General features: G+C 38.4%; 10 protein-coding genes across 10 annotated transcripts in view; 4 read left to right on the top strand and 6 right to left on the bottom strand.

The window, feature by feature from the left end:
* LOC112058409 (inactive pancreatic lipase-related protein 1) overlaps nt 1-3478 on the bottom strand; it is a 12233-nt gene extending 8755 nt beyond the window's left edge. Inside the window, exons 1-3 of the mRNA XM_052888628.1 lie at nt 3339-3478; nt 1982-2137; nt 538-624 (exon numbers count right to left, since the gene is read on the bottom strand). Of these exons, the coding sequence (XP_052744588.1) occupies nt 538-624; nt 1982-2132 (238 nt within the window). The 5' untranslated portion in view covers nt 2133-2137; nt 3339-3478. The remainder of the gene's footprint in view (nt 1-537; nt 625-1981; nt 2138-3338) is intronic.
* An 8709-nt stretch (nt 3479-12187) lies between these two features.
* LOC112058464 (pancreatic triacylglycerol lipase-like) lies at nt 12188-15478 on the top strand. The gene is made up of 4 exons (XM_024099318.2): nt 12188-12514; nt 12873-13115; nt 13739-13919; nt 14697-15478. Exons 1-4 carry the CDS (start codon nt 12367-12369, stop codon nt 14845-14847), a joined length of 723 nt encoding a protein of 240 aa, XP_023955086.2. The 5' UTR covers nt 12188-12366; the 3' UTR covers nt 14848-15478.
* Nucleotides 15479-15617: 139 nt separating this feature from the next.
* LOC112058410 (protein 4.1 homolog) lies at nt 15618-21702 on the bottom strand. The gene is made up of 7 exons (XM_052887621.1): nt 21549-21702; nt 21083-21230; nt 20798-20914; nt 20017-20197; nt 19594-19746; nt 18680-18865; nt 15618-16346 (listed from the first exon to the last, which is right to left on the bottom strand). Exons 1-7 carry the CDS (start codon nt 21660-21662, stop codon nt 16217-16219), a joined length of 1029 nt encoding a protein of 342 aa, XP_052743581.1. The 5' UTR covers nt 21663-21702; the 3' UTR covers nt 15618-16216.
* Nucleotides 21703-36682: 14980 nt separating this feature from the next.
* LOC112057235 (nucleolar protein 9) lies at nt 36683-42969 on the top strand. The gene is made up of 8 exons (XM_052887544.1): nt 36683-36982; nt 37148-37733; nt 38101-38376; nt 38883-39036; nt 39620-39748; nt 40689-40832; nt 41604-41759; nt 42723-42969. The coding sequence occupies exons 1-8, from the start codon at nt 36775-36777 to the stop codon at nt 42954-42956; spliced, it is 1887 nt and encodes a 628-aa protein (XP_052743504.1). The 5' UTR covers nt 36683-36774; the 3' UTR covers nt 42957-42969.
* Nucleotides 42970-43680: 711 nt separating this feature from the next.
* On the bottom strand, nt 43681-47365 carry LOC112057236 (uncharacterized). The gene is made up of 3 exons (XM_052887557.1): nt 47224-47365; nt 44449-44581; nt 43681-43892 (listed from the first exon to the last, which is right to left on the bottom strand). Exons 1-3 carry the CDS (start codon nt 47233-47235, stop codon nt 43762-43764), a joined length of 276 nt encoding a protein of 91 aa, XP_052743517.1. The 5' UTR covers nt 47236-47365; the 3' UTR covers nt 43681-43761.
* A 7280-nt stretch (nt 47366-54645) lies between these two features.
* LOC112053968 (protein CBFA2T1) lies at nt 54646-115353 on the bottom strand. Its single transcript, XM_024093601.2, has 12 exons — nt 115130-115353; nt 86084-86159; nt 73789-73887; nt 72672-72838; nt 72033-72179; nt 71216-71340; nt 59569-59744; nt 58879-59046; nt 58478-58602; nt 57770-57934; nt 56957-57064; nt 54646-56389 (listed from the first exon to the last, which is right to left on the bottom strand). The coding sequence occupies exons 2-12, from the start codon at nt 86154-86156 to the stop codon at nt 56069-56071; spliced, it is 1674 nt and encodes a 557-aa protein (XP_023949369.2). The 5' UTR covers nt 86157-86159; nt 115130-115353; the 3' UTR covers nt 54646-56068.
* Nucleotides 64395-69338, bottom strand: LOC128198955 (uncharacterized). The gene is made up of 2 exons (XM_052886958.1): nt 69097-69338; nt 64395-69016 (listed from the first exon to the last, which is right to left on the bottom strand). The coding sequence occupies exon 2, from the start codon at nt 68944-68946 to the stop codon at nt 67855-67857; it is 1092 nt and encodes a 363-aa protein (XP_052742918.1). The 5' UTR covers nt 68947-69016; nt 69097-69338; the 3' UTR covers nt 64395-67854.
* A 10181-nt stretch (nt 115354-125534) lies between the features above and the next one.
* LOC128198973 (MATH and LRR domain-containing protein PFE0570w-like) lies at nt 125535-127048 on the top strand. The gene has a single exon (XM_052887047.1). The coding sequence runs from the start codon at nt 125609-125611 to the stop codon at nt 127046-127048; it is 1440 nt and encodes a 479-aa protein (XP_052743007.1). The 5' UTR covers nt 125535-125608.
* A 7628-nt stretch (nt 127049-134676) lies between these two features.
* Nucleotides 134677-140794, top strand: LOC112053966 (kxDL motif-containing protein CG10681). Its single transcript, XM_024093599.2, has 3 exons — nt 134677-134945; nt 135863-136036; nt 139976-140794. Exons 1-3 carry the CDS (start codon nt 134806-134808, stop codon nt 140280-140282), a joined length of 621 nt encoding a protein of 206 aa, XP_023949367.2. The 5' UTR covers nt 134677-134805; the 3' UTR covers nt 140283-140794.
* On the bottom strand, nt 140674-143406 carry LOC112053967 (ubiquitin-conjugating enzyme E2 T). Its single transcript, XM_024093600.2, has 2 exons — nt 142848-143406; nt 140674-141761 (listed from the first exon to the last, which is right to left on the bottom strand). Exons 1-2 carry the CDS (start codon nt 143218-143220, stop codon nt 141547-141549), a joined length of 588 nt encoding a protein of 195 aa, XP_023949368.2. The 5' UTR covers nt 143221-143406; the 3' UTR covers nt 140674-141546.
* Between the last annotated feature and the right edge of the window lie 773 nt (nt 143407-144179).

Raw genomic sequence — 144179 nt, 5'->3', positions numbered from 1 at the left:
TACTTACTAACTTAATTTATTTCTACGAAATAACGAACGTTCGATAAACGATGTCATTACCGACATTGAAATGATCGAAAAATTTGATGATCGCCAAGTCGACAAAGCCCTGCCGTTTGATGTAAAGACTTTTGAACCGTTCATGCGAACCATTCATGAGAATGATTTTCTAGGAGTCTAACTAGAGTTAATCGTTAAGGGGGTTTCTATGTAATCTTCTGTAATAATAGTCTAATTAAAGTTGAAGTCAGGCCCAATAACCCAATAATATTAAATAAAGACAACTTGAGCTATGTGAATATGACATCTGCCTTCGATTTGGAGGGCGCAGGTTCGAAAAATATCGTGAGGAAACCTGCATACCAGAGAATTTTTTCAATTCTCTTCATAGGTATATGAAGTCTGCCAATCCGCGTTGGGCCAGCGTGGTGGACTATTAGCCTAACCCCTCTCATGCTGAGAGGAAACTCGTGCTCAACAGCGAGTCGAATATGGATTGTTAATGACGAAATAATACTTATTTGTAATCAAACTCACTGCCCGCTTCTCCCGCTGAGCTAACTCTTTCGCCGATGGGTCGGCCGACCGTCTCCAGTCCGTCGCCAAATGACTTCGCTGCACCGACTGCAGACAAACAATTACTTTTGGTATAGTAGCAGTATACGAAGAGCCGATAGACGTTGGGGTCTCAAGGTGCTAATATGGCGACCCCGCACCAAGAAGCTCTGTGTTGGTCGACTCGCTTCTAGGTGGCCGAAGATATTAAGTTGCTAAACAGACGCTAGATGCAGGCAGCTTACAACCGTGTTTCTTAGTTAATAAATAAGCAGCAGAAGTTGCATTACATATTATTTTAAAATGAATCAAATATTTTTAGTTATGTAGGTATCAGTAGTAGTTCCACTGCCATTATTTATTAATGGGTCCCCATTGTTTACACATACGTAAGTGACTCGGAAAATATGCCGATATTAGGTAGCTTTAAATACCAAACAGCACAATAGTATTTGTCGATTGAATATTAGTTTATCGCTCCACTTGTCCAAATACAGAATTTGAAAAAAAAAATTATTGCCGTATTAGCGAATAGGTACGTACTTACTTGTAATATTTACAAGAATAATTAATAAAATAAAATAAAATACAATTGTTAGTTGTTAGATAGTTATATCTAATCTACCTACATATTTAACTTAAAATGTACCTAAAAGTCTGTACAATTCATTCATAATCTAAAAAATAATAAATGCGCGCCAAAAAATCATCTGCCTATATTAGTTTTAAAAATTAAATAATTTAGAGCTGAACGCAGCAATTATTTGTGGTGATACTTTTCCGGAATGATTTAAGAAATTACATACTTTTGAAGTTATAATTTCGTACGGGAATGTAAACCGCTTCGTATCGAACCACTATGTCTGAATTCCCTTTCTTTCACACATACGGCATTAGGCTGGTTTAAGAGCCCCCGCTCGCTTACAACTTTTAGTTGGCCGACTTAGTCGGCCGATTATAGAACAGGTATAGCGATGTATGACAGCCCGCACATCTGTCCAACTAAATCGTCCAACACTATATCGTGCACAATCAAAAAGTCAGCCAACTAAAAATTGTCAGTCTGAGCGGCCACCCTTAGAGTCCCGCTGACCGGACGCTGACCGTCGGCGCTGACAGCTCAGGATAGCTATGCGTTATTCTGAAACGCTCCCTAGGAGTTCACACATTTCGCCTGTCAGCACCAAAGCGCCGTCTAAAGCCAATCTTAGGCTTAAGTTAACAGTTCGGTCGAGCGTCTCGAGACGTATACGTTTTATTGAAACAAATAACAAAGGTCCGGGGCATGCACTTCCAACTATTCAGTTGTGTGCATCACGGTGTCAAACGGTGAAGAAAAACCTTTCTCATTCTGAGAGGAGACTCGAGCTCAGCAGTGTACTCGACGACTGTATAAAGGTAATATACACATGTGGTTCCAACGTACCAGTGTTATTTCCTGCAGCGGCTACGAACGAGCCGACGGGCTGCGCGACCGACTTGAAGCCCTTGGAGAAGAACGAGCCGAAGCCATTGTCCGGCTCGGCTGCGGCGTGCGCCAGCAGCCAGCAGACCAGCAGGGAGGAGAATTCTCTCATGTTTACTGAAAAAGTTTGAAAACTTTTAGATCACAAAAAATCACAAAGCTTTTCCTATCAGAAATGCTCCGTAGAAGTAGTATAAGTTCTTTAAACAACATTCAGAAGGTGTTGTTGAATGAAATTACAGGCATATGTTTCAGGTCGCAGAACATGGCATACACCTATATTCATCTTTTAAGGATAACTTACCATATCCGCATTCTATCTTATGAAGAAATGGTCACGTAGTATTTACACCGATTTTCTTGCGAGCGTCAACTGCTAGTTATTTTATTTAATCGTGATTATGTACTCAATCGTGACGTGTTTATGATTCAATTGTATGGTTTTTATAAATAGCTGTTTGATAATAAAAAAAAGTAATCGTTTGTATATCGGGAAGCGGCTGGCGGAGGTCGCTCGGGTCAAGTCACAAGGCGAGCAACACTGTGCCACTGGCATTCGCAGCTTGTGTTAGTACGCTAACAGACGAATTAACAATGTCGTAAAACGTTTTATTTATATTGTATAGGCTTGACTATAATCTTGCCTGATGGAAATCAATGATGAGGCCTAAGATGAAGTGCGCTCGCCTAGAAGAAGCCTATTCACTCTTGCCTTGAAGGTGCACAAGTAATGATTTCATTATTAATTTATTATTAGTATCAAGATTTTTAGATATATGTATGTACATAAATTGCCGGGGTTAGGGTAGCCCAGAACCGGGGATGGACTCTCTTTTAATAAAATTGATATCTACTAATCTATATGTTATAAAAAAAAACAAAATCAGGCTATAGCTACACAGTTTTGTAACAGAAACAACTGGACTAGTCTAGAGGCACAGATATACATATACTGTAAAATAGAACATATTCCAGCTTTTTATTGTAGCTATTTACAGCTACATGGGCTACCTGGGTATCGCTTAGTTCTATGTGCGTGATACTGCTGTACACAAATATGATTAAGTTGATTGCCTTTTAATAATAATTTAAAATATCTTTCACACATTTTTTTCACCTACCTACATTGCAATTTCAATCAAAATACTAAAAGAATAAAGAACTAAAAACTGCAAGATCTGAAAATCGGTGTGAAAGTTCAAAGGAAGCTTAAACCTATACTACTCGTAATTAGAAATTTAATAATTATTATTTAACCGATTAGGAGATACTTAGCAGACTATTAATATCGTAAACGTAATTGTAATGATCGACTCACATTGCGTTAGTGATATCTCGTTGATGTAACACCGGTTACTGATATCATTCGCGATCTACATCTCTTTATAGGAAGTTTGTGATCGAGCTACGAGTACACGCGGCGACGCGAGTTGTGGCTACAACTGTACCATTTGCGAATTCACTTGTACAATTGTACAGTACGTACATGTCTAATAGAAATATTAGAATCTATACTAATATTATAAATGCGAAAGTAAGTCTGTCTGTCTGTTCCTTTTCACGGCTAAATGGCTGAACCGATCAAAATAAATTTTGGTATTATGATGGACCTTGGAGCAGAACATAAGCTAGTTTTTATCCCTAAAATAAAAAAAAAAACTAGGGGGTGAAATAGGGATTGAATGTTTGTACGGAAAGGGAATGTCGCGATAGCAATAATGAAGTAGAATGGAATAGAAGCAAATAGAATAGAATAGAAAATCCAAACCCCGTTTTGAGTTTGAATTTAAAAATTTCTTAAATCACATTATATTTCATAATTTTTTTCATGATTTATGCTCAATCTTAATATGTTAATGCGAAAGGTCGAAAAAAAACCGCTTGATGTACAAAGCTGAAATTAGGCAGTGTGGTAGAGAGGTAAGTACTACATGTTCACTAAGAACGGATTTTGCGATAGGGCTGGATTAAAGAGGGAGGTCTAACGGCGGACGAAACCGCGGGTGTCCGCTAGTACATTATACCTATACCTAATTAATTTTCGGAACACTGATTTCCTTTGGTGGGTGCGAATGGAGCAAAATCTCTCTATAACCTGCTCAAAGTCCTTGGCATCGCTAGAAATGCATGGTCTAAGCAAAACTGCTCTAGTAGAATCACAGCAAATTTGGCTGGGTACGTGGGTAAGGGAGAACAACACAAACAGAGAAGGGGAGAGTTAACATAATAAGAAGGCTCCTTAACCTTGCACCCGGGCACAAGTCCCGGGAGCTACTCGGGGTGCTAAGCAATGGACCGGCATCCGCACTGTGAATCCAAAATGTTAAGCTGGATAGTAGTACTTAACCTGCGTACCGTAACGTTCCTTTAAGGGGTATAAAATACTTATATCCATGGCGAGACAGTAGACGAGCGGGAAATCCCGAAAAAAAACTTTAGTTTTTAATTAACGCCACAAAGTAAATATTTGTTGTAACATACTACACAAGTACCTACTAATGTAATTTTTTTTGGGTTCGAGTGTGGGAGCATTGAAATAAACAATGAAAATGCCTTTATTTCTAATTTTCAAATGAGATGGTCCAAAATTGTATGGAGCCCAGGAAATAAAAGAAAATGTTTTTTTTAACTATTTTTGATTATAAAAATCTACGAATTTACTTTAATTCTTTCGAAATAATATTCAATATCTCCCAAGAAATGCAACACTAATAAGGGTAATACGGGGAATAATAGCGGATTGATGACTTTTTCAATGCAGTAATCGATTTGACGTTTGCTGTCAACTGTCATAACATGTTGCTTTAAGGGCACCATCTTGGTATAACTGAAAAACTTGGGTTTTAATTTTATTCATTTCTTTTTATTAAGTTACATGTATTCACTTTAATAAATTTTAAAAAGATCCTTGTATTTTTAAAAGTTTAATGATACGTGGTACAAGAGTAGATATTAGGTAATAAAATTTTGCCTTGGGAGCATACCTCGCCTAATACCTACCGGGAAGCACCAGATTATTATGGTTTTCATTTTACAAAATTTCGCTTCCGCACGAAACGTAACCTAGGTAGTCCGGAGGCCCCGTATCGCCCCGTGTCGTTGATACGGCTGATACGGCGGTAGCTGCACCCCTGCTCACCAGAAATGTTGCTACGTTTACGGTATCGTTTCTTAAAACTCCTCCATCCGACGATATCGTTCGACTCTAATATCGTTGCCTCCATCTCATTAACTTATTACGTATTTATCGCGAGGCGGTATTTATACACTCTTAATCTCTACAATTTAAATAATAACAACATTTTTTGCAGCGTTTCCGAGAAGTCATCAACGGTCGAAGATGCGTGGAACATTTTTATGTGTACGTTAATTGTTGTTTTGAAGTACATATACTAGTTAAGCAACTTTATGCTTAGTCTAAATATAAAAGGTTTTATAGAGCAATAATTGGTTTAATTGAAGGTTGTCAGTTTACGTGATGGCCATAGGTACAGAAGGCAGACAGGGAGTGCTGCAAACATTGGCGTAAATCAAAGTATTCCATTATTAGAGCCGTAGCAAGTTCTATGGAATTGGAACTTTGTTGGGAGGACATTATTACTGACTTTAGCGGTTTTGAAATGCATATTTTTATATAGAATTCTAGTAAGTGTCTAATAGACGTGTATTATGATGTAAATTGCGATTACAATTACAAAACAATGTAAACAAATAGATTATCGTATTTTATGTTATTTCAAATAATCGGGTTCAAAGTGTTTAATTGCGTTTAAAATAAAACTTTATTATTAAATTAACAATTAACAAAATCATCATTACATTCAATAATTGATAAATCTATACTAATATTATAAAGCTGAAGAGTTTGTTTGTTTGATTGAACGCGCTAATCTCAGGAACTACTGGTCCGATTTGAAAAATTCTTTCAGTGTTAGATAGCCCATTTATCGAGGAAGGCTATAATATTATCCCCATATTCCAACGGGAACTGGAACCACGTGGGTGAAACCGCGCGGCGTCAGCTAGTACATAAATAAAAGTAGTGTAGCTTTATACGAAAGTAACTATTCGACAGTGGCGATGGGGGTTGGATAGGGGTATACTTTGTTCTCCTCGATCCTCAAGTACAAAATATGCTAATTATATTGTTTCCAAAGTCTAGATCATCATCATATCAGCTGATGGACGTCCACTGCCGGAGCTAGGCCTTTTGTAGGGACTTCCAAACTTCACGATCCTGAGTCGCCTGCATCCAGCGAATCCCTGCGACTCGCTTGATGTCGTCACTCCACCTGGTGGGGGGGTCAACCAACACTGCGCTTCCTGGTGTGGGGTCGCCATTCCTGCACCTTGGGACCCCAACGACCTCGGCTCTTTGAACTACGTGCCCCGCCGCTTCGTGACTCATTGAGCTATGTCGGTAACTTTGGTTCAAGTTAAGATATCTATTATTTATATCTTGTAAGGTATTGTAATTCACTACAAGGTTTTACTCGTATTTCATTTGCCTTGTAATATAGCAAATTTTGCAAGCTAAAGTATAGCCAATTTTCCTTTCGATTCGAGTCGAATTTGGCGTCTAGCGTATCTTCGGTGACGAAGCTGATCTGGTGGCGGAGTCGGCAGGTCATAGGAACTTCTAAACTAAACAAGATATACATACATCGAGTGCGGACTCATTTGCTTTAGAAACTTTACGTTAGAGCATTTATTTAAAGTTTGTTTTTTAAAAGTAGACGTATTATTTTAAATGTTTAATTATTTTCGTCCACTAAAAAATTTGTTTCACATTTTTGTAGAAGAAAGCCAGTAATTTTCTTAAAGAAAGTGTGTGTTATGTTTGTTTTATTTAGCATTTAGAAATAGCCTGTTTTATTCGATTGTTTACATTATAGCTTTTTAACGAGTCTGGTCTATGTGATTGTTTACTTTACATTTTTGTAAAAGAGTCTATGTTCAGTTTGTATGTTTTTTTGTAAGGTGTGTGTTTGTTGTGATTGTATTTGTAAAGAAAATATCTGTTTTTGGTTTGTTCGTTTTCTTTTAAATATTCTTGTGATGTTATTAAGCAAAATTTTCCACAACGGAAAGTTTCATTCTGATCTGTTTTTCAAAGGCGCCTGAATTACACTGTAAATATCGTTATTAAATAAACAATTTTACACGAGTATTAGCATTCTCACCTGTTTTTGAATTTTTGAGCTTGTTTGTCGTTAACGCCAGAACTGAGGCTAATTGTTAGTTATTAAATTTGGTCAGGTGGAGTATGTTACATGTTTTTCCATAACAAAATATTAGGTAATTGTGATATCATAAGGCTGTAGCGGATTGTGGGCTTCATAAGAATCCTCAGAGGATTCTTGGCCCACCCTGGTAAAGATACCCTTTATAGCTCCACACTAAAAAGGGTCAAGGGTCGAACTCTAAACAGAACTTGAGGGTAAAATCGAGGTGGCTGTCCGGTTTGACCCACTCCTACAGGCTTTCGCTTAGTGGAAGGGGAAAGGGGGAAATTGGTCAAGTTTAAAAAGAACACGTTTTATACTTGTCTTTAAAAAAGTGGTGTAATGAGCTATAGTTAAATAATAGAGCTTGTAATGAGTGCGGGCCGCATACGAACCCTAACAATCAAGTAACAAAATGGAAATTATGAATATGTAATATTATTTTCAAACGCGAAACATTTCTTTGAAACATTGCAAAAAAATATTTTATTACTTAATATTAATTAAATTACAATTTCTTTGTCATTACATAAAATGTGTGAAAAGTATCGAGTCAGATCAATGTCCGGGAAACTTTACCTCCTTCCTTCTACAAAGGGACGAAGTTTGTGGAAGAAGAAGTTTGTAGACGTTCCTTTTTGTACGTTCTCTAGAGATCACCTCTAACAGAGATACTGCGGTCGATGTGATCCCATTAAGGGAATTTTAATTTAATATTAAAGTATTGTAGTTGTAGATCTGTTATTACTACTGAACTTAGTGGTTCAGTGGTTAGCTAGCTTCGCATCACGAGGTCTTGGGTTCTCTTTCTAGCTCTGGCTTGAACCACTTGGTTGGGAAGGCAATGGTGCCGTTGGACCGTTGGTGTATATTGATACTTTGTGTATCATCTGAGAGTAATAGATAATTAAACCTTCACCTTAGGGAAAACCCACATTATAGCAGCGTTTTTTTTTATTATTGACAAATTAGCCCTTGACTGCAATCTCACCTGATGGTAAGTGGTGATGCAATACAAGATGGTAGCGGGCTAACTTGTTAGGCGCAGGATGAAATTCCACACCCATTTCGGTTTCTGACATCGTACCGGAACGCTAAATCGTTTGGCGATATGTCTTTGTCGGGTGGTAATAGCCAAGGCCGAAGCCTCCCACCAGCCAGACCTGGACCAAATAATAAAACCTTAATCGGCCCAGCGGGGGGTCGAACCCAGGACTTCGGTCTTGTAAATCCACCGCACATACCACTGCGCCATGGAGGCCGTCAAAAAGCGTGGTGGGTATAAGTTCCGTATCCCCTCCCTTGTAGTGGTTAAATAGGCTGATAATGAAAAAAATAGGTAACATAACAATTCAGTACTTACTCGAGTGTAAAAGGTACGTCCTGAAAATTGTTACAAAATGGTACTTACTTTGTTATAAAATATAATACCTATATGTATATATAACTAGCGCGGATTTTGTGAATTAAACATTGAAATGTGAATATAGGAATAAATCACTTATTGTAAAGGCACATAAATACACAATACATTATGTAGTTTAGGCACGAAATTCTTTATCGAATAAGACTATTGGTAGCTCGTAGCGTTGCCTATACAGTTCCTGAATTTCCGTAATATGCAAGCAACCATCGAGATCAGTCAGACAGGTCATGACATAAGCATACATATCTTTTCGTAATTATGGTAACATATTGGTAATGATATAGGCACGCTAGGTCATTACATGCTAGGTGCTACGCATAGGTAGGTAGCTCATTTTTCATGAAAACCCCTATAATAGATACCTAAACCTCTAAAGCACAAAGTTTGAAGTCTTCCCGCCCTGTTGGATCTCGTTCCTACTTCACATTTTTACCATACTATATGATTGCTAGGTATCGCAGGGGTCTGCACTGCTGTGTACTTAATTGTACACGATATCCCAAAACAAAGTACTAAGCAGTTCAGTTTCTCATATACTTGGATAAACTGCAAAAATCTCGAATGCTCTACCAGCGGATGGTTGGGAATAGGAGCCGTACCATAAACAGCATGATCCTTTATACCTCACATATCTACATAGCAAACAGCTGAGATGCTCTTACAAGGAATGTTTAAGAATAGAATCGTCATCAGACATTAATGTAGCTGGTACCTAAATGAGTTCGATTTTTTTTGGGCAGTGGCACCATTTCTTCTTTTTCGAAAATTCTGCCGTAAGTTGTGGCCTAGCAATGGTCTGCATCTTTACTCAGACCAATTATAGAAGGACCAGTATTGCACCCATATTTACGAACAAAATTGTCTGTCATTTTCCGAACAAAACAAGATTGGACTTGGTGCATATCTTATACTAAACTAGAAGTTCTTTCCCGTTTTTTACACCAAAATAAAAAACGGGAAAAAACTTTATAAAAATGTATTTTTAAGCAGCTCTTTAACCGACGAATTCAATTACAACTATGAAACATCGATTCGTTGTAGACAGTTTTTATAATAGTGTTAGATCGTTGATCATATACTTTGGCAGCAAAGTAACGTCTAGCGAGGCAGGTCCTATACAATAATTGGTCTGAGGCATCTTTACGTAGTTGATGTCCCTTGGACTCGTCCGAAGTGTTTCAGGTCTTTGTTTCTGATTCGCACTTCGAAGCTATGGTATGTACTTCTTTCTAGCTTCCGTTTTTCCCCACCACATACAACATGATCATCTGCATCTTCTGGGCATTTGCGTTCCACCGTAGATTCCATCATCACTTAGGTAGAATTAGGTATGATTACAGCCACGCGTTCACCTTAGGAATGTAAAAATAAAATATTGAGGCTCTTATAAATTCATTGATCCACATCATCAAAAAATAAATTATGTGCATTGAATTGAAAATTTTAATACAAATTTTGAATGTATTTGGCTTGATGTCGATTTTATTTCTATATGTATAAAGTGTTTCAATAATATCTAGACTAGTTTTCCGCCATGTAATTATTACAATAATACAAATAAACTTGTAACATGAAATGAAATGATTCGCTCCGGCCCCAACGCTCCGTCACTTATCCGTTATCAATCGCTTTCAACTGTTAAACTTATATACCTTGTCACATTTCAATTTCCCATTATAAATTGTATATAATTGTATAAGAATTAAAAATTAAATAAGAGAAATGTTTGAATGTTTGTCTTTCATCCCATCGCTACGAAAGAGCTTTGCAACGATTACTGTCAGATGTATAACCAATATCAATGGTCACCAACGAAATAAAACGGCATGCAAATGGTAGGTCAAATGATCAAACTAGTGACATTAACACAGGTACTTCGCGTTCTAACCACTAGACCATCGCGGCTCTAGCATTTAGCACATTCATAAAATACCCAAATTATTAGCACGTTCCGACTTATCAGTAACAACTTCCTTTATTAAAGTGATACGCTCATTGTAGAGTGTTTTGGCTTTCTCAATAAATTACTGTAAGGAGCTACACGTACCAGTGTAGTTATATTCTTAGGAGGCTTCTGGTGTAGCTAGCTATCACCCAACCGTCGGAAGTCAACGTGAACATGAGAAGTCCATTCCTCTTGCTTGTGTCACACTTCTTAGCGTACACCTCTGTGACAGCTGAAGTCACTGCTGACATCACAGACGAGGTCATAGCTGAGGTGCTGGCTGATGAAGATTCGTCAAACGTGTTTGAACTGCTCGGGAAGGGGATCCAGAAGGAACTGCAAACTGTCAGACAGCCCATAGACGAAGCTATCATCCACATGGGGTCGAGCAGTTGTGAGTGTGTTTATACAAACTTAAACGGATAACTGATTGACATATCAACGTTCTGTCAAAACTACTGAAGCAAACAAGCAGAACTTTAAACAGTAGCTTCCCTATGGGTCATAAAGACAGGATTTTGGGAAGTTTCAACTTAAGGAGGACAGGATATTAAGAGGATTACTTTCTGTGAAGTCTGTTCTTTTTAGTTAGAAGTTTTCCACGAGGAAGAAGTCGTGGGCGTCTACTAGTACATAATATAAAAAGCAGCCACATTTGTGGGTTCACTTGACCATTTTTAGTTAATTCTGTATTGTAAAGGTAATTAATTTCTCAAAGAGCTCCTTTCTGAGCATATTGGTCTAGATAGGTTTGTTGGGATTTACAAGATAGAAGTATCTCAATTCATTGTTAGGTTGAGTTATAGTGCGTTTTTCATGAAGGTACCATTACCTTGGAGTAGAAAATTAGAGTCATACTTTCGTTTTATTAGAGTCATATTTCGAGAGTGAACATGAGTTAAATTTTCATTTTATCGAATTTCTCGGAATAGGTGCGCACTTGCAGAAGCTGTTTGGAATGTCACACGACCAGATGAAAGAAGAGGCTGAGCCCAGCATGGACGGTCTCACCCTGGTTTACAAGACCAAGTGAGTAAAGGCGGTAGTAGAAGGTAAAGTAGTAAAAGTACTATAAATGATCGTAAGAGTAATAACAGAAAGGCATAGTCGCTTAGCAAAAAAAAAAACTTAAAATATATAAACAAAAAACCATTATAAAAACATCAGCAGGTATAAGAATTACTCAAAATGATAATAAAAGATTTTTTTCTGACGAAGATATCCTATCTTGCGAAATGTTACAACGAGATGTTCTCTTATAGTTATTGTTCTATTTCAAACCAAGATGGCTAATAGCTCCATTGAATTCATACAAGAAGTTTGATTGCGAGCGTGGTTGTGATTGCAGGTATTTCACAACCATAATGAACATAACGACTGCGGTCGAAGCCCTGCGGCGCATGCGGCAGGTGGACCGCGACGAGCGCCTCATCATGTTCGTGCACGGCTTCACCGACAACCCCACCAAGGACGGCTTCACCAACCTCACGCGCTCCTTTTTCGCTAGAGGCCAGTAACAGTATCGTATAATATGCGTTACCATGCGGGCTTATACAGAGTAAAGCTTTTAAATTGCATCGTCACTTTGTCAGTTACGATTTCAAATAAAAATTATCTGGTTTCCGATTAGACTAATTATTATCCACTGCATCTTGACTGGCCTAATTGCCAGTTATCTTTAGACAAAACGAAAAGAATATGCATTAATTAAACGTTACGCTAAACATAGTGTTTTTAGAAGCATTCTGCCATGTTTATTGACATTTCTCCCACAGAGCACGTGAGTCTGCTGGCGCTGGACGCCAGCTCGCACATCCGCTGGCTGTACCTGCGCTCCAGCTCCTACGTGCGCTTCATCGGCACCAGGCTCGGGCAAGTCCTCGCCGCCACTCTCTCGAGTGAGTACCATGACGCAAAAAAAACAAAAATAAAAATGTCGCTGCTGCTAACCTTTTTCCTTAAAATTCAAGTTTAATGAAAAAAGGTTCATGTTCAATGAATTTTAACATGTGAAGGAAGTATCCATGCGACGCTATTACATTTTATAGACCTCGAAAGCCACTAATTTTTCTACGCCTTCACAATGATTATGAGGGCTACCAACTCTAGGACATCAATTAAATTCGCCGTTGCGAATCAGCTTCCTATTTATATGGTGGTGTCCTGAATTTTATATTTATATAGGTACAATGGCGTAAATGTTTCTCAAACTTATGGTGTGGTACTATTATAGATAGGTATCATTGTTGTCTGCAGATGGACAGGACCCGTCTCTCATCCACATCATCGGGAACAGCCTCGGCGGTCACATCGCCGGGTTTGCCGGGAAAGCCTTTACCTCAATAACCGGCAAGCTGATCGGGCGGATATCTGGGCTTGACCCCGCTGGCCCGTGCTTCAGCCACGTCCACCCGGACTTGCGACTCAAGCACACGGACGCCGCGTACGTGGACGTCATACATACGAATGCTGGCATTTTCGGAATCAGAGATGCTCTTGGTCAGTGTTAATTTTTGAACAATTATGCCTATATCAGGACAAATGTTGATAAACTATACACATTTTCTGATTTCATTTTGATCATAGACTAGTACTGATTTGTGTAAATTACACTTTATGGAAACGTATTGCATTTTTTATAGTCTTTAAAACTTTCAACAGCTAAAGCACTCTTGGCCTTTTTAGCACTAGAACTTACTTATTTTAGTTTTTATGTAAATGTTTTATTAAATTTCATTTATGGTATTAGTCGTTTTCCAAAAATACTCGGTAACAGCTGGGTATGGGAAAATTGGTGTTACATCCTGGATGTATGTAGGCTCCGGGCTGATACCTACTGATAATTTCTAAGAACCTAGATCTCGTGATCTAAAGCCACATAGTCTAACCGTTAAACCAATGAGGACGATGATGATGTTCAATTCATAAAGAGGTCAATTTAAGTCATAGACATTGAGTGCTTGATGCTTCTAATACTTGAGTTATGGTCTTGCTTTGCCCAGGTGGTTGAGGCATCGGACACTACAATAGTGCCTAACATTGGCACAATTTGAAAATAAAAGTTTTTTCTTTCTTTCTTTCTTTTAAAAGTCTTTCTGTGTCTCGCTGTCTTCTGTCCGCAGGCCACAAGGACTTCTACCCCAACCGAGGCACGATGCAGCCCAACTGCATGCTGCAGTCGTGCTCGCACACCCGCTCCTGGCTGCTGTACGGCGAGTCGGTGATGTTCCCGCGAGCCTTCCCCGCCGTGCGCTGCAAGGACTGGGCGGCGTTCGAGGACGGACACTGCGAACATGAGATCAGGTAGGCTCCTCGATTTTGAAGAGGGGCCACATCTTAGCATTCCATAGATTCACCGTCCCAGATCCATCGCGTGGCGGAGAGAAAAACTCCGAGCAGAGCCCTGAACTTTTGACCGATGGGTGTAGGGTTAAGGAACTCCTTGACAATCGATAGCCTAGCAATTTGTAATCTTACCAAAAAACAATGTTTTGTTACGGCTGTGAGCGTCCGGAGAATGCTATGCTGCTTTGTTGTCGTCATCATCATTATTAGTCGATGGACGTCCACTGCTGGATCTAGGATGCTAGACCTCTTGTAAAGCACATTCTCGAGCCGCATCCAGCGGCTCCATCCTCGAATAACGCCATTCTACCTAGAGGTGATTCGACCAACACTGCACTTTCCGATGTGATGTGTTATTAACATCAATAACATAAGCCAATTTATAATGGGCCATTGAAGGGCCGGACTGGCTATCTAATAATGCCCAACTCTGGGCTGCGACTGAGAATTTCTTGAATGAAAAAATACTTAATAGCAAGCCAAGTATCCGGCAGTATTCATCTGTACATCACGCTCTATATTATGGAGTGTGGGGTGCCGTTGTATAAGAAATAATCACATACCTACTGTGTTTCCACACTTTACACTCTAGATTTTTTTTAATAATTGCCTAAACCATTTTTATAGTATGTACACACCTCGTCCAAGTAGGTACTACTCATATTTATTTAATTCAGGATTTGTATTATTTTTCAATTTCAAAGTCCTTAATAAAATAGTTTCTTTTGTATTCAGTTACATGGGCTACGCGTCCAAAGCAGACGGCGAGACCGGTCTGTACTTCCTGCAGACCGACGGCGACTACCCCTATGGTCTGGGCCTCGATGGCGTGCAGTACAAGAACAACGACGGGTTTGTGCAGACTATCGGGAACTTTTTTGGATAACATTAAAAAAACTTTTTAAAATCCAAGCCTCCTTTTTTACACTGATAATCACGAGAAAGGAGAAATCAGCAGCAAACAATGTATTCGATCAAATATTTTAATAACGGCGAGCGACTGGTTTCGAGCGTAAAAAGAGCAACTTAAAAGTATTTTATCAACACTTTCGTATCTCAACAGTAGAATTCAGTTTTTTTACAATAACATCGGTATTGTAAAATAAAAAAAAAACTGAATTCAACCTTTTTCGAGATGGCGACTTGTAACAGTCGGTAGGCTAGTGACTAGTCTCGGGTGAAGAATACCCGGGCCTGTAGCCAAGTGGCACGTTGATTCTCTTTCTACAAACGCTAACGTTTCGAAAACTAGAAAGTTTGCGATCGTAGAAGGAAAATCGACGTGCCACATGGCTAGAGATTCAGATTACACATATCAGATTAGACCCTATTTAGAAAAAATATAAATTCGAGTTGAATCCAGTATTTCTCCGTCTTATCACATCTGCGTTACAGGGGTCCTCGTGAAAATTAATAAAATACCAATTTGATTTTTTTATTTTTGTGAAATATTAATATTATAGTACAGTGAAAAAAAAATTCATGATAAGGACCTATATACTTATATAAAGAAAAGTAATCTACCTATATTTCCGAAGATTTATGAATTTAAAGATCAGCCAATCATATTATTAGATATGCGTATCTATTACTTTACATACATACCTACATAGAGAAAATACAAAAATATTATTTTCATTATCTTTTTTATTTCTATTTATCTTCCTTTCTTTCTATGTACTACTTTTATTCTGAAACCTAGATATTACTATTTACTGACTAACTAAACTATTACAAATAATTAATTTAATGGCACTTGTGTATTAGATTTTATGTCATGCAATCTTATAGCATACTCGTGGACTATCGCAATTAAAATATATATTAATGTGGATTCTTATTATAATTGTGCTGCTAATAATATTATTATAATGTATCTAATAGAGTAGCACTAATCAGGTTACATTTTTAATAATTTGATACGAAAAAATGTCCATTTAGTGAGGTATAGTAGGTACGTCATTATCATCATTAACAACCCATATTTGGCTCATTGCTGAGCACGAGTCTCAGAATGAGAGGGGGCAGTAGGTACCTAATGTATGAATAACGTAATATTCGCTCTCGCAAATTTTACACTATACCTAAGTTGTTTACTACACACTGTTTTTGAAATTCTAGACTGGTGCATCTAAATTGCAGGGATGCATAGTAGGTATATCTCATATTAAGTCACTGCTGATGTAAACCAATATTCGAAACAGCTATAGGGCGCAGGTGGCGCGTACTGGTACGCGTCGCTGTCTGGCTGCTAGCTAGCTGGCGCGTACCGTAACGCCGCGCGGCGCGGCACGCAGCTGCCTCAGCGTGCGCCGACATGACACGCGCCGTGAGCCCAGGCGCGGAAAGCCCGATATGCGCTCCACCCTCACCGGCGCCTCGCGTCTGAGGACAACAAATAAATAATATAAAAAATCATAACCCTTCTTGACAGTCTGGTAAAAATAACTAATAAAAGTTGACAATAATCTGTGCTGCTGTTGTCTAAGAATAACAAATAAATAAAATTATCAGGTATTTAAAGAGAGTGATCTGCATAACTGTATTGTTGTCAGGAAAATATGCGTGACAAATCAGCTGTCTATTTCAAGAGATAAAAGATTTAAAAGTGCGACATATTACCAAAAACCAGAGAAATGTATTTAACGTAGTTAATACTTTTAGGCTTTGATCCATTTAATTTTCGGTGGAAAACCATCGCCGTTGAACATTTTATCAGCAAGCAAGCATGATGCGCTGGCCAACGCCAGCCAACCGTGTTACATCCGTTAACTCTCAAGTACTTGAAACTTCAGGGGATACAACAAAACAGTTCGGAGGCAGTGATTCTCCACATAAGTCCGTTCCGTGGAGCCATTGACAGATGAAGTAGTAGCTCTCTGCTACGTCAGCAAGCGACCATAGAAGCAGACAGTCAATGCAGAAGGACTTTGTCAGTTTGTAGATATGATAATGACGATGAAGAGAGCTAAAGAACATGTCAGTCACTGCAGAAGGCTCATGTCCATCTGCTGATATGATAATGACGATGAAGAGACCTGAAGAACATGTCAGTCACTGCAGAAGGCTCATGTCCATCTGCTGATATGATAATGACGATGAAGAGACCTGAAGAACATGTCAGTCACTGCAGAAGGCTCATGTCCATCTGCTGATATGATAATGACGATGAAGAGACCTGAAGAACATGTCAGTCACTGCAGAAGGCTCATGTCCATCTGCTGATATGATAATGACGATGAAGAGACCTGAAGAACATGTCAGTCACTGCAGAAGGCTCATGTCCATCTGCTGATATGATAATGACGATGAAGAGACCTGAAGAACATGTCAGTCACTGCAGAAGGCTCATGTCCATCTGCTGATATGATAATGACGATGAAGAGACCTGAAGAACATGTCAGTCACTGCAGAAGGCTCATGTCCATCTGCTGATATGATAATGACGATGAAGAGACCTGAAGAACATGTCAGTCACTGCAGAAGGCTCATGTCCATCTGCTGATATGATAATGACGATGAAGAGACCTGAAGAACATGTCAGTCACTGCAGAAGGCTCATGTCCATCTGCTGATATGATAATGACGATGAAGAGACCTGAAGAACATGTCAGTCACTGCAGAAGGCTCATGTCCATCTGCTGATATGATAATGACGATGAAGAGACCTGAAGAACATGTCAGTCACTGCAGAAGGCTCATGTCCATCTGCTGATATGATAATGACGATGAAGAGACCTGAAGAACATGTCAGTCACTGCAGAAGGCTCATGTCCATCTGCTGATATGATAATGACGATGAAGAGACCTGAAGAACATGTCAGTCACTGCAGAAGGCTCATGTCCATCTGCTGATATGATAATGACGATGAAGAGACCTGAAGAACATGTCAGTCACTGCAGAAGGCTCATGTCCATCTGCTGATATGATAATGACGATGAAGAGACCTGAAGAACATGTCAGTCACTGCAGAAGGCTCATGTCCATCTGCTGATATGATAATGACGATGAAGAGACCTGAAGAACATGTCAGTCACTGCAGAAGGCTCATGTCCATCTGCTGATATGATAATGACGATGAAGAGACCTGAAGAACATGTCAGTCACTGCAGAAGGTTCATGTCCATCTGCTGATATGATAATGACGATGAAGAGACCTGAAGAACATGTCAGTCACTGCAGAAGGCTCATGTCCATCTGCTGATATGATAATGACGATGAAGAGACCTGAAGAACATGTCAGTCACTGCAGAAGGTTCATGTCCATCTGCTGATATGATAATGACGATGAAGAGACCTGAAGAACATGTCAGTCACTGCAGAAGGCTCATGTCCATCTGCTGATATGATAATGACGATGAAGAGACCTGAAGAACATGTCAGTCACTGCAGAAGGCTCATGTCCATCTGCTGATATGATAATGACGATGAAGAGACCTGAAGAACATGTCAGTCACTGCAGAAGGCTCATGTCCATCTGCTGATATGATAATGACGATGAAGAGACCTGAAGAACATGTCAGTCACTGCAGAAGGCTCATGTCCATCTGCTGATATGATAATGACGATGAAGAGACCTGAAGAACATGTCAGTCACTGCAGAAGGCTCATGTCCATCTGCTGATATGATAATGACGATGAAGAGACCTGAAGAACATGTCAGTCACTGCAGAAGGCTCATGTCCATCTGCTGATATGATAATGACGATGAAGAGACCTGAAGAACATGTGCAGCTCCACGCTGCAGCGCCAGAGCCGCTTGCTGGCGCGGCTGGACGGCAGGCGGAAGCCGAGCTGCGTCTCGAACTCGTCGAACTCGCTCGGGCGCAGGCGCAGGAAGAACTCGCGCTTGTGGTAGCTGATCTTCAGGATCTTGGCCCACGGGAAGCGGTTCATCACGAGCCTGCAATACATTGCTCTTTGTTAGGCACAAGTTAGTGTAAGACACGACGTATGTAACAATTCAAGATGGCATGATGTAACTTGGCTTCGAATGAAGGGCTGTGATGTGACATATTTATTTCTATAGGTACCTACTTAAGGGTCGAGGAATCATATACTTGATTTCTTGACTTCGGCACGTCATGAAACACTTAACAGTAGGGTTGTACATAGTCACGATACTACAAGGTACAAGACTAGGTTTTTCTTTTCATGAATTATGAATTCGAAAAAACCTATCAATAATATTTTTATTATAGAAGTTGCATGTAGCCACAATTTAAAAAGTAATTCGTCCAATATTATTTGCTAGAGCTTCAAATCAATTAGAAACTTGTACTTGAAGCATACCTTTGACAAACACTTGTGTACCCTAAATATTGTATCAGTCTAAAGTGGTAACTGGCCAGAACGATTAAACTACATGGATTTATTTGACCATCATATTTGGTAACTTATTTAATTCATCTCTATAGAGACCTTTATATCTTAGGGTCAAAGGGCCTTAGCCATGTGGCACGTCGACTCTAAATTCGCTAACGTTCTCTTTCTGCAAATAGAAAGAGAACGTTAGCGAAGATAATTTTCGAAGCGTTATCGTTTGTAGAAAGAGAATCAACGTGACACGGGGCTACAGGCTAAGGTACGCGCGGCGTGTATCATAAATTTTCTACAGTTCTAGCCCCTCACCCGTCTCTGACGACGGCGACTCCGGCGGCGCACACCGCCAGCGAGATGTCCACGTCGTCGCAGTCTTTGACCTTGTGCACCTCCGCCCCGTACAGCGCTAACTTCTTGGCGTTCTCGAGGTAGTTCAGCTCCGCTTCTGCTGGCGTCTGACCTCTGGGAACACGAAATATCAAGCAATGCAGATCTGCAGACTAAAAATGATTGATGCCATGTCAGCATCAGGGCACACTGCCAAAGTTAGAACGTGCCCTTTATCAGAAGCATTGGTTTTATTTACGGAAAACCCTATTCCTGTCTCTGCTCCGATGCAAGTTCGAAATCGATACATCGAGCTAATGTAAGCTGGATGTATGTTTAAAAGTTATAAAGGTAACGAGTTCTTTTAAAGTCGTTTCACGTCAAAAACCAAGGAAGTATCGTTACTTGTGTTTCCTATACAGCTCGTCGATCTTCTCCTCCAGATCAGGCGTGAGCACGTGCAGCGGCACGGCGTCGTGCGCGGCGATGACGCTGGTGCTGACGCGCGCCTCGCGGTCGCCCAGCTCCGACTGCAGCACGTACGACGCCAGCAGCGCGTACGTGATGTTGGAGCACGTTAACCGACCTGGAACAAATTCATCAAGAGTCAATTCAAATAGTAAATAGCTGTCCATGTTCGAAATAAATCATTGGTTCTTTACTGAGCCTGGACGAGTCACTTTATGAGATGATAAAGTTAGCCAGAAAATATTTCATGAAGAATTCTTAGATATATCTATTTCCTCACGATGTTTCCCTTTTTTGTTAAACCAAGTGGTTTGTTTACTAATTACCTGAAATGATCAGACATATGCACTTGGCAACTTACCGACTACCACCGCAAGATAACCTTTCCAACTGCCAATTTTAATAGACCACTTCAGGGCCAGGCTTATGTTTTTATAGGAGAGAGGATATTCGTAGAGACCTAACCTGCTTTGATGCTATGATAGGTTGACTGCAAAGTAATTGTTTGATTTGCTTATTTGTTTTATGTTACAAATAGGCTCCGAAATTACTGAACCGATTTTTAAAATTCTATCAGCAATGGAAAGCTACATTATTAACGAGTAACATACGTTATATTTTATGCCAATAATCCCACGGGAATAGAACGTGCGCGGTTTAACTAATTAACTGTGGAGAGTCTGTTAGTTTTATTTTAATATTATATATTGGCGCCAACCTTCCATGAGATCTCTTCTGACAGCGAGGCCGAGCTGGTAGCGCGCCTGCTCGTCCCTCAGCTCCGACGGCTCCGGCGGGTAGAACTTGCCTGCAAACCGCACGTCCCACGGCTCGTCTGTAGGGAATGAGGTGACGGGTCACTGAACACCAATGCTTAAGATTACTTCTAAAGTTATCGTCTGTTATATTAACGTCATTTAGCAAAATAATATATTCACTGAATATAGAAAGAACAGATCAACTACCAGAAGTTTTGGTAACAGTGGAGTTACAGCAAACTTACTTCTAAAGGTCTTAGACAATCGTCTCCTCAAGTCCACCCACACGCGCGGGTCCCCTCGCTGCACGTGCAGCAGACCGAAGTAATCTGTTTCCATTACATCCAGCACTTCGCACACTTTGTCCAGCAGGTCGGCTCCGGTCGCTTTTCTCTGAAATCACAAGAAACCAAGAATAATGTTGTATTCTTGGAAGCAATCGGTTATACTTTTGTACACGAGAGGATGAATGAAAAATTTCTCTCTTTAAAAAATACCTGCCGGATTTTTTGCTGGTTCTCATCGGTAGACTCTGATCAAACCAATGGGGCAGACTTCACTTTTTAAATGTGCTTGTACCTACCTCCTTGCAAAAATCATTTGATTTCACCTGTGCCAAGATAATTAGCGGGATTTGAGAATTTCTGGTACATTTTTGTTGTAAATAAACGCAGGCGCCGCAGACTCTCGCGCCCCCGGGCACAAATATACCTCAACATCGACGGTGATGTGCTCCCCTGTCAGCAGCTCGACGCGCACCCTGCCGGCGTTGAGGCGCGCCGCCATGCCGTCGTCGGACGCCAGGCGCCGCAGACTCTCGCGCATGTACCCCTGGCACAGATATACCTCAACATCGACGGTGATGTGCTCCCCTGTCAGCAGCTCGACGCGCACCCTGCCGGCGTTGAGGCGCGCGCCATGCCGTCGTCGGACGCCAGGCGCCGCAGACTCTCGCGCATGTACCCCTGGCACAGATATACCTCAACATCGACGGTGATGTGCTCCCCTGTCAGCAGCTCGACGCGCACCCTGCCGGCGTTGAGGCGCGCCGCCATGCCGTCGTCGGACGCCAGGCGCCGCAGACTCTCGCGCATCGTACCCCCTGTAACAGAATCAGACATTTTTTGAGAGCCCAAGAAACCAGATTATCGCTCCTGAGTGAGGAACCGTCTCAAGAATCGATATACACTGTCTCAAGAATCGCATTCTTTATCCGACCCCTAAATCCCTATGCGCGCTGCAGATTTGAAGGTTAACTTGTGTGTGGCTAGCTTTAAGCAACCTTCGACTTACATTAGAGCTGTAGGTTGGTCGTATAAACATCTACTCATGACGATAACTGATGGGATGTGTTCTACATCAATTGAGGAGATTTCCCATCTTCGATAAACAACCTTGAGCTTCTCAATGTAAACATTTACGAGTAATACACGAAAGAGTTGAACCAGATCGTTCAGAAATTCCCAACTATGTTTAAACAATATTTCGAATTTTTCAATATTGTTTATTCCTTGTCTGTGTGGTTTTGAATTTTTCAAACAATTTTGTTTCTTTTGGGTATGAGAGAAATGTATAGAGCTTTTAAAGCTTGAACTTGAAATTGGTATAATATTGCATGAACAATCCACAATTTCCCAAGCTAATTAAGAATAATAGTTAATTAAGATAACTTTTTATATCGTTTGTTTTTGTTGCCTATTTCAAAACCCAATTTCACGTGAATGGAATCATAAACAATACTTTTTGGTGTGAAATCGCAGAATAGAGAAATTAATCTGTCGGTGAAATTTGATTTTTAAAATTTTAATAAAAAAAATTCAACCGACTTCCAACTCAAAAAATAACTTTTTGAATTAAATACGTTTAAACTACAAAATTTCTGTGGTTATTCCAGAAACAGCTTTAATTAAAACACGACACTGGCTTGGCACCGCCTTCAAACTGATCAGAAGGTAGCACATAGGTAGGATGTAATTTTTTGCTTTTTAGTTAAAGTTATTTTTTGAGTTGGAAGTCGGTTGAATTTTTTTTATTAAAATTTTTATTTTTTTATTTTTAGTGTTAGCATACCCACTGCGTGTGTACAGTCAAAACCTATCTAAGTGGAAAGTTCTCATCAATACAAATTTATCAAGTCCAAACACAAGGTAGCTACTGTGAACCGTCGAGGAGTTCTCTTCACTGTCCCTCGTCTTCATCATCAGACCCTTAATACAGTCACAATCCATCTAGGTGGAAAGTACTCATCAATACAAATTAATCAAGCCCAAACAAAAGGTGACTGCTGTAAATCCTTGACGAGTTCCATCGTCTGTGTTTCGGCTCCATCATCAGACCAACTCCAAACCTTCATAAAGTTGTAGTGGTTTAAAATACCTTATGGAAACACTAACAAACGTACTAGCCGTCTCTACAACTTTCGAAAGTTCCCCTCAATTTCTCCAGGATGCCATCATCAGATCATGACATGAAAAAAATGGGACCACCCTGGAAGTAAACCCTACAAAACAAAAAAAGAATTTTCAAAATCGGTCCATAATTGACGGAATTATCGCTGGACATACTTAAAAAAAAAAAAAAAAAAAAAAAAAAAAAAAAAAACATACATACAGCCGAACGTAGAACCTCCTCCTTTTTGGAAGTCGGTTAAAAACTAAGAAGCAAATAACTTGTAGAAAAAAGTATGTGTCAGCTCCGACGCACGAATTTACTCTTTAGATTGACTGTCTAAATAGGTGTATGTTGCCCCGCAGCGTACACTATGTACGTCTCAAAACTGACGCCTGATAAGTGAAAGGTGCGCAGAATAGGTTGCGCACAAAAACGTAACGCTGTCATTCATTCATCGAATTTTACTGCCCATATTTTTTTCATACCGGAAGCTATGTATAAAAAATTGATTCTTATGGAGTAAACTCCATTAAAGTCCAAAAATTTACAATTTATGCTTTTCTTGTGAATCTTTTTGTTATTGAGTTGGAAGTTTCTAAACGTTCACCGTATCGCAGATGAGATGAGTGCTATAAATTTTAAAATAGCGCGCAAGTTCTCTTCGCGTTTGAAACCATCAACTCAGAGTTACGACGGTGCAGTACATTCTTGGCAGAAAAGCGATCATAAAAACAACTGGCAAGTGGCAATACAGTCGTAACTGTACGTGTTCATTTCTAATAGAATAGCAAGTCTATGTAGCAATATAAATTGACTTTATTTCGATGTAGAAGTATCGAATTAAACTAACAGTGCAAGAGCTGTGTTAACATGCGACCATAGCCTCAATAGCTCAACGGTAAGAGCGGTCGGACTCATCACCGAGGGGTGGTGGTTCGATCCACGCCCTCCGTTGGTCTATTGTCGTACCCACTCCTAGCACAGTCTTTTCCGACTAGTTGGAGGGGAATGGGAATATTATTCCAGTCCCATGTCTTTCGTATCAATGAATGAGATAGCGTTACTTCGGATTGAGCCGCCATCGGTTGAATTTTGTCTATTTATCTTCAGGAGATTATCTCGATAGTCGCATGTTGGGGCCACTGGTTAACATTTAGGGCAGGTACCTACCATTGTGATAACTTCTACAAGAGTTCTACAGTAAAATCTAAATTAAACTTATTTATTTTATTGATTTATTAAGTCGTATTAGCCGTGAGCTGAGTTTTCGGATAAAACAACTATTTATTTTGACGGACAAATGATGCACATGATTGTCAGTGAAAAACTATCGCATACAAATAGAAGAACTATTAAACTCTGTGTCTCATATTTACGAGTAGTAAGTACGAAGGTTAACACCGACAGCCATATTTAAGCTTTCTACTACTACTAAAATTATCAACACTAAGACATGCTTCCCTCTTTATGGAAGAGGTGTTAAGGGGCTTAGAGCTGCCATGCTGCTCCAATTCGGGTTGGGCATCTATATATATTAAATATTATAGAGGTAAAGTTTGTGGTGTTGTAACTTTTAGGGGGTAGTCTCTGGATCTACTGAACCGTTTTTAAAAATTGTTTTACCCATGTGTGAAACCGCGGGGCGTCTGCGAGTCTAAGATAAGTACGTTGTTTAGATCTTGTTCTGCACCAACTGCCCTAGATAGCTCGTGTGTCTATCGCACGTACTGCGGACTGGGGGGCTGCGATAACCAGATATTCCTCATCTTATGAAAGCTGAAACTTTTTTTTTAAAAAGAATACTTGCCATATTTTTTATAATATGACCAATATTCCCATTCCCCTCCAACTAGTAGCTAAAGACTGTGCTAGGAGTGGGTACGACAATAGACCAACAGGGTGTGGATTGAACTACCACCCCTCGATGATGAGTCCAACCGCTCTTACCGTTGAGCTATTGAGGCTCTTACTATAGGTAGGTAGGGTAGCCAATTATGCACCTTGGACCTTGGTGACTTGTTTTAAATATGACCAATATCCCCTTTTTAACCGACTTCCAAAAAGGAGGAGGTTCTACGTTCGGCTGTATGTATGTTTTTTTTTTTTTTTTTTTTTTTATGTATGTCCAGCGATAATTCCGTCAATTATGGACCGATTTTGAAAATTCTTTTTTTATTTTGAAGGGTTTACTTCCAGGGTGGTCCCATTTTTTTCATGTCAGGATCTGATGATGGCATCCTGGAGAAATTGAGGGGAACTTTCGAAAGTTGTAGAGACAGCTAGTGTGTTTGTTAGTGTTTCCATAAGGTATTTTAAACCACTACAACTTTATGAAGGTTTGGAGTTGGTCTGATGATGGAGCCGAAACACAGACGATGGAACTCGTCAACGGTTTACAGAAGTCACCTTTTGTTTGGGCTTGATTAATTTGTATTGATGAGTACTTTCCACCTATATGGGTTGTGACTGTATTAAGGGTCTGGTGATGAAGACGAGGGACAGTGAAGAGAACTCCTCGACGGTTCACAGTAGCTACCTCGTGTTTGGACTTGATAAATTTGTACTGATGAGAACTTTCCACCTAGATGGATTGTGACTGTATTAAGGGTCTGGTGATGAAGACGAGGGACAGTGAAGAGAACTCCTCGACGGTTCACAGTAGCTACCTTGTGTTTGGACTTGATAAATTTGTGTTGATGAGAACTTTCCACCTAGATGGATTGTGACTGTATTAAGGGTCTGATGATGAAGACGAGGGACAGTGAAGAGAACTCCTCGACGGTTCACAGTAGCTACCTCGTGTTTGGACTTGATAAATTTGTACTGATGAGAACTTTCCACCTAGATGGATTGTGACTGTATTAAGGGTCTGATGATGAAGACGAGGGACAGTGAAGAGAACTCCTCGACGGTTCACAGTAGCTACCTTGTGTTTGGACTTGATAAATTTGTATTGATGAGAACTTTCCGCCTAGATGGATTGTGACTGTATTAAGGGTCTGGTGATGAAGACGAAGCACAGTGAAGAGAACTCCTCGACGGCTCACAGCAGCTACTTTGTGTTTGGACTTGATAATTTTGTATTGATTAGAACTTTCCACTTAGATAGGTTGTGACTGTACACACGCAGTAGGTATGCTAACACTAAAAATAAAAAAATAAAAATTTTAATAAAAAAAATTCAACCGACTTCCAAGTCATAAAATAACTTTAACTAAAAAGCAAAAAATAACATCCTACCTATGTGCTACCTTCTGATCAGTTTGAAGGCGGTGCCAAGCCAGTGTCGTGTTTTAATTAAAGCTGTTTCTGAAAGAACCACAGAAGTTTTGTAGTTAAAACGTGTTTAATTAAAACATCACTGGCTTGGCACCGCCTTCAAACTGATCAGAAGGTAGCACATAGGTAGGATGTTATTTTTTGCTTTTTAGTTAAAGTTATTTTATGACTTGGAAGTCGGTTGAATTTTTTTTATTATCCCTCGACTAGTCGAGAAAGACTGTATTAGGAGTAGGTACGACAATAATCTAACGGGGCGGGGATCGAACCACCACCCCTCGATGATGAGTTCGACCGCTCTTGTCGTTGAACTATTGAGGCTTTAGAAGGTAGTCCTCTTTGGAACGAGATATCATGACAAGTCATATCTCTAGTAACTTGGTTCTTTGGTTCATGGCAAGTCTTCGCAAGAGAGCCTTGAAATTCTTTGAGGATGTTCTTCGTATGGTTGCTGCGATGCTATACTGTGACTGGGGACACAATTTCTGATATTACGAGTATTATGCTAAAGAAATATTTAAAAAATATTCTTAATTCATGAAAGTAGATCCCGTAAACCTGATACTTTCTACCCACTATTACTTTTCAAAGCCACCACGGTCTTTGGCTTATATATTTTTTAATACAATATTTGAATATAGGCTTGAGCTTGATTACAATTAAGCCTGATTAAGACCAACTAAGACCGCATTACCTAATGAGGTCTTAGTTGTAACGCTCTTATCTAGAAGATGATTCACTCTTGCCTTGAAAGTGTTTAAATTATACGAGTCAGGAAACACAAATGCCGGAAGGGCATTCCAAATTTTTGCTGTACGAAATAGAAATGTGGATGCAAATCGTTTCGTATGAGTTGCCTGGACATCCACCACGTAAGGATGACATCGTTAGCGACGTCTTGCTGTTCTGTGGTACAAAGGAGAAGGAGGAACATGGGCTGGCAAGTGTTCAGCTCAAAATAAGGTACAAGTATGTCTGGACTATCTCATGCCTCGCTCTACTACGAGTATTGGTCAATACTCAGACCGCATTACAATGATCGGGTTGCAGATCAAATGTTACTACTTATCCTAAATGATTGTGGTTTATAAACATGCCACACTTGGATCAGTGGTTAGGTACTTTACTTTATAATAAACGCATTTTCATTTGACGATAGCATTTGTTTTGTAGTAATAGATGACGAACCAAAGAGTATGGTACATTTTTCTCTATTGAAATCCATTCAGAACTAGAAAAAGCATTTAGGGACACAGGGCGTCACTTTCTAGGATGTCGAGCTAGCATGCCCTTCGAAGTGTTGCACGGTTTAGGGGCGATGGTTTTTCGCTTAGTGTGACAATGATTATCAATAGATATACATATAAATTAAAGTGTCTGTCAGTGATTTCAAAATAACTGTGTCTTATCTAATGCTTATAGTTATTTAGACGATACTAAAAACAATGAAGCTTTGGAACGGATTTCAATGGGACTTTCACTGAAAGATAGACAAGTTTATTGAACAACAATTTAGGCTACATTTATCCCGGAAGAATCCATGGTTCCAGCTGGACGAAGTCGAGAGCATGCACTAGTTATTATAATAAAACTGCTTTGTAGAACAGTAAGAAAAACAAACGAGTAAGGAGCAATCGAAGCATATCGTACGTTGGGCAGTGAGCCGTGAATCAGGTAGATATGAATTATAATCTCTACACGACTACTCGACCAGAAACTGCAGCTCATCGTGCATGGTCACCTCCACATTATTGCAGACAGACTCTTCCGTATTCCTGTCTAGAACACTGTGAAGTGACAGAAAGTTCTGGGAAACTATTGCGGTTGCACGAGCTACATCCTCAAGAAGAGAAGATAAGTAAAGAGAAGGATATTTTCTTCTAAACAGCATTTTATAGCACCCAAATTAAAACAAAATAACGCTATCTCATTCATTGGTAACCAAGTGGCACGTCGATTCTACTTTATACGATCGATAGGTAATAACACTTCGTAAACTAGAATGTATGGGAATGACATTTGCTATCGACAGGTCTCGTGATCAAGAGCTTCCCGTACATTTTTCTAGTTTTTAAAGCGTTAACTATCGTAGAAAAATAATCGGCCACTTGCCTACGGGAGCAAGTATTACACGTATTCCTTAAGTCAGTCGCTTTCAGAAAATAAAAGCCACCGAATTCGAGTAGGTAGTCAACATTTAACGGTTTTATACAGAAGATATTATGCAATGACCTTTTTTGTGACACTCAATGAAGTTGCAATGTTAAACGTATAAATGGCAAACAGGCTCGATGACATTAGACTTTATCCCTCAAAGGGAAGTTAACAAAAATGCTTCAGATTTTACGTTGCTTGAAACGCGCAAGTAGGTTACTGACCTCCGGCTAAACCGTGAAGGTTTTTTGGTGCATTTTTCACGTTACGCGGTTGATTTACGGTTCCCTTTTGTAGAACTTAACAGCTCATAATTTTAAATAGTTCTTTTCTGCTTAAAGACTCGTGCTTTCTATATTATTTAGCTACAGAATTACTACATAATTTCAGTTTTCGACTTTGCTTATCATCATTACATAATAACCTGACCACAGTAGATATATTACAAGCAGTAGTTGGACTTCATACTAAAGGTCGAAACGCGAGCTATACCTACGCAGCTCGTACGTGGGGTGATCGTGGGGTGAAGACCGTTGCGACTGTGCCGCGGTGACGAACGCAGTGTATTGGATTTTTTAATGTAATTAAAATGCTGGAGGCAGGCAGCCCTATCACATGTTTACGGAGCGCGCGGCTGTAGGTATTTATTTCAAAAATATGGCCGAGTTATTATACTGCTTGTAATATATCTACTGTGACCTGACCTTTTGAAGTCTTGATGAACTTGCGAGTAATACAGCCACCGAAATAGGCAACGATTCAAAAGAAGTGTTCATGTTTTGTACGAAATAGGTAATATTTCGGAAGGAAACATTATATTAAAAATGTTGGAAACCGCGAATAATTGGAAGAGTATCGCTGACTTGAGAGGAGGAGAGAGAGGAGAGAGTCATGACATAAAAGGAAAAGGAAGAGAAAAGAAGAAAGACAGACAAGTAAAAGTCAACAATGTTTCCCGTGTTAGGCTTAAAGGCGGGTACACGGAAAACAGGGCGACAGGAGGGGTTTTAGCTCGTAAGAGTCCGGCACTACCTAACTCAGCTAGGTGTCCATTAGGATTTCCCCTTCTGTATACGAAAAAAAAATAAGTGTTCATTAAAATAGGTATTGTTATTGCAGTGTCAATGGTCGTTCACTGAAACTTAAAGTTAATTTACGCTCATTATGTGAGACGTGCATCTGAAAAAATGTTTATCACCAGTATTTATTGAAGCTGTTTAAACGGAACGAATTTACATTTATTATGTAAACAATAGTTGAATTACAACAATTTACATAAGAATAATGATTTACACAAACAACAATGTTCCTATTGTAAAATTTCGTTTATAACAAACAAGCGGACGCCCGCGACTTTACCCGCGTGAAATTCAGTTTTTACGGGACTTTTCAGAATATTCGGAGTTTACTTTCATTCCCAATTTCAGCGAAATCGGTTCTGTAGTTTCGGCGTGAAAGAGTAACAAGTTTCCATCCATATAAAATTTCGCGTAAATAGGTAGAGACGTTAATATAACACACGCTGAGAACTCTTCCTATCTATAGTGTTCTCTTAACCCTCTATGCACGTTTCACTTCAACATTTGAGTACCTTCAAGAATGAAGAAAGGTTGACTCGACAAAATTCAATATTCAATGCAATCAGAAAAAATGCAACGACGCTACACAATCATTCTACAGAGACATTAGAGCGAGCGAGTGATGTGATGGACAAGCCTTCGTCATCATCATTTCATCATTAATTATTTATCAAACCATTACTCGACTCACTGCTGAGCACGAGTCTCCTTTTAGAATGAGAGGGGCTAGGCCTTAATCGATCACGCAGGGACAGTGCGGATTGGCAGACTTCACACGTGTAGAGAATTGAGAAATTCTCAGGTATGAAGGTTTCCTCATGATGTTTTTCCTTCACCGTTTGAGACACCTGATATTTAATTTATTAAAATTCACATATTTATCTGAAAAGTTGGAAGTGCATGCCCGGGCCCGGATTCGAACCTACACCCTCCGAAATCGGAGGCAGAGCTCAAATTCACTGGGCTATCACGGCTATACTTCAACACAACAACAAGCCTTCGTATTCGTAGCTAATAAATAATTGATATTTGCTCCAGTGGCGTAGCTAGGTAACCAAGGGCCCTGGTGCAAATAAAAAATGGGACCCACTTAATCGTAACTAGTTAGGTTTTATCTAAATTTCGAAAACGAAATAAAGCGGATGAATATTTTGACTTTTATCTAGTCAAAATATTCATTCGCTTTTTTTCGTTTTCGAAATTTTCCAAGTATCGCCCGAGTGAACGAATTATATTGTTTTTATTTAATAAGCTTATGGAATTATTTACCATAAGAGCCATAGTAAGACTCAAAGCGTACACGCCACTAAGTTTCACTTTTGTTACGGTTTCATGGGAAGCCATAAAATGAAGTTAATACCGAGGACCCTTACTAAGCTCGTCTTAAATTTCTTTTAGAAGTTTAGTGTTATTGAGTACCTCTCTAATGCAGTCACACATTCACCTTATTTGAGGAAGCTCCCGTGTTTGATTCCTGTCCCTATGTCAATTTTCTTTTCATTATCTTTGCAGGTTGTAGGTTCTGCTAGTAACTTATTACCACTATTAGAACAGACGTGCCTCTAAGTTACTTAGCGTTCCCTGGTGACGGTATCAGATCCAGAAGTCCTAAGAGATTGTACATTAGGGACTAGCACTGTACGAATACATTCCAAACAGTTTAAAAAGGGTTGGATAAACTAATCTCTTAAAAGTCCACAAATCAAAGAAAGTTACTACAGAGATAGACTATGGGATGACTTAACCACTTAATATTACAAGACTAGCATGTTAGTTTGCTTTATTTACATAATTCAAAAACATACCGCGTTACCGTGAATTTTGTAAATTCTTTCTATTTTCCTACGTCTGTATTGTCACTTAGTCAAGTGAACTCAATTCGTTAACTACGAGAAGCAATCAAATGAGAATTAATGCATGGACATGACATGGCAGTGAAATAAAAAAAATATTCTGTTCGAAATGTCTTGTGAAGTATATTTGAGAGTCAACGTAGACAACACTAACCCACTTGACTCGCGCGTGACCTTCGGCCTGAGTCAGCTAATAAAGAAATGGAGACAGCCCAAGAGATTAAATCGATACGCCGCGGCCTAGCACTAATCTAGCAATCTACGAATTGAAACGTGAAATATACGGGAGAATATTGTGAGCGATATCGCGGAGGAAACGCCAACAATAATTCAAAGCCTAATTTCTATAAATATATAGATGAAGTTTCCACTTATACCTGGTGGTCATTAAGATATACTTTTATGTTTGACAAAGATCAAGAAGAGCATATTGATCTTAAATATTACATAAAGAGAAGCTCGAGAAGATATTTACGAAATACTGAGCTTCTCTTTATTTCAAAGTTTTGTTGAGAAAATGGTCGTAACATTATCCCCTAACCTTAAGCCCGTCCCACATTGCAGCAGCGTGGCCAGTGCCGGATTAAGGAAATTTGATGTCCTATGCAATTTTCTATATCCCTCTTATCCTGTGAGGAGACTCGTGCTCAACAGTGGCCGAATATGGGTTGTTAATGATGATGCAATTTTCCCGTATAGGCCTAGGTATCCATAAGTGAAGTTTAAAGTATTAATCAAAAATAGTGCGGTTTTTGAAATTGCTTGAACTTTCGTGTTTTTTTTCTTGGTCTGGTGCTATTTACCAGAATTTCCTAAGCAATTAAATAGCTCATTATGCTAATCCAGGACTGAGCGAATATACAAATATATATATATAATATAATATAAATATATATATTTATATTTATATATATATAATATATAAATCATATACCCTTTCTTATTTGTAGGAAAGTCTGGCCCTGTAGTAGACCGTTAAAATAGTCTGATAATAAAAAAAAACGCGATCGGGCTTATACTAGGTACGCCAAGCGGTCACGGAGCGCTCACCACCCCGTGAGTCACGCGAAGGTTGCGGTCATCTAGTGGGTCAATTTAGTAACGCTTCCGAGCCCCGAGCCCCGAACCGCGCAGACCGCGTGACGTCATACACTATAGGTGCTATAGGAATGCGAAAAAAACGATAAAACATAAAATACATACGAATTAAGCTGCTTTGTGTGTTAAATTTTATTTGGATTATCGATGGTCTGCCTGGGTTTACTTTTAAACTTAGAAAGAAATATTAATAAAGTTTGGATGTAAAAATCTTCATTCTAATAAGATTTGAATAAGAAACTTTTTAATTATATTACCTACTAGCGGATGCCCGCGACTTCGTCCGCGTGAAACTCGATGTAAACTTTCAACTACCCCTACCCTACCCCTACCCTACCCCTACCCTACCCCTACCCTACCCCTACCCTACCCCTACCCTACCCCTACCCTACCCCTACCCTACCCTACCCCTACTCTACCCTACCCTACCCCTACCCTACCCTACCCCTACCCTACCCTACCCTACCCCTACCCCTACCCTACCCCTACCCTACCACTACCCCGTTTTCTAATTATTATTAATATGAACTTTATACAATAACAATAAAGCTCAAATTGACTACGTTTTAGTTACAAATCATTTGTATGGGAAAAAGAAAAGGGCTATTTTTAGGGTTTTTCCAGCAATAATTTTAATTTTTCTCGCCGTAAAAACCATCCTTGAACTTCAACGAACATTTTAAAAAAAGATTTGGCCAAATTGGTCCAGGCGTTGTTGAGTTATGCGCTTACCACATTTTGCGATTCATTTTTAAATTATAGATATATTATAGATACAAAACCAAACGTCGTCTTTTAGGTAGGTACCTACATAAATTTTCTTAATTTAGTTACTCTACAAAGTTAATTGACAATATGATGACTAAATTGTCCATCTACCTTTCTGATTGCCATAATTAGATTATTGACAATTACAATATGACGGTAGTTAGATACTTTAAAAAAGATAAGCAAAATGATCTGTTAATTAGTAACTTATGTAGTTCCTATCTACTTCAGAAATATAAAAAAAACTATTGTTACACAGATATTGAAGAAGAACTAAACAAACACACAACGTAACACGAAGTATGAGGCACGAGCCATGAAAGCGGGATAAGATCAACGACCTCTCCCCGTCACACAACTTTTTTTTTAAATAATAATTAATGATAAAAACGCACCTTAACCACAGATCCCGACACTAAAAAAACTTCACAAAAAAGAATGCATTGATTTCTAAAATTTTGAACTTGGAAATCTTGTTATTTTTTTTAATAATCCTCTTAATTTGCAGGCAATTTATTCTTTAAAGAGTCATTTTACACGTCGCGTTCCGATGTTTTTAAATAATTAACGTTTATTTTGAAATTGGAATCGAATAAAAGCGCGCGCACAACGAGTTTTCAATAAAGTCGGCGCCAAACTAAACCGGTATCAGGCCGGGTATGCTTTTGTGGCTTAGTTGATTGAGACTTGAGACGATGATAATGCGGGAGTTGTAGGAAGCTCACATTCATGAATTTCTTTACGTGCGGCGGAGAAGGGGATATGTGTGCATCTCGTTTGCCTGTCAGTTTTCTAGGGAATTTCTTACCGGACGATCCAACTAGAATTTAAATGTTCCTATGTCTGTGACACGCTATGAAGGCCGTTATGATAAATATAAAATAGGTTTAAAGTTAACTTATTAGTAATGCAATTTGTTTTGCCATTTAGTGTCATATGAACCATTGCTGACTGCATCAGTGCATTAAACAACTTTTCGTTTTCCCTTAATGTTTTATCAGTCCTCCAGAGTTGTAATGTTGGCCTTGATATTTTCCTTTTATTTTGATCGTCTTATTTATATTATGACTAGGTCGTCCGCGACTCCATCCGCCCTTAGACCTAATCTGGCCCTCCCACTAAATCGGTTTTAGCAAACGTCTACTATCTATAAACTACCTGACTGCCAAATTTCACTTTTGTACATAAATTATGGCCTGAAATAAAATGATTTTATTTATTTTTTTATTTTCGGGTTTCGAGTTTTCATGATGTGACCTTTCGCTTTTATATAAGAAGATAAAATAAATTTTTTTCAATTAATGAGAACCCATGGTTAAACAGAAAATCGGTTTTAGCGATTTTAATATTTTATTCTAGTGCCGTGCCTGTCCTGTTAACTCTGATTTTAATTTCCTTTGTAATAAAATAATTTCGGTTAGTACGAGAGCTGTCAGCCTTTCCTTAATTTTATTTAAGCTCAAAGTTAGTGAGCCTGAGTGAGCCCATACTTCTACCGTATGTAGGAGATACTTCTTACTACTTACTTATGAAACTTTGGAGATAGGATTATGGTAGTTTTGTGGGTTAGCAGGTAACGAAAGTACAGACCTTCAATAACTTTGCCTAAAAAAATTTTTTTTTCAATGTGACCCTTAAAAAACATCATCATCATGTCAGCCAATGGACATCCACTGCAGGACATAGGCCTTTTGTAGGGACTTCCAAACTTCACGATACTGAGCCATCTGCATCCAGCGAATACCTGCGACTCGCTAGATTTCCGAAGACCGTTCTATTCTTAAATACTCTAAGATAATAGGTTCTATTGCTATTCTATTCAGAGACTGGCTAAGAATTTTTTTTGTATTTAAAATACTTGCTAGGTTAGTTTAATTTAAAAAAATCTATGGAGACTATACGTTTTCTATTTTGCAGCTCAAGGGGCCGAAGCTTCAGTACAAAGACCTTTGGACTATAAGATTATGCATGTGTTGGTTGCGAAAATAAATCTGTACGTACAGAAATCAGACAGTGAGAGTGAAGCCACACGGTGCGGTGCGGCGCAGTACTGGAAACATTTTCCCGCTTCACTGTACACATGTGGTACGCGGCGCAATACAGCACCGTTGCGGCGCCGTAGCAAAAAGTGTGCCTGCGGTGCGGCGCCGAAATGCACCGTGTGGCATATCATTGATATTTATATGCAGCCCGCCGCAATGACACCGCTCCGGCGCCGCGCTGCTACTACACCGCAACGTGTGGCATACTTCTCTCTAATCGTACATTAATTTGAACTATGTTCTACATAGTCATTTGGTCTAGTTTTGTAATGGTGTAATATTAAATAATTATGACTTTGATGTTGGGTAACAATAAATGAGCCGTGATAGCCCAGTGGATATGACCTCTGCCTCCGATTTCGGAGGGTGTGGGTTCGAATCCGGTCCGGGGCATGCACCTCCAACTTTTCAGTTGTGTGCATTTTAAGAAATTAAATATCACGTGTCTCAATCGGTGAAGGAAAACATCGTGAGGAAACCTGCATACCAGAGAATTTCTTAATTCTCTGCGTTTGTGAAGTCTGCCAATCCGCATTGGGCCAGCGTGGTGGACTATTGGCCTAACCCTCTCATTCTGAGAGGAGACTCGAGCTCAGCAGTGAGCCGTATATGGGTTGATAAAGAAGAAGAAGAAGAACAATAAATATTACTTTTGGAGTTTAGTCATTAAGAATCAATTTTTCATATATAGCCCCCAGTATCAAAAAATATGGGCAGTAAAATTCAATGAACGAATGACAGCATTACGTTTTTTGTGCGCAACCTATTTTGCGCACCTTTCACTTATCGGGGGTTAGTATTGTGACGTACATAGTGTATACTGCGGGGCAACAAACACCTATTTAGACAGTCGTTCTGATAGAGTAAACTCCATTCGTGCGTCGCAGCTGATACACACACTTTTTAATTTTTTGTTTTTTTTCAATTGGTTTGTTAAACTATTTTAAAAGTAAGTAAGTGTACCTCGATTAAATAAAAAACTTAAAAAAAATCTTCTTTTAAAATTGCCGCTGTTTTAGTTAAAATATTCCGTTTAAGGAAATAGTAGCGCTGCCTTGTCCAACTTTTCGTGTATTTCGTGTTCTTCACTTTTTCTCCTTGGAGTGTTTGTTCTTTGACACAAACAATCGATTTTGAGTCCATTACCGTCATCTGTCAATGTCATTGTCATGCTAAATTGTCAATGCTTGTTTTGTTTGTTGACAATCGAATCGAGTTAAAACGTAACCTAAAAAATCTTATTTAATGTTGTAGTGACTTTTTTCTAATAAAAATGGGCGATGAAACGGTAGAAAAAGTAGACAATAATACGCCACATAAAAAACAAAGGAAGAAGCGTAAAAACTTTTTAAAAAATGCCAAGAAATATGCGAAGAAAGGTCAAATGGGACGCGGCACACAAATACCACAGGATCTGTTTGATTATTTTGTGAAAATTTTGGAAACTATTAAGCAAGGAGTAAACGACCCCGATGAGCGGCGTGAGTAAAACTATTAAACTATAAAAAAAAAATCTCTGAATTATCTTACCTTTCTACGATCACATGTGATCGCAAAAACAAGATTATAAGGAACTAGTGAGTGTAGAGATTACCAATTGGTAGGATTGCAATTGGATAGTTTAAAGGTGTAACTATTTATTTCAGATGCACTAGTCAACAATGTCCTAGAGAGAACCAAGGGGGAGGAGCTAAATATAGTTGGTAACCAGTTAGGTTGCCGTCTCATTGAGCTGTTACTGCCTTACGCATCACCTGAAGACTTGGAGCGCTACATAGAAGCACTGTCTCCGGAACTCAGAAGGCTGTGCTCAGATAACTTCTCCAGTCACATTATAGAGACATTGTTACGAGTGTCCTGTGAGAGGGCCACTGACCATTTGCAAATACTAGATCAAATTGAGGATGAAGAAGGTCCAAAGAAAAAACGTAAAAAACGCAAGTCTGAGTACACAGATGAACACATACAGTATTGTCATGAGTTTACACTAAAAATATGCAAATATGTGTTGAATAATTTGGAGGATTTTGTATGGGACCAATATGCAAATCACATTTTGCGAAGTGCTCTGAAATGTCTGAGTGGCATAACTTTATTGCCGGGGGAGAAAGCTAAGGTGAACATGTTTGTGCAGACTGCGGGCAGTTCAAGCATACCCCCACATGCCACTGAAATGAAATATAAAGTAGTGCCGGATGAGTATCAGGAGATTGTAAAGGATTTTGCTAACAGGTACTATTTCTGACGCATGTTATAATATAATTCTATAAAATTATGAATAACAAATTCATTTTGCTGTTCTTGATGAAAACCCAATAAATCTTAGCAGAAGTGCCACCAAGGCTATACAAAAACATATGTTTATCTTAAACATAATTATGTTTTACTGAACTAAAATAACTAATGTGTCAATTTTGTAACAAATAAATTGTTAATCAAAAATTCTTTGTTTATGATTGCCAAAACACAAAATAAACTTTAAAAGCCTATTTGGCATAACAATGCCTTCAAAGCGAACAATAGTAAGGGCAATGTAATTTTTTGCTTTTTAGAGTAATTCATCTTTAAATTGGGTTCAATTTTTTTATTTATTTTTTAGACTTTCAGCATGGCCTCAGTTCAAAGACTTGCCATACAAGAACATAACATCAGCTCTGCTCCAGGTGCTACTCTATGCAATCAAGAATGTAGATAAGAACATAACAAAGAGTTTGATTAAGAAGCTCTTAAATGAGAGTTTTGCTCCCGAAGATTGGGCTTCCAATGAGAATGATGAGAAAAAAGACAAAATTGATGTAGATGCAATAGAATCAAGTGAAAAGACCTCAGTAGAGAGAAGTTTACCTCCTGTTTTCAGTAATGAATCTGCTGTCAGGTAAGAATAAGATTTTAATCTATTTATTATCATTATCATTATCAGGTGATAAACACCACTGCTGGATAAAGGCTTCTTATATGGACTTATGACAGCCTCTGTTGAGCAGTGGTATGTGGGACAGAGTTACAAGACAAGGTACTGGGTTCGATCCCTGGCTTGGGCAATTCAGGTTTTCTTAATTGGTTCAGGTCTGGTTTGTGGGAGGCTTCAGCCGTGGCTAGTAAATTACCTGAGAATGTGATAACCACAAAATCACTGCATATGTTTAAGAACTGGCTGGATAGATATATGAAGCAATAAGAAGCACAACAATATAGGTGCATCAGCGAAAGCTAAAGCCTATAATTACAATAATAATAAGGCTAGAGACCATCGGAATGGCAAAGTCTGGAGGATGCCTATATCAATGGATAACCTGACTGCTCTGATTTAATAAATTAAGTACTATAACAAGCAAACCGTGAATAAACGCTATTTTCCAATGTATTTGTTAACTATTCCAGGTTGTTAGAAGCAGCACTGTTTGTGTCGAAGAAGAAGAGCTACACGCAGCTGTACGCGCGCTGCTTCATCAACCGGCTGGGCCAGCTCGCCACCATGCCCATGCTCAACTACACCGTGCAGCGGCTCATTGACAACTGTCAGATTAAGGAGGAGGTATGGGCTTTTGTATATTGACGATGAGTCCAAGCAAACCAATTCCCGCCAATTACCTTTTAAAAATCCTTACATAATTATTATTGTAATGAATAAATATGTATGGATATATAAGAAACATGAGTTTGTATCACGCTGTGTAGATTTCCTTTTCCTACGTTGGCTTACCATCATCTAAATTGCATCCTTCGCCACTGGTATATTGTATTGTGAGTCTCTTTGTGAACCAACATGTAGAAGCATTACCAAACCACAGGGATGCCACCATAAGGCTTAAAAGTTGACACTACACTACATAACTACATTCGTTATCAACACATATACAGCTCACTGCTGAGCTCGAGTCTTCTCTCAGAATGCCACTAATGCCAGTGCCACGCTGGCCCAATGCGAATTGGCAGACTTCACACACGTGGAGGATTAAGAAATTCTCTGGCGTGCAGGTTTCCTCACAATGTTTTCCTTCACTGATTGAGACACGTGATATTTAATTTCTTAAACTAACTACATTACCAAGGGGCAATATAGGCTATAATTATCTCCATAAAAGGTTCTGCAAGTGTAATAATTTGTAATTGTTTAGTTTGAGCCGATGTTCGAGGAGTTGTCGAGCTCGTGCGCGGCGCTGCTGGCGTGCGGCAACACGGGCGTGCTGGTGGCGCTCGCCAAGGCGTGTCTGCGGATCAAGACCAAGCAGATGCAGTTCTTGCAGGTGAACACCCAGTCTAGTTAAATGTAGTGTTGCTAGTGATGACCTATCTGAGTCTTGGTCGCTATGAGTTTCATAAGAAGGCTCAAAGTAGACGATGGAGCGAGTTAAGCTTGAAGTCTCTCATGATGATGATTTAATTAATATTGATTCATGATATAATGAGAATAAGAAGATCCGCAGAAGAAACAAAGTTCCTGACAGATTAACAAGTTAACTTAGCAATGGGTATACAACTTTTTGAAGAGAAAATAAATATTGGGGTCTCAAGGTGCTGGAATGACGAAAGTGCAGTGTTGATCAGTGAAAGTGCAGTGTTTTTGGCTGGTGGGAGGCTTCGGCCGTGGCTAGTTACCACCCTACCGGCAAAGACGTACCGCCAAGCGATTAATCACACCCCAAGTGGACTGAGGATGCTGTCTGTTCAAGGTTGTTTCGTTTGGAAGTCCATGCAAGAGGCATATGTCTAGCAGTGGACGTCCATTGACTGATATTGACGTTGATAAGGAAGTGTTGCCGCAAAAAATAAATGATTATTATTCATTAGCGGACGCCGGCGACTTCGTCCGCGTGGAATTTAGTTTTTCCCAAATCCCTCGGGAACCATGGATTTTTCCGAGATTAAAAGTAGTCTTATGTGTTAATCCAGGCTGTAATATATCTTAATACCAAATTTCAGCTAATTTGATTCAGTAAAGAGTAACAAACATTCATATCATCAAAATCATCAGTTTTCGCAAATCTCGGGAAACAATGGATTTTTTCGGAATAAAAAGTAGCCTATTTGTTAAACCAGAGTAAAATCTATTTCCATTCCAAATTTCAGCTAAATCGCTTCAGTAATAGTGGCGTTATAGAGTAACAAACATCCAAACATACTTCCAAACATCCATACAAACTTTATAATATTAGTAGGATGTTATGAGTTGTTGTCTTGTTCCAGATGTTGGAGAAGACGCTGTGCTGCGAGGCGGAGCAGCAGCAGCTGGCGGTGCGCTGCCTGCAGCTGCTGCCGCGGCGCGCCGACGCGCACTACTTCATACACATACACGGCTCCGTCATACTGCAGACTGTGCTGGACTACCAGGTGGGCTGGCGGTAGGGACTACTCACACTTGTTCATTTGGAGTTTACTCCTTAAAAAAACAGTTTTTCATATATAGCCTCCGGTATAAAATAATATGGGCAGTAAAATTCGATGAATGAATGACAGCGTTACGTTATTTGAGCGCAACCTATTCTGCACACCTTTCACCGTGCGTTGCCGCAAACAGCGTGCACGCCACGGCCTGCTGCTCCTCGGTTGCGCATCTTTCACTTTTCAGGCGTCTGTATTGAGACGTACATAGTGTATGCTGCGGGGCAACATACACTATTTAGACAGTCAATCTTTTTTTATCTTTTTATTTTTTTAAAGTTAGCCCTTTAAAACTACAATCTCACCTGATGGTAAGTTATGATGTAACCTAAGATGGAAGCGGGCCAATTTGGTAGGAGAAGGATGAAAATCCACACCTTTTTCGGTTTCTACGCGACATCGTACCGGAACGCTAAATCGCTTGACGGTACGTCTTTGCCGGCAGAGTGGTAACTAGTCACGACTGAAGCTTCACGCCAGCCAGACCTAGACCTATTAAGAAAACCTCAATCGGCCCATACATTTTTCTAGTTTTCGAAGCGTTTGCGATCGTAGAAAGAGAAACGATGTGCACTTGGGTACAGGGGTTGACTAGCGTACTATTGTTCTTTGGAAGATTTCTAATTAGACCATGATTTTGACGTTATTCGCAAAACAATACTCTACCGTAAACCATAATTTTGCATAATTGAGTTTCATCATTTCCATCTGCCATTCCAGCGTCCAGCGAAAGCGGTGTCGTCTCTGCTGGAGCTGTCTTCCGAGGAGTTGCTGTACATCTTCTGCGACGCGAAGGGTTGCCACGTGGCGGACGCCTTCTGCCGCGGACAGTTCGTGGGCGTGAAGGCGAGGGACAAGCTTATATGGAAGCTGAAGGTAAATTTTGAACCTGCGCCTTCACTTGACTAACGAGATAATTATTTTTTTAACATTCCATAATAATTAATTTATTATGAAAGACGGCTAAAACTCACGTGATAGTTACAACGTCGGCGTATGCTCAAATAGTTTAGAATTCATTCGGGGCCCTTAGTCATGAGCTAGTTTTTGCCACGCTGCACGATCCAAAGTGCGACGCAGCGGCGCCTGCTGAGGGGTTAAGGGGTGGGGAGTGAAGGTTCCGGTACACTCGAGGGCTCCTTAACGTCATCTTGATTAGACCCGTCTTCTTGTAAACAAATCGAACTATTACTCCAAGTAAGTTATTTACGACAAAGAATGAAATAGCGGTTTCCACGCTACCAGCAGCACACATCCATGATCACGAATAATACTTTAGTTTAAATTTTAATATTCCATGACATAAATTGTGACACAAAAGAGTAGAAAATAAATGAGGCTCTGTCACTTATGGTTGTTCATAGGGTAACTCTGTGTTCTGTCATCCACTTGGGATTGCAAATACCTTGATATTTGATTATAATTGATATTTTTTTCTATATATTTATATAGGTAATATTATGTTCTTGTTTAATTAAGATGAAAATAATTTTATTATCTAATATAAATAAATTAATAAATATACTTGGAAAATAATTACTATCTAGCCCCGAAGTAAGCATCATATTTTGATAAGGGTACTAACTAAGTTAGCTGATTCTATGATTTATATTTATTATATTTAAAATAAATAAAATCAAGTCAATTTCATCTTATTAAATGATATTAATTATTGTAATTCGTTTTGTAAATATCCGAATTTGCACAGTATTATGATTGGCTGCTCTATAATGACAGATACTTGTGATAATGACACTAAATGCGATGTTGCCACATTTCGAGTTAATTACTTCCATTTTTATTAACTTCTACTCGTCTATGTCGCACTATATCTTACAGGGTTTCTACCAAAAGATGGCGCTGTCCCAATACGGTTCCCGCGCTTTCGAGAAAGTGTTCGAGGTGGCGTCACTTGAGCAGAAAGTGAAGATAATGACGGAGCTGTCAGACAAGAGCAACTTGCTCAACAGCACCAACTGCGGGCGGCTCATCGCCGCCAAGCTGGACGTGGCCACCTTCAAGACCTCGCAGAAACAGTGGGAGAAGAGTAGGAGCAACGTTGAGAAAGAATAAACTTTATATTGTATCTGTGGTTTTATTTTTGACAGTTCTTAATAGCACCATTTTAGAATAAAAGAAGAGACTTGAGGTTTTTCTATGGTATTCACTTAGTAAGCATAGGCAGAAAATAAATATTTTTTTGTTAATAATCAACGATATTTTATACTATCATATGTAGCACTAGCGCGTCGAAATTGAGACAAACGAAGGATCAGCCTGGCTGTCCAGCGCGGAAATGCATCCAGTATTCTTGCCATCATTCCACGTGGGCATGATTTGTATAGTTATTAGGATAAGTTAGCTTAAGTTCCATATTGTATTCTTTCTCAAAAAAATAAATAAATACAAAGGCCTCGAACAGTGATTTCAGACTAGATTGACAAGAACCGTCTAACTTATCAATCACTACCTTCCACAAGCATGTTAGTTATTATTTTCGTACATAGATATACGAATGTTTTTACAGGCTGACTGAAAATAAGACTAGTTACCAGTGGCTAGTTACCACCCTACCGGCAAAGACGTACCGCCAAGCAATTTAGCGTTCCGGTACGATGCCGTGTAGAAACCGAAAGGGGTGTGGATTTCATCCTCCTCCTAACAAGTTAGCCCGCTTCCATCTCAGACTGCATCATCACTTACCATCAGGTGAGATTGTAGTCAAGGGCTAACTTGTAAAGAATAAAAAAAAAAAAAAGACAAAATTTTGGTTAATCCAGAGAATCATAGACATTAATTTAAAAAAATCAGTAATATTTATTTTCAATTGAACAATAAATACTATCAGGCGACTAGTACAGAAGATCAGTTCGTAAGCTTATACAGCATACTGGCACACTCCGTTGCAGCCTTTGGGTATCTCCCCGGGCTGCAGGCGACACACTTTGTTCCCGCATACATACTCCCCCTTGCGGAGGTTGAGGTGGAGATTGCTCAGTGGGGGAGGCCCTGGAATTTAACCAATGGAAATCTATATTATCACTGAAAAAACACCAATAGTAATCTATAAAAAATATAGTTTTATAATCTAGATGCAACACTAAAAAAACCACCCAAGTGCGACTCACGATCCGCGCGTGAATTTTTTTTTTATTTTTAACAATTAAAGTTACTGTACTCCTACATAACTACATATCTATACTATTACGATAATCATATGGGAAAAACGCTTTTATTTTGATATAATTATTAATTTTTGAGTGTAATAAAGTGAATAATATAATTCAATATTCGCGTAATTGTTAATTTTCAATATTCTATTAATTGTTCAGACGATGAGAGCCCTCCTAACTATTTTTTTTTATTTTATTATATGATGTAGCGGCAATAGAAATAAATACATCATCTCTGAAAATTTCAACCGTATAACTTCACATTTCATGAGTTAAAGCGTGGTGACTGGTGACAGACGGACGGATGGACATCCGTGTTTTTAACCGACTTGGTAATTTTTTTCATGTATTTTTTTTATTTAAGTACTCCACCTCAGTAATTTATTATTAACCTTTGTAAGCCGGTCTGCCGCCCTTTACCGGCAGATGGCGGTGCACCTCAGGAGTGTTGTCGTAGCTCTGAGGGTGGTCGATGGGTGACGAACAGACCATCACCACTGCCATGAACATGGCGATGAGTAACATCTGGAAAAATATTACTTTTATTTTATTATTATTATAATTTATGTAAAATTTTATGCATATCATTACACTATAAAATAAGTTCAACTTTTAGATGGATCCTATAGTCTGGCAAGTTCTTTGATGACACCCCCATGATATGCGGGTGACGGGGGGAACAACTGCGCAGGTGTGAAATCGTGAGCGCGGGGAAGTGAGGTGCATCAGTCGTGGGATTTCATTCATCGCTCCATGCCCCCCTGGCCCGCGCGGACCATTGAGAGTGTTACGAACGAATTTGCCAAGCTATAGGTTAGATTCAATGGACTTTTTTGGTTTGGTTGATAATAAGAAAAAATCACCGTCAGGATGTTGGATGCTGGCGGCTCGAGATCGTTGTGCTTGGAGATCCATGACTGATAAGGTAAGGTAAGAAAAAAACATAATTATCGACCTATTTGAACGACCAGGCCTCCTTCTTTAAGTATAGGAGGTAGGATTTAGAGCTTTGACCCACCACACTGCTCCAAACATAAATAAATATTCAAGTCCAACTTGAATAAATTCCTACGAGTGACCGTGACAGAGAACGATCCAAGATGACGTCATTTCGGTGGGAGATCTATGTTACATGAGAGCAAAAACGAAAAATCGCTGTCATTTGTTGTAGTGACTGTGATTTTGAAGCATTCACCGAGTTACATAATGACCCTGCTCAATTTATACTGAGAATTTGTAAAAAGAAAGAATAGCTCAGTAGTTCATAAACCCAGGACTGGACCAAACCACGTAGACTATGCACTGGACCAAAGAGCACTAAGTAAATAACTTGTATGGACCTCTTCCGCGATGTTGTTGAAGTCAAACAGGAAATCATGCATGCATGATTTGCCCATGTAGGTACCTACCCACCTACCTCTAACGACTTAACCAATTAAAGGCTAATTATATTAAATGCTATAATGACAGCTCTTTACTCTTTTGATCTAGGTACTAGGTAGGTGTATAAAATAGGAGTAGTTCCTCTAGTAGAGTATGTAGGTAGATAAGTACTTCCATCATAATGCGAAAAGTGCTGATAGGTAGGTACCTATATGAGAACACCCATATGTCTGCAACACATCTAAACTGAATTAGATGATAATTTTACTTTTAAATATCCATAGGAACTATCTTTATTATTTATTATATTAGTAACTAGCGGACGCCCGCGACTTCATCCGCGTGAAAGTCGTTGTAAACTTTCAACTACCCCTATCCTACCCTACCCTACCTCTACCCTACCCTACCTCTACCCTACCCTATCCCAACCCTACCCCTACCCTACCACTACCCTACCCCTACCCTACCCTACCCCTGCCCTACCCCTACCCTACACTACCCCTACTCTACCCCTACCCTTCCTCACCCTACCCCTACCCTATTCATTAAGGCTGCACTTCTTTATTTATTCCCCCCCCCCCCCCCCGCGAGTCGCATCGAGCGCGGCAACCGTTACACAAAAATAATCCATATAGCATGAATTAGGTATTCACGCGCGATGGCTTAGCGTATTTCTTGTATAACTTTGGTGTTTCTTTAATGATTTTTATGATTCTTTTTTTATTGAATAGGTAATAATGTTAACTTTTTTAGTTAAAGATGAGTGATGAGTGTTATAAACATAAGAGTAGACAAATATAATTAGAAAGCTCCGAACTGCTAAGCTATCGGGAGTTACACGTGTTATTGTGACTCAACCATAAAAGATAGACATATATATGCTGTTGTGTTTTTATAGATAATTTTAAGGAGAACATTTCCGTCATACATGATTTCTATGTAGCTTTAACCATTAAGGCTGTACACGCGACGGAAGCTTAAAAAATTGAGTAACTTCTCCCGTTTTCTCAACATTTCTCTTCACTGCTCTGCTCCTATTGATCGTAGCGTAATGAAAAGTATACTATAACCTGCCCAGGAGTATGTAGAATAATTGTACCAAGTTTCGTTAAAATCCGTCCAGTAGTTTTTGTTTCTATAAAGAACATACAGACAGACAGACAGACAGACAGACAGACAGACAGACAGACAGACAGACAGACAGACAGACAGACAAAAATTTTACTGATTCCATTTTTGGCATCAGTATCGATCACCAATCACCCCCTGATAGTTATTTTGGAAATATATTTCATGTACAGAATTGACCTCTCTACAGATTTATTATAAGTATAGATATCCACGTAGTTTTCATATCAGATTTAAAACTTTTAAATTAACAGAAATGTCTATACGAGTACCTATTACTATAATACGTACAGGTATGTACTAATTTAGATAGGTCGAAAAATAATAGAAATAAAGAAAGAAATATCAAAGTTGAACAATCTTTCGAGCAGTGGACTAATTGCTAATAGAGAATAGAGAATAAACTGTCAATAGAGTCAACATCTCCTGAGGATGATCTCGAACTAAAATCATCTCAACGGTCTCGAAGTGAAGTTCGCAGGGGATTTTCTGGGTGCCATTGCCGCTTGTATTCGTCGGTCTTTCATGGAGAACAGCAAAATAAATCAATTAATCCCTATTCATAATAAACCTCCGCAAAGTGACGCCAGCTTATTTCCAACAGACAATTAAGGATAAAAATATAAATAATATATGTAGGTGTTTTGTTTACTCACAAAGCTTTTCATTGCGCGCACGTCTGTCGTTCCTCCCACTACAGATGATAATGTGTGTGTTTACCTCGATTCACGTGAATATATCGCCGATCGCGCGGGTTTAACGGAACGGACCGTTCCGCTACGAGCTTATTGGTATAAGGGAGCTCGCACACTAGGTAAACCACGGCTAGACGTTGGCCTACAATGGTAACAGAAAAGATGACCTCAAAACCGCAAGAAATGGAAGTTATTTGAAGGAAGCCTTCTTCTTACCTGAGGCCCAGTAAAATATATAATAAGTACCTATACTTTAATTTAAAAAATATTGTCTGTGAAATTTATTACCAGTAGGTACATAGGTACCTGCTATAAGTATAAAGATACAGCTTTACAGTGAGTATTAAGTTAAATAAAGGCAAAAGTTATCTATATCTATAGTCTATAATAATATTATAAAGAGGTAAAGTTTGTGATGTTGTAACTGGATCTACTGACTAACCGATTTTGAAAATTCTTTTATCAAACAACAGTAAGGAATCGGATAGTTTAAAAAATCTCTTTCATTCGTTTCATTATTTGGCTTATTTATTGGACCCTAGCTGAGTGTATCTGACTAGGTAACTGCTACCTACACTGTCTTACTCTAATGTGTATAGTAATCAAGTTTAATAGGTCAGTCATAAGGTAATGTTTATATCTATAAATTACTCTTGAAATACTTATTAGATATCAATATCACGCAGTTGTATTAAGTTCAAGAGTTAGCTCGCAGATGATGTCACTACAGTGATCCGTTGATAACAAACCGGAATGTTGATTTCCCCTCAAAACATTTTTTTTTATCATTTCTTGGGAATATACGAGGATAGAATACCTAAATATATAATTATCTACAATATTAAGCAAGTCTTTATAAATCTCGTCTACGCTCCTGGCACATGCACACTGGTGTAAAGAGTGTCTCCTTCTGCACTGACCTCAGACCAATTACCTTCTCTATATTTTTACAGGACCCCTTGCTTATAGTGGTGTTAAATATTTTCGAAGTCTGAGTCGTCCCCCTCAAAAAACAACAGACAATTTTGTTGGTGAATTTGAGTGTGATACAAGTTCTATAGAAAATAAGAGGCCCTGTCTATATCTATGTCTATCTATGGCATCTATGTCCTAATTCTAAGCGCGCCTGATTTTGTAAAGATCACTATAAATATTAACGATAATGACCGGGACCGTCGACTTTACAAAATACTTACGTATTCTGCGGTGTAATACCACCATCTTCCCAACTCTTTCTTGGGAGAAAAAGGCTCAGTATTCGTAGCTTCAGGAGTCGAACCAAGGAATTCGTGATCCAAAGCACAAAGGCTAAACGCTGGACCATCACGAGTTCGCGACCATGAGTATTATGTTTTAAAATAATATCTAGGCATTAACTTGCAAGGTACTTTTAGTAATACAATGACTGTCTCTTTAAATCCAAACAATTCGTCATCCTGTTGTGTTCCTACGTCCTGCAGTAATTTGTGAGCTGTACCTACAGTGAGTCAGACAGTACCACCACATGCCATTGACTACTTGTTCTTTGAGTCATATTACTGTTGGCCATTCATTGTAAAAACAAAGTTGATTCAATTGTTTTCCAAAGAAAAAAGTACCTATTTATTTTCAACGACACAATTTTTTGGTAAAAGCAATAAAACATAATTATTTATGTACAGGTATTTTAAAAATAGCCATTGTAACTAGCAACGGCCATTGCTACCACCAGAGTAGACCTCAGTAATTTTAGAAAATGTAAAATACTAAACTGTTAATTGACCTCAATGTCTAGGCCACAGCACTATTAACTGCGCCAAGGTCGTCAAAGTATAGCAATTTCCGTCATTTAAACGAATATAAGATAGTCGATATTAGTAACATTAATTGTTTTCTACACACTGCATACAACGACAACAACTAAACGATAAACTGCTTAATTCACAGGCAATCATTACTTTACTTCGCCTTTAGATATTTTTAACTTTCCGTGGACAGATATTGATTCAAAACCTCGGATTTATCCGTAATCGGATACTGTTCGACAAACTCACGTGATTGTGCATTTCTCAATATTTGTATAAGTAATTTTATTTTGTCTTATTTTGAGCTGACCTTTGTAAACAGAATTGCCTTCCTTCACCGGCAGGCGTAGGTGATCTACTGGAGTGACGTCATAACTCTGCAGATTGTCGACTGGTGATGAACAGAACATCTACCACACATGGCACAAAGTGATGAGTAGTAACTAAAGATAGAATACCGATAGCCTAACTGCCGGACCAACAACGAGGCAGTTATTAAATAGAATCCTTTTCTTCCATTCATTAAGAAAAACGTAATTCCCGTTATTAAGATAAAACTATTACAAACAAGCGAAACCTCAGGCAATAGCTAGTGTTTAATATTTTCGGCCGTGGTCCTCCGTTCACAATTCAAAAGTACCCTCCGCTGAAACTTTTCGGCAAGTATCTTTGTAAGACAAAGGCCTCATCAGGCGCTAGCCGCGGGCGCGACGCAGCAAAGCGTCACGCGTGACGTTGACGTCACAAAGCTGACGCTGACGTCACAAAGCTGACGTTGACGTCACAAAGCCCGTCCGATTGTTACACTTCATCTGTTTGTATCTAAATGCTTTGAGAACAATTTACCTATTTTACATAACTATATCAGTATACTTGGGTTATGTTTTGAATCTTTTGATGCCATATACAAAAATGGCTTGGGGCTATCTGATTCAAAGCTTGTCCGGGGAATTATTACTATTATTATTCCTGTCGCTACACAGCTTTGCTGTGCTTTGAAGAAATTGATATACCTATATTATCACATTTATTCAGTTCAGGAATGTTCTTATTCTTAACAAAAAGCCTGCTTTCACTGAAAGTCTTTGTATTTCAAATCTGTTAGTAGAAAACTCCACAGTCCGCTAAAGATTCTTTTAAGACACCTTTAAGGGTCTGTAGGGAAAAATTGCCGCAAAACTAACAGTCTAGTGACTGGTGGTGCGATTCATCATGATAATCAACAGTGCAAGTATAAAAAGAAAATACTTTTTATACTTGCACTGTTGAGGTTCTGAAACCTTGAGATCTGCTACTTTCTACAACCACAGTCCAAACTCCATCATCAACCATGAACATTGCACTTCATAGATGCAAAAGTCCATTGCCTACCCTAAGGACTCATTAAAAGTCTAGATTGAGGAAGGAATTCTCAATTTTGTACGATTTGTACGTGTAGTGCATACCTTAGATAAAATCCTTGTGCACACCACTCGCCTTATCTGCCTATGACAGGAGCACAGGTTGACAAACTTCAGCATTTTAAAATGCGATATTATGTCTGGCTACACAGCCTCTCGGTCCCTTTATCCACCGACATGGCCGCCGGCTGCTGTCAAGTGGTAAAGTCCTTTTCATGAAAGAAGTCCCCCAGCTGCGGCGCTAATGTCCTAATGACGCTCATTGTCATTTGGTAATGACGGTCTTATTGTCATTTGTGTAAGGCGCTGTCATTTATGTTAAATTTAGTTCAAGATTTAGCCGCAGGACTTCTTTCATGAAAAGGTCTCTACTGCTGTTGTAAAACTTGGTTTTTAATCTAAATTAAATACTTAAGTACCTGTTAACATTTTTAGTAGTAGAACTTTTGTTAATTATCAGTTCAAGCTAGATCTGAGATTCTTTCGAAACGTCTCATAAGTCAGCGTGATGACACCTATTAATAGGAGACTTTAAGTTCAAGCTCACAAACCACCATGCTGTTTCAGTGCTGGTTGGTGGGTTAATGTAATCTTGTACGAACACGATTAGATGTTTTATGATAATTATTCCTTACGCCCAATTTAAATGAAACAAAGCTTGCAAGTTTATGATCGATGTTTAAACAAAATGAACTGACATATTATTATCAGACTTACAAATTACTGTTATAGTGCTAATATCGAGTATTTAATATACTCGATATTATTATTTAATATATTCGTAAATAACACTCGTACCTTTTATTGTTGAAACGAAAAATGTGCTGATTTGTTTTTCCTAATTATAATTAATTTATATATTTTATTTAAATACTAGCGGACGCCCGCGACTTCGTCCGCGTGAAACCCTACTACTACCCCTACCCCTACCCTATCCTTACCCTACCAATACCCTAACCCTACACTACCCCTACCTTACCACGCGACGGCGACTGAAAGCTGAAAAAATGGAGTAACTTCTCCCGTTTTCTCAACATTTCCCTTCACTGCTCTGCTCCTATTGATTGTAGTGTGATGAAAAGTATACTATAACTTGTCCAGGAGTATGAAGAATAATTGTACTAAGTTTCGTTAAAATCCGTCGAGTAGTTTTTTTTCTACAACGAACATACCACGCGATGGAAGCTTAAAAAATTAAGTAACTTCTCCCGTTTTCCAAACATTTCCCTTCACTGCTCTGCTCCTATTGATCATAGCGTGATGAAAAGTATACTATAACCTGCCCAGGAGTATGAAGAATAATTGTACCAAGTTTCGTTAAAATCCGTGGAGTAGTTTTATAAAGAACATACAGACAGACAGACAGACATACAGACAGACAGACAGACAGACAGAAAATAATTTTACTGATTGCATTTTTGCCATCAGTATCGACCACTAATCACCCCCTGATAGTTATTATAGAAAAAAATTCATGTACAGAATTGACCTCTCTACAGATTTATTATAAGTATAGATTTGTGAAATACTTTACCGTATAGCTGTTGAACTCGGGATTTAATTAAATTGTAAACTTACCTTTTGATTATCACTACATGTTGATAGCTGTTGATATCCCAATGGCTATCAGACAAAATTAAAAAGAGGACGAAGTCACAAACAACGTCCGATACAGAACTATCCACGGATGACCACTTACCATCAACATGGCGGACGTTTAATTAATCTGTCACTCGACATCGAAAATCGGAACGTTTTCTAAATCCCGCGCGATGTGCTGGCGCCACACCCTCGTGCAGTGACGTGTCGTTAGCGCGGCCGGTGAGAGCGCAGCTTTACTTCGAGTGGCCTGCCGTCGACGGGCTGGGGTGACCACGGAACAGTACAACCAGGGACAGTCTTTTTCTTTTATTTTTTATAAAAAGGATAATTGTCGTATATTTATCATATGACTATTATAATATTATATTCCCGAGACATTCGAAATTCGAGAAAATGGTAAGTAAATCCGAAATTGGCCTGAACCGGGAATCGACCCAAGATATCCCTGACTCAACAAAACATGTTGTTAGTCGTCTTTGAGCATTCGTCTGAAATATTCTTACTGTCTGCCAAAGTCAACTTTAGTTTTTTATTACACCCATTATTGAGAAAAATCCACAAAAGTGCTTAAGCGTGGTTTATGTTTGCAAATTTAATTTCATGTGAAGCAAGAGTGGACAAGCGTGTGACAGCGAACAACTGCGCGTCGTAAAAGCACTTTGTGACACGCTGACGTGATGTGACGTCACACGCAGTGACAGGCGACGTCGAGCGTCATCGAAGGTTGTTCTAATGGCTGAGCCAAAGTTGACTTTATATTTACGTTTGTTGAGACAAAAGATCGTGGCTCTTTAGAGCCACCCAGGACTCGACCCACACCACCGCGTCGTTAGGTGTCTACCTACTTGTAGTCGATAGGTGCACCACGGGAGCGCGCCGCGTTGTCACCTGTGAACCTCGCGTGGACAACGAATTTTCGAGTTCACGCAAGGCAATCACACCAACAGCGACCATATCATCGAGTGGTCCACCCGCCGTCCGCACGTGGACACCTCGCGAGCAAGGCGACCCGGTGATGGTACAGAGTTAATGTTGTGAGCGCATGCCCATACAAATCCACACAAAGTATACTAACCACTCGAAGCGAGGCGGTGCGGTTCGGGTCCCGTGTTGCTCTAATGAGCTACGACCTAAATGCCGCATTCACTTTTGGCATTCACACTATGTGCTCCTCGCGATATTATCCCGTCTACCCACATAATGTCTGCTTTACCGGCGCATATGATCGCAGCGCTAAGTTCTTTGACTCGCGCTAGAAACCGACAGAATAGGTAGGACGAAGAGCATATACGGCAGAGTAACGAGGCCACACGACGTCTCAGCATACTTCCCTTGCTACTTCCCACGCCACTTTTGCAGTAAGTGATGGAGATAATTCGGGAAAGTACTAAGTACTTATTTCTGTCACCAAACTATAGGTAGGTATTTTATCTATTATCTATTTCTTGCTTTTTCAGTAACTGCCTCGTTGGACAGTTGGTTAGGGTCATAAGGTTCTGAGTTCGAGCACGAGTCAGGCGTAAATATGATTATTTTAATAATGTCTCGGCATCAGCCTGAGCAGTGGAAAACTATTGTTGTAACACCCTACATATATATAATCTAACCTTTAAGACAAGGGTGAATAGATATTTTCAAAGTAAGCGCGTCCCATCCTCTATACCTATAAAAACGCCTTGGGTTCCTACACTATCGGGTGAGGCTTGTCAACATTTCAGTTTTTACATTTGAGAATTTCCTGTTTTTGTCAAGTATTTTATCAAATGTAATTTTAGAATTTTTAATCTCACAAAATATATACGAAGGTTTTACTCCCAGAAACTGGTAAACTTCATCACAAGTCTCAATAGGAGGTCTGGGATCCGGTGCCCACCCACTCTAGGTACTTTTGTTGTACTTACTAGCACAAGTTAGATATTTGCGTAGTTTATTATAGGGCTCAAAAGGTGATTACAAATATATGAAAAGTAATGTCAAACAAAGGTTATGATTCACAACACTTGTCAGGACAACTTAATTAACAAATCAAACTGTAACCAAAATAAGATCCTAGAATGGCAGAGAATGACCTTGAGTGGAGTCACGTACTTGTGAACGATGTGTGTAGGGTTAAAGGATCCTTTGACTGATATCAAACACTCCCCTTTTCCACTCAAGTCACTCTCCCCGCCTATCCCAAGTAACCCATAAAGAATTACACAACAAGAGATGTGGACGACTCGAACGCCACGAGCACACTGAAGCCAACACGAGATCGAGCGACGTCATATCCGTCACAGACTACTATTTCCAACACTAAACGGCGATAACAAGTTGGAGGGAATGGAGAATATTCATTATGTATTAAACAATTTTTAAATTAAAATTAAATGCGATAAATAAAACTGCGAGATTCCATTTTCTAATTTTGACTATATTTCGTGAAGTAGACATACTTATATGTAATACAACATACGGAATGAATTCGTTAGGTATTTGATATTGCTATTATATACACATAGTGATAACTTAACAATTATTAAATTCGAAAATTTACACACGATAATAATTAAGTATTCATTTAATATTGCACACAGTTAGAGGAAAATTATTTTCACATAAACAACCATTAAAATTTAGCTGAATGTTTCTACATAGTATATACAAAAAGTGTTACTTATTTTTTTTATAGGTGCGAAGACAAATATGTTCTAATACACTAATCGTGACAGTCGAGTTTTGAAAATCTGTAGGTACATTTTTAAGCGACTTTAAAAAGAAGGTTCTATGTTCAGCTGTAGTATGTATGTTTTTGTTATTGAAAATTAAACCTCTGGTTACTAGTGTTGGAAAGTAAAGCTTAACCAGAAAAAATAAGAAACCTCGGCATGCTGCTAAAAAAAGGAACCAAATCTACTAGCTACGCTATAACTACCTACATTTTTTTCTTTTATAATATGTATCTTATAAATGTGTCAAACTCTGGTTTTTTATATCTTCAATGATTTGCATCCCACATTCAGAAAACGTTCGTGACATACAGAACCCTAAAAAACAAGTTACGTAGACGTTTATTAATAGCCGCTTACTTAATACCTAATATAAATAATATTTAATCGGCGTAAACAAATTTAGTTGTTACATATTTATGAGCTATGAGCATAAGTAATGTTTATTTTTAGCTTATCTTTTAAATACCACTTATATACATAAGAATTAATTAATAAAATATTCACAAATAAAATTATTCTAAGTCTAAGTTTAACAAATAAACAAACAATTCTATTTTGCATTTAACAAATCATATTTTTACTATGTACAGTTTATAAATACTACATCAATAAATACTTAATTTAAGTAATATTAAGATTGAGAGAGTTAGTATAAATAATTATTACTTTCCTTACATAACTATATACATAAACGTAACTAAACTCTTTTTATAAATAGATCTAATGTGATGGAATTGATTGAATATGGGAAGATACCGGTATGTCTAATATTCCAACAATTTCATCCATTTCCAAAATTTTCTTTCGAGTAAAAGACGTGACAGTATTTAGTGTAATAGTAGACTTTTTTTAGAATATAAATAGAATAGAATTTCCCCTTGACGAAAAGTTGGAAATCCTGGAAAAATAGGTGGGACACAGATTCTGTTCCCTTATTAAAGAAAAAATACAACAACTGTGATCCAGTAAAATTAGTCAAAATTAGATAAGAATCTCTGAATTTGAAAGATTCAGAGGTATTATGATATTTTTTACTTTATCCTCGAATTTTAAAAGACGCGTACACCCTACCATACGTACTCGTAGGTTTTGTGAGAACGATTAGAATGCCAAAATACAAGTTTAAGCAAAGATTCAGCAGGGTATCTCAAATTCCGAGGTGAACTTACTAAGTTCACTGGATCACTGTATTAAAAAAACTTACATCTTTCACCGTTTAATCTAAATTAAAATCTCCTGTAAATGGAGTTCACCTCCTAATTTTCCTCGGAAACTTGATGGTGTTACCCAAAAAGTCCTTGTTAAGACGTCATTTCTTCCCCCCTATTCCCCCTATCAGACCCTGGGCAGTGGACAGGGTAGCTAGCGCGATCCTTTCCGAAGTTGCGGTTAAACTCCTTTCTTGGGATGCGAGATTAGTGGTGAGCAACCTCTCCGCTGAATTGAGGGTTGTTAATGATAGCCGGTTGTCTTGCCGCTCAGTGTTGGTTGTCACGGGGAGGGTTTGTGTGGTTGTTATCGGGGTGGTCGAGCGGGTTAGCGGTTTCGGAAGGGATGGTTGCTGCTGGTTGGTCGTCGGTGGAGAGGTTCGTAAGAGTGTAGTTGGTTTTTGATCCCGGCCGCTGCACACCTGAAAAAAACGAATATTATATTTGACCAGTTTCTATCCGAGCTGAAGTAAGCAAAAAAATTGTTGAGAGACTAGCATTAACTTCATTTACAATATGAACCCAAATACCAATTTCTGAAAGATCAATTTAAATCTATTTAGTTTTTGAGGTAACAAAAATTTTATGTCCATTTTGGATGACCAAGTAATTTCTCAGAATATTTATATCCCAGTAGAGTGTTATATGAGATCCGTGATAGCCCAGTGGATATGACCTCTGCCTCCGACTCCGGGGGGTGTGGGTTCGGATCCGGTCAAGGGCATGCACCTCCAACTTTTCAGTTGTGCGCATTTTAAAAAATTAAATATCACATGTCTCTGCGTGTGTGAAGTCTGCCAATCCACATTAGGCCAGCGTGGTAGACTATTGGCCTAACCCCTGTCATTCTGAGAGGAGACTCAAGCTCAGCCAGTGAGCCGAATATGGGTTGATAATGATGAATGGTGATAATGAGAGTGTATTCGTAGAAAGGAGTTACGAAGATGATGCGTTACTCCCACCATTCCTCCACCCCCAGAAGTACGCACCTGGTGGTGGTTCTCCCAGTCCTTGTGCTGGCAGAAGGCGCCGCAGTAGCGCGCCGCGTTGCAGCCCGAGCACGTCTCCTGCGCTTTGCGCCCGCAGTTCCAGCAGCACTAGGGGCGAAATCTAATTAAATTCATTTATTTTACGCAATATTCCCAGTAATACTTTAAAAAATCAATTCTCAAACGAGCAGTGACTCTACTGAGCACCGAAAAGTGTGTGGAGAGCATCGATAAGTGCCATCAGCAAACTCAGCTTTTTAAAAAAAATCTCAATAAAGCAGACCCGATATTTACCTGCATCTTTTACCTGATATGATAATAATAAGCACTGCCAAGATATATACAAGGTATATGTACGAGTATGCTATCGTCATTAACTACAATTTGGACATTTTTGGAAAACTACACACTTTCTAGGCAAACGCATTTCACGATAGACATGAAGTGTTATCATATTTGAAAATCTGTTTGTGCCAACTGCAACAATATTTTATACAATCTTTGGCCAATTGGGTCTAGTATTCTGCATATTGATAATCTGTAGCAGAATAACCAGGGCAGACCACTCTACATTAGATCAAAGCAATTGCTTGAAACCTATAAATATAGAACCAAAAGGTCATCACGAAATATCGAAAACCGCTTGACGAAGATTCAAAGATGAAATTTTTGCAGGGAGGTATTAGAAGGTCCGATTTTGAACGAAATCCGAAGAACGGATTTTGCGATAAGGCCGGATTAAGGAGGTCCTGGCAGGTGGTGACGGCAGGCGTCCCCGACAGGGCTTTTAATATATCAGAGTTGGCGACGTACGTTCTGTTGTCCCGCGGCGCTGGGGCTCAGGTCTCGGCCGGGCGGCGGGGAGTGGCGCCGCTCGCTGCGCTCCATCTTGCCGCGCTCGGCCGCCACCAGCTCCAGGGCTCGGGTCTCCGCCGCGCCCACCGCTCGCTGCAGCTCCAACAGAGCTTGCCGTTTCACCTTACGAAAAAAACTTGTTTTATTTATTTATTTTTTACTGCACCAAACAGATAAATAATATAAAAGTACCTAACAATAAAGGAAGCTTATAGTAGAAATAATAGAAGGCGGCCTTCTTGCTAAAAGAATTTCTCCCATACAACCTTTGGTGAGAGGAATTAATTTTGGTATACGGGTTGGTAAGCTTATGAGTTCTTTCATTTCTTTCCTGTATAAGAGCCAATAACGACCTTGTAAGTAGAAAGATAACTAAAGAAGCCTCGATATTCATGGAAAACCACAATTCAGGTGCCCAAGTCAAGTCAGCGAGGTGATTCCCGCTCATTGGACTATTATATTATACCCACTTTTTCATTTTTTTTCAAGGGAAAGGGTCGTATTGGTCGTGATAAAAATACAGAATATTTCTTGAAAATTACATTAGGACCTGGGGAATTTTTAATATTTTTTTTATATGAATTTGGAGATTACAGCTTATTCTTCTGACACAGTGTGAATTTTCAGATTATCTTATAGAGCATCATATAATAATGTTCACCTCACCTGGTTGACGGCGTCCTCCGCTCGTCTCCTCACCTCCGCCACTTTCTCCTCAGTCTGGCGCACCGCCGTCGCCATGATCTCGCTCGCTGCTCTCTTGATGTCGTTGCTCTCCGGAGGCTCGACCCCTGGCACAACGACCATACAGTTCACTGACATTGTTCAACATTCATCTGATTGTGGTGAGATTACCCATGTACAGCCAGAATCAAACTTTATGACGATTTTAATTAATACTTATAATACTTTAGCCTTGGAACATTTACAGCTTATCAGCGGATGAGACTTAGATGAACTATAAAATCAATATAGGGCTCGAGACCAATTTTAGATATTCTAAATCACGCAAGTTTGTTTTGTATGTCTTCTTCTATGTTATGCTTATGGCAGTGTGACGGTGTTACCTCTCTGCTGCAGTATAGCGAGCGCCCGCTTGGTCTTCTCCACCATGCTGAGGATGCAGTTGAGCATGGTGTTGATGTTCTTCCACTCGTCATCACTCTTCAGCAGCGCCGGTCGCGGCTCGGAGAACGGCGCGTTCATTGAGGACACGTCGCGCACTGTTATGCCACCTGTGAAACAATTATGATTTATATTTGCTAAAATTACAGAGTCAGAGTCAGGTCTCATCCCCTGTAACCCACTGACAATAATGCACTCACCCTGAGATTGGCCATTTGGATAGGGGACATTTAAATATAATAAATCTCGCATGACTTTATGTGATGAATGTTCTGTAGGAAATTATATAAGTTCCTAGAACTTGATGATAAATAAATAAAAATAAATAAAATAAATATACTTAAACAATACACATCACTATCTAGCCCCAAAGTAAGCTTACAGAGTAGCTTGTGTTATGGGTGCTAAGATAGTTGATATTATAATATTAATATACAATTATATACTACATATAAATACTTATATAATGTATAAATACACACAGACACTGGAAAACACCCATGCTCATCACACAAATATTTTCCAGTTGTGGGAATCGAACCCACGACCGTAGATGCAGAAAGCAGGGTCACTACCCACTGCGCCACGCGGCCGTCATAATTCCCCCAGATCTTGACAATATAATGACTAACCATCTCGTCTTTCGAAGCCAGTGTCGTGTGTGGTGTGGTAGCCATGGTAGGGGTTGTAGTCGAAGAGGCTCGCGTTGCTGGGCAGCGGGTAGAAGGGAGAGGGGTTGAAGAGGCTCGGCCGCTTGGCGTGAGGTGGGAACTCGTCATGAGCACCGTTAGTCTGGGCGTCGTAGAATCTGAAACAAAAGGAAACATGTTGGTCGACTTCGATACGGCTAGCCACACATACGCAATGGCTATTGTCATTAACTAGGTTACCCCAAGATTACCTTAGTTTTCCTCGAGTTGTTAACGCTTTCAGTGTTCCCGTAGCGATCTCAATCACACAACATAAGCTCGATTTACGAGTCCCGCTGGCTGGGTTGCGGTAGTTTACGCAATGTTGCCGTGACTCAGTCATCAGGCGACAGTCGGAACACCGTGGGTTTTTAGTCGGTTGAAGTCCGACATAACATTCTTCCCTCTCCGTGACGAGAAGCACGGAAAACATAGACTGTACAGCCTTTTCTCAGGTGAAAGTAATTTATTTTATGCTTAGGTCCAGATATAATTTACAACAAGCTTCACTCTAATAATTATTGATTTCTTGATGAATACAGTAACAGTCGATGATAGTGTATACCATCACCGAATGTCAATGTGCTCAATATAACTTGACCATTTTAAAGAATAATTGATTAAAAGTTTCAGAACATAAATTTGGTGGAACTTTATTTTATAAATCACTGCTCACAAAGCTTACGTATCACAATATCAGACCACAAACAAAGAACAAACAGCCTTTGCAAAGTCGGCGTACCAACTACCAGATACCAATAAACGTTAATCAAGAAAACTCCAAACAATGAACAAAGTTCGGGAATCTTGTAAATTCATTAACAATTGATTATAATAGCCCAAGTTCCCCAATTAGGTGCTTCTTTACCAGCGCGCACAAAGATAATGCCGGCCACAGATTCATCCACTAAACAAAGGCTTGATCAAACGAAAACTTGGTAGAAAACTTTACGGGGCCGATGGAGTCTATGAAAACTGCCGTAAATATATCTATACAAAAACTGTGTTTATTGATAGGTATAAAGTTGTGATCTTCATATCGCTTTAAAATGTAAAATTGTAATCATGATCAAGTTGCATTCTAGTTATTAAGGGTTTCCGATGACTACTGTGGCTTTTCTTGGTTACTTCTGCTTTTTAGAGGCAGAAGCAAGGCTGCTTGACTGCAACGGTGGTAGTACTTCCCAAGTTATAGCTTACTAGTAGATAACGCGCGGATTCATCCGCGAGGGTTCCCGTTCCCGTCAAAATAGAGATAAAATATAGCCTATAGCCTTCCTCGATAAATGGGCTATCTAACACTGAAAGATTTTTTCAAATCGGACTAGTAATTCCTAAGATTTAGCACGTTCTATCAAATAAAAATACAAAGAAACTCTTCAGCTTATATTAGGTATAATATTAATATAGGTAAGCCTCTGCTTCTACTATATCGTCTTTTAACATCTGCCCCTGTAGCTAAGTGGCACATCGATTCTTTTTCTACGATCGCAAACGCTTCGAAAACTAGAAACATGTATGGGAATGACAGATCTTGATGACATGACGTGTCGATAGCAAATGTCATTCCCTTACTTTTTCTAGTTTTCGAAGCGTTTGCGATCGTAAAAAGAGAATCGACGTGCCACTTGGCTACAGGGGCTGATTAGATTGCAGTCTAGAACTAACTAGCAGTCGATTAAAATAAAAGGTTCCGTTATCTAAGAAATCACATTCGTCGCCATTTACTTTATTCTGAGACCAACAGGTTCCAAAATTTAGTTAAATTTTTGCTCATAAAATATTAACAAAACGAATCATTTTTGGCACCGCTGCCACATATTACTTAATACTTAACAGTAGGTACTATGCTAAACTGCTACTATGTATCTGAATCTGATGACATAATTCTCTATTCCAGCTTTACGAGCTTATCCTCATGACGTAGAAGAGTTGACAAAGCACCGTAAACACTCAGACTCCAGCCAGTACATACACGTATTTGGCATTATGATCTATCTATCCTAGTATCCCAGCCTCCTAGCCTAGCATTCTGATGATGTAGTAGACAACTCAGCAGCGTAAACGCTCAGACTCCAGTACAGCAGTACACCTATCCCAGTAACAGTATATTCTGATGATGCAGTCGAGTCAACAGAGCGCTCAGACTCCAGTCATTGCATATATCGCATTATGTACAGAAAACTGCCGCCAAATGGGCGATTACCAGCGGCTCTCGCTCGCAGGGCGGACTCTTGTTCCGATTATTATTTATTGCCGATTGCACAAACTACGCCATGATGGCGCTGCCTCAAGACACTGACTCTTGCTGTTTTATTATAATATGGGTTGTTTAACTAAAACTTAAACGAGTTATAAGCTATCCACTTTGTTGTCAGTTGTTTGCTTTTGATTAAAATAAATATACTAGGACATTATAAACGTCTTACCCTCGTAGCTTGTAAAATAACTAATAATTTATAAGTAATTAATAGTTAAGCGATGTCACCCTTCATTTCATTAGCTCAGAGTTATGAGTAGATAATTTTCGCGCGGTTTCACCCGCGTGAGTCCTGTTCCCGTAGGAATAAGGGGATAATATATAGCCTATAGCCTTCCTCGACAAATGGGCTATCTAACACTGAAAGAATTTTTCAAATCGGACCAGTAGTTCCGGAGATTAGCGCGTTCAATCAAACAAACAAACAAACTCTTCAGCTTTATAATATTAGTATAGATAATATTTCTTTGTCCCATCGTAGTACCCCATTCCATCCTAAATGTCCCACCGACATTGCTTTAAAATGAATGCAATCATTGGTACAAATGGTGGTTCTCCTGTGCCTTCAGTAAAAGTTTGTCTACATTAATTCTTGTTGGCCAAGTGATAAGTTGCCAGGAAAGACGGAGATAATCTGGAAATTTAGTTATTACTGGCAAGGTAGAAGGAAAAGGAACGCGGGGACGCAGCCCGATGCGTTGGTCTGACCAGGTCCGCACTACACTCGAGTTCACAGTTTACGATGCTCTTCGCGTAGCCGGAGATAGGAAAAAAATGGCATTACATCATGAGGACAAGGATCAGAGATGGAGGTGGTCACGACCCTCACACATGAGGATTACGACTCACGGAGGAAGTGATAAAATGTGTCTTTAGTAAAAGTTTGTCTACATTAATTCGTGAGCACCGCTACCGCTCGTGAGTTGGGCCGCACATGGAGCGCCGCCAATGCACGCATTGTAGTGTATTGCATTTGAAAGATCGTAATCTATACGCGGTTTTTGGACCCGGTTCAATTAATTACCGAAAGTTTGCGATAAACACGCCGCCCGGCTTTGTTCCGGCGCAGCGCTTTGTTCCGACTCCCGACCGATAGATTTACTAGTGGAGCTTTTAATAGGGTTCAATGTTTACCTTTTAAAGTATGCACAATGGATTAAAAGCCCGTGTTGGCCACACCTCCCTCGTTTTATAAATGCTGAAAGATTGTCAGCTCATACTCCTACCATAGTTAAGTACTAAGTACCTACCTATGGCTAGGCAACTATGGAGTTTCGATTGTGGTAGCAGAATTATTATAGCCCAGTGGGAACCGAAGAGGGTTGGAATCCGGTCGAGGTAACGCACCTCCAACTTTTCAGTTGTGTATTTTAAGAAATTAAATATCACGTCTGAAACGGTGAAGGGAAAACACTGTGAGAAAAACTGAGAATTTTCTTAATTCTCTATGTGTGTAAAGTCTGCCAATCCGCATTGGGCCAGTTCTAGCGCAAATTCTCAATGAAAATGATGAAAATAGCATAGTCTAGACTACTTTATATCCCGATATTACACGGGGAAACGGATCTAGACTCAGAACGAATCCAGTCTGAAACCGTAGTATTTTAATAATTGAGATAAATAATAATTATTGAAATATTAGTATAAATAGAATTTAGTTGCTAAGTTTTTAAGAGTTCAGTTAACGCGTGCTACCAGCTGGCGGGACGGGCTCAAAGTTTAAAGTGTCCATATGTGCGGTTAATTGCTTCTGTAACTCATTAAACGCACATTTTGACAAGTATCTACTCGTATATGTTGCGACAATATGTGACAAACAAACAAACGCGCGACAATATGTTTTTTAAAGGTCAGAAAAAAACTGAAAGAAAATAGACACCAAAGCTTTACCTATGTTATTTTTGTTACTGTGACTGTTAGTAACAAACAAGACCGTTAAGTGAACAAAGCATTTCTGCTGTGAATTATTATTTTAATACTATAAAAAATAAAAAATGCAGCAAGGCTTTTGAGTGTCCAAGCAACCGATAGTTATCGCTTCAGAGTGAGGAACCTCCTTACAATACGCGCCGTCTCAAGGATTACTGCTTTGGATCCAACCCTTGCAACAATCAAGTGAAAGCTTCTCAAAGTATTGCTCTAAGCTTATCGCTATGAAACCATTAACAACATAATATTAGTTAATAAAAATGTTTACTGATTTTATATTCGCAGCAATATCGGCCAGCCGTGAGTCATGGCTCCATTTGGCAAGGCGCGAACTTTAGCATTCGTTAGCGCAAATATGGCGGTTAAACATGGCGGCGGCGGGAGAATTATTAGAACACCCTCGCGTGCGGTGAGTGGCTGTGCTGGCAGCGCTGGCACCCGGGCGACGAAGTGTAGTGGCTGCTTTAATGCCCATTATACTTTATTTATTATAATTAATAATTATTTAAAATAATAGTATACCAAAACCTACCTATTTATATAAGACGATAATATTATATTAGACAAATGAAACTATGTGTTGCTCTGAAAACAGAATTATTTATTCCTTAGTATTATTACAATGATTAGACTAATACGCAATATTTATGAACACATTAACTCACCTGAAAACAGAAAAACGACATTAAATGTTCCTTATTTGTCTTGGTGTAATTAAATAGTTTCGAAATAAAAAGAAATAACCTCTAACGACCGAAAAACTTTACGCTTTTTTCCCTCTTAAAAGTGACAGATGACATTTGACAAATATAATATAGTGTCATCTGTCAATGTCACTGATCACAGACAGTCGATAGACGCGCCAAATTTAAATAGGGTATACCTACATACATGGTATACCCTTATATCTCCCCCCCTTAGGTAAGTACATTCCCGAAGATCCTCTTCTTCTCCAACATTAATGCTTCAATCCTCACTTTCACCTGGTATGGGGACAGGAACAAGCTTTGTAACATGAAACAGGCTTGACTCTGACCTTCTATGACCTGTATTAATCTTGTACATAGATTCTGATAGTTTTTCTTCAATTTTAAATGGACCAATCCTCACTTCATCCAACTTTCTTCTATTTAGCTTATGACCATTTTCAACATATACCATATCCCCTATTTTAAAATTATAGTTTGTTCTATTTTTATCAAATATCATTTTATTATATTGATGTGACTTAATTGTTCTTTCTAATGCAATTTTCCTGTCTTTAATCCAGTCACCTGATTGTTTTTCTAGTTTAAGTTCATCTGGTATGAGTGAAACGTCAGTGCCATCCAATAGGTATTTTGGTGCAAAACCCGTTATTGAATGTTCCGTATTATTATATTTATCCAAACAATTATGAGCAATAGTTGTCCATGCTTTAGTATTTTGTTTTTCATTTATCTTGCATCTGATTTTATTTACAAGTGTTTGGTTTAGTCTTTCGTTAAGTCCATTAGAAAACGGTGAATTTACTGCAGTGAATATCAGAGTGATTGATTTTTCATTTAAAAACATTTTAAATTCTTTTGAATTAATTCCAGGATATTGGTCACTAAGCACCATCCTTATTTCACTACAATTAGGTACCTTGTTGACAAGTTTTATAAAGTCATTTGCACTCTGTGTCTTTGAGGTTACTATATAACCATATCGAGTGAAATGGTCGACTAAAAGGTGTAAATATCTTTTCGTTGAACGAGTCCCACCAAATCCTCCAATCGTATCTATCGAGACAATTTCAAATGGTTTTGTGGGAGGGCCTAAGCATGACATTAAACCATATTTAGCTTGTCCTCTTGTCTTATTCTTAATACATATTTCACACTTTTTACATAAAGCAGTAATATTTCTAGTTAAATTCTTTGCCGTATAAAACTTTCCTATTTTATTTTGCATTTGTTTTATACCTATATGACACATATTGTCATGTATTAATTTCATAAACTTTATACTGAATTCTTCTGACAGTAGTATTTTTTCTTGGTTTTTTATTCGTTTATAATATATATTATTTTTATATGTTAAATTGTTCTTATATTTTTGAATATTCTCATTTTTCTCCTGATCTGTTAATATATCACTCAAAGATATTAAGTTTATTATTTTTAATTGTTCATGTATATCTTTATTCGCTTCTAATACAGGGTTTCTGCTCAAACAATCTGCCTCTAAGTTTTCTTTTCCTGGTGCATATTTTATTTCAAAGTCATATTGTGATAAATAATAGGATAATTCTCCTAGCTCTTCATCTGTTCTTGATTTTATATTTAAGTTTTCCAATGGTTTGTGGTCGGAATACACTCTGAAATGTTTGCCTATCAACCAGTACTGCCAGTATCTTATTGCTTCTTTAATAGCTAAGCATTCTAAGTATATAGCTTTCTTTTTCTTTTGGGATTCATTTAATTTTTTCGAGAAATATGCTACAGGTTTTTCTTTACCGTTTAACTGGATCTGCTTCAAGACAGCTCCAATGCCTTGTAATGATGCATCCGTGTATATGTTTATTGGCAAGTCTTGATCGAAAATTTCCAAAATTGGTTGTGAGCATAGTAGTTGTTTTATCTTCTCAAAGGATTCTTGACATTCTATTGACCAAATGAACTTTTGATTTTTCCTTAGTAGATTATGTAGAGGCTCTAAAATTATTGAACCATTAGGTATGTACTCATGGTAGAAATTTATTTTCCCTAGAAGTTGTCTAATATTTTTCTGATTCTTTGGTGTTGGGAAATCCCTAATTGAAACAAGATTGTCTCTTACTGGTCTTACTGTGTTATCTTGTATTATATGTCCAAGATACTTTACTGAATTTGTTGCAAATCGACATTTTGTAAACTTAAGCCGAAAACCTTCCTTTTGTATTGCTTCTAAAAGCTGTGATAAGTGATTTATGTGGTCTTCATATGATTTTGAAAATAACAAAATATCGTCAATGAAATTTACTGCAAAATCTGTTAATTTGTGTTTTCTAAGTATGTTGCTCAATATTCTTTGGAATATGGCTGGAGAAGTTTTCAAACCGAACGGTAAGCATGTCCATTGGTAATGACCTTCATTAGTAACAAATGCAACTTTCTTTCTATCCTCAATTCGCAAGGGAATAGACCAAAATGCTCAGTTTATATCCAAAGTTGAGAAGTACTTACAATTTCTGGTTTTTGTTACTAAGTCCTCAATCAAAGGAAATGGTTGAGCTTGCGGTATCACCACTTTATTTAACTCTCTGAAATCAATACACAATCTAGTTTTTTTGTTGTCTTCTTTTTTGAAAGCTAAGGTTACTGGTGCTGCAAATGGACTGTATGATTCTTCTATAAGATTTCTTTCAAGCAATTGTCTTACTTGATTTTCTATCTCTAACCTGTCTTGTATTGAACATCTGTACGGTCTTTTACTAAAGTATTTGTCCACAAGTAGATCAATGCGTGCTTCATAATCTTTTACTGTGCCAATATCATACTTATCCTTTGCAAAGCATGATTTATATTTATCAATCAGTTTATTTATTTCTGATTTTTGTTGACTATTTAAATGACTCAAATCCATTGTAAATTCTTGTTCTTTGATATGTTCATTGAAATTCACAGTATTGAATACCTTTTTATATCCATTTTCATTACTATTGTTTACTAAGCATGGTTCGTCAATTGTAGAATTGTCTTTAGATTTCTGTTTGATTTCCAAATTTTCATTCTGGATTAAATTAAACTCTTTTATAATATCAAGTCCAATAAGAAAATCATATTTGAAGTCTTTTCCATCTACAATATAAACCTCAATTTTTTTCTCTTTATTGAATATTTTAATCTTGATTGTTGTTGAACCTTTTGTCTTTTTAACACCATTAATTGTTATTAGGTTTGTATTATTGTATTTTCTTTTTTTCTTCGTTATTCTCAATAATTCAGAATTTATTAATGAAACATTAGAGCCGGAATCATATATGCCCAATATGTCTAGTTTATCCTCTAATGTTAGTTTCACTTTAATTAATGGTGTTAATAATCGTTTTTTGGCTCATTATCATTTAATTCAACATCTAATATGTTGTTATTTACATTCTTACTATAGTGTCTCCTGTTCTCGTGGTTATCAGTTTGTTGTTTAAACCAGCATTTTTCTTCTAAGTGGAAACGGGTACCTTTATTAAGCTTTTCACATAATTTACAAGGCTTAATTTTATCACTCTTTACTTTATTTTCTAAAATATTTCTCTTGAATTTATTGTAATTGTTTTTATTGACTGTTTGTTCATGTTTACCAATTTCATTGAAAAGATTTGCAGTGGATGTTATAGATTCCCTGTTCATTTTGAACATTATATAATCCGGTAGACCCATAACAATAAGATTAATCAATGTCTGTGTGTCAATTTCTTTATTTATTTCTAGTAATAATCTTTCTTTTTTCGTGGCATAATCCAGTAACGAACCTCCTTGAAACTTAAATGTAAATGCATATTTAATTTGTGACCAACCCGGGTTACCATATGTTTCACAGAAATTAGTTTTCCATGTATCCCATCCTGCGTTTATTGAAAATTTTATTAACATACTAGTATACCAATCCAGACACCTACATTCAAGTAAATGCTTTAAAGTCTCGATTTTTTCTGCATCCTTTATTATATCAAAACGTAAACATTCACTCTCAAATTCACCGATCCATTGGTTAACATTTGATGTTTTTCCTGAAAACTTCTCGAGTAAAAATCTTTCTGCTAATTTTCCTAAATTTTTATTTTCATTACCTATCTCTGTATTATTATCTGAAAGCTTCGATTCTTGTGTAATTTCGTTTAAATACTGATCCCCAAATTGTACATTATCACCATCATCCAGGTAAATTGTTCTCAAGTCTTGGGTTAAGGGGATCCATATTTTCCTTGACTGATGTCTCTTTTTTAGAGAATTCTTGATTTTGGTGAAAATATCCGTTGTAGTTATAGCAGTGTGCTTGCTCGCAGGCTTCAAATCGTCGGGAATGTCAAATACATGTCCATCAGGTGTTTCGATTGAAGTTATGCAAATTATATTAGATTTGCTATCCGATGCTGCTAATACTGCAAACGTGAATCGTAACTTTTCCATTTTTCGTCTTCAATAATGTCGTTTTATAAGACGATAATATTATATTAGACAAATGAAACTATGTGTTGCTCTGAAAACAGAATTATTTATTCCTTAGTATTATTACAATGATTAGACTAATACGCAATATTTATGAACACATTAACTCACCTGAAAACAGAAAAACGACATTAAATGTTCCTTATTTGTCTTGGTGTAATTAAATAGTTTCGAAATAAAAAGAAATAACCTCTAACGACCGAAAAACTTTACGCTTTTTTCCCTCTTAAAAGTGACAGATGACATTTGACAAATATAATATAGTGTCATCTGTCAATGTCACTGATCACAGACAGTCGATAGACGCGCCAAATTTAAATAGGGTATACCTACATACATGGTATACCCTTATATTTATAATGATCTTACATTAAAATAAATCATTTAGTGTTTAGTATACTTTGTTAGAAGTTTTATCTTTTTCACGTTACCTATTAACTATGGTGTGGTTAGGAGGAACCCTAATCATACCTGCGTTCAAGATGGGTAACAATTTATTTTGTAAATAGACAAAATATGATATTGTCGATCAGGGAGGATACAAAAACAAAGGCAAGGAACGATAAAAATCTTTAAGTTCATTAAAAAAATAAATTTGAGACTTCACCTAAGTAGTTTTCGTTTCTGTTGAAATACGGGGATAATATTAGCCTAACTATATTACTTGATAATGTGCTTTTCTGTTAGCATATACACACGTGTCATTCACTATCAATCCTATCCTACCAATACTATAAACGCGTTTGTATGGATGTTTGTTTGGACTTTGGATGCTTGTTTTGTTACTCTTTACTACTGATGCGATTTGGCTGAAATTTGGAACTTTTCCCGGATCCCGGAAAAATCCATGGTTCCCGCGGGATTTGTGAAAAACTGAATTCCACGTGGACGAAGTCGCAGGCGTCCGCTAGTTCACAATAAATCACCAGTGTTATCAAAATCAAACTCGCTCGGCATGTGAGTCGCACCCGACCGCAAAAGATGTCGACGTGTGGGCGTGCACCTGACATACGACACGCGACGGTCCATCGCAGGGGAGATGCTATAACTTACTATATACCTACCACAGATTAACCAATAATATACAAATGGAGCGTACACACGACGGTGTCGTAGCCGCTTCAAATACACAATTCAAAAAGTAATACATTCTTGAGTCATTAGTAATTTTCAATATTATTCAAGAATAATGGCGTCTTATGTTTTTAAATATTTTTAAAACTGTGCACAAAAACTAAAGAAATAAGGTTAACTATTTTTTATTGCAAATTATTGATTATTATATTAATTTGCGTTATATTTTGAAATACAAGTTATGAAAAAAGTTTGTATATGCGGTTGTCAAGGAGACGAGTGATGTTTGTTTTTTTTTAATGGGTTCACCGGCAGTACGTTGCTTGTAAAGACTCACTCTGGCTAATCTGTGATACCTACATATATATTATTTTCTATAGTAATAATAATTGATAAAATATAGTCCACATAATTTTAAGTGGAAAACTTAGGAGCGATAGTTTTCCAACGGAAGACAAAGCATAACCAAGAAGTGTCATCACGAGTCGTGATATTTCATGTTAACAATACTTTTAACCGAAAAGCCATTAAATAAATGAGTTCCCAGATATTATCGACAGAGTCTTAGCAACAGTTCATCTATCATAATTTTAAGTAGGCCGAGCAAGCAGGTGGAAAAGTCTTTTTGTATTAAAAGAGAAATATTTTTTTCAGCGCTTTAAGTCAATTAAAAAACGTAACACGAGAAAATATTGGTCAGGATGTAAGATGACGTAACCGAATCAATTCAATCAGTCAAATCATAAAAAAAGAAAAAAAAATGCGTGAAAGTAACATACGTGAAAGTTTTTATCGTACGTAAGTACGTTTAATCGATATTCATCATTAACAACTCATATTCGGCTCACTGTTGAATACGAGTCTCCTCTCAGAATGAGAAAGGGTTAGGCCAATAGTCCACCACGCTGGCCCAATGCGGATTGGCAGACTTTACACACGCAGAGAATTAAGAAAATTCTCTGGTATGCAGGTTTCCTCACGATGTTTTTCCTTCACCGTTTGAGACACGTGATATTTAATTTCTTAAAATGTACATGCACATAATTGAATAGTTGGAGGTGCATGCCCCCGGACCGGATTCGAACTATCACATCTCTTGTCGTTTGTGTAATATTAGTGGGATGATATTGGATGTATTTGTAAAACGATCACTCACGGGTCGCTCGCGCGCCGCTTGGCTGCCGCCTCGTTGCCGCTCTGCTGCGTGGCGAAGATGTCGCTGCTGTCGCCGCCTGACTCCAGGATGAGGTGCTCGTGCGACCTGATGTACTGGAGCGGCGTCTGCAACAATATTTGGAACTTAATAAAGATGAAGAGAAAAGAAAATAACCATATTTTCTTAATTTTTTATCCGAGTCGTACCTACTTTGCTACTCTTAAAACAGTCTGAATTTCAAGCTTTTTTAGTACTAAATTAAAATTAATTGGATTATTATTTTTAGTCTGTCTAACTAAAATAAACACTTAAAATCGTTATAAGCTGGATCGTAACTGAGTTTCTTTCTGAACTTCGAAGGTGCAATCGGATTTTTTGTTAAAGTTTTAAGTTGAAGAATATTTGATGAGTTCATAGTTGTGAATACTTAGATGGTTAGAGCATGTACTCGTAGAGATAACAAATGAAAGGAGATTATCAAAAGAATGCCGAGACGAATTTTCCTAGAATATAATCACGACAAAAAGGCCTGCGCCCTAAATTGACGAACTTTATATGAAATCGGAGGAATAGTATGTAAAAATGCGTCTTTTATTCATTTGTAGTTATGTTATAATGAATATCAATAGCTTGGCAACTTCGTTCGTAACTCCTGATAGTCCGCGCGGGCCGGAGGACATGTATCGATGATGAAAACTAGACTGATGCACCTTACTTCCCTACACGTGCGATTTCACACCCGCGCAGTCTTTCCCCCCGTCGCCCACATGGGGGTGTCATCACCGAACGTGCCAGACTATACATGGGAACTCCTCACCTGTTTGATCCTCCTGGCGCGCGCGTGCAGGTCTCGCTGCGCCAGCGGCAGCAGCGCGCGCAGGAAGCCGGGCACGGACGCGCGCAGCGGGTAGTTGGTGCACTCCTGCACGCCGGCTTGGAACTCCTCGATGTTCACCACTCCCGCCTGGTACAAGGGAACTCTTCAAAGTCATACCACAGCGGCGTCTACGCATAAATCACTCAAAACTTAGTGCTCTACAAATATAAAAGTTAACAAATTGCAAGTAGGCTTCTCTGATCCTATATATGCAGCCTATATTAGACATCAAACTATTGAACAAATGCATTTAATTCCAAGTAGGCTTCTGTGATCAATGATATGCAGCTTATATTAGACTACGGTTAAGTCACATTTGAAAACTGAGCAGTTATTTTTCAGTTTTTTTTTTTCATATAAAAGCTGGTTTATTCTAATATTATCTATCTACCTGCTAATTATGCTAATTTCATTAAAATTACACAGTACGCTATTACATGCAGGGTATGTTTGAAAAAATCGTGAAATCGTTTACTTGTAGCTCACGTAGAACGCACCGTAGCTCGACAACTCGTAGCAATTTGCTACGTCGTGTAGTTGCCCTAATATAAAGTTATAACGAACCTTATGAATACTTACAACAAGGTTGAAAATCAACTGTCGCACTCGGTCGCCCGTGTCGGCGCCGACGTCTGAAGCGAACTGCTGCAGCGCTGACAGGAACTTGCGCAAGCGCTGCAGCGCTGGCGCGGACCGCGAGCTTTCGGGCAGCGGCGGGGAGAGGGACTCCGTAGATGATAAAACGGCTGTAGACAGGGAATTAATTGCACTCAAAATAATTTAACTAACACGTTAATCTAGTCTAGTAATTGTCTAGACCAGAGGTTCCCAAACTTTTTTTCTCATACATCACTTTATAATTTAACTGGTTCCGGTGGACCCCCTGCTAAATTTATATCCAAAACTCGACAAACAAAGTTATCTATGAAAATTATCGTTTGTAGCTGAATCAACCCACCACGAAATAACAGTTTTCAAAAAAAGAAGTGTGAACTGATTACCTAGTTTAGTTAATTATCCAGGCAAAAAATTATTTCAGCCAACTTTTTTTGATATCTGCTTGCACAGGGAAGTAATCAGCTCGTAATTATTTTATGTAGAAAACTTCCCATTCGGTATGAAACCAGATAACTTTTTGTAGGCCCCCGCTTACGAATCGTGAACCCCCATTTTTATGTCACGTCAACGTAGATCCCCGCTGAGTCTTTTGTAGACCCCTGGGGGTCCACCACTTTGGGAATCAATAGTCTAGACTAATATGCATCGACAACTTTAACCTTCAAACCGGAAGACCAGAATAAAGCTATGACGGCAGCAGAAAAAAGCATGGCAAATGCTTCCACGAACGAGCTGTCACAAAGAGCTCTCATCATTATCAGTCAATGAACGTATGCAGCTCTCTGTCAATGTCATTTGTCAACGGTCTAGCTAGTAGGCGATCGGTAGATGCGGGATCGCCATTCTAGCACCTTGAGACCTTAACGTCCATCGGTTCTTCGAACTATGTGCTACGTGCCTCCGTCGATTGCTACTTGAGCTTGCGGGCTATGCCGGTGAATTTGGATTTTAAGCGAATCTCCTCATTTCTGATCACACAGAGATACTTCAAACATAGCTAGCTCCATCGCTCGCTGAGTGACTCTGAACCTTCTTATGAGGTCCATAGTTAGCGCAGAGAGCTACTGCTATACATTACCGGCAGTGCCGTTGTTCTGCGGACTGGGCGGCCCGGGCGTGGGCGATGACCTGCCCTCCTCCTGCTCCGGGGAGCGCCTGTCTTTGCCCGATGTCACAGCTATAACAACAACAACAAATTAATATAATAAATTCAGGTACTAATTTATCAAGATTGTAATAATAATATGACGTGATCTTGGAAATGTGAAATAAAATTTGTATGTCAGGATTGGCCCTGAGAACCAGTTAGGTGTGCTGAACCTTTAACGAATTATAAAAATATTATCCATCTGTCATCTCTTACGATTTTGGGGTATAAATAATAATAATTTGAATTAAAAAACCAACAATAGAAACTTGGTGTTGCATAACCGGTCTGACTGGGAGCATATTTCCTATAGATAACTAAGAAATAACGCTGACATTAAGCCCAATGGAGATGACCTCTGCCTTCGCTTCGGAGGTCATAAGTTCGAATACAGCACGTACCTCCAACTTTTCAGTTATGTGCATTTTAAGAAATTAAATATCACGTGTCTCAAACGGTGAAGGAAAAACATCCAGAGGAAACCTGCATACCTGAGAATTTTCATAATTCTCTGCGTATGTGAAGTCTGCCAACCCGCATTGGGCCAGCGTGGAGGACTATTAGCCTAACTACTCTCATTCTGACTGGTGGCAACGCCGAATACGGGTTGTAATGATGACAAATTAACTAATCTAGATCATAAATAACAACTTAGTCTACAATATTATTTACTGTCAAGATAACATTTCATAAACAAAAGTTGCTTTAAACTAAATATATTTTAAAAATTCCCGCCATTTTCATGGCCCACCGACAACAAAGCATGTAAAAGCCGTGTCGCGACCGGTGACGTCACGTGTCAGCCGCCATAGCACGAGCGATGCGATTGTTCGCCGTGATTGCTTCGAAACTTTCATTAAACTTTCAAATTAATTTATTAATGACTTCAACATTATAGTATTCATATTATTCTGGACCACACGTATGCAGTGGACGAATTTCAAATTTAATTATCATTACATAGTTGGACGTTTATGGTACAAAACACGGGTGATCAGGTTTTATTCCTTGCACTAGACTATTGCCTGTTGCTGAGACAAAAACTGAAAAAAGAGCAATTTAAATAAACTAATTTAATTTTTGATGAATTTTCTACACTTTTTTCTTCAAAATTCCACCCGCTATTTCAAAATGGTAGCAATCGACCTCTATTCTATCACTGTATAAAAATAAATTAAATATGGTTAAACTGTTTAGGCATGAAACGTAACCAATATACAAAGTTATATATGTTGTTTTGTCTATTTATAGCACCTTATTTTAAAGGTCCTTTAATTTATTTTTTAAATTGACATCATCATACACTGTATCTATTTAAATTATAAATTAACGAAAAATTATTATCAACTCCTAGGTTAACATTCATTTTTGCACTCAGAAATACTTCACCAGGCACTTACAACACATATTAAATGCTTTTAAGCAAGTGTCTGAAAAGATTAAAAGACAAATTCAGCTGATTCCTAGTATTGTTTACACACTTGTCTCGTGGCCCGGCAGTCCCGCCTATGTCGTGTGGTGGGTTATCTGCCGCCGCCTATCTCGTGGCCGCACTGTGCAAACGGAGCCGCGTGCCTGCGCATGGCGCTTGGCATTAATACGAGTACATCGTCGGACGAAACCTTTGAGGCCATTATGGATATCGATTCCATTATAAATTGGAAATTGAAAATTTGCGGCACTGAACACTCATTTTTAACATTTTATTACACAAGTAGGTATGAATTCTGTGCTCTTGGATTCCAAAATTGGCTTGCGTGACATTTGATTTAACTAGATATTTTTGAAATTAAATGCATATTAAACATATTAACGTAACACAACAAAAACTCTTCCATGAAAATGAAGCTATCCGAAAAATCTAAAAACTCAAGCGTAGTAGCCTTGAGAAAAAAGCAATGAAACTATTTTATGGCGGCGTATCACCGTGCCATCATTTCCTCGATCTGATCGTCAGCATAAAAACAACAACTTCTCAAACATCGATATAAATCATTAGATGGGCCCCTCCATACTAAAGAATGCACAATTTGATGTCATTACCCATAGACGTGCACGCACATCTTATCTTAGTACGTAACAAGCGCATGCTATGAGTGCACGTGGACTTGAAAAATTAATTACTGCTTTTTTTAAATTTAATTCCTTAATTATGTCTTCGTGTTCATTTGGAAGTGCAAAAACACAAGCCACTACATGAACAAATAAAAGAGAAATGTGTTACGAGTGATGACGTACTCAATCTGCGAAACCAATGACAATTCCGCGACGTTTTGAGGCCTATCTAACGATCTACGATCGATGTTCTATAAACATATTTTTCTAAGAATAGTGTTGTACCATTGATATCGAACACTTGTGACACTTGTGATATTGTAGACGCAACAATGTTCCCATAACTCAGGGCGTGCGGCGGGCGGGGGGCGCGCGGGGCGTGTCCGAGAGCCCTCCACTGTAGGGCCCACTGATCACGCTGTCAGCAGCACGCGCCAGAACACTGACCGCGTGTCGAGGACTCCCGTGATGTCGGAGCCGAACTTCGCTTTGTGTGTCGTGACCAGTGCTTCAATGATGAGTCAGTTATAATCTTAATATAATAGCATATACAGGATGTCCTGTAAATACACGTCATACGCTACAAGGCCTTAGCTGACATAAAGACCTACTAAAATAACTAAATGATATATTATGTTAGCCGATATTTACGGGTTTTAAATTATACTGATTTGTCTACAAAAATCCCTACGTGAAATTTAGTCGTACCATGTGTTAAAAAATTCAATACGCGTTAATAGTACAAGATCCATGCAAGTACAAGAAATACCTTCATCTGATAAGTGATAATAATTAAATGATACTTATTATTCACATTATATTGCATAGTTAAAATGCGCCCGGATAAATTATACATACAAAATGTAGGAAACCATGAACTAAATCAAGTTCTCTGTCAGAAGGTCCTGTCATCGGAAGATGTCTTTTTTTTGACGGCCTCCGTGGCGCAGTGGTATGCGTGGTGAATTTAGAAACCGGAGGTTCTGGGTTCGATCCTGGGCTGATTGAGGTTTTCTTAATTGGTCCAAGTTTGACTGGTGAGAGGCTTCGGCCGTAGCTAGTTACTACCCTACTGGCAAAGGCGTACCGCCAAGCGATTTAGCGTTCCGGTACGAAACGAAAGGGTTGTGGATTTTTTAAAGTGATAGATATCTACGAGATATCTATAAATATGCCACGCCATCAACTAGGTCTGTCATTTTTGCCATAAAGGAAAAACTAAGTACCTATTCTATAATACATGTATAATAATAATGTTAGCTGCGTGTAAGTTGGGTGCAAGTGTTATTAGTATATTTTCCCAGTAATTGCGGGATGAAAGGCCCGGGCGAGGTGTCGCCGCCACACGCAGCTCGATAACGAGTAGTGTTGTGCGCTCACGTCGATACATCGATACATTGATATTGTGAGAGTTACCTACTAAACTCGTCTATTTTCATATGTATTCACAATTGAGCTTTAAACCAAAGTATTGAGTTTCAATTATCATGTAGAGTTGGAAGAGTTAAATTATCATTAATAATTTGCGGACGAACTTTTAAATTGAATTGCAATACAATAATTAATTTAGGTGAATGTAAATTGTTTAAAGACGGTTTAATCATGAGAATAAACAATCCAATATTAAAAGTTAAAAAATACTGGTTATATGTAGGTACTATAAAGAAATTCCTCTCGTAATTATCAAATAATTACTCCAGCTGACAGAATTACTATAAAACTGCGATTAAACTTCACTATAAAGACGAAGCGATAAAAGTTTTTAAGACAGTTTATCTAACAGCGCAAGCATCTGTTCTCTTTATACGACGTAGCAACTGGTCGGCAACAGTGGCGCGGTCACATTTGTGGTTTTTGATTGAACTATTTTTGTCCAAGTACTGGTTTATATCTACATTCTACGATTTCTACACGTATTTGTAGATATAATGTCTAGTTTCTACAATTTACATGTATATAACTATATACTAGAGGACTCCCTTAAATGGTTCCACTCGAGAATTCAACAACACAAGACAAGACTTCGACTCATTATTATTTTATGGATGTTGCTTTTTTAGCACATAGATTGTTTTTTGTAACTGGCTTTAGTCTTGTAATTTCCTACTTATTTTCTCAAAAAACGATTAATCTGTATACCGATTTCGGTCTATAGAACCTCCTTATGATTTTATTAAATATCTAAGTATAACTGAGCAGATGTTGGAGTTATATTCAATGTTGACAAGTTCATTGATAAATATTTTTTTACGGTTTAAAGATCGCGACAATCAATTTTAGATTTTTATGTTTCAAAGACTCCCACTCAAAATCAGCGCTACAGGTAGCTTAGCTGAGTAGGAGACTGTTATTAATATGTTTTTTCTTTGTATATTATGATCACGTTGGTGCGACTATCGATAGAGCACGCAACCGATCCGCAGCACATCCCTAGCGTGCAGCGGAGAGCTGTCGCGCGCACGGCCCACATCGGCACAGCACTACGACACCAAAGTTTTATTTATTCTGTCAGCAACAGCGCACTTTTTCCTTCGTAACACGGGGTTTGGGCTGTACTGGCTCACAACAAAGGATTTGAAGAGTCATTTGTCAATTTCTGTAAACGTTTATCTCTTACGTGTTTTATAGAGCAAGTTAAGCCTTGGTTCGAGTAAGTTAAGTAAGTTTTCTGGTTATTATCGCCAATAATCTTGTATTGATCGTTGATAAACTGGATTTTTTAACAGATGCCAAAAGTATGTATTTGTATGTCATTATAGTTTGAATGCCCCACAACTGGAGTAGGCCTCCTTCCTTACAGGAATTTGGAGTTTAGTCCCGCCAGGCTGCTCTAATTCAGGTGTTGGCGAGTTTAGGATGATAATGATTTGTATCTGTAATGTTCTCTATTAGATGTTAATGATAATGACGGGATCCGACGGCTTACCGTGATACCCAACTCCGAAATGCTGCCAATGGTAAATGGTAATCCATCGCCTATACATGTAGGCTTCGCTGTTCTAGTCAACCTGAGGTTTAAGTATGTGTTAAGTTTTACGTGCTTACACCTTGGCTTACAGACCGGAGCTCAGCAATGCTGTCTAGTGACAGATATATAAACAGTAATACTTCCCAGCAAGAGCTCTTTCGCAAAAACTACACTAGGTAACCTTTAAACTAGGTACTACTAAAACATGCTATATTTTAATTTTAGGAAAGTAGATAAGTATTACAAAATATCTGATGCCTAAATATTTCTGTTTAGTGGTTGGCGACGCATACCACTAAACAGAGCTCCGGAGCCACGGAGGCTGTAAAAAATCAATTATTAAAAATCGAGTATGCACCTCATTACCACCTATAACAAAGAAATTGTATATAGTGTTAAAATTTAGACCCTACCCTAGTGCTCGCTATCCAATTTAGCTCAAAGTATGTGTGTCTGAGCGATGTGTTTGTGTATGCGTTCGCACGCAGCTCATCACAACGTTTGCACAGGACGACGCGGGGCCACGCGCTGAGCGGGAGACCGATTTAAGTCAGAAGCTTCAGTTCTTTGAAGCCCGTAAACCAGCGATTTCCTACAGTCCAATAATAATGTTATTTGACATTTTATATAAAACCCGAATTTTTATGAAGTTCTAAGCTGATCTAGAATGATCCTACGAAACTTAGTTGGGCTGAGAAACAAGATGAGTGGTGTAGGTTTACGTACGTCGGTAAGAAGCTACACCCGAGTCCCGGGATCTGTTCGGAGGCTTTTCTGCCCCACGATGGACACACCATAAATTCAGGGAATGCTAAGATCAGCCTCGGGCTAAGGTCTGGACCTTGTAACCTGCTACCAGTACCATCACAAACCAAACTCCATAGTTTAACTCCTTACGTATTGTAGGAGCATGAGGTGACAAACTTTTAGGTTTAAAAGATGACGTCTAGATTGAAGTATTACTTATAGAGTTTCAATCAAATCTTTAATACCAAAAATAAGATTAAATACAGTGAAATACAAAATCATTTTCGAATCTCCTGTAAAAACATATCGTCCTCAAGATGCAAAACTTGACTAAGCAGTGTTACTGTTCGATGTATCCAAGATTTTTCTTTTGCCAAAGTAAAAGACCACGCGGTCCAACTGATAATATTAATTAACTTACAGATTTACTTGAGTTTTTAACTTTTTATGCACGGTAAAGTTCTTCCAGATATTTTTGGGACTAAATCATTTACCAATAGGTCACAATTCAGAGTGTCAAATATGGCACACAGGAGGTGCCCCGCGCGGTCAGGGATGTAGTCATCAACTGTTTTGCGCTGGGCGATGTCACGTCTGTTTGACCATCACATCGCTAGCTGGTCTTCGCCGCCGCCGTCAGCACCTGCGCCTCCAGGCTCACTAATTGGAGGGGAGTAAACAGTGCGAGTATTTTTCGCGAGGTAGAAAACGCTCGTTCGGCGGCCTTCTGTGGTTTAGTACATTGCAAAACAGAGTACATCCAATCTGTTGTTCACGCTAGAACTCGGACGATTCCGTTATTTGACAACTTCTTGATGAATTTTTTATTTAACAGATAACGCCACTTTGTTAGTGGATAGTATGACATATCTAGTTGTATTGGTAATGTCTTCTGTGGCGCGCGCGGCTCTTGGCGCCGGCTGGCGGTTCGCACGGTTTATTATTAATGGTGTTTGCTGCGGAGGACGCCCTCAAATCGATTAGCATGATTGTAGGCGCTTATTAACTATGTACTAATGGGCGGGCGGGCCTAAACGCTTTCACCCACTTGTTTCTACTGACCATTGTGTGAGTTCTTTATTCGTGGACTTATGAGCTAACATGCTTCAACCTATGTTTTATGTTTTAGACTTCCAAGCTAACAAAAACCCAATAACTATAATGTTTTTCTCGAAAAATTCTCAATAGCTGTCATGAGGAGTCAATTGTGTGAAACTCCCGTACTTCGGGGAGCACGATGAGCTGACGTTTCCGGTTATTACCATTACCGTGATCATTATAGCGTCAAACGATGATCACGATGACGATGTCAATGACGGCCTCCGTGGCGCAGTGGTATGCGCGGTGGATTTACAAAACGGAGGTCCTGGGTTCGATTCCCGGCTGGGCAGATTGAGATTTTCTTAATTGGTCCAGGTCTGGCTGGTGGAAGGCTTCGGCCGTGGCTAGTTACCACCCTACCGGCAAAGACGTACCGCCAAGTGATTTAGCGTTCCGGTACGATGCCGTGTAGAAACCGAAAGGGGTGTGGATTTTCATCCTCCTCCTTACAAGTTAGCCCGCTCCATCTAAGACTACATAATCACTTACCATCAGGTGAGATTGTAGTCAAGGGCTAACTTGTAAACAATAAAAAAAAAACATAACCCGCCAATACCATTGTTTTTAACTGTAGATCTCTTTCCTACCTTTAACTTATTTTCTTATATAGAGCACGCGAGGAGAAAGACTCCTACAATACACCGATTGCATCGTAATGGTACCTTGCATGCATTGCGAAGTATTTCTTTGTTATTAGCGATTGTTTGCCACTTAAAATCAGATGGGCATCTGTTGGGTCTTACGCCAGCTATTCGCGATCAAACCTGCAGCACCTAGTGGACGCCGCTCGGTTTCACCCGCGTGGATCCCGTTCCCGCAGGAATATGGGGATAAAATGTAGCCTATAGCACTCGGGGATAGTGTAGCTTCCCAACTGTGAAAGAATAATTCAAATTTAACCAGAAAAAATTAGCGCGTTCAAGCAAACAAACCAACTCTTCAGCTTTATAATATTAATATAGATGTGAAAGTGCTCGCCGCATGTATCGATGTATCGATATATTTTCACATCCCTAAGTTACACTTGACGGTAAACTTGATCGTGTGTGGCTGGCGTTAATTATAAATATTAAAAGCTGGCTCACAGTCGTCTGTTTAGTTTAGAAATATAAAAAAAAACAAAGTAGATACTGTATCTGTCAATAGAGTGCGGTGTGAATATTTGACGAAGCACCGACAAAGGCAGGTATTATTATGATCGCTTCGACTGTGAGTCGTTTAATAAATCATCGCTGCCTTGTTTGCCTTAAAACTATAGTAATTAGGGGGTGAAACCGGTTATTACAACATTTTCACCCCTTGAGGTGGTAAAATCGACATAATGAAGGAAAATAAACTTCTGCATATTTTAACACCTTAAGGCATAGATCATTAAAGGCGACGACACTTTTTTATATCAATAACTCAAAAGGAAAAACGGAGCTGTTATAGATTAACTAGCTGACGCCGCGTGGTTCCCGTTTCCGTAGGAAAACTGAAATATTATATAGCCTATAGCCTGCCTCGATAAATGGGCCATCTAACATTGAAAGAATTTTTCAAATCAGACCAGTATTTCCTGAAATTAACGCGTACAAACAAATAAACTCTTTTATAATATTAGATATTATCTTTATAGATTAATGTGTGTCTGTCTCTTTGTCAAGAGTATTTTTCTCAGAAACCCGTGTTTCATCAAGTTAAAGAATGTAAAACAGATCCCCACATGTGCAATGCCTTGAGCCTTTCAGCACAAGCGGTAGTACATCCCCTAACGACAGTTATTAGTACTTGTGGTCCGTGTACCTCAAAGAAAAGCTTCCACGGTCCACCCAACAGTAAAAGCCTATATTATTGTATCAAAAATGTTTTATTTCCTGCAGGATCGGAAGAGAGCAGCTGTTTCTTCCCATGCGGGATTTAAAGGGGGGCAGGGAAGGGAACTCGGCACCTGTACCGACCCCTCCGACATGGAGATGTGTCTACATTACGATATATTGGAGCTTATTCAATCGACGCATGTTTTTGTTTTTTTATGTGGTCTGCAATGAACAATTTTCAAAAAACTAATTAATATTTATATTACTGGCAACTGCTCCGTGACTTAGGATGGTTGGACTAGGAAATGTTGAGACTTTTTGCTGTAGAGGCCAGTGGTGTTACAACTGGTGACTCAGAGAGCAGGGTAAGCTGTCGGTCGGACAATAGCATTGACAAAGTTATGGTAATCATTACAGAGTAAAACATCCTACTAATATTAGATGTTTGTTACTCTTTCACGCCGCAACTACTGAACCGATTTTGCTGAAATTTGGAATGGAAATAGATTTTACTCTGGAATAACACATATGCTATATTTCATACCGGAAAAATCTATGGTTCCCGAGGGATTTATGAAAAACTGAATTTCACCCTGCATTAGAGCAGCATGGTGAATCTAAGGTCTATAATTCCTTTCTGATAAATCGGCCAATGAGGTCGTACATCTGTAGCTTGTCTAAGTCCCATAAGTTTCAGTGGCAAGTGGTGTACACTTCGTAGCTGCAACATGCACTGTGGACGGATTGCTAACTTAAAAGAAATATTTCATTTCTATAATTTAAAAAATATATTGTGCACACTACTGTGATTTTCCTAATGATACATAAGTATGTAATTTATAAACACCCAGACACTGGAAAACACCCACGCTCAACACACAAATATTTTCCAGTTGTGGGAATCGAACCCGCGGCCGTGGATGCAGTGAGCAGTGACCCTGTCACTGCTCACTGCGTCACGCGACCTTCTTACTCTGTCTATCTATCTAGAATCTAGGTAGATTGACAGAATAAGATTCTACTCTAGAATGAGAAGAAGAAGAAAAAGAGAAGATCTAAATTCTAGATCACCATTATCATTAACAACCGAAGGACGTCCACTGCTAGACATAAGTCCATTAACTTCCAGAAACCACGGTCTCCAGCAGCCAGCATCCAGCGGCTTGGTATCATCGGTCCACTCAGTGCGGGTGGGGTACCCCAATGTCCATCAGCTTTGTGAACCTCCTCCAAATTCCTCAATTTCTATATCTATATAAAATGTAGTCATAATCTGGTGGTGCTACATTCTATTGAATGGCGCCGCGTCGTCTCGCTCGGGTGTATTGTTGGTATCGTGCTCAGTTACCATTGTTGGTACGAACACGCGCTTTGTCGAATGGAGGTAACAAGCTCTATAGATACTAGAAGTGATACCACAAAAATCACATTTTGTATCGCGTTTTGTTTTTAAACATTCTTAGCTGAATTGATGTACTAGCTGATCCGGCAAATTTTGGAATGGACCTTATCATTGAGGGGTATGAACAATTTATGTTAGAACGATTCTCAGTCCTACCAGACTTGCACACAAAATTTTATAAAAATCGGTCCATCTAGTGCGGAGTTTCGTAACAAATACCGCGATACGGAAATTTAATGTATTAGATTGATATATTGGTTTGTTTGTTATACCTACGTGGCCTGGACTGCGGTACTAATTAAAAATCAACGCTGTATGCTGATATCTTTTAAATAAATCTAATATTTTTCTTGAGAAAGAATACAATAGGGAACTTAAGCTAACTTATCCTATTAACTATACAAATCATGCCCACGTGGAATGGTGGCAAGAATACTGGCTGCATTTCCGCGCTGGACAGCCAGGCTGATCCTTTGCGCAAAAAATGAGCCAGCCCTTCTGTCACCAGTCGAGGCAACTAGCCGCGGTGAAATGGTACGGAAAAATTTTTTGGCACTGCGACTCCATGGCCCAAGGGTCTCCACGGCAAAAGGTACAAATATGTAACTCTCTGTCAGAGAGGCATACTTGAGCCACTTACCGGTTTATATTTTTCTTGTCATAAAGACCGTTAAGAGTGTTTGTGACAATACACCGAGAGATGGAGCTCGTATCCACGACCATATGGTATTGAATTCGTCTCCTTAACCATGAAGCAATTTCGATTAGCGGATCATGAAGCGGTTTCGATAAGATTTAAGTAGACATCATTATAAATTGTCTCTTGGTCCAATCTCTTTATAAAAAAAAAAAACAGGTAAAATTTTTAGTCCGCTGATGGGAAATTGGAAACCTGTACTTTAGAGAACACGCGTCACGACCCCTGGACAACCTCTATAACATGTTAATGTAATTCATTAACATCGTTAAAGAAACATAGGGGCATCGTGGTGGGTCGAAGTTCCATATCGCCACATAAGGAGGGATGCTTATCCTTGTAATGGTACGTTAAAATAAGCTGATAATAATATTGATAAAAAGAAGAAGCTTTCGCCTAACTGTTGGATCAAGGGTTGGATACAGAAGGCAGTTGTTCTTGAGACGGTGCGTACGAGTATTGTGAGGAGGTTCCTCACTCTGGAGCTCAGATCACCGGGTGCTTAGGCACTCAAATGTCCCGCAGACATGACATTGTTAAAGATTTAAATTAATGAGAGTCAAATGATAAGACATGATAATGCCGTTTCCTTAGTATCGACATCTTTGTACCGCCTATGGCACCGTGCCGGCGTGCCGCCCGCGCCCGTGCCGCTCGTCGCTATCGCCAGATCACGATCGCGCCGCACTTGCTGCTTCCCACCGAGCGGCGAACAAATACACTGTTTATTTGCAAACGATAATACGTCATAATACTGCTGTCAGGTAATGAGATAAATAAATAACACGGGTTAAATTCCAAACCTTTAAAAATTGATGTGTGTCATCGTTTTTGGTGGTGGACGAAATCCAACGGCCGGGAAAAGGTCTCTCAAGTTTAAGTCGAACCCTTCATACGTAGGCATCCACATATCCGCATCGCACGTATCGCATCAAACGGATTTTAGTATTCTATGTATTGAAAGTCATTTAAGTGCGTCCACTGATCCGCATCGTACGGATCGCAACGAACAGATTTTACCTACCGTAAAATTGAAAATCCGTTTGATGTGACGCATAAGATACGTACTATGTGGATCTGTAGACGCCTACCACAATATGGTACGTAGTACAGTACCCGAGTGACAAGAAGCATTACCCCGTTTGACAGCTAGGCTGATACTTTGCGCAAAAAGTGACCCACCAGTTGAGATAACTAGCCTAAAACTTTTTGGCACTGAGACTCCATGGCCCAAGGGTCTTCACGGCAAAAGGACCAAATATGTAATTCTCGCAATGTGACCTGCTAGGCTATTCTGTAACGATATTTCGCTCGCAACTGCGAGTTCCGAATTCACCTCTATCTCTCTGTGTTTGACACAATACTTTAGAATAAGAAAGATAGCGGTGAATTCGAAACTCGCACTTGCGAGTTATAGAAAACATCATTAGAGAATAGCCGTGCTGGAGTGTACTTACATTTCCGCCTCTCGGTGGTGGTGGGCTGGCTGTAGTCCTTGTCAGGCAGCTCCTCCTTCACCTTCGCCTCCATGCTCTGCAACAACATGCACATGTAGCAGGTGCAGCTTACTGGTGTAGCATATTCGCAAGTAAGTTACACTACAGAGGGAATAATAACCGTTATTTGTTTAGTCAGACACAGGCTGCTACGGTTTTTTAATCAAGAACAAGAAGTCCTTGACTGTGATTTCACCTGATGTTGAGTGACGACGTTGAGTTGTGTACAGGTCGGTGATTCTGTGATATGATTTGTATCTTCAGGATTGTATCTTCCAAGTAAGCCAACTTCCAACTTAGACATGCAGTCTAAGTTGGAAGTTGGCTTACTTGGAAGATACAATCCTGAAGATACAAATCATATCACAGAATCACCGATCTGTACATATATTTAAAATAATGTGTTTTTACTCCTCTTGCTCCAACAGTCAGTCATGATAATTGTCATCATCATTATCAACCGATGGACACGCACTGCTGGACGTCTTTTAAGAACTTTTGAATAAGCCTGAAGCTGCCAGCATCGAACGTCGTGAGTCGTGAGTACGAGTGTTCTTAGACATGTTTGATGAAAATCGGTTGAGCCATTTAAAGGTTCTACGAAAGAGATTATTGATGACTTGATAGAAAGCGTCTTAACGGAACGAAAGAACTTAGAACCCTGGACATAGCTAAGCTAACCACTCGACCATCGAGGCATGTATATAATAATATCGGCTTGTCCGGGCGTGCGTCGTGTCAGTGGCGAGCAGCGTGCCAACAGCCGCGCGGCAGCTGGACACGGCCCAGCTGTCCACTCAGAGATACATCCATACTCGTGCTACACTAGCCGACGCTCAGCGATTTCACCCGCGCAGTTCCCGTTCCCGTGAGTATAAAGTGATAAAACATAACCTATGAGACTCGTAAATAAAGTGGCATTCTATTGGTAAAAGAATTTTCAAAATCGGTTAAGTAGATCCAGAGATTACCCCTAAGACCTCACATTACCTCTTTATAATATTAATACATGTAGTATAGACTAGCGGTTGCCCTGCGGTTTCACCCGCGTAGTTGTTATACCTGTAGCAATGCGAAGGTAAAATATAGCCCTTGTTACTCTCTGATATTGTAGTCAAACCAACGAATAAAACAAACAAAATCTTCTATAGTATTTGTTTAGACTACATGACTAAAAGAACGTGATGTATATACTGTGGCCAGCCCAGGACTCGAATCTAGTAAGTATATCTGGATACACAGCCGTAATGCTAACCACTGGACCAACGATTCACTTTGTCTATACAAGTTCATCACACTTTTGAGGGTAGTAAACAACAAAAAAGTCTTTAAACCCATTCCAAATTAGATTTCCCATTTCGAAAAGTGAGATCCCGTAATCCGAGCACATGACAAATAGTTTCCCGAGTGGGCTAACGGGTGCGAAGGGGGAGGTATGGGGTCGGTAGAGGTAGGGGGTCGGTCGAGGTAGGGGTAGGTTTCTCGTTAGAGCGCGCAGGTGGCGCGCACAGGTGTTACAATTTTTGCATTTGCACGTAATTGGACCTTTTTTGGGACTGTTATTAAATTCCTAGGGGACATTAGCGGGACAAGTTTGGTGTCCTTGAGTATTAATAAATTCAATTGCCTGCTACCACTGCTACCCTTATAAATGTAGTTGCTATACCCACGTGTACTAAAACCACACTATAATCGAAAATTGTTAATATGTTTGTTACTCCTCCACTCCCCTACTATTGAAGCTATTTAGCTGAGATAAATTATACCCTGCAATAGCCCAGTGGATTTGACCTCTGCCTCCGATTCCGGAAAGTGTGGGTTCGAATCCGGTCCGGGTTTTCAGTTGTGTTTATTTAAGAAATTTAATATCACGTGTCTCAAACGTTGAAGGAAAATATCTTGAGGAAACCTGCATATCAGACAATTTTCTTAAATCTCTGCGTGTGTGAAGTCTGCCAATCTGCCAGCGTGGTGGACTATTGGCCTAACCCCTCTCATCCTGAGAGAAGACTCGAGCTCAGCAGTGAGCCGAATATGAGTTTATAATGATGAGATTATACCCTGGATTAACACATAAGGTAATATTCCTCTATATACCATTCACGGTGGCACAGGCTTCTAACACTACCTACTTCCCAACACACGGATGACAATAAAAATCTCGTCGTTTTATCGTGGTATGTACCCGTTTAAATAACATTCACACGGATGACAATTTTTACTATTAATACTTTATATTTTTGAAAGCCCGATCCAGGTCTCAAACCCAGGACCTTATGATCTGAAGACACACAGGATAACTACTGAACAGGTGGCAGATAGACTGGATCAATCGACCGACGGAGTCGGAGCGCTGGACGGATTGACCAATGGTATAGACGTCGTGAATAACCGTCTAAGGCATGGGTGCTAAGGTCTTCAACCGTATATCCACTGACATTAGAAATGCACACTCCTCAAAATACTTCCTTAAAAATAAAAGAAATATTTATCGAAAGGTCTTACAGAATAGTAATAAGTAAGCTACAGAAACTATAACTATACGATATTACATTTTTTTTAAATATAAAGCTGAAGAGTTTGTGTGTTTGGTTAACTAATCACATGAACTGGTGGTTCAAATTATAAAATATTTTAGCGTTATTGTGCTTATAGTCCATTTAATGAGAAAGGCTAAGGTTAGGCTAAGCTAATTAACCAATAGAAGCGGAGAAAATTAAAAATGTATATATATTTCTTTTGAAAGTCTCCATTGTGTGGTCTGCGTACCCGGTTAATGTTTCGCAAAATTGTTCTCTTTTAAGATTTCTGAAAGTCAAACACGGACGAAAAAAAATAAACATTGAAATTATATATACTTTACATAACCTATATTAGAACTATATAGGTACCTATTCGTTTATTGACTTCAAAATTATTATTTGCAGTTTTATCAAAATATGTCTATGACTGTTTGCCGGTAGTAGTAACTAGCCACGACCGAAGCCTACCAGATAAACCCAGTTCTAATAATAAGTAATGGCCCACTCCTGACGTGTGCCCATTGATGCCGAGCTCGTTACGGACAGCTGATGTATACACGACGTATTTATACACGCACGCGCCGGTTACATGCCGGCCAGCGTTGTAGGAACACTATGTCTTTATGGAGTAACTAGCTGAGCCGCGTGGTTCCCGTTCCCGTAGGAATACGGTGTTAATATATAGCCTATAGCCTTCCTCGATAAATGGGCTATCTAACACTGAAAGAATTTTTCAAATCGGACCAGTAGTTCCTGAGATTAGCGCGTACAATGGTGTGAATCATCATCATCAGCCCATATTCAGCCCACTGCTGAACACGAGCCTCCTCTCAGATTGAGAGGTGTTTGACAAATAGTTCACCACGCTGGCCCAATGCGGATTGGCGGACTACAAAACCAAGAAAATTCGTAGGTTTCCTCACGATGTTTTTCCTTCACCGTTTGACACATGATATTCAATTTCTTAAAATGCACATATTAACTGAAACTGGAGGTACATGCCCGGATCGGATTCAAAGATAAACCCTCCGGAATCGAAACCAAAGATATATCCAATGAGCTATCCCGGCTCTCGAATGGCGTGAATAATAAGTTGTATTTTATATTAACAAGTGATTGACTGCAATTGAACAGAATGGGCCCATTGAGGTCTAAGAAGTTACACTTGCCTTGAAAATATCTAACTTTAAGAATACCGGAAGGTCATTCCACACTTTAGTTGTTCAGATTAGGAGTATTCGCACGTAATACATAGTTCAGTGCAAATTCTTAGCCCGCAGTTAGGAAGTTGGTGGTGTTACAGCCTCGTGCCCCGTAGAGTACGCCGGCGGAGTATTGCGTCATCATTCGCAATAAACTCTGATCGCGCGATCGTTAAAGAGTTAAGGTATTGAAATACTGATGGGTCTAATCCCCATATCGCCTCTTATATATGGCGCGGGGCCTCACTGTAGTGGGTCGCGTAGCTAGGCTGATAGAGTTCAATGTAATCCCGCCATTAGCGGCCCAAGACACGCCTCCACACCACATGGCCTGCACGCGGCTTGCGTCACCGCACACAGCATGCGCGGAAAACAGCGGAAACTGCGGGAAAGCGTGTACACAGTCAAAAAATGTATAGTCGTTAACTGCCTCGTTGTTAGTATGTGGCTTTGGATTATAAGGTCGGACAGTGAAATATCGAATTATTTTTTGGGTAACATGGACTATATATAATACTAGCGGACGCCCGAGACTTCGTCTTCGTCTTTGACTTTCGCAAAATCCGTCCTTGGTGGACCTCCACTATCTATAAACTACCTCCCTGCCAAATTTTATCTTTATACGTCAAGCGGTTTTTGAGATTTCGTGATCTTTCGCATTTAAGTATATATTAAGATACCCCGTACCCACGGGACCAAAATTTTCGAGCAATCTGATACTACATGGAGTAACAAAGCCTGCTTGAAATCTATACTTATAATAAATCTGCAGAAAGGGCAACTCTGTACATGAAATATATTTCCAAAATACCTATCCGGGGGTGATTATTGGTCTATACTAATGCCTAATATGTTAAGATTACTAAATTTTTCAAGCTTTCGCCGCGTGGTATGTTCGTTATTAAAACAAAAATTACTCGACGGATTTTAACGAAACTTGGTACAATTATTTTTCATAATATGCGGGACAGGTTATAGTATACTTTTCATCACGCTAAGATCAATAGGAGCAGAGCAGTGAAGGGAAATGTTGGGAAAACGGGAGAAGTTACTTAATTTTTTAAGCTTCCGTCGCGTGTGCAGCCTTAATGGGTAGGGTAGGGTAGGATAGGGTAGAGGTAGAAACTAGGGATGGGGAAGGGTAGGGTAGGGTAGGGGTAGTTAATAGTTTACATCTACTTTCACGCGGACGAAGTCGCGGGCGTCCGCTAGTAGTTAAATAAATTTGTTTTAATTTGATTTTAAATCGCAACAAACCACATGGCCCTCAATAGCTGGGTATTGTAGAAGTTCGCACGTAACTCACTCCTACGTAGCCACCTGCGCCCGTCCGCACACAATACGTTGTGCAGGCGCATACCGCTCGCGCCCATGTGTGCGAGACGCCCACGTCACTCGACACTACACAGACACTGTTTATAGTAACGCGACTCATTGACTGACTGATCAATGAACTGGAGCTGCAAGTGTATTAACTGCGAAAAATTCACGTGATTCAACATTACACAGGCTAATACTATGCTTATTATGTATAACGCACGTCTTTACTGGATTTCACACGAAAATACATGACGTGAAGTAAAGGAAACGACGTACCGCCGAGCGATTGTAAGCGTTCAGTATAATATATCGTTAGAGAGTTAAAAATTACCGCCAACTAGCATTGGAGCATCGTGGTGGGTCTAAGCTTCATATCCCCTCATCTATGGCCTGGCTCTGCTTGAGTGTTTTATTTTTTTTAATACACCAAAAAAAGAGGCTGATTATTAACTTTAAAAAGTACTGTCAATGTAGGTCCAAGGCTGCCGTTCACAGTTACTGCATATTTACTGGTTGTTACTAAACTTTATTCAATAAACAATGTAAGTACATTCGTCGCGTTGAGTAAAACTAAAACAATTTTGAGTTTACAGGAGCGGAAAATCAAAGTTTTATATACAATTTTAAGCAAATGCCTATCGATTGCGCCAGGGGGCACCATCTGGCGGGAATCTTTTCTATATTAATGCGGGCGACAGTTGGCGACCCCTGATATCAATATACTGTATTGTCTATTATGAAAGTGGGAGTTAGACCTACTTTGGCGCCCGCTGTTGCTTTAGTAGTATATGCTGAGATATTGTAACATAATATATATATATTGTTATTTTAAAATTGTCTATAACGTTCTCAGCGTTTAATTAAGTTTTTTTTTCAATAAGTTGAAATTAGACTCCGCGCCACGAAAGAAGTCCCGCGGCTAAAACCTGAACTAAAATTGACAGCGCTTTACACAAATGACGTTATGACCACCAATACCAAATGATAATGAGCGCCATCGAGACATTAGCGCCGCGTCTGGGGGACTACTTTTATGAAAATTACTTTAGCTATTTATTTAAAACGAGCGGACGCCTGCATTTTTTTTTTCGGGGAAAAAGGGGGAAAATTCCGTCTACCATGATTTTTGCGTACCTTCATCCGTTTGTGCAGCGCACGCTGTGGAAGTCCTCGAAGGCAACTTCAAGTTTTTGTCAATTTTTTTATTGATCTCTATAGTATCGTATACTATTGTAATATATCTCCTCGTATTAGTCGTTGCGGGATGTTATACCTATAGTCTATAGGTATAGGTATCCCGACCAATAAAAAAATTTAGTACAGTTTATATTATGACATAAACAGTAGTTCCTGAGATTAGCACGATCAATCAAACAACCTCTTCGGCGTTAAGGGATTGAGCTTTATAATGTCCATCAAGTTTTTGGTGTAACCACAGAATACATAAACAAGGTAACAGTCATTCCTTTTGCAATGAATATTAAAATGTTGTCTCTAGGACCAACCTAGCAATATCCGACTTCCTTTCTCCAGGAAGGAGAATTGCTTGGAAAAATATCATAGTTTCTTTGACACAAGGCAGGAATTCAGGAATAGGACCTCAGGATTTAAAGCTACACAGGCTATACTGAACCAATGAGATGAATAGATAAACAGAGTAGGCTATGGTATTAACGAGCGAAAAACAGCCCCAAAATTTGTGTTAGTCATGCAGTAATGCCAAGCGCATACACATTCGTCGCGCAAATCCGCAATTATCCGTATTTATACATGTTAGTGTGCGCCCAGCTGCGTCCGCCGCGTTAAGGCGACTTTTAATTGCTTACTCTATGTACAATGAATTTCTAATTATTTTTTTATATACAGTGGTAGGTACAATATGATGTATAGGTGGTATAATGCTGAAGGGTTGTCCTCTTTGTTACGTTACAAGAAAGACCACCTTGAGAATCTGGCAAATAATTATGTAAATATAAATAACGACAGACCGACCTGACAAAGTATTTTAGATAAGCATTCACTTCCTTGAGATATCATTCTTAAAGGTCTGTAATAGTCAAATCTTCTTAATATACATATAAATAGTGAATATGTATAAAGAGAAGTTTGTATATATAAAATGTGAAAGTTTGTCAGTCCATGCTACTACTTGTAGGCAACTACAAAGTTTCATCATGGTGACTTCGACAGGTAAATAGCTAGCAAAGGTGAAAGAGGTAGTTACTGACGTAAAAAGCGTTAGTATTTTTCTATTTATTTTATTCGGAAAAGTTGAGTAGTCATGTCCTCTTGTAGAAGTGCACTGAAGACTGATTACGAACTTATAACTTGGCTTTGTATTTTGGAGCAGAAATTTTCCGTTTTATACAATTTGTGCGGATTAACTATACGCACATTTCAAAGTTAAAAACCTTACCGCGCCATTGCAGATAGCCCATCTGAGGGTGCATACAATAAACGAATATCCCCAAAAATACATGGTGTAGTATCAGCACACATAAATCTGCGCCCAGCTGCCGAGGCGCAAACAAGTATATATCCGGCTAGCGACCGCCCGCCCAAACACGCATTAGCCGACAATTAAATAATTGTATTGGCTAATGTTTCGCAGTACGTAGCCTTTGTCAACCGCCTCGAATCCTGGGTTCGAATCTCTGGGCATAATAATACTTAGCATAGTAGTAAAAAGTAGAATCCCGTTTAATCACTTGACAGCGTTTCAATAGCAGTGTCTAGGAGTGGGTAAGGCAATAGTCTAGCGGGCGGACATCGAATAACCAACCCACGGCGATGAGTCCAGCCTCTTTAGCACTGAGCTAATGAAGCTGTCCTGCGTATATATAATGTATAATGGTTCTTATATCATCATTATCGCCACTTTACTGGAGACGTTTACTGTTGGACATGTTGGGCCTTCTAGAAACTTTCATTAAGTGATGTTGTTAAAGATAAGTCATTATAATTTTAATATCCCACTACACCGATTATACATAAGAGCGAGGGATTTAGTATGTATCTTAGTGCGGGCACTTACCGGACACTGTGGACTCAATAGACACATGTTCAATCTTAAACTCCGGGACACAGATCTGTGCAGACTCTGCCTAGAGGCAGAGGAAACACCTATGCACATCTTATGCAATTGCCCAGCTCTAATACATAAACGCAACCTCCACTTAGGGCATTACACAATGGATCCAGAGGAGGTGAAACACATCACAGCCAAGAAACTGCTGCTGTACCTGGCAGCAACCAGTATTGGAGGGGATGTCTAGTAAGTGGAGATCACAATAGATCGGCAACGGTCAACGTGATACAGGACCTCAAGAAGACCTGCAGAGCCGCGACATCAAGAAGAAGAAGAGAGGTATTTAGGACTTAAACCCATTACGCTGCAATGCTTGACGGGTGAAAAGTTTGCTGATAAGACGATATAGTTATCGTTACAAAGCTCTATACTTTCAGTTACACCAGAGAGAGTCGATTTTACTTTCTTAAATGGACCATCAGAAGTGGGATACGCACTGTGAACTCGAAATATCCTCGATATGTATTTAACCCTGTATAAACAAGTAGCGGGCGGTGCGGGGTGTGCGGGCGCGGGCGGGGGCGTGTCAACAACATTTACATGCGCCTGGGAACAGCCACCTGTGCGTCTCACAGAACATCTCTGATACGGGGCACAGCCACTCAACACGTCACAGTTTGCCTCACAAGTATTACATAGGCCTCCTACAACCTTTTCCAGTCGAATTCTACTAATATTAAAAATTTCTATGGATTTTTGTTTGGATGTTTGTTACTCTTTAACGCCGCTACAACTAAAGCGATTTAGCTGAAATTTGGAATATAAATTTTACTCTGGATTAACACATAGGCCATTTATTATTTATTTATTTCCCGGAAAAATCCATGATACCCGTGGGATTTGTGAAAAACTGAATTGAAAAACCACCCTGACGAAGTTCGGGCGTCCGCTAGTTTGATATAAACAATATTAATTTTGTATAGTAAGTTCTTGAAATATATCGATTGTAATTGATATAAGTTCGGGATTACTTAAAACACTTAAATTAAAAATTATTTTTGTATGATATGATGATTATATTTTAAATTTTTCCAAGCCGTCCTAAACGCTGTCGTCCATTTTGTGACGTCACGATGTTACTTTATGTCACTAGAAGAATTAAATTAGTCATATCCAATTTTTTACTTCTCTGTCGTGTTATTATTTGGTCTTAGTATTTACGGGCTTACGTGACATCATGAATCATTTCAATCTAGCAGAACGATTATGATCGATTTAAGATCCTTTTGAAAAAAGTGTCAACTAGCCTATTAAAGGCAGAAGCGATTCATACGGCGAGAGTGAATAGAACTGTTAGAAGGAGTAGGCCACGGCGAACGCTTCTAAACCAAATGCGTAACATTAAATTAAAAGTCGTAGAGTACTAATACTAAATATTTATTTATTTACTTTATTTGTACAACTACATAAGAAACGAAAACAAATAAGACAGAAAAATTATATTACAGAAGTAGGATACAAAAGAAAGGCAGCTGTATCTTTGGTTACCCAAGGTTAGGCTCATAATTTGGCATATATTTACAAAAAGTATGAGAATTTACTGAAAAATAAAGCCACAGGACGATAAAACACAGACAGTTTACGATATTCCTGAAAAACATTTCTGAAAAAATCCTTCATTCAAGCTTAAGTTCAACTCGCCATCAATAGCTGCCAGATTTGCGACACCTGGCCGCTCACAGAAAAACTATTATGTAACACAAAATGTTAGCCAACATTCGCACATTTCTATTTTTCGCTGTCCATTGCCCGCTTACCGTAAAAAAAGTCCAATTTAATATCAACAAACACGTAATGTATTGCCGAAGTTTGTTGTAACAAATCAGATTACGCAGCTCCAGAACAGCGGCGTATACAAATTACAGCTGTTACAATATTGTCGCAGCGTAGCCTATATATTAACGGCGTGGTGCGGCGGTGTTCGCAGCTGCCGCGTAGCGGAGCGGCAATGTATTTGGGGCAAAACAATATGGCCGGCGTGGCACAGTTCGTTTGGAGCCGGGCGTCAGGTGCGGACGACGGGCGCGCGGGTTTGGCAAATTTTAATGAATGTCGACATTGGGGTAATCATTTCTAGATGAGACATTGAAAAACAATATCCATACCAATATTATTAATGCGAAAGTAAGTCTGTCTGTCTGTCTGTTACCATTTCAGGGTTAAGTTCTGAACATAAGCTACTTTGCATCTCAGTAAAATCTTACAAGATTTGAATAAAACAGAACTTTTTACGACCGGAGTCGTAAAGTGTCATTTCGTTGAGCACTTTTAGCTTGCAGTTGGTTGCTTTTTTTCTACAGTATCCCCGATCATAATCAATGAATTTATCGCATTCTCATTATAATCAAGTAGTTTGCCTACGTTTTCAAGAAGATTGCCATGATCAGTTAAAAGTTGCAATGATTTGGAAACACTAACGAAGTAATTGTACACAATATTTTCTATCAAATTAGGCAAGCAAAAGTTGATTAGAATATTTAGTAGAAAATCATTTTGATCATATTTGTGAAACCAAATACACCTATTACAATTTGCTCATTATCTCCAAAGCTACAAGGTCACAGGCAGACAAGACACACAAACTTTTAAAAAAATACAACTTCTTTTAACAAACCGCTATCTCTCAAAAAAAAGAATTCTCTGGTGCAATTGTTACGAATTGGCTCAGCTCTAGTCTGGTGATGGGCATTAGCCGTGGCTAGCTACTTCGCGTTCCGTTACGCTGCCGCGTAGAAACAGTCAGTGAGTTGAATAAACTCGTACCTCTTTCAAGTAAGCTCGCTTCCTTCTTGGACTGTCTCTTAAGATCAGATGAGATCACTGTCAAGGGCTAATTTAATAAAAAAAACTTTTAACTGACGGCCGCGTGGCGCAGTGGGTAATGACCCTGCTTTCTGCATCCACGGCCGTGGGTTCGATTCCCACAACTGGAAAATATTCGTGTGATGAACATGGGTTTTTTCCAGTGTCTGTATGTTTTCCAGTATACATTATATAAGTAATTATATGTAGTATATGAAAGAAAGAAAGGAAGAAAAAACATTTATTTAAAAAATTGTGCCATACACCACAATGCCTAAGTAAGCACTATTGTTGTGTCTGATGCTTCAACCACCTGATCAATTGAAAATCAAAACTAAAGTAGTTGAAGCATCAAAAACCACTTCGTTATGTTTGGCACAACCTTGAAAAAAGGTAACAGCTCAGCATTGTGCCGCATAAACCAAGCAAAGTACTTGGCCAAGCGGCGCTGATTTTCAGCTGCTACCTCGATCCAGCATGCTATATAAATGTATATGACTATTATAATATCAACTATCTTAGTACCCATAACACAAGCTGCTCTGTATGCTTACTTTGGGGCTAGATAGTGATGTGTAATGTTTAAGTAAATTTATTTATTATTATTTATTTTAATTAAGTGAAAGTACGCTGTAGGCACATCCAGCGCTCGTAGCTCCTCGCGCGCCACCATATGCCGCGGACTGCTGTGTTATATGGATTTTCATTTAGGAAATCGTATAACATTACGGCGCTTAGCCGACGCTAATGTGAATTTTTATGCTTAATTTTTTCAATTACAGCGTATGTACCTGCCTGCCGGTTCCATTCGCTCTGCGATTGTTTCATTTTGGACAATAAAAATATTATTTGCGGAAAATGGTAAATTTACTATGGTAGGGGAGACCATGATGTTAAGCCTATACTAATCGAACGTCTCGGGGGCCTATTAGATTTGTTAGATTAGATCATAGGAAAATAATAATCAACGATAATTTGCACTTTCAGCGATAGAGAATATATTTTTTTAATAATTTTTCTCCACCTCTGTAGAGGTGCACAAAAGCATGAAAGGTCTCCTTCCGTAGCCTAATGTGACGCGCTCGAGTAATCATCAAAATCCCTTCTTTGACTCCTCATTTACTAAGGCTCAACGGGTAAAATCCAGGGTTCCCGCGGGATTTGTATAAAACTAAATTTCATGCAGACGAAGTCGCGGGAGTCCGCTAATGGAGAATATATTTAAATCTACCATCATTCATTAATTTTCAAAATGTAAACAAAAAAGTAAGGTCACCATTTTTAAAATCAGAGAATACTTAATATGTACAAGTACAAAGCATCATACGCGGCGCCTCTCAAAGCTACACAAACCTTTCAGGAAGTTTCCAAACATACAGTGAAATCAATCGAATCAATTCGGCTTTACGTAAACAAATAGAGGTACTGTGTTTGACAGTGGGGGGAGACGCAGCTGCTCCTGACACCCCCCCTTACCGAGGCTTTGAAGATCATGATTATAATTAACAGTTGATTTTAAGGTAGTATAGCGCATGTGCATGTGATGAAGTCTTATTTCACCCGCATAGTTCCCGTTTCCATGGGATTACGAGGACAAAATGTAGCTCATGTTACTCGCCGATAATGTAGCTTTACATTGGTGAAAAAAATTAAATATGTGTAGTAATTCAGGCGTACTTGTATACAAACAAAATCACATTCGATACACTGGCAGACGCCTGCGGACTCAATAACGTAAACTATTTCCGTTTCCGTGAGTGGATAAAATATAATCTATGTTACTCGCCGATAATGTATCGTTCCATTGCTGAAAGAATTTTCTACATCAGTTTAGTGGTTTAGGAGTGACAAACAAAAAAGGTCATATTCACAATTGTAAGTTATTTTCTTTTAACTGGCTTTTTGGTCCAGTAATTAACCTTTGTGGTTTCAATTCATGAAGTCTTAGGTTCGAATTATGAAGTATTGAGCTTTTTTCTAACATATTTTCTGTAGCAGCTCGCAGTTGGTGTTCCAAGCTAGTAGGTACCTCGAAAAGTATGTAAAACCGTCCTTGCCGGCCTTGCCGTTTGTTGTGCTGTGTTGTTGGGATTACAATAATCGAGTGAGGATTGAACCTAACACCTCAATAAAACTTTAAAAGTGTCTCTTATATAAACTGTCAGTAGCTTCTCGTACTTATTAAAATTATAAAACTTGAAATGTTTGTATGTATGTACCTATAACTTGTAACGTAGTAGGTCTGACCTGCTCTTTTTGGGTCCAGTCGAGCCTGCCTTCGCGTCACTGTAAGTGTTTTTGTTGCTTTGTATAGTAAGCAAGTCCTCGAGAACAAAGCAATGTAATGACGTGATAAAAAAGTAACTGAACTGAGAATAGAACCCGCTAGCGCACAAACTAGTTCACTGGCGAAAAGAAAAATATCTCTCATTCAATGGCAGTTGATACATTAATGAAAAATCAACAATGAAGTTTTAACCTTTCCCAAAGCACGGCAATACTTCTAAGCCTTCAGGGGGTCGCCCCCGAGCGGTAGGGGGTCGGGCGCACCAGCTGCACCCCCCACGACCTGTCAACCGCAGCCTCCTTTTATTTATTAGAAGAACCCAAATGGGTGCGAGTGACGTGGCCCGTAATTGCGTTTTTGTAGTTTTCGACAAGCGCGCGATGTCTGATGTGATGTTCACGTTTTGTGCATATCGTTCATGTATGATTTTTACGTTTTGCAAATTGATTTTTGGAAAATTCAATCCTTATTTTCACTACTTTGCTAATTTGCGGACGTCCTCAACTTCGTCCGCGTGAAATTCAGCTTTTCACAAATCCCGCGAGAACCATTAGTGTGATTTCTATTTTTTACCCACTTTCAAAAAAAGAAGGAGGAGGTTATCAATTCGTTGGAATCTTTTTTATCAGATTTGTATGCGTCTAGTGATGTTATTTATAAGTAGTAATAATATATCGTGGGCTTAGATCGATAAGTATGTCCTTCTACATTTTTAGTATAATTTCATTGTTTTTCAAATAGATACCAACCGTAAAAATCTTTCTTCTAGTACACAAATAATTTTCCTACATCCAAAGCCAATTCATCATTATCAACCCACATTCGACTCATTGCTAAGCTCGAGTCTCCTGTTAGAATTAAAGGGGTGAGGCCAATGTCCACCACGCTGGCCCAATGCGGATTGGCAGACTTCACACACGCAGAGAATTAAGAAAATTCCCTGGTGTGCAGGTTTCCTCACGATGTTTTCCTTCACAGTTTGAGACACGTGATATTTAATTTCTTCCAATTTCTTCCAGTTAATTGGTATTCTTGAAATAGTTATAGTTTTCATTAGTTACAATAATTTTACATTTAATAGTATTTTTCGCACCGGAACCTTGTAATGTCCTCAATATTCCCCGGTTTTAGAGCGAAACTTACGTATAGGGTTACCAGGTCGCAGAAATTAAAATCCGGACAGTCCAGTCACTTTTGCCTGACATTTGGGTAAAAAGGCCGGATAGCCTAAATTATTGAGGTTTTTGTGTAAATCAGTATTAATAGGAACGACAATTTTTTTTTTATGTATAAAATCTTACATTCATGATTATTACCTCGCTCGCTCGTTATTATATTGTAAAGTCTAACAAAAACCGGACAAGCCGGACAAGCCAGACACCGTTTATTTCGACCGGACTCGGAATTTAAAAGCCTAACTATGTCCGGCTTTATCCGGACACCTGACAACAATACTTACGTAGATGATTTTCTGTCGGGTCTGGGTGAAAAAATAAATCAATTAGTAACTTTTTATAATGAACTTTCCCAAAGTAACGCATGTCTAAATTCAAGAATTGTTTGTTAAACATCATGCAATTATTACATTTTTGTGAGCCTAACTACATCTGGACCGCCTCGTCTTTGTATGGGGGTAATCTAGCGATAATTGCACCCCCTCAAGGGGTTGGGCGGTGTGGGCGGCGACAGCTGTGCGTCTCCGGCTGTTACCTACAACCTCCAAAACACACTATTGCAAAATGTGCTCCTGTTACAAATAACTTTTGGAGTTGTTCTATAGTGTTTGGTATGGTGTGATTTAATATTCTGGGTCCAATTTTTCTTTTTTTTATAATTATTATCAGCAAGGCAGATTTGGAGCAGATTGGCATTTGGGATAATCTAAACTTATAATAAAACTGTAACAGGTCAGATTCTGTATATGAAACTGATAATTCTGAACATATTTTGAAAATTTTAGCTACTGATTAGATTTAGATATGATCGATACTGAAGCCAAAAATATATATTTTGTATGTTTCTCCTATCTGTCTGCCCGTATTTAATGTTGACCGCACATCACGCTGGAACTACTGAATGAATTTAAATGAAACTTGCCACTATTTGAGACCATAATACTTTTAGTCGCGAAGTTTTAATCAAAATAATCAAATTTTGAATTGAAACGGGGGTTCAAAGTCTGTATAGAAAGTTCTTCATTTTTCAAGTAACATTTGTAGTACACATACCAATTTTTGTTGTACAAAAATTGGTATGTGTGCTGCCATAAAATACAAAAAGTGCCATTCAAGATTTTTCATAATTCTACCCATAAATGGTTAAAAAAAAATTTTTTATTACAAATCGTTCTTATGAATTATGAAATGTTTTAAGTTATAGTTTTGTAAAATGTTGACTATTTAATATACATAATTATCAAATGCGAAAATTTAAATAAAATGGGGGTGAAATAGGGGTTGAAAGTTTACAAAGATTCCCACGCGGACGAAGTCGCGGGCGTCCAAATAGTGACCCGGGGTGACGGGGGCTTAAGGTGCTCTCCGAGTTACGAGGCTGTAACATCCCCAACTTACCAAGCTCTGTATCTTCGATAGCTTATTATGCTCTCCGAGGAACAATGCACGGCGGCACATCAGTTTTCCAAAACCCGATTGCCATTAACCTTTATGTTACCGGGGATGCCGGGGATAAAATATAGCCTATATTACTCGGCAAAGAACGATCACACAGTTTTTGAAATCAGTCGAATAGATTTTGAATTAAATCGTTACAAAGAAACATCTTCTTACCTCTTTATAACATTAGTTTAGATGAAGGCACTTATGTAGGAGGAATCAATCCGTATGTATAGAGAGGCTGCGGTTGACAAGGGGGGGTTGATCTCACCCCTCGCTGCAGAGGATTACAATATCGATAGGTTTCCCTAAACTTTTAAGAACACACATGACGGAATGATGTGTGACCTAGTTTCGAAGCGTAATATGTAAAAGTGTAAAAGGATTTAATCCTCGAGTTCCTTCATCGTCATCATTAACAATTCAATCGGCTCACTGTTGAGCATGAGTCTCCTCTCAGAATAAGAAGGCTTTGACTAATTTTCCCTACGCAGATTGGCAGACTTCACGTAGAGAATTATGAAAATTCTCAGGTGTGCAGATTTCCTCGAGATGTTTTTCCTTCACCGTTTGAGAAACTCTACGCCCTCCGAATCCAATGCAGATTATATCCACTGGGCCAAGCCCTGTACAGTTGCTGTCAAAGTGCCACGGACCCCGGGCGCGAGGCCGTAACTCACATGTACCTAATGAAATGGTAAAAAATGTGATAATTTTTCTGAAGCCCCATCCAATGAAATCATTACGGGCCTCAGATAGTATACGACTATAGTTACGCCATTAACCCCGTAATAATTAATCCTGAGGATTCAGCTGTCCTGACCTGTCATGCTTATTTCTGCCACAGCAGCAACGGTGTGCTTCGGTGTGTAGAGTACGACAATAATCCAGCAGGCGGGAATCGAAGCCGTGACCTATCGGTGCCCCTCTATCTGACGTCACTCGGACGTGGGCTGTTTAACTCACGATCTTTTGTGCGCCCGGAGAAACACCTTTCCAAAACGGCCCTCTAAGTCCGAGTAAGTAAGGTCCGAGTCTCAGAGCAGACGCCCTTAGAGAGTCGTTCCGCTCATCTATTCTGCTCTGCCTTTGGGCCCCATCGGGCGATGCTTCTGCGCTCGCTCAAACCCCCTGTAACGTCGCTGAAGTACCATTAATGCCCTACGGCACTTACACAATCAGGAAAAGATATCCTCTCGGCGTGAGTGCCGCCTCTTTACCGTTGAGCTATCAAGGCTTCACATTCTAGAATGATCTTCTCAGGACCCTTCAGTGAAACATACGTAGAAAGGTTTCCTGACTAGTCACAGTGGCAACCCTTAACTCGACGATTTTAATAGGAAAATAAATCAAATACATATGAATGGTTTCGGTCAATTCTGAAAACATGAATTCCTTAATTGACCCGAACTGAAAATCCATAAACTTTCAATCATATATAACACAGGCAAACATCGGCACTAAAAGCACAGTAGATATATTACAAGCAGTAGTTGGACTTCATACTAAAGGTCGAAACGCGAGCTATACCTACGCAGCTCGTACGTGGGGTGATCGTGGGGTGAAGACCGTTGCGACTGTGCCGCGGTGACGAACGCAGTGTATTGGATTTTTTAATTATGACGACTAGGAAAAAAGTTATTATTTTTATAAAGTTTGATTAATATTTTGTATTCTAAAGGCATAATTTAATAAATATATATACTATAAATAAATGCTTAAATGATAAAATTATGTAAATAGGTAAATGACGTAAACGTTAATATAATATTATTAAATAATTATTTATTAACTTCTTCATTTAGGTTGTTTTCTTTGATTATTATGTAATACATAGATTTAAATCTTATGACATGTATGTTTTGTATACCTGTATTTTAAGGTAATAAAGAAGTTACGTAAAGAAGTTGTTTGAATTTAACAACATTATTGTGTTGCTCATACTTTAATGTATTTGAATAAAAAAAGTAAAGAGCCAGCTGATATCAATATACCTATCCAGATTTTTTTATTAAACTACTAGCGAACCCGGTCAATCTCAATTTGTTTTTTGTAGTTCCTTCCCTACATGCCAAGTCAGGGTCAATTTTTTATCGTCTATTCTATAGTGTGGGGGTATCGTTATCGGTATTTTTGTACATTACATAAGGGGTTAAAGTGCTAACATAATCTACGGAACCCTACACTGCGCGTGGCCCGACACGCACTTGACCGATTTTTTTATTATTTGGTCACCTAGTGTGGTGGTAATAGATAGATGGCATCACCAAAATAAATATATGAAGGTCCTTCAAGATCATTGATTAGTATCAGCCTTATTTAAATCTACCAATCAAAAAACAACACGCATTTTATTGATCACTTCCTATTTTACTACAATTTACAAAGTATTTTATTTGTTTATTTAAAAAAAAGTATATTTACAATCACATAACTAAATGGAAACACAAAGTTGGCAAATGTAATTAAAATGCTGGAGCCAGGCAGCCCTATCACATGTTTACGGAGCGCGCGGCTGTAGGTATTTATTTCAAAAATATGGCCGAGTTATTATACTGCTTGTAATATATCTACTGTGCTAAAAGGTTTAATACACCATTCAGATTATTCCGCGCAAAACGTTAACAAAGTCCAAAAAGAGAATGTTTTCCCACGGCTAACGGTTCCCTTCAGTAATGCGGGTAGGTGTATTGGAAGTTTAGTTGATTGGTTTGGTTTTAATCAAACTTTTGCCCGCGCGTGCGACTGACAGGCCGGTTATTGCCGGCGCTGTGTTGTGTGCGATTATGTGCCGAGCTTACCTGTACGCCGTATGCGAATATGCGATGTATCGTATAGCATTTCAATTTATATTTTAACCACTGACGCAAAAGAGGGAATGTTATAACTTTGAAGCCTTTTTAACCGACTTCAAAAAGGAGGAGGTTCTCAATTCGGTCGGTATTTTTTTTTTTTTTTTTTTTATGTATGTACACCGATTACTCAAAGACGCCTGGACCGATTTCAAAAATTCTTTTTTTGTTTGAAACGGTATAGTCCCCATTTGGTCCCATTGCCATCATGACAAGATCTGATGGTGGAATCCTGGAGAAATTGAGGGGAACTTTCGAAAATTATATGGGTGTCTAGTGTGTTTGTAAACTTTTCCATTTAGTACCTTTAAGAAATACAAAATTATGAAGGTTTAAAATCGATCTGATGATGGAGTCATAAAACAGACGAGGGAACTCCTTGGCGATTTACAGCAGTTACCTTGTGTTTGGGCTTGATTAATTTGTATTAATGAGAACTTTCCACATAGATAGGTGGTAGGTAATGTGACTGTCATTTAGGGGTTTGGTGATGAAGACCAAGGACAATTAAGGGAACTCCTTAACAGTTTACAGTAACTACCTTGTGTTTGGCCTTGATTAATTCGTATTGCTGAGAACTTTCTACCTAGATGAGTTGTGTCTGTTATTAGGGGTCTGATGATGAAGACCAAGGTCAATGAAGGGAACTCCTTGACGGATTACGGTAGCTACCTTGTGCTTGGGCTTGATTAATTTGTATTGCTGAGAATTTTGTACCAAGATGGGTTGTGACTGTCATTAGGGGTCTGATGTATTCGTTTGAGATGAAATTTTACACTAAAAATGGAAAAATAATAAAAATTTTAATAAAAAAAATACAACCGACTTCAAAACCTAAAAACGTACCCACTAAACTAAAAAGCGAAAAATAACATCATAATATGTTCTACCTGCTGATCAGTATGAAGTCGGTGCTTAGCCGGTGTTGTCTTAATTTAAGCCATTTCTGACAGGACCACATGAAACAACACTGTCTGCAAAATCTAAATATATAAGATATGCTCACATGGCTTGAATTAATACATCACCGGCTTAGCACCGCCTTCATACTGATCAGCAGGTAGAACATATTATGATGTTATTTTTCGCTTTTTAGTTTAGTGGGTACGTTTTTAGGTTTTGAAGTCGGTTGTATTTTTTTTATTAAAATTTTTATTATTAATGGTCCAATACAAATCCCTTCTTATAGGAGAGGGGATATAGAGCTTCAACCCATCACGCTGCACCTATGCCGGATGGGGGGCTTAGCTTGATAATGTTAAAATTAAACACTATCAGCTGTAAATCACCGAAACCGACAGCTTAAACTTGCTCTTTGAGACACAGGTGTAACACCAATTTCTCACATCAGAGGTCGGAATTATTGCATCTGAAAATTTTTATTGATGGTACTTAAACTCAGTATCTGATACAGCCCGACCCAGGATTCGAACTCAAGTGATACGATACGAAACCAACCAGTGACCAACGACGTAGTTAATAACGAGTATACGTGTGATTGATGTGTGTCCTACCTGGCTGTGTAGTCATTTATTTTTTAACTACTGACGCAAAAAGAGAGTTTGAAGTTTTAACGCTATATTTAAATGGTTGAACCGATTTTTATTGGGCTTTTTTTAACGCTGGTTTTCCAGCGACGGTTAATAGAACGTTTTATTAAATTTGTTTTAACCTTATACCAGATTTGAAATCTGGTATAAGGTTAAAAAATATTCCCGATCCCCTGATAATCAAATAGTAAATTAATAAAAACAAAACCTGAAAAGCGTGAAAATCAGCCAATTTCAGGTTTTTCGGGTTTTGTCGAAATGGTATAACAAAACTACTTAAAATACATTTCGTGTTTTCATTTATCATATAATGTAAAATTTTCTTCGAACCGGCTCCTTTTGCATCACCATTTGAAACTTTTCTGGTTGTATTACTAAAAACTACATGACTACATCGTTGGTACAGTAGTTAACGTATGACCTCAAGAAAGAAAAGCTCAAGATATCATGGCAAATTCTCAGCATTGTGGAGTTCCAAAAGATCATAACCCTCGTGCCTTGTAACGTAGTATCGCTAAGCGCTTGTAAGCTGCTCCTTCCCAAAGCCACTACGGTCTAAAGTACCGAACTATGGTTGGAGCATGGACTGAGAAACTTTCATCGTTTATGTATTGAACAGAAGCTTTGCAGAAGTTCATTAAAATTACTAATTATTCAATGTACTTTGCTGCGCATCGGACCATTCTAAAGTCAACATTTCCGCCGATACTTCGGCGTCAGTGACGTCGCATTGATTCAGTGTTTTGCGGATAATAGCAGAGTAGAGCAAAAAGTTACGTCTTTCATATTTTATTTAATCAATCAAAATTTATTTATTTCGAATTCATGTTACAGTCAGATCTTATTGAAATAAAAACCAAATTCCGCCTTACAGCTTGCAATATCATTATAAAAAAAACATTATAATTTACAATAATCAATTCACACATATTAATTATATGTACAGTGATTAATTAATTAGTAGGTACATTGAATATTTTAAAGAATAATTTAATGAGGAAAGTCTGGATATACAGCCCCTTTAGTACTTTTAGGTCAGTGGCGGACTCATGTATGTACCTAGTGATGTACTCGTCCCTAAACGATCATCAATCGCTACTAGTGCAGTTGCGGCCTGTCACCGCGCGACATGCGGGTGCAGCGACAACGAAACAATTGTTATTATCTGTTTTACTTTTACTTTATCTTATTGAAATAAATCTTCTTCACGCACGCGCGACTTGGGGGTAAGCTGTGAAATCTGCCAATTCGCATTCGGCCAGCGTGGTGAACTAATTGGCCTAACCCCTCTCAGAATGAGAGGGGTTAGGCCAATTAGTTCACCAGTAAGCTCAGCAGTAAGCTGTATATGAGTTGCTAATGATGATGATGATGATCGCATTACAGACGGATTAAGGATACAGTGGCTCGGCATAGCAGTCAAGGTGGTAACTCTTCGAGTCTTAAAGCTGATACGCTCGTAAAACATGACTTTAATTCGTCAATCGGGTAAAAGTAACCAATATCCAGCAGTATTGTTCTGCTATCGCTCCGCCCGCATCTCGCTCCCGCAGATACGAGCACTGACATTCCTCGCCGGATGCCTCTCATACTAGCTCAAGGTTGTTAAGCCGCGTACACACACAGACGGCTGTAAGAACTTAATAAATAATATTTACTTATTCATGATACAGATACTTTTTAACCGACTTGAAAAAAAGGAGAAGGTTCTCAATACGGCGCATATGTTTTTTTTTAATGTTTGTTATCTAATAACTTCGTCATTTCTTCCAGATTAGTCCCATTTAATTTTCATGATAATCCGTTCAGTAATTTTGTGTTAAAATTAAAATAACTGAAATAAACGAATGAAACGTGCTTTCGTGCACAACTTCGTCGTTTAAAAACCGATTCTGATAATTATTTTATTGTTGGAAAGGAGATGTAATATATTCTCTGAGGGTGATACCATGGCAAGGAAACCAGGATCTGATGATGGAATCCTGGAGAAATTGATCGAGGGGAACTTTCGGAAATCGGAAGGGTGGCCAGTGCGTTTCTTAATATTTTTAAACACTGTTCTTTCACAGACCCATATAAACACATTACGCAGAAACCCAGACGTTAAACTTTTAACACCCCATATTCTATTTTCGCTCAAAAAATACAAACTTTCGAAAAACATAACCTCTTTCGCCAGCTTAATATGGTTGTTAAATGATGTAATTGTTGATTAGACGCAGCCTCGCACTCTCATTATCAGCCGCAAGGCGATGCGGGCGCCGGCATGCGTTATCTGCTGGGGCGGGGCGGGGCGAGCAGGGCTGATAAATCACTCGACTACCCGCACTTTTGACTGTACCATGGCGCTATATTAATTGGACGTCCTCGTTCGATGCTGTGTTACAAACAATTTGAGTTAACTAAGACTTGGATTTGCTACATATTTTCATATACCTACATAAATACTAGATTTACTAACCATTATAAACGAGGTAGAGATAACCCGATTAAAAATTGAACGAGGCGCATTAAGTTTGTAATCAAAGAAAGATTTAAATGATAACTTATTTAAATTTCCAATGCTCGAATTCTACTGAAAAGGTTGCCGTATTCCATTTAAAAATATAAAGTTTTTTAAACTATGTTGTAAGATTTGATTTTTTGGCTCCAAAATTGCTAAACCGGATTTTAAAAATTCTTTCACCAATGGAAAGCTACACGGAAGTGCGGAATTCTGCTAGTTTTTCATAAAATTGTAATAAGTCGAGTTTTTATTTACAATAATTACTCGAACTACGAATAAAATATACTTTAGATTTTGTAGGTAACAGACAATAAATGATTTGATAAAAAAATGATGATGATTGACCAACTTTTTCGGCAACAGACGTGAAATATGAATGATTCGATCGATTCTTCGCCATAATCGACTTTTACAATGCTTGCATAGATCAAGTAATTGTGCGCGTATGTTTGTACGTTGCAGTGAGTGGGAGGGGAGGCAATGGACCGCATCTGGGCGGCTGCGCGCAGCTGTCGCGAGCTGCACCCACCACCACAGCACGCGCCGGTGGCACGGGTGATATATCGCGACACGCGACACGGAGTGGCCGCACTAGCTCTATTATATGACAGTATCTTCTTTTTTTTTATTCTTTACAAGTTAGCCCTTGACTACAATCTCACCTGATGGTAAGTGATTATGCAGTCTAAGATGGAAGCGGGCTAACTTGTTAGGAGGAAGATGAAAATCCACACCCCTTTCGGTTTCTACACGACATCGCACCGGAACGCTAAATCGCTTGGCGGTACGTCTTAGCCGGTAGCTAACTAGCCACGGCCGAAGCCTCCCACCAGCCAGACCTGGACAAATTAAGAAAATCTCAATCTGCCCAGCCGGGGATCGAACCCAGGACCTCCTTCTTGTATATCCACCGCGCATACCACTGCCCCACGGAGGCCGTCAAAAACGTTCTTTAATATAAACACACCCATAGATGGTGCGAGTGGATGCATATTATGATGTCTAAGATTCAAGTCAAAAGTAGACTGCGTACAAATCCGGAAAATCCGGGACACTTCAAGTTTTGAAAGGAGTATGCCAAAGAAACATACATAGGTTAAGAACTTTTTATTAACTTACTTCTACGGTGTTTCCTATGGGGTGTTACTTTAGGGGCGAATATCAAATCTCTCAAAGGACGGCAAAATAGCAGCGCCTATGTTTTTACAAGTGTGTATGGTGGTGGTAATCATTTAACATCAGATGACCCGCATACTCATTTTCCCCCTATTAAGGCGATAGATAAGCCCGCCTCCTACAGTTTAATATCCACGTAATATTATAAAGAGGAAATATTTATGTTTTTGTATGTAAGGATTCGATCTCAGTACCAATTGATGCTAAACCACATAGGCTAACTACTGGACTAACGAGCAGTTCTACTACTATACTACAGCATTTTTGATGAGTACTGTTTACCACCAAACAAATCAAAAATGAGGGTATAAATCACTAGTCATTTCACACCTAATAATAATTATAATTATCCTGTTCTTAAATTAATGAAAATAAATCTGATTAATAAGCTTAGAACAATTAGATATGGTTAATATATTTTATATAAGATTCTAAAAACGATCCATTCAGAATTTAAAATAAATAAGTTATGAAATTTTCTACCTTCATTTCTAGTTTCTTTGTTGGTAAACAGTACTCATCAAGAAAGGTAGTATAGGTACTGCTCAAAAACTACTGGACTGAAAAAATTCTTTCACATACAGAAACCTACATTATCATGAAGTAACATGAGATATATATATTTTGAGAACGCGAGGTTCTGATAATTAAAAATATTGAAATATAAGTCAACAAAATATCGAAGAGTTTTTCGTAATGTCGTACGTAAACTTTCCATGTTGTAAACACTGTACCTCAGTACCAGATTATTTCGTCAACTGTGGAGACAATAACAAGCGCAGACAATGGCGGGCCATTGTATGGTGGCACACTTGTGTACAGCGCGCCACACTTGTGCACAGCAGCGGGCAAACAGTACGCACGCGCGGCTGGTGTACACAGCTGGTGACAGCTTGAATGTTAATTTTAGCGCCTTGAACCGACATTGTACCAAAGACTATTTTAGTAGACCATAATTTTTAGTAGTAGTAGAACTGCTTGTTAATACAGTAGTTAGCCTATATGGTTTTGTATCACGTGGTGGATTCGAATCCTGGGTCGAGCTATGAAATAGGTACTGAATTTTTTTCTTCTAAGACAATTTCTTAGAAGTTGAATTCTTTCAAATGAATTAAAGCTGAAACCGGTAAGTATGCCTCTCTGACTGAGAGTTACATATTTGTACCTTTTGCCGTGGTGACCCTTAGGCCATGGAGTCGCAGTGCCAAAAAGTTTCACCGAATCAGAATAAATTATAAGTAAAAAAACTTTTTAAAAATTTTAAAAAATCGGATCAGTAGTTCCGAAGATTACCCCTTACAAAGAATTGTTACCAACTTAAAAACTACCTCTATATAATATTAGTATAGTTATAGATAAGCCCTTTCATTTGATACCCATATTGTAGAAGTACATTAAAAATAACTATTCCGCCATCTTGGGTGCTCTGCCATATTGTATTTAGAATAACGTCATATAATATATCGTGCATTGTCATTCAATCTTAATGCGTATACAAAAAGGAATTGAGCTCAAAGAATCCACTGTAACATCCTACATACATTGCAAGTTAAATAAAAGCTTTTAAAAAAATGTTTGTTCGGATGTTTGTTACTCTTAACGCTACAACTTAAATTTAAAACGAAGATATAAAGTACCCTGGATTAACATATAGGCTTATTTTCATCCCGGAATAAATGCATGCTTCCCGCGGCATTTATAAAACACTGAATTCCACGCGAACGATGTCGCGGGCAGCCGCTAGTCAAACGTACAGATTAGCGATCATGTTCCTAATGTCATACAGGTTCGGTTGACTTTATACTCTGAAACACAACGAGTAACCCAGCCAACCATAAAGATGCGGGTTCGATACCCGTCAGTTACACAATGTTTAATATTAATTATTTGTGTATTTCAAAAAATTAAGATTAACTACTGCGTATCACTAGAGGCTATGCGGGCTATAAAAATTGGAAAAATTTGCCATATGTGGAACACAAGAGGATATTTAATTATTATTTGCATTCTATAATTATTATTAAATTTCATTGCATTTTAAAAATATTAATAAATATCAACGATATAAAAGGAGGCTTTAGCAGGTAGCAAGTTTAAGAATCTAAAATCCTCAATAATTATCTAAATATAAAACTTGATTTTCTACGGAATATCGTGAAAAATCCCCCCAGTCCTGAAGTTTTGTCGAAGGTTTGCCACGAAGCTAAGTGATGAGCGAGTTGAGATGTAATAATATAGTGGGATAAATATGATCCAACCTCACAAATGTCTACCTTATACTGCCTTACTTACAGTAGGAGCACGGACTGTCAAGCTTTCAGCTTTGACTTCACGGAGGTCTGGCTAGCACAGCCTCTACATCTAATACAACACGGCGAAGTAATCTCTGGCCGTGTAGTTTCATCCGCGTCGGCAACAGATCGACACTTGAGCTGGAATGTGCCGCGGGATAAACGCCGATGCGGGCCCAGGATGCGGGCTAGCCGCACTAGATTTACGACCTTTACTGCAACGCTAGCTTGGAATGATTAGTAACAAACTACAAAATCTAAACTAATATAATAAACTGGCAGACGCCCGCGACCGGAATCCGCGTGGAATTTAGTTTATCACAAATTCCTCGGGAACCATGGATTTTTCCGAGATAAAAAGTAGCCTATGTGTTAATCCAGACTATAATCTATCTCTACTTAAATTGTGTGATTCGGTTCAGTAGCCGAAGCGTGAAAGAATACAAACATTCATTTTCTTAATGATTTTGATGGTCAAAATCATTAAGAAAATGTTTCAGCCAAATCGCTTCAGTAGCAGCGGCGTTAACGAGTAACAAACATACATCCATACAAACTTTGGCGTTTATTATATTAGTAGGATAGTAGGATAAGAAATTAATGTACAAGGAAAAACTGTAAAACAGATTTTGAATTTTCGTTTTCGTTTTTTGTGTGTTATAGTGTTCGTTTCCTTATTTTTTAGTGTACAAATAAAGTGTATAAATGAAGCACCTCTTTTTATCCCAGAAAAAGCCAGTTCCCGCGGGATTAGTGAAAAACAGACTTTATAAGCGAACATGCGGATTTCTTAAGTATTGTAATTCGTAAATATGTTGTAAAAGATATTTATAGTCAACAATCTATAGCTTGTATAATAGAATTGCATTCAAAGAACCTGAATACAATAAAAATTATAAGATAGGAATAATGCACAGCGGATCCCTAAAAAAGCTCGTAGAGATATGAAAATGAAAACAATAAAAATCTGTGGGCCATAAGGCGAGGAACGTCGGCGGAATGAATTGATATCGGGCGCCGGTGGCGCGGGTCTAATAACGTTTTATTTATATAACTGCCACCTGAGGCCAACACCTCGGTAGTGATGTAGGCTCCAGCCTAAAGCCTCTGAGTCAGTAATACCCAAGATAGTCTCCAGGGACTCCAGGACGTAGACCTAAAGGGGTCTGTGTATGTAAAATTCATTTAAAAAGCTCGTTTTCAAATATTTTTTTTCAATCTGTCTTCTTCACGAATTTCATTTACATTTGCATAGTTTTATTAAAAAAACATACAAACCTAACGTTTAGAAAAGCAAATATTCCAGTAAAAAGTTTAATGATGCCATATCGCCACCAGCCGCGCCGAGCGACGCAGGTGTCGGCGCTATTAAATCTAATAACCTTTTTACCGATCAAGGACTGTACTCTTTAACACTGAGAGTTTTTGCTGACTTTTACCTTACAACACCCGGCGGAAAAAGATACATATCTGCTTAGAAATCTTAATAACAAAGCAATAGTTCCTACAAACAATAGACCAGACGGATACCTTAGAAATTGATTCTCAAGTGTCGAAACAATCAGTGTTTTGCATTTTCTTCTTATATAACGTTACACACCAGATGTAATCGAACGTAAGACGCAATGTAGTTGGAAGTTACAATACAGTCCGTTACTACTTCCTATTAAGTTTTCCATGAAATTTGGGAGGCAGGTCACCTGCGTGACGGAAAATTAACCACACTTGCCATTTCCAATGTCTTGTGATGAATATATTTGTAATTTTCTAGTATAATAGTTGACGGACCAAGCAGATGACCCACCTGATGGTAAGTAGGAAACCATCACATAAATACATAGTAGCAGTTCTCACTGATACACTCAGGCCAAAACGCTCTAAGCCGAGGTCTGAGTCTCAGAGGAGACGCCCTTAGTCGTTCCTCAAATCTACTCAACTTCTGCCTTCGGATCCCATCAGGCGATGCTTCTGCTCTCGCTCAAACTCCCCGGTGACGGCGCTGAAGTCCCATTAAGGCACTTACACAATCAGGAAAAAAATACTTCTCAGGGAAAGCAAAGAAGACCTCCTACAACGCTCTGCTCTGTCCATCATCCTGAGGTGTAGATGTTACGCCTCATGTGTCTGCAATTACAACTGTATATCTGTCTGTCGAGTAAATGGCAGACAAAACCAGTTTAGGTTTAAATGAACACCCATTTTGTCTCCTAAAATTTGAATTTCTAAAAAACTATTTTTCAGCAGATGCTTATATACCTACAAAAAATAAACCTACTAACGAAATTACATAGTTCTAGACTCAGCATTTTTGTTGAAACCAATGTAAATGATTTAGTTTCACGATCAGAATAATTTTGAAGTTGTAATTGATATATAGACGAACTGATATGTTTGGATATTACAAACAATTTTTGCTTACTTTTGCAGTTGCTTATTAATAAATATTTCCTATAATTTTCAATAATCTATACACATAGAATACGTACAAAATTTTACTATAACAGTCTATTAAACATGCGTTATGTTTATAAAGTATTGAACAAAGCAGATATGTCATTAGAATTATCCGAAAGGAAAGGTCGTTTGTATATAAACAATTTCCAACATTTGGTGGGAAAAAAAATAATATTTATCTGAATTTTCCTTGCAAAACGACAAAAAGTAGAGTTAAACAGGAAACAAGCGATTATTCGCAATAAACCTCATGCTCCCACAATATTATCACCTGAAAAAAAAATTGAACACAAAACACATCCCTTTAATTTATAGCGCGCCAATAAATCTCGCTGCGCTTACCTCAACGTTTTTGACAGCTGACAGCTACCGGGTTTTCTCCCGGCTTTTATTGCCCACACCACTCACTCAAATAAATCACAGGATATCACAAATAAATAATAAAAAGTATCTCAAAATAAATGCACAAAGTCAAAACTGTAAACGTAGTATGTTATGATACGTGTAACCGAACGCGAAGTCAGTGTGACGTAGGAAAGCGCGGGAAACAACAATGGCGTCCACTCTACAGCGCGCCCGCTCGCTGACTGAAGCTGAACCGAGGGCGGGAACGCCGCCCGCGGCTGAAAGTGATTTTTTAAATGAAAATTGTTGTTGGGCGGCCGGGCTCGATTGTTTTTCGCGCAACGCGTTTATGGGGTGCAAATTTTTGCTTTCACAGCCTCCAGAGGTCTGGACTTGACGATTGGGCTTCTAATAAAATTGTTTAAATTATAACCGAAGTATATATGAATTTTTGTTGTATTTATTTTATTCCTGAAAAAACAAATAGTATGTAGTACTGAAAGTTCATGTACGCTTTATTTTAAAGAGTATTTTCTTTTTCAAATGAATTGAATCTTTAATTTTTCATTAAACATGATGTTAAATTGTAGTATAGAATTTTATTTCTGAAGATACAAGTACTATGAAGTACTGTCAGGGCCATAAATTCTTTATTTTCTTTGATTATTTTTATTCTAAACTTTTGTCGCTAGCTGTTTTTTAAGATCCTACTGAAAGTATTTTATATCTGGGGTAAAATGTTTCTTCCCAACTCTGGACTGAGAATAATTACTGAAAATTTATTCGTATAAAGAAAAGCTTAGTACTTCATAGCCAGACCCAGAACTTGAATCTTGGACCTCGTGACTGCCTTGTTGGTCCAGTGACTTTGAAATATTACCTACTAGCCGACGCTCGCGATCTTGTCCGCGTGGAGTTCAGTTTTCACAAATCTCGCAGGGACGATAATATTCCAGAGTAAAATCTATTTCCATTCTAAATTTCAGCCAAATCGGTTCAGTAGTTGCGGTAAGAGTAACAAACATCCATACAAACTTTCGCGTTTATATTATTAGAAGGATTGATATAAAAATATGCCTATTAATATAACATTCTGTAAATCTGAAAGGGGTTAGAATGATTTAATATTGCCATACTTAACTGCGTTAATTTAAACAAGCACACATTTACACGCCGAAGCACGAGGGCGGCCATTTTTCGGTTCGGCAATACGTCGTTACTGGCTCAGGTGCGAACATTAAGTATACGAAACTGATATTACGAGTACAGTCGCCTGCACAACTTATACTGTCAATAATCGATTCATATTTTATAGTATGTACATTTTTTTATGCGCTTTGAACAAACTTTTAATGCTGCATTGGTGCAGTAGTGAGCCTATGCGTTTTGGATTTGACTAATAAAGTATTTGGGTATTCCAAGACAATACTAACCGAATTGGGGAGTTGGTCTTCATGTCTCGGAGTCGGAGAGCATGTAGAGCCGAATGTAAGCATCATATTTATTTAACGCAACATTTTTTATTTACATTATGTCTTAATTAATCTACGAACAGCGGTAGAGAGACTCATACTATATCGATGCTGCGAAGCTATATTTTATAAGATCTAAAGCAAATAGACGTATGTTATATGTAACCTATACCACCTTCCACTATCAAAATTTTTGATAATTAATTACTGAACGCTTTCCGGTGGCGACAGTACCAAACTCATTAAGCTGGCACCCATGCAAAATTGCATTAGAGTTTACGCTTATGATACCTACTTGTTACTAATGACGGCGTGTAAAATATCGACGCCATTCCGTATCGGATACCGTATATTGGTTCCAAGCTTCTTGCATCAAATGTTGTATAACCATTTAGTTACTATAAAGGTAGTAAGGCCATATCTGAAAGAGCTATTCATATATAAATATTCTCCTCCTTCTCCCAATGAACATTTGAAATGAATTTGCCTAGAAGAGCAATAAACTCAAAAGCTGTTCTTTTAAAAAATCATACAAGTGTATGTGGTATGCGCAGTGGTTTTACAAGACGAAAGTTCTGGATTCGATACCCGGCTGAGCCGATTGATGTTTTCTTTATTAGTCCAGGTCTGATTGGTGGTAGATTTCGGTCGTGGCTAGTTATCACAAGACGTAGCGCCAAGCGTGTAGACCGAAAGGGGTTTGGATTTTCATCCAACAACTAATAAATTCCCGCTTCCATCTTAAATTGCATAATTACATTCAGTTGTGATTATAGTCAAGGGCTAACTTATCTATACTAATATTATAACCCCCCCCCCCCCCCGCACCTAATTTTGGTACAGGGCCCCTACATGCACGCTATGTCACTGCACGACCCTCACACATGAGGAGTACAACTAACGGACGATTAGTATTAGTATTTGACGGCCTCCGTGGCGCAGTAGTAAGCGCGGTGGATTTACAAGACGGAGGTCCTGGGTTCGATCCCCGGCTGGGTCAATTGAGGTTTTCTTAATTGGTCCAGGTCTGGCTGGTGGGAGGCTTCGACCGTGGGTAGTTACCACCCTACCGACAAAGACGTACCGCCAAGTGATTTAGCGTTCCGGTACGATGTCGTGTAGAAACCGAAAAGGATGTGGATTTTCATACTCCTCCTAACAAGTTAGCCCGCTTCTATCTTGGATTGCATCATCACTTACCATCAGGTGAGATTGTTATCAACTAACTTGTAAAGAATAAATAAAAATAATAAATAAGTATAAAAAAAACCAGTAAGTTGCCATGCTGAGTAGAATGAGTAAGTGTAACCAAGATCTATATCAGCCTAGCGCCATTCGTTACACCTGTGCACACCGCGCACAGTTGTGCTCACAGCCGCGCGCGCACAGGTCACACAATACCTGTGCTTATTTATGAAGACGAAGTTGTATGTTTGTGTGTGTGTGTGTGTGTGTGTGTGTGTGTGTGTGTTTTTTTTTTCCTCAGAGGTTTCGGAAAAATACATTTACGTATCATCAGGGCCTGATGGTCTGCCCCGGTAAGTCGGGCTCGGGTAACCACTACCGACTAAAAAACCTCCTCCTCTGGTCTTCAGCCTCTGTGTCCCCCACGGACCCGAAGTCAGGCATTACTTCGCGGGGAGAGAGTCTTGCACTACTGCTTCTTCAAGTGTTTCAAGTCATAGCTTCTTCTTCTTCACTTTTCTCTATGCGGCGAAGATCTAGGAGAACTTCCATCGCAAATAAGCTAGTCGCCTCCCACGCCTCTTTTGACGACGTCATGTCTCTTATTAGGGATTCGGGCCTGCTTCTTCGTTTGAGGGAATTCTCCCAGGCACTGCGTGTTGACTTAAAGCGAGGACATGTAAAGAACACGTGCTCTGCATCTTCGTTAATTTCAGGACAGGACGGACATTTTGGAGATGTTTTGTGCTTTGTGTGTGTGTGTGTGTGTGTGTGTGTGTCACTGTATGTGTGAACAAATTTTAATTTAAACGTAAGCTTATAGAAAAGTCGTAATACTCGTAGAGTGTTAATGACTATATAAACGACAAAAAAAGCTTGTTAATGAAATGTAGTAAGTACATGACTGGCTACATAAATACCTTTTCTGGAATGGTGATAAACTTAAAAAGAAAAAACCTGGCTGAGTTTGTTATGGGCTCTTCTCTGACCAAGGCGCTTTGGAACCCTCGTAAATTTAATTTTAAGTTTTCGACTAATTATTATCACCATAATCTTAAAATATTAATACCTGACCTTTCGAAGGTGCTTGTAACACCACCAACTTCCTAACTCCACGCGAGATTTTAAACTGAAAATTTTATTAAAGAAAGTAAAACTTAGCATCTCATAGACCCAGGATTCGAACCCAGAACCTTGTGATCCGCAACCACGTAAGATTACCACTAGAACAACGAGGCAAAACGAATTTTACTTCAAAAAAATACAAGTCACATATATCTAATTCAGAAATGGATGTGGATTGACGTCTTCATGCTCAAAATCGATGGGTTTTTTTTTATTGATGCATATTTGCCATATGTTTTATCACCAATTTCCCGTCAATTCGGTCGGAAAAACAATGCGTTTTGATACTCCTGGAGGGCAGAGATTAAAACCACTTTTTTTTTGTTTTTCGATGTTCTTCTCGAATGTTGAGTTCAACTCCATTGAAACTTTAGTTTGAAGATAGCACGATGCCATTTTTATGACGTTTCAGAACATCTGCTGCTCAATAGGTACAAGATTTTAGATGTCAGCGGTAACGTAAGGCGGCGGCAGGGCATCACCTAGCGCGTGGTTCCTACAACCGCAGCTTACTTCGGAGCCGTCATAAAGGTTGCATCCGATTACTTGATCCGAGTCCGACGAAGCCCTGGGTTCTAATCCTGGCTCAGACTAAAAGATACTGATTACTTAGGGATGATCTACTTTCTAAAAAGTTTCAGTTAAAAAATGTCAGCTGGGTGTAACGGAGCTATCGGTAAATAAGAAGGGATATCAATTCCAACAACACATCCAGTCTAATCGACGTTTCCTTGATGTTCTAATTTCAAGGTGTAAAGATAACACTAACAAAAACTAATTAAACACGTAACTATAGTTTCCACAAACAGAAACAAAGCAGTTATATATACGGTTTTTATCAACGCAGCCACACCAGATGTTCAGCAAAGCTGGAAACGAAATAAAACACGAGCGCCGCGGTAATTATAACAACATCGAGCACGCGCCATCTGTGAGCGGACGTGACGTCACTGCACAAGCCGCCATTACAATTTTTTCAGCGCGCTGTAACCGTTGCAAACGAATTTGCGGTTTTGAATGCAAAGTATCTATTATCATATCTATATCTATACTTATAATAAATCTGTAGAGAGGTCAATTCTGTACATGAAATATATTTACAAAATAACTATCAGGGGGTGATTAGTGATCGATACTGATGCCAAAAATGCAATCAGTAAAATTTTTGTCTGTCTGTCTGTCTGTCTGTCTGTCTGTCTGTCTGTATGTTCTTTATAGAAACAAAAACTACTAGACGGATTTTAATGAAACTTGGTACAAATATTCTACATACTCCTGGGCAGGTTATAGTATACTTTTCATTACGCTACGATCAATAGGAGCAGAGCAGTGAAGAGAAATGTTGAGAAAACGGGAGAAGTTACTCAATTTTTTAAGCTTCCGTCGCGTGTACAGCCTTAATGGTTAAAGCTACATGGAAATCATGTATCACGGAAATGTTCTCCTTAAAATTATCTATAAAAACACAACAGCATATATATGTCTATCTTTTATGGTTGACTCACAATAACACGTGTAACTCCCGATAGCTTAGCAGTTCGGAGCAGCAGTAAAGAAGTGCAGCCTTAATGAGTAGGGTAGGGGTAGGGTACGGTAGGGGTAGGGTAGGAGTAGTGTAAGGTAGGGGTAGGGTAGGGTAGGGTAGGGATAGGGTAGTGGTAGGGTTGGGGTAGGGTTGGGATAGGGTAGGGTAGAGGTAGGGTAGGATAGGGGTAGTTGAAAGTTTACAACGACTTTCACGCGGACGAAGTCGCGGGCGTCCGCTAGTCTATAAATAAACAAATAAGCCATTTATTCCCAAGTTTTAAAAGATAAAAAAACTTGATTACTGCAAGATTTAGAATCTTAATTGTAGTTAGTAAACGTCCGTTAAGAACGGATTTAACGACAGGACCGGATTAAAAAGGTTTAAGGGCGGACAAGAAATTAAATATCACGTGTCTCAAACGGTGGAGGAAAAAAATCGTAAGGAAACCTGCATACCTGAGAATTTTCTTAATTTTCTGCGTATGTGAAGTCTGCCAATCCGCATTGGGCCAGCGTGGTGGACTATTGGCCGAACCCCTCTCAAACTAAGAGGAGACTCGAGCTCAGCTGTGAGCCGATATGGGTTGTTAATGATGAAGGGCGAACAATTTTGCGGGCCTCTGCTAGTATCTTATGTACATTTTTTATCTCTTTCGGGAATAGCGTAGTCTCCCAACAGTAATTAGAATTTTTCAAATAGATTCAGTAGTTCCAGAAACTATTCAAATCATCAAATCTTTCCTCTTAATAATATTTGTGTAGATATAGGTAAACAACAGTCGAACAAAAAGGCAGTTCTAACTTGTAATTCTGATCATACTAACCAAACACCGGAGCAATTTCGCATGGCTGTTTTTAAATTTTTATTGAATAAACATGTAAAGTGAAATATTTATAAATTTATGTCTTTGATTTAATCGTCAAATGTTATTAGTTTTATAGTTGTTTTATAATTGCAGTTTCAGTTGACGCATTGTACTGAAGAACATACAAGACATTAAAAATTGTAAAAATTATTGCGATGATGGTATGAGAATTATTTTTACTTGCAACTTTTCAATATAGTTTATACTTACACTATTTTAAAGGCCACCTACATAGCCATTCATCCCTTCACTCAGCAGAAGGGATGTTGATTGTAGAGCTAAGACACACAATGTTCCAATGCGGCGGGCAGTTGGCTTTTGGTGATAATTGTTGACTTTATGACTTGGTCTATCAGATGTTAATAATAATAACAGGGCTACTAATAGTTTATTGTTCAAAATTTTCTTATAGCAACTTACCATCTTCACGTTCATCTCTATAATCGGCTACGCAGTGAGTCAATACGCTATCGACACTGGTCTCAGAGCTGACGTCACTTTCGGCGAACACAACGACAGATTCGACATCACCAATCTCATCAGAAGACAGACCAAACACTTGAAACCCAACCTGGACCCACAATCCGAAGAATACAGAAGAAGGTATAAAAAGAGACCGAAAAATAAAATCAAAACTAAAACTATGACTACAAATACTTCCTGGTCTCATTTACTGGATGCGGAATCGGGAAGCAGTTTGAGGAAAAAAATTAAGGAACAATTGGAAGACCACGTGAATATTCTCGCTAACACGATTATCAACAAAATCAGAGGCATGAGACGTAATGAAGAGTTCGCTCACCACGACGATATGAATAGTGGTGGTGGTGATATCGAGGAGTTCTATACAAATCTACATCAATTCGAAAGAGGTCCTGATTTAGATGATGATAAAAACAGAGGCAACAATATTAATGCCGAAGGTAGTAAAGATTTCAACACAAACTATCTCCAATTTGATAGACGACGTGATTTCAATGAGGAGAAAATCAGAGACATGAGTCACTATAAAGGGTTTTCTTACAATAACAATATAAATAATGGAGGTGGTAAACTCTTTGATACTAATACAAATCTTCTTCAATCTGAAAAAAGACGTCATATAAAAGATGAAGACAGTAATGATGCATCTATACGGAGACAGAATCGTTTGCAAGCGATCGTTAACAAGTTGCATGGTACCCATCATACCAGGCGCTCGGCGATGGACCCGGAAAAAGAAATAGCGTTCCACTACGCCTTCCCACTGGATATGAAGATTGAAGGGTTTTTACAACCGCCGTTAATTTAAAAATCTTATAATACAATCTTATAATATTGTTCTAGTGTTTCGCCCGCATAAAATTTCATTTTACCTGGATATGTTTTTTGTTATAGTAATATTTGACAGATCAATCAGAAGGCTCATTTGATAGTAAGTGGAGATATACAGAGCAAAACTTCACAGGGTCCTTCGTACTAAGTCTGTCCACCATGAGGCGACCAAGCCTTTCAGAGCGAAAGCAATGCTGTTTGTCATAAATAGTTTCTACGACCGCTACGACGCAGTTATTAGTAGGCACTAAGGTTCCTCCTGAGTTCGATTCCCAGTTCGGGCCAGTTTATATTTTCTTATTACAGTTATTATTTTTTTAAATTGGCTCAAGATAAAATTGTTGATCTAAACATCCAAATTCCAATCTTTGTCCAAAAAATATTATTAAATAAATACTCATTATTCTTAAAAAAACTCATCTAACTTCCCTAAAATGATTTGTACTTCGGTCAAGTAATCGCGCGGGAAAAACTCAAAATGGCGCCGCGTGACGTCACGTCCACAGCATGTGACGCGAGCTGATGCTGCCTAACGAGCGCGCGAGCGATGTATTTACGTGCGTGCGTCTGGTTTGTGCTGCATTGATAAAGACCATACCTGCTGAATGTACAACTAGGTTAGGTAGGTTGAACCCGCGGTGGCCCACATCTATACTTTTAATAAATCTGTAGAGAGGTCAATTCTGTACATGAAATATATTTCCAAAATAACTATCAGGGAGTGATTAGTGATCGATACTGATGCCAAAAATGCAATCAGTAAAATTTTTGTCTGTCTGTCTGTCTGTCTGTCTGTCTGTCTGTCTGTCTGTCTGTCTGTCTGTCTGTCTGTCTGTCTGTCTGTCTGTCTGTCTGTATGTTCTTTATAGAAACAAAAACTACTAGACGGATTTTAACGAAACTTGGTACAATTATTCTACATACTCCTGGGCAGGTTATAGTATACTTTTCATTACGCTACGATCAATAGGAGCAGAGCAGTGAAGAGAAATGTTGGGAGAAGTTACTCAATTTTTTAAGCTTCCGTCGCGTGTACAGCCTTAATGGTTAAAGCTACATAGAAATCATGTATGACGGAAATGTTTTCCTTAAAATTATCTATAAAAACACAACAGCATATATATGTCTATTTTTTATGGTTGACTTACAATAACACGTTTAACTCCCGAAAGCTTAGCAGTTCGGAGCTTTCTAATTATATTTGTCTACTCTTATGTTTATAACACTCATCACTCATCCCTAACTAAAAAAGTTAACATTATTACCTATTCAATAAAAAAAGAATCATAAAAATCGGTAAAGAAACACCAAAGTTATACAAGAAATACGCTAAGCCATCGCGCGTGAATACTAATGTAGGGTAGGGATAGGGTAGTGGTAGGGTAGGGGTAGTTGAAAGTTTACAACGAATTTCACGCGGACGAAGTCGCGGGCGTCCGCTAGTATAGAATAATAGTGCTATTCTGTACAGCGATATCAAGATACGGGAACAAGTAATATCTTTACACAAAACATTTAGTTTTTAAAACTAGATAATGTGAGTCACAAATCTCTGTCTGTCTAACGATACTGTAGATAGAAAGAAAAAAAGATGAATTCGAAACTTACTCATATAGAACTGTGGACTGTATAGCTGTTAGCTGGTTAGAGAATTCAATAGTTTCCTTCACTTATCTAGGGTAGGTTTTCACCGCCGAATCGAAGACAACCATGAGCAAACCTTTCGATGTTGCAGACCCATTGAAAATGGCTTTACAAAACACTGGAAATGGCTGCGGCCTGGATATTAACAAGTTATTGTCTTTTGCACAGCAAGATTAAATCAGATTAAGAAGAAAAATCTTAAAAGTCCCGAATTGCTCGAAGCACCGCGGGAAATCAGTTCTTGCCCAGATTGTTAGTCGTCATGACTGTTGAAGTGCCGAATTGCACTTTTCTGTTTTTTTTGTCTAAAAGCAATCGAAATATTACGTACGAGCTTCACCCTTGTTGTACTATAACGGTAACGGGGCTCAATAATGGCCAGTAACCTTTCAAATGATCTACTTAACTGACTAGAAGAAACAATTGGTGGCATAGGGATATTTACGAACATATACAATGTAGAGTTAATAAATACATTGTTAATTTGTTACGGAAAAGCGCTACAGAATCTTTATGTAATAGGTAATACTGAATGCTGTCATTTTATAAATACATCATTATTTGTATGGTTAAGGTCAGGCCTCCTCCTTATTTATACGGGGGTTATGGAGCTTAAACCATCACTCCCCAATGCGGATTTTTTTTAGCGTCATCTATACTAATATTATAAAGCTGAAGAGTTTGTTTGATTGATTGAACGCGCTAATCTCAGGAACTATGGGTCCGATTTGAAAAATTCTTTCAATGTTAGATAGTCCATTTATCGAGGAATTATCCCATATTCCTACGGGAACGGGAACCACGCGGATGAAACCGCGCGCCGTCAGCTAGTAATGTATAAACTTATCACCCTATAATGTTATCCCCGTAAGTGTAACGGTCACTGTCAGATAGCTTTACGTGGCAATAACGTAAGTGGCAACTTCACCGATGCACAAGTAAAAGACTACTAACTTCTCAACTCCGGTCTACTACTGAGAATTTATGCGAAATAAGACAAGCTAAATCTTTTATTGCCTGACCCTTGACTTGATCATTGCTTGATATCCCAAACTACGTGTGCATTCTTTATTAAATAAAATTACCATCATCATTGGCACTTTTTACGAGCATCAAATCATTAACTAGCTTGGTAGATCTCACATTAAATTTATCTTCGTTATCTTTTATCAATGTTCACGCATGTTGACATATAATGGAAAATCTTTAATTTTCAATTCAACAATTTCACGCGTCATATAATATCGTCTCATTACCTCTGATGTGACTACAAAAACCAATTTCATTTCTCATTTAACTTTAGCTTAGCTTAGGCTATGTATTTTTTGTTTTGAATTTAAAAAATGGCTGTAATTATTTTTAAAATTTTAACTTTAACAACTATTTTTGCTCTAAACACTGTAAAAAGCGATAATACTATTGTTGCTCTGAAAAAAATACTTAAAGAACTGAACGATCCAGTTGAAGACAACAGTGATGCGAATCCCAAACAATACTACCATCCACGTCATCACAAACACGGCAAATCCAAACACAACAGTTCGCCAAATCTAATGAATGTTCAGACGATGAACTTGATTTTAAAACCAAATAAGAGACAGCGCGACGAAATTGAGGTAAATAGACTGCTTCGTACTAATTCTGAGGAGTCATGCGAGGCTGGTGATGAAAGATGCGGTTGTACTGGATCTAGGTGCGGTAGTAACCGAGTAGACCAGTTAGCTGATGAAGTAGACAGATTCGTAAACGTAATCAACGATCAACTGAGTAATGATGATGAGGAAAACGATCGAAACAGAGCCGTTGTAGATGATGAGTTAGGTGACAGATATAGAGAAAATGAAAGAGACAGAAGTATGTTCAGGTATGTAGACAATCAAGGAAGGGACAGAGATGTTAGTAGAAAAGAAAGGGTAGATAGAGAATATGATGACATCAAAATAAAATATGATAGAAACGATGATGATTCTGATGATTTCGAGAGAGATAGATATCTAGACGAAAGGGAAAACAGGTATAACAATGAAGATTTCCTGAAAAGTAAACGGATCAAAGTAAACGATAACCTCGACGTTGTTATACTCGACAAATCCGATTTAGATGCTCTTCTCGGAAATCAAGATTTCGTTGATATCACTAGAAACAGACACATGGACGATGAAGATAACGAAATATTTCAGAGAATTGTTGCGCAATATAAAAAGTTTCTCAACTCTGAAAAACACAAACTAATCGAACACGGTAGGTCTGCTGTTATTACACCTGAAAACTTTTTTGAGCTTTACGAATCTGTTAAACACCAAGTCACAAGAAAACTAAAAAATTACGTGAAAGATAAAAAACTGTTCACGTCATTGAACATGAAATATCTTACACCAAACCAAAAGAACAAACTAAGAAGTCTTAAAATGAAATACAGACGTGGAGAGATGGAAGATGCCACCGTAGACGATGAAATCGTTAAAATTATATTCGGCAATGAGAGTAAAATGAAAATCGTTGCGCACGCTGAAGACAACAACCATATTTTCATCCCAAAGTGGTTATACGAAAAAGTTCTCAGCTCCAAGAAAACCTTGAACGAGGCCTTAAGAGCTCATAAGCGTACTCGTATTTTACCTATGACATCCCAACAAAAGGAGAAATTGTTCCATAAAGGAACAAATAATGTAGTAAAACCTATAGGAAAATTGGTTTGGCGTAAAAAGTTAAGCCAGGATATTGAGAGATACGGTATACCTTTTGAACTTGAAGCTCACGGCTTAGGTCAAATTGCTCCATGACCATACAGTTAATAAAACATATTATAACATTACTTTTGTTTTTTTTTAATACTTACCTACCTATTGTTTTAAATCCTTGAGAACGATTTTATGAGTTTTTTTATCAATAAAGTCAATAGTGACCTAAGACCAAAAGTTACTAAAACAACTAATTAGACTCAGCATCGCAACTTAGCCAATTTGAACGATAGAATATGCAGCCTTCAAGTTATATAAAATATTTATTTAATTTATTTAAATAAATAAATCTGATTGAATACTTCATCTACGTTGAATTTGATTATTTTTCAGTTAATAATTTGTACTTTTAAAAAAACAACTTACTTCAAAATCACATAAATTAAAAAGCAAAAAATAACATTGTATGTGCTGCCTTCTGATCAATTTGAAGGCGGTGCCAAGACAGTGACGTTTTAATTAAAGCCGATTTTTTTATTAAGGTCGAATTAAGAAACCTCCTCCTTTTTCTAAAGTAGGTTAAAAAATGTATTCTACGATAATCCGGAGGTTAATGTAAGCAGACAGAACAGATATACTAACGTAATTAGCAACTAACCTACATTAAAATATTATTCAGTAAAAATCAAATCAGGCGTATTGAAACATCCTAAACTTATTTTCATTGGTCTGTAGCTATAGGTCCCGCATGCGGGTTATGGGAGATTTTCTGTTAAGAATGCAATAGAACCCGTATGCAGGGTCTGTTTTCATTGGTCGCTAGGGCCCGCATGCAGAGTACGGGAGATTTTTGTTTATTCATGCTATATGACCCGTATTCGGAAACCACATTCACTTAAAAATATTAACGACTAGCAGACGCCCTCAACTTCGTCCGATCTTAGACCGTCCGTCCTTTTTAATCCAGCCCTTACAGTAGTATCGCTGTAAAAATGGAGTAACTTCTCCCGTTTCCCTTCACTGCTCTGGTTCTATTGATCATATGATGAAAAGTATACTATAACCTGCCCCGGAATTTGAAGAATAATATTGTACTAAGTTTCCCAAGTTTCGTTAGAAATCATCGAGTAGTTTTTGTTTCTGTAACGAACCATATGTCCTTTTTTTTATAAAATAAATAAATATAGAAGTACCCCATTGGTCCAAAGCGGCAAACCTATGCGGCTACGTATCTTGAGGTTCAAGGTTCTAGTCCTGGATCAGACTACGAAATGTTGAGCGACTTTTTCGACTACGATTCTAGAAGAGTCGGTCCCGGGATTTAAACTTGTAACTCGAAACTTGGAAAATGAACTTTACTCTCCCTCAAATAACGCAAAATAATAAATAAATAACTATAAACTACTTATAGAAATTTACCAGGCAGCAAAAGTACCATTACCATGACCATAATAACGTTTTCATTAAAATTATTTGTGTTCGTTTAAAACCACGTTTAAACTTAAAATCGCATTATTCACTTGCACAAATCGATATTTTAGTTTATTTTATCCTTAGATTTTATCGTAAACTATAGTTTACGATTTGGCTATAATCTCAGACCAATTATTGTGTAGGACCTGCCTCGCTAGACGTTCCTTTTCTGTCAAAGTATATGATCAACGTTCTAATGCGATTATAAAAACTGTCTCTATAGAATCGATATTAAATAGTTGTAATCGTGTTCGTCGGTTAAATAGCTCCGTAAAAATACCTTTTTGTGTAATTGAATTGTGTAAAAAACGGGCAAAGCCTTCTAGTTTAATATAAGATATATACCAAATCTAAGCTCGTTTTCCTCAGAAAATGACAGACAATTTTGTTCGTGACTATGAGCGCGATACAGGTCCTTCTATAATTGGTCTGAGGCTATAATTTGTCGTTTATACGGTTTTGTAGATTTGCCGATTTGAGTACACATCACTAAGTGTCACAAGGGAAAGCGCGGGAAACTTTTGATTTGGCGGACGTGTTTTTGGCTTTCGTTTATAAATAATTGTAAATAAGTGGATCAGTAGAGTGTAAAATAGTTGTTAGTATATTATTATTACTTATTTATATATAAAATTGTGTAAATATTATACATATTTGATTATTTGGTAAGTGTTTTTTCTATACTATGGGGGTCGATCCCCCAGACGATCCCGGCGGTCCGGGAACCGGCCCTGGACCTCCTTTAACGTTTACTAAAACACCTTCTGTAGCATATAATATTACCATTGAGGACTCTTCAATGGACACGGAGGATGGTCTTCTCCCTAAATCTGAACGGAAACGTAGTAAACCCCGTAAAAGGTGCAGACATTGCAACTCTAAAAAACGTAAAAGTAAAGACGGAAAAGTATATGATCAGTGTAAATGTTCTGATGACTCCGATGATAAATCAGTTCCTACTGAAATAAATAACGAAAATAGTGAAAAAACTGACTTACCGACCTCCTTCCCTCCACAAAGTACAAAACCACTAAACAGAAAATATGTGGAATCAGACTCAGGCCCTTTCACTGTTCACGTCCAAAAAATAACATCATCCCCAACGGACCCTGTTACTTTACACCCAATCCAATTTGGTAAAGATTTGAAAAAAATTAACATTAAGAACATTGTCAATGGTAGTTTAAAGCGTATTGGCAGAAATAGAGTTTCCATGGCTTTTACAAATTATAAAGATGCAAATTTATTCACTGAAAATTCTGTAATTGCTCTTTCTTATAAAGTTTTTATTCCTAGCTTCACTATAACAAGAGTTGGTATTGTAAAAGGTGTGCCCCAGGAATGGTCGGAGGAAGAAATTCAGGAAAATATCACTGTTCCTATAGGATGTGGCCAAATTATCAAGGTTAGGAGAATCAAAAAGAAAAATATAACTGATGGCAAAATTTCATTCTCCAACACCAACATGGTAGTACTGACTTTTGATGGACAAGTGCTACCTAAAAGGGTGTACATGTGTTACACAGCTCTCCCGGTAGAACTATATATTTTCCCCACAATACAGTGCTATAACTGCTGCAAATTTGGCCACACTAAAGTCCTCTGTAGATCAAAACCACGTTGTTTTAAATGTGGTGATGATCATACCTCAGAAACATGTTCAGTTATATATGAAAACTCTTGCTGTCTCCATTGCTCTGGTCGCCACTTTGCCACTAGTAAAGTGTGTCCGGAGTTCTCAAGACAGCAAAAGATTAAAATTTCAATGGCCCAGAGCTGTTTATCATATGCAGAAGCAGCCAAGATCCACCCTCCAACATCAAAATTGTATGCTGATGTAGCAGCTTCCTGTCCTCCCAAGTCCGATGAAAAACACCCTGCCTCTAGCTTTGGATCATATGAACCTATGGCATCTAACAGTTCTCATAAAAAAACTGTTTTCACTCAACGTCGTGCCCCTCCTAAACAAACCAGAGGGTATGACCGCTCCATGCATGAAACAATTAACAATGAATATAATAATCACAATTCTCAAATGCCTGATGGTTATGTTTTAAAACAGAGATCAAATACAATCCCTCAGCAATCTATTGCTGAAATAATTTTGGAACTTATCAAATTACTTTCAAATTCTAGTTGTTCATTTTCAAATACTAACTTTTTACCGTCCAACGTCGCCAATTCTTTACTGACAGCTTTAAACCAAAACTTTAATAATAATGGACCACAAAATCCTTCAGTGGAACTGTAGGAGTGCTGTTAGCAAAAAAACAGATATTATTTACTTATTAAATAAATATAAGCCTATGGCTATATGTCTCTCTGAGACATGGTTAAAATCAGAGTTTCCCTTTAGGATCTCTGGTTTTGTTACTGTAAGAAGTGATAGATTTGATGGGTTTGGTGGAGTGGCCATTCTCATTAAGAACACTTTTTCATATAAGATTTTTTCTCTCCCTCCGCTCAGTGATGGCATTAATGCCATTGCTGTGATTGTAAATAAAATTTGTATTATTTCTGTGTACATACCTCACCCTTCCACTTCCTTATATAATGAGTTTAGTCAATTATTATCTACTTTGCCTTGCCCATACTTAGTACTTGGGGATTTCAACTGTCAAAATCAATCATGGGGAAGTTTTAACACTAACTATTATGGTGAATTGATGACAGATATTTTAGATTCTCAAAATGTATGTATATTGAATGATGGGACTCCAACTCGACGCACTCGTCCTGGTGAAGGCCCTAGTGCTCCAGACTTGTCACTTTGCTCTCCAAGTTTAGCCTCTCTGATATCCTGGAGTGTACTTGACCACACTTATGGCAGTGATCATGCACCTATTGTACTTACTTTACCTATCTCTAGCCCTTATTCTAATCTACAATATAGTTCTAAACTAAAGCATAAACTGCCAGATAACTGGAATACATTTAAACATTATGTTGATCAAAAGATATCTAGTCTTCCTATTGTTAATGGTGGTAATGAAACAATATGTTCAAATGAGTTTACTAAAATTTTAATTGATGCTGCTAACACTTTATTTCCATTAAAATGTAATAGACAGGGTAAAATTCCATTTCCTCCTTGGTGGGATCATGAGTGCACTATAGCCATCAAGCAACGGAAAGAGGCTGAAAAAAAATATTGTTCTGTGATGACTGCAGAGAACTTTGAAATATATACCCAAATAGCTCGTTCAACTAGCAAGCTTCTCAAAAAGAAGAAATTTGAGGGTTGGAGACGATTTTGCGAATCCATAAGTCCAGATATTTGCCCATCGTTAGTTTGGAGAAATATTAGAAGATTTAAGTCGGCTTTCTATTCATCTTCATCAGGTACCTTACCAATTGAGCTAGCCGATCAATTTATAGACAAGTTGGCTCCTCCATATGTTCCAAACTTTAATAATGCCCAGTGCTGTATTCCTTACTCTGTACCATGTAGTCATACAGACCTTAATGCCCCCTTTAGTTTATCCGAACTGAAAGGGGTGTTGTCTTATGTTAAAGACTCATCTCCAGGCGAAGACGGTATTACATACTCATTCTTGATTAACTGCAATGACGCTTCTTTGAACTATTATTTGTGTGTTATTAATGCAATTATGTTGTCTGGTAACATTCCTTCTTCTTGGAAAACACAAATCATAGTTCCCATATTAAAACCTAATAAACCAGCCTCTGATGTTTCTTCTTTTCGTCCAATTGCCCTCTCTTCTGTTCTTGCCAAATTAGTTGATCATCTTGTTAAAAATAGGTTAGAATTTTTCATTGAACATAACAATATTTTGACAGCCAATCAGCTGGGATTTAGAAAAGGTCGTAGCACCATAGACAATATTAGTATACTTGTTTCGGATATTAGGTTAGGATTCTCGAAGAATGAGGCAGTTCTTGCGGCTTTTCTTGACATTAGCTCAGCGTACGATAATGTGTTGATCTCCGTCTTACACAATAAATTACATGACCTCCATGTTCCCCAAATATTAATCAAATTTATCATCAATATGCTTTCTGAGAGATGTATTAAATTAGACCTACACAACGGTACTCAACTTTCAAGGCTGGTATGGAGAGGCCTACCGCAGGGGTCGGTCCTTAGTCCATTGCTGTATAATGTATATACTTGTGACTTAGAGATATTTTTAAACACAAACGTAAACGTCTTGCAATACGCAGATGATCTCTTACTATATATCTCGGACAAGTGTATACAAAATGCAAGTAAATATTTATCGTCTTCCCTTTTTAAATTAAATAAATGGTTAAATCTCAATGGTCTGGAATTATCGGTTACTAAAAGTACTGTGGTTTTATTTTCTAGAAAGAAAATCATTCCTGAGTTTAACGTACTTTATATGGATAATCCTATCCCTGTAAAATCTGAGGTAAAATTCTTGGGAGTTATTTTAGACTCCAAACTTACCGGAGTTCCTCACTGTAACTATATTGTAACTAAATGTGAAAGAAACCTAAATATGATCAGGTGTCTAACTGGTGTCTGGTGGGGTGCTCATTCTGCATCCTTACGTCTTATTTATAATGCCTTAATTCGTAGCTTGCTAGATTACGCCACTTTTGTTCTACAGCCATGTAGTGCCGTAGCTCTTAGTAAATTAGATTGCGTACAAGCCAAAGCTTTAAGGATCATCCTTGGAGCTATGAAATCTAGCCCTATCAATGCTATGCAAATAGAGTGTGTTGAACCACCTTTATGTTTAAGACGACAATTTCTATCTGATAGGTATATATTTAAAGCTATGCAATTTTCATATCATCCTTTACGTAATAAACTCCAACTCCTTCTGGAATTTACAGACACTTGTTCGTATTGGTCCCATAAATCTCCCCCGTGTCTTATCAAAAGCTATCGAATATTTTGCTCCATACAAGCGCCGATGTATAGTACATATTGTTACCCTACTTTCGGTATTAAATATAATGCATTAATAACCTCTCCGGATGTTAGAATCAATCCAGATATTCCAAGAAATCAATTTGAAGCTCCTCTGTTTGTAAACATATTAAAAGAAAATGAATTTAATGATTATCATTATATATATAGTGACGCTTCTAAGCATGCATCAGATGGTATAGTAGGAGTTGGAGTTTTTCATTTTCAATATAATATTGTTCAGAAAATAAAACTTCCACCTGAATCATCTGTATTTACTGGAGAATGCCTTGGTTTGTTTAAATCTGTTGAATATATTCTTCTTGCTAAACTTAAGAAATCCATTATATTTACGGACTCTATGAGTGCTCTGCAAGCTCTATCTAGATGTCCTTTTAAGTCTGCTCAAATTCATCATATTATTTTAAAAATTAGAACACTTCTACTTACATGTAATGAAAAAGGCTATTCAGTGGTGTTTTCCTGGGTACCAGGTCACTCAGGCATTCCTGGAAATGAACGTGCTGATCAGCTTGCCAATGAGGCTATTTCATGCGGAGATATGGCAGACTATTGTAACTACGCCTATGATTTGTGTACACTGACAAAACGTTCACTTCAGGAGTCCTGGAAAGTGGCTTGGTCAATTTCCAGCCAATCAAAGGGCAAAGCCTTTGCTAGGATACAAAACTTTATTCCGACAAAGCCATGGTTCTCAAGGATAAAATTGAGCAGGAGGGTAACATGTATCTTGACGCGTATGCGTTTGGGCCACGTTTGCTCTCCTGTTCAACTTGCGAAATTTGGAATTGTGAGCAGTGATTTGTGCGAGTGTGGTGAAGTGGGTGACCTTAATCACATATTTTTATCATGTCCAAAATTTAATCGAGAATCATTTTACAAGGACCTTATTCTTTTCCACATCCCACTTCCTACTTCCGTTGACATCCTCTTGTCCTATGATAAACCTTGTATATATAAACTTTTTTCCTCTTTTATCCTAATTAATGATATTAAGTTGTAAATACTTTTAGATGTACAATTTTTTATGTAAATATATGTTTTATAGTATTGAAAATGAATGATTAGTATTTAATTGTAAATATTCAGTATAAGTATTCTATTTTATATTTCCTTTCCTTTTCTGATCCTTTCTAAAATTTCCGTACCTTCAAAATTTCGAGTTTTATAATTAAACAAGTTTCCTCGTTTTAAATAACGGAAAAAAAAAAAAAAGCACTTGATACTGGCTCAATCGCTCGACGCGCGGAGCCATAGAACCAAGAAGAAGAAGAAGTGTCACAAGTCATTGTAGAAGAGACGTGTCAGTGTCAGTGTCACTGTCATTATTGATTTTCTTTTTGTCAATGTCTTGTCAAATTCGAAATACAAAAACAAATTAGAAAAAGTAATTTATAAATTATTAACAACTACTAACAAAACTGTAAATTTTGGAAAACCAGTTCAGTTATAAATTAATAAAAAAATGGCGAACGACACTCCAGAAAGCGATTTCTCAATAGAATGCTTCCAAAACTACTCGGCTCCAGAGGTGTTTGTCCAGGGTCTGGCTGGAATGGTAGACCAAACCGACGTTGAAGTGATCATCCGCGCGCAGAAAACTATGTATGTTTGTTCTTATTTAGTGGACATTATTATATAAATACAATAAGCCGGAAAAAGTATGTTTTTCCATAGCACATTACATACATTCTGACAACTAAATCTCATTAGGCGCTGGCCTATCCATTCAATGGATAGGTGCCTACACCTCGCCTCGCACTTGTCCTGTTTAATACAGTGGATTCAACTACAAGTAAGAGAATCTCCCACCAAGGTTTCTGTATGTATAATATAAATGGTTCAGGAATCGAATTGTTCAGTTTTATAGACTAGACCTATTAAATCCTATTTATTAAGATTTAATTACATATATAGAGTTTGTTTAACCTTTTGGTCTTTATTGACTACTTACTTGCCAAATATCGCAGTTCTAGGTCCACAGAAAGTACCCCTTGAGTTTTGATGCCCTTGAATGTGAAAATATGCATTTTTGCTGAGTAAACCTGCCTGTAATTCTTTTACAGTTACAATCAAAAGTTTGATTTTACGTCATGGAACTGTAGACCTGAGTACGGTTTACATTTCAACTTGTATCTTGACAGACAAACAGACAGAGGGACAACAAAGTGATTTTTAGGGGTATTGTATTTTCCTTTTTAATACAGAACCCTGAAAAGGTACCTAATATACTCTCATCTCTATATTAAATCTCAATATTTCATAACACATTGTGAGGAAACCTGCATACAAGAGAATTTTCTTAATTCTCTGCATGTGTGAAGTCTGCCAATCCAGCGTGGTGGACTATTGGCCTAAGCCCTCTCATTCTGAGAGGAGGCTCGAGCTCAGCAGTGAGCTGAATATGGGTTGATAATGATGATGATGATTTCATAACATAACCTAGAACTTGAACAAAATGTACTATGATCTGAAACTCTATAGATAACGCACTGAAACACGAAAAAATAATCTTATTCCAGGCTGCAAAGGTTTGAGAAGACAACAGAAATGCTAACCAATTGCAACCAGCTGTCAGCTAGCAGACTCCGAGCAGCTTCTGTGGAGTTCAAGAAGCACACACTACTGCTGCTGGACATGAAGAAAGACCTGGAGTTCATATTCAAGAAGATCAGAGCTATTAAGACTAAGTTGAGGTACTAATACTGTCTATTTATAAAACACACAGAATACACAACAACCATTTTATGGTTGATGAGTATTAAGAAAAAACATCATGGAAGCAGTAGTGTGCACTTGCCCTGAGGACTCATTCATCATAATCAACCTTTTTATTTACGGCCCACTGCAGGGCCAGGCCTCCCTTTGTAAAGAAGAGAGATGGAAGCCACACCCCCCATGCTACTCCGATGCAAATTATAATAATATAATAATAATTCATTTATTTAAAGTAACCAAGACTCATTTTGTTAGTAAAATTCTCTTATAAGTATGTTAATTGTGTATACCTAAACCTAAAAATTAGTAAATAACAATATTTCTTATTATCTATGTTAGTTACTTAAAACCTATTGTATTTACGAGAACCAGTGCTATGTCATTCCATTAGGAACGCCACAACAGTGGTTCACGTAGGTGCAGTCTAGTCTGCTGGCGATTACTGCCAAAATGCTGTTGGTACTGCCTCGCAGCCTTCGCACCAGGGATCCGCATCTTTTGCGCATTGTTGCATAAAAGCAATCAACTCTTGCTTCCGCGAACATCCCTGACGCGCTACAGTAACGAGGTAGCCCCATAATAGCCCTGAATGCATTATTGTACTGGATACGGAGAGCATTGTACGATCTTTGTGTATATTTTGCCCACAGGCTGCATGTGTAAAAAATAGTGACAATGCTCTCCGCTCCCTTTCAATATCCGTGTCGTCCTTGAGGTCGGGGGTCAAAATATGTCCTAGATATTTAAATTGGTGAACTTGTTTCAAAATTGTCCCATTTAGTACAAGCGATGGAACGTTACTTGGTAACTTTCCCTCAGCCTCAAAGACCATCACTTCGCTTTTCTTGGCATTATAAATTAACCCGTGCCTTTCCACATAAGCCTCACATATTGCCAACAGCTTACGCAGGCCACAAAGTGATGCACTCAGCAGCACCATGTCATCGGCGTAGCTTATGTTATTTACACAAACCCCGTCAATGTAACAGCCGATTCTGGTACCGCTGAGCTCACCCAGCAACTCGTCAATATATAGGTTGAAAAGCGTCGTAGAACTTAGCCCACCCTGTCTGACTCCACACTCCAACCCATAGGGACGTGATAACGTTCCCGCCCATCGGACATAATTGACCTGGTTTCTGTACCAAAATTTAAATATATTGGTGAGTTCGGGTGGTGCTTTAACTGCTTCTAGCTTCCCCCACAAGATATCGTAAGAAACCAGGTCAAATGCCCTAGAAAGATCTAGAAAGCAGGCATAAACTGGAGTTTTACGCCTAGCATAGTATTTGACAGTATGCTTAAGACTCAATACTGCACTTTCTGTTGACAGCCCTGGACGAAAACCAAACTGGTTGTCATGAGGCTTAACTAGCTTATTTACTTGAGTGTTAAGCAAACTATCAAACACCTTAGCGACTATAGTAGCTAATGAAATAGGCCTGTAATTGTTTTTATCCGATAAGTCACCAGTTTTATTTTTCACAATAGGCACTACTATGGTACGCATCATCTCCCTTGGCATAAAACTGTGACTAATACAAATGTTATAGAGCATGGTCAGCACTCTGGGTAGATGTGAGCCAGCATATTGTAAATGCTCGATGCTGAGACCATCATGACCGGGGGATTTACCTCTTGTCATATTTTTAATAGTATGCGCTACATCTGCACATTTAAATACAATCCCCATCTTTTCGTTGATCTCAGCACTAAACACTGCTGGTTGAGAGAGGCTGAGAGGCGATTGTACAGAAAAATTATCCACAAAGAGATTCGAAATATTAACGGGCTCACACACACCACTGACGCTCACGGGGAGGGCTGGCCTGTTATTCATTTTATTGGTGTTTTTCCAGAAACCACGAAAATTATTTTTGGAATGATATGAGGCCAGAATGTCCATTTTTATTTGATGTTCATGATCTTGACACCATTTTAGACGGGATTTGAAAATTCTTCTAGTCTCGCACATGTCAAGGTAAAAGCGACCTACCATTGGTTTACCGTACCACAACCATATCGAGAATTTGTGCCTGGCCTCCTCGTGTGCGCTCGCGACGTACTTATTCCAGCCTATAACGGTCTTCTTTACTACACGCCTCCCGCTTTCATGACCAATCACGGATGATTCCGTTAAGGCATTAACGATGTCGCTGTACAATTTCGAAATCACAGATCTATGTACAACGTCATTGCAAGCACGATCACAACAATCGCGCAGCTCACGTGGAAAGTCTATTAGCTTCAGTCTCTCATGACATTCCCTCTGGTATGTGAATATCTGTTGTTGGTTTCTCTTCCCCCAATATGTTGTTGTATTCAGAGAGTTGTTCGTAATATTTCTTTTAGGTACTATTCCATTTAAATTGCATTCTATCACCAGAGGAAAGTGGTCGGACCACAAAACGTCATAAGAAACAAAAGCATTATACACTGACTCAACCGCGGCCTCAGTAACTAAACAATGATCGAGCCACCGCTTGGAGCCATGAACTTCACTTATAAAAGTATAGGTGTCAGATTGTAAACCTAGTATTTCGGTATCTATGCAAGTCCATTTCTGCTCACTGCCGAATTTAGAAAGTTCGTGAAAAAACAACTCAGACGGGTGCGCATTAAAATCCCCTAATATATATACACTGTTTTCACTGTATGCATCTATAATAGCACTCACCGAACCAAGCACGTCTGTGAAATCCATTAGATTGGCCACTGCGTCAGTGGGCATATATACACTTAGCACTAAAAACGATTTATCTTGTAATGACACTTTAATGGCACATATACGTGGGTTATCGCACTGTATCACTGTCACATTCTGGAAAATACTACGCCTCCATAGCAGCGCGACTCCTCCGAACGGCCTTCCACGGACGATACCAGCGGATGTGTCCACTGCAGACACTCCGGTTGCGCTGAAATCCTCACTTATTGTGTCGAGGAAAGTTAATTCATCCGGCAGCAACCAGGTTTCTTGCAATGCAATTATATCAGCTGCTCTGCTTAGCTCATATATTCCTTGCGCCGAACGTTTCACACTCTTACAGTTAAATGAGATAAATTTACATAGGCTTTTATCCATTAATGGTTATTTTGTTATTTTTACTCGCTGTAACCTCCTTATATGAGGATTCACGCTTATGTTTGAAGGTCACGAACCTCCGAAATACAATGCCGTTTGGCCAAAGACTCTCGTCCAAGTACAGCGGAAGCCTACTTTCAGACACATAAAACTTATATGCATCATGTTCACAATTTCTTTTGATCAGTAGCTTTTCTAAGATTACGTTCTCATTTGTTTTTCGTGAGATATAATTCATAATATCTTGTTCAGACGTGTCCTTATGGACGTTCGTTATAAATACCGGAATTTTTTTGTCAGCAGCCCTGAATTTTTCATCAGATTCCACTAACGCCTGCCCTCTTTTTCCGATAAATCGATTTTTCAACTTAGTTGATTTTTTCTGCACCACCGTCCAGCCTTCATTCGTGTTTGGGACTGTAACAATAGCGGCATAAGTTCTTGTTTGCTCTGTCTCAGTCGGCCGATCGCTCGGCTTGCGAGTCACCTTATGACGTGATGACGTAATAGCTGCCCCGCCGCCCGCACCGTCGCCTGCGCCTGCGCCGCCGTCGGGTAAATTGACATGACTGACAGAGTAATCAATTCAAACCTGTATTGAAGTGTTTCCAATTTTGTACATAATATTGAATACCCTGGTGAATACTGTGTAGTTCTGTTGTTGTCAATCTAAGGCATTTTAACTTTAAACACAAGTAATTGCATGCTATTTGAGAACAGTAGTAAGCATGCACAACAACATATTCCCTAACAGAGTATAAGAATAAAAAACAAGAAATAGAGAAGACTATAAATCCTTACAATGAATAAACTATAATTCTTATAATTCCAGCACACAATATCCAGAAGCATACAAGATGGCGGTAGCAGAAGCAGTGACAGCCACAAAACCTATAGAAGAAGAGGATGAATTTTCATCAGAAACCAAAATAGAATCAAAAATGGTTGCAACAGTGTCCACTGAAACTTTAAAACCCACAACCAGTGATGAGAGAAAACCAAAAAAGAAATCAGATAAAATGGATGCAGAATTAAAATCTAAAGAGGAATCTAAATGTGGGAGGAAAATCAAAAGCAGTAGTTCTTCGGAAACAGAGAGCGCCAGTTCGGGTGATGAAAGCAGCACAGACACAGGTTGAAAATGGACAAAGATAGTTTTAGTTGGAAAATGAATTTTTGTTTATGAAATTGCAGATTATGTTAAACGCAAAGTTGTGTCCTAATATCTTAGTATTCTAAAGCTGCATTCCCACTTTATCATAACAATTAATTGGTCATTGGAAGCTCTCCAACTCTACCCTAGCTAAAACAGTTTACACATTTTTCAACACAAAGTTGAAAATGTATCCTTGGACCAAAGTCTTTATCTGGAAATATATAAATAAGCACAAAATTAAGAAGCCTTGTTTTCAGTTATTTTAATTTTATGTAATTTTTTTAGTTTTAAGACTTAAAAAAAAATAATCCAAAATGATTGTTATCATTAATTTTAAATATGATACCTGTAAATCTCAAAATTAAATTAAACAATATTGTCATTATCTATTTATTATATTCTTTTTAAAAGTTTTTAATTACAATTAAGGCCACAAAAATATTATTAAGATTGCTTTTAACAATAAAACATACATAATAATTTACTTAACTACTACTTAGTAAGCTTTTTAATTATTTATTTACAAACATCAAGTAGTTATTTGTCATGTCTACTATGACAAAATGTCTACTATAACCTTTGTCTTGACTTGTAAGTGTTTGATAAGCACATGATAGCCAAGCAGAATGTTTACAAGTAAAATAAGTTTGGATCTGTATTAATTTACTTAAGTAGTATTAGTAGAGAGCATGAAATTTTCTTCTTTCAAACTTTGGGATTGCTCTGAACTTGAGGCCTGCACAGTGTACAAATACATATCCCAGTTGGATTATATTTGCTCAATTAGGAATAATGCAATTTCAAAGCAGATTAGAAGTTTGGCACATATTGTTAAAATAACATACACTTGGCCCACCAACTTCAAAATTCATATGTTTTCAAGTGGACTTAGCTCACAAGCACATACATCAATTTATGTTGTAATGGTAATAATTAGTCATAAACTAAAAATTACAGTTTCGATTTTTTATCAACATAGCACAATTTATACCCAAGCTATTTTATTGTATAGTAAACATTTACTTTATAATAAAGCTTGCACCTATTAAAAATCTTAAACTTATTAGAGTCATTAGAAACTGATTTATTTCTTCAAACTACTCTCTTACACACTTTTACTGATTATATGATAAAATTTTAATATAAAAAATTAAAGATAAAGAAGTTCTATAAACTATTTTACACATGATGTCTATCCAGACTATAGAATATTAGTCAATACATTATAAAGGCATAATTTCCTTAATTCATCCAGCATGTTCCTCTGTGTGCTTTCTAGCTTTCTCCAGGAATTGTTCCATATCATATCTATATTGGTATGCTATGTCCAACATAAGTGGATCATCCGGGTTTGGATTTGCAAGCAGTGACTGCACGGAGATGAGGAGGGTCTCAATGGTTATAGTCGGCAGCCAGGAGCCCTTGGGAGGCATTTTTAATGTGTTCATACAGATTCGTCCACCTGAAAATAATTAAAAGAAATTAGAATTACTAATTAAGTTTAAGCTTAGCAGTGAGCCAAATATCGGTTGAAAATGATAATGATGAATTAAATTTAATTGCCTCCATGGGAGGGGAGGAAAGGAGGGTGCCTTGCCCCAATGCAGGTTGGAGGGCCTAGGGTAGTAAATAAGTAGTAGATTGACTTGGATCTAAACTAGACATTCCCTCTAAGGCACAGGGGTTTAACACCACCAACTTGTAAACAAGCAAAGAAATTAAATGAAAATAAAAGAAAAAAATATGTTTTAATGTTACATTTCAAAGTTTTTTTTTTATTCTTTACAAGTTAGCTCTTGACTGCAATATCACCTGATGATAAGATGGAAGTGGGCTAACTTGTTAGGAGTAGGATGAAAATCCACACCCATTTTGATTTCTACACGACATTGTACTGGAATGCTAAATTACTTGGTGGTATGTCTTTCTCAGTAGGGTGGTAACTAGCCATGGCTGATGCCTCCCACCAGCTAAATAGTAATTTGGGAACTAAGAAAAGGTAATGACTCGTGACACAGTATGACTACATGTTAAAGGATACAAATGACTACAGGATAAAGTTTAATATTTCCTCATTTTCACCAATTTATATTAATCATCAAAACCACATTACAATTTGACAGAAAAATATGGTTCAGCATACTTTTCCTGGAATAGGAACTCACTTTTTTTTTACTCCACTTTTTTTTTACTCCACTTTTTTTTTACTCTACACAAGTTAGCCCTTGACTACAATCTCACCTGATAGTAAGTGATAATGCAACCTAAGATGGAGGAGCTCTACTTTGCTCTTATAAACATTATTTTTACAATTCATAACAATATCTTCTACTTTCTGTGTGGAGGTGGAAGCTTATTCAATGGCCAGCAAGCATCATTGTTATAGAAATTTGTTAATTGTATAGTGACCTACTTATTACATGTTTTTAACACATATAAATTATTTTTAAAGCTATATCATGGGGACGTTATTCAAGATATAAAACGTTTAAGCTAGCAATTCTAAATCTTCTGAGTGTAATAGTGCTTTGATGAAATCAAAACTGACCTTGGTCAATATTTGGATGGTACACCGACGTGAGGAACTTAACTTGTGGTGGTTCGAAGGGATATCTGTCTGGTATGTGAATGACGAGCTCGAACTTTCCTTTCTCGTATGGAGAGCCTCTGGGCCCGAGCATTTGAACCCGCAGCTCGTCTAACACATCTTCCTTCACCGGTTTGCAAGTTATGCCCCATGGCGGCTTGTGTTCTAAACTTTTGATTTCATGTAATAAACGACCTGTGCGTGGACTGGACATACTGTATTTTTTATTTATCACTATCAGTTTACTTCGCAATATAGAAAAATGCAAAAGCGGCAAATCGCCCACCGGATGTAAATAAATATTGATAATTTGTATTTGACGTTTTGGTTTCATTATTTTAGGGATGTCAGTAATCACTAATCACAAAGGTACCCTTTAATCAATGTACTGTGCAAATAATCGTAATGCACTTTTTAATAGTTCATTATCATTCCACTAGATTAAAAAGTTTATATATTTTTTGATTACATGAAAATTTTAGTATTTATACCTATATGTTTTTGACAATACGAGCCAAAACGCCTGTCGGACATGATGGTCTATATTCCGTTTCATGACGTCACTATAACAAATTCCTTACAAACAGAGCATTTGACAAAAATATTATTGGTTAATAAATCAAGGCAGGCTATAGGCTATATATTATCCTTGTATTAATATGGAAACGGGAACTTCGCTGTTGCAACCGCACAGCGTCAGCTAGTATCGATATATTTCGGACTCTTAATCTATTTATTATGCGAAATTAATATTGTTTAGATTCAATTTGATATGCGTCAACTATTATTATCATTGCTTTTTTTATTGCTTTTTTTAATATCAATAGAAATATAATGCATTTAATTAGATGATGCAAAACTTCTGAAAATCATGTTTGGATTTGATTTAAATACTAATTGAACCAATCTTTTTTTTTAGTTTCGATATGGCTTTGCAATACATTTAGCTAGTCGTCAAGTAATAATTTTTATCAAATAATTTGACCTACTAAGGTGAAAGTGGTCAAATATAGTCCATTGTCCGTCAGGCCGTCAGTCAGCGCTAATAAAGCCATGCTTTAGTAAGGCGAAGACAACCTTTATAAAACTTTTGATAGAGCCCACCGAGAATATCAAATAAATTAGTTAAAACACTGTTGTTCAACCTTCATTTCACTTGCGCACCTTTACAGAACTATATTGATTCAATTGCAGCAAAGCAATGAAACGGCTACATGTGATGTCCTACAATTTTCCCGCCAAAGACCCCCAATATTTTAAAACATCTGAACCGCCGTCAAGATTAACAATAAT

Source organism: Bicyclus anynana, chromosome 2 (genome assembly GCF_947172395.1).
Source record: "Bicyclus anynana chromosome 2, ilBicAnyn1.1, whole genome shotgun sequence".
NCBI lineage: Eukaryota > Metazoa > Arthropoda > Insecta > Lepidoptera > Nymphalidae > Bicyclus > Bicyclus anynana.
Note: the sequence above shows the minus strand (reverse complement) of the source record. Positions and strands in the feature narration are given on the sequence as shown.

Excerpts from the sequence above, each read along its gene's own strand:
- LOC112058464 (XM_024099318.2), top strand. The coding sequence starts at position 12,367 with ATGTTTATTGACATTTCTCCCACAGAGCACGTGAGTCTGCTGGCGCTG. Across the intron at positions 13,116-13,738 it reads CGGAATCAGAGATGCTCTTG|GCCACAAGGACTTCTACCCC; the intron begins GTCAGTGTTAAT and ends TTCTGTCCGCAG. Across the intron at positions 13,920-14,696 it reads CACTGCGAACATGAGATCAG|TTACATGGGCTACGCGTCCA; the intron begins GTAGGCTCCTCG and ends TTTTGTATTCAG.
- LOC112058410 (XM_052887621.1), bottom strand. The coding sequence starts at position 21,662 with ATGCGCGAGAGTCTGCGGCGCCTGGCGTCCGACGACGGCATGGCGGCG. Across the intron at positions 20,915-21,082 it reads ATTGTCTAAGACCTTTAGAA|ACGAGCCGTGGGACGTGCGG; the intron begins GTAAGTTTGCTG and ends CATTCCCTACAG. Across the intron at positions 20,198-20,797 it reads CAGAAGAGATCTCATGGAAG|GTCGGTTAACGTGCTCCAAC; the intron begins GTTGGCGCCAAT and ends AATTTGTTCCAG.
- LOC112057235 (XM_052887544.1), top strand. The coding sequence starts at position 36,775 with ATGGGCGATGAAACGGTAGAAAAAGTAGACAATAATACGCCACATAAA. Across the intron at positions 36,983-37,147 it reads AAACGACCCCGATGAGCGGC|ATGCACTAGTCAACAATGTC; the intron begins GTGAGTAAAACT and ends TATTTATTTCAG. Across the intron at positions 40,833-41,603 it reads AGACTGTGCTGGACTACCAG|CGTCCAGCGAAAGCGGTGTC; the intron begins GTGGGCTGGCGG and ends CTGCCATTCCAG.
- LOC112057236 (XM_052887557.1), bottom strand. Across the intron at positions 43,893-44,448 it reads CGGCAGACCGGCTTACAAAG|GGCCTCCCCCACTGAGCAAT; the intron begins GTTAATAATAAA and ends GTTAAATTCCAG.
- LOC128198955 (XM_052886958.1), bottom strand. The coding sequence starts at position 68,946 with ATGGAAAAGTTACGATTCACGTTTGCAGTATTAGCAGCATCGGATAGC.
- LOC112053968 (XM_024093601.2), bottom strand. The coding sequence starts at position 86,156 with ATGGAGGCGAAGGTGAAGGAGGAGCTGCCTGACAAGGACTACAGCCAG. Across the intron at positions 72,180-72,671 it reads AGTTGATTTTCAACCTTGTT|GCGGGAGTGGTGAACATCGA; the intron begins GTAAGTATTCAT and ends CCCTTGTACCAG. Across the intron at positions 59,745-71,215 it reads AAGCGGCGCGCGAGCGACCC|ATTCTACGACGCCCAGACTA; the intron begins GTGAGTGATCGT and ends CTTTTGTTTCAG.
- LOC128198973 (XM_052887047.1), top strand. The coding sequence starts at position 125,609 with ATGGCTGTAATTATTTTTAAAATTTTAACTTTAACAACTATTTTTGCT.
- LOC112053966 (XM_024093599.2), top strand. The coding sequence starts at position 134,806 with ATGGCGAACGACACTCCAGAAAGCGATTTCTCAATAGAATGCTTCCAA. Across the intron at positions 134,946-135,862 it reads ATCCGCGCGCAGAAAACTAT|GCTGCAAAGGTTTGAGAAGA; the intron begins GTATGTTTGTTC and ends ATCTTATTCCAG. Across the intron at positions 136,037-139,975 it reads GCTATTAAGACTAAGTTGAG|CACACAATATCCAGAAGCAT; the intron begins GTACTAATACTG and ends TTATAATTCCAG.
- LOC112053967 (XM_024093600.2), bottom strand. The coding sequence starts at position 143,220 with ATGAAACCAAAACGTCAAATACAAATTATCAATATTTATTTACATCCG. Across the intron at positions 141,762-142,847 it reads CCATCCAAATATTGACCAAG|GTGGACGAATCTGTATGAAC; the intron begins GTCAGTTTTGAT and ends AATTATTTTCAG.